Genomic DNA, 144,179 nt, shown 5'->3' with positions numbered 1-144,179 from the left:
GGCTTATTTTGTACAGTTGTCCATGGTCAACGCTTTGCCTTATTTCTCATGAACCTTGTTCCGCTGTACACAGGTCAGTTGTATTTGGGGTTTATAGACCTTAAGGCAGCATTTGATTTGATCAAACAGGAGTAGGTGCGGGGTGCTCTTAGGTTGTACAACATGGACGAGCGGATACTCCATCTATCTGAAGGTAGGCACTCCATTCTAACACCGCAGGATGCATTAGGCTTAGAAAAAACAAGGAGGTGACTCAAATAATCAGGATGCCTGCCGGGGCCAAGTATTGAAGCCTGTACTTTGCAAATTAATTCTGAATGATGTGGCTACATGGGTTATATGGATAGGATCTTGTATGCCTAAAATCATGGAGGCAGAACCTTGCTCCTTCCTTACTTATTCTGTCACATACTGAGAATATGCTGATCAAGTTAATGGCAAGTGTTTGGGATAATTGTAATTCCAAGGGCGTTAGTCTTAATGCTGTAGTGCAAAAAACTAAGATAATACAAATACATTTGATTTTTATATCACGCTGCCGGAGTCCAGCTCTAATCGCGGGCCGGTGATCGAACTCATGCTGCTCGGTGGTGTCTTGTTTCCAAGACAAGCACGTTGGCCCTGCGCTATTCTCTGGTTATGGAAAGCAATTAGGTGCTTGACCACCATTGTGGGTGGGAACAGACAGATATGCAAATGCATATTTCTCCTTGAAAGGTGAAGTGAGCTAAGACGTGGTTGTAGAACCCCCTGAGTGGGAACCTCCCCATAGAATAGGTTTAACCCTACATTACAAAAGGTATTGCAGACATGGCCTCCTAGCTCACTGTGTTTAGAGAGGCTCAGCTTCACCTCACTGATGACTTCCAACAGGACAAAAACATGTGTCTGGGGTTGTGTTTTGGAGAGGTAATGTAGTTCTTGTATATATTAGAATGGTATTAGCTAAGAGCTGTGTCATGTAGGTTTTATTCCAAATGGATTGTTATGTGTTAAAGTGATTCCAGTAATATCTGTTGCTCTCTGACAGAAGAGGGAGGCTGTGCTGGCGGTCAGTGCTTATGTTACTTGAGAATAAACATAAAGCAGAAACGTTTGTGTGTTGACCCTTCCTTCTCACATTTGGCGACGAGGATTTGTGGAAGAACATAGACCCCTGGCACTGAGAATCAGCCGCCCCGCCTGGCCAGGGGCATTGCACCGCACAACGAAGGAGGTCGTTGGGACACGAGTAAGCCACTCTGCCTGCCGCGGGGTGTTGCAGCAGCCAACCAATAGAGAAAGTAAAGCGAGCTGCACTCACCGCCTGGATCTGTGGGGTGCTACCGTTACCGGCATCCCAAAAAGATAGCCCATCCGAACCTCCGCTCTGATCCGGACCGACAGGAGTCCCGATCGGGACCGGCTGGAGCTGCGGGCACATTACGAAGTGGGGCTGGAGCTGCAGATGAAATTGGGGAGGAGCCCCTAACCACAACAGTGATGCGCACGCACGCCACTCAGGCCCATCGGGAGCTGTCTCCGAAAGATGCACGTGCACACAGGGTAGCCTGACCAAGGAGGTTCAGACAAAGGCTCCATAAAAAAGAAGGGAGAGGAAAAAGGGTGCAGATTGGTTTGTAAAGGAGAGTCAAAACACCACGAGGTGTATGGCACCAAAAATAGTTCATTGTTTAAGAACAATAAGCAGTTTATAAAGCCACTTCCAAAGCACAATGGGTATTGCAGGAAAATAGTTAATTGTTTTAAGAACAATAAGCAATTTACTATGCCACTTGCAAAAGCTCCAAATCTCCAAAGCAACACAGTAAGAGACAGAGGAAGGCTTCAGAGGAAGGCAAAGCAAAGCATCTATCAGCCTACAAATGGCTGTGACCTGGCCCACAGGTTTTTATGGCATTTCCAGGCCCAGCTAAAGTAAAGTGGGCACAATGGAAAAAAGGGTTTTGTTCATTACATTAGAGCAGCATGTGGAAATTCATATTCCATGGATAGGAAGGTATCGTTGGTGATCCACTTTCTCGGCTACGAGGGACAACACATTTATGACACACTGCCCTCTCTGCCAGATGAAGGCGACAGCGATAACATAAGTGACCCGTACAACGGTCTAAGAAAATTTGATTTGCTCTTTAATCCCAAGACTAGCACAATTTTAGAAAGGTATAACTTCAGCGTTCGTGTCCAAGAACAAGGAGAAAGCGTCAAAGAATATGTGACTGCCCTGAGACATTTGGCCCTATCTTGTAAGTTCAGAGAGTCTTTCGATGAACATATTTGAGATCAGTTCATGATCCATTGTAGTAGCAACAAGATACAGGAAGAACTGTGTTTGAAGGATGAACCCACATTGGAGGAAGTGTTGGACATTGCAAAAAGAGTTGAACACTCATTGGCTTGTGTAGCAAAGATTACAGAGAAAGATCACGCTGATGTGAAAGTCATGGTTTTGAAAGTAGGAGAGACCAAACAAAAGAAAAAACTGAAGGAAAAACTTGCAGCGAGGGATAAAAATGATGTTAAGAACAATAAGTGGAAAGGAGAGAGGAAGGATGATCGAGAACGGTTATGCTGTAGATGTGCAAGCAGAACACATTTTGCCGGACCTCTATCATGCCCGGGCTGGAGAGTCATGTGTGCCAAGTGCAAGAGAGGTGGCCATTTCGTGAATTGTTGCAAATATTTCCAATTCAATCAAAGAAATGTTTTGTATTTTGCGGTCATAGATCGTCTGATGAAGAGGATGGCTGTAATGTAGAAAGCATTACTGTCAATGTCATTCAAGATACGGATGAAGATTAATGCGAACACCCTTATGCAGATGTTCGAGTGAATGGAAAGATTGTTTCAATGATGGCTGACTCAAGTTCAAAGATTTCTTTGATGTCTAGTGCTGTTTTTGAATGGGATATGAATGGGGATATCCGAGATTTAGCAGAGCCAGATATTAACCCTGGGGGTTACAGCCAGGACAAAATCGATATGCTAGGATATTTTGAGGCAACATTGTAACTCAAAGGGAGGAGCGCCAAATTGAGACTTTATATCACTAAGAAGGGAATTACTCTACTTGGGTGGTGTGATCAGAAGAGGTTGAGTGTTCGACTGGATTGAAATATGGAGGACCAAGTGTTACAAGTCAGTTCAACTGTTGGGGCTAGATACAGAAATGTGTTTATAAAAGGTGTAGGGAAGGTGAGGGGTATGCAACACCAAAACATTTTAAAAAGGGGGAGCATCTCTGTGGCTGCAAAATTGCAGTCGGTACCTCTAGCCCTGAAAGAGGGTGTGAAGAAAGAACTGAATGATCTGTTATGGGTGGGGATCATTGAGAGAGCGGGTGGCGTTGAGTGGACATCTACATTTGTAGTGGTGAGGAAGCAATCTGGTGATTTATGGCTGTGTGTGAATTATAAGCAAATTGGATAGGTGCGTGCTGATTGATCACCATCCGTTGCCCAATATGGGTGAGATGCTGGCCGTAATCGGTCATGGATGTGTGTTTTCAAAATTGGACATGGCCTCTGCACACCACCAGGTAGGGTTGGAGGGGATTTGCAGAAATATAACAGTTTTTATTACACCTAAAATGGTGTTCCAATTTTTGCAGGATGCTGTTTGGCCTTGTTTCTGCGTCGTCTGTTTTCCAAAAGATAATGGACAAGCTGTTTCATTGAATGAAAGGGGTGTTCTGTTTCCAGGACGATATATTGGTGTGGGGAGAATGAGACTGAGCATGACAGAGTGTTGGATGCGGTGCTCAAAATCCTAGAGTCAAAGAATTTAACACTCAGAGAGGAAAAGTGTGTATTCTGAGTGAATAAAGTCGAGTATTTTGGGCATGAAATATCTGCACAGGGAATAAAGCCTAAAAGCACTATGGTCAGTGCCATAAAGGAGGTGGAAAGACCAAATTCTAAGGGTGAATTACGTTCATTTTTAGGGACTTTACAGTTTTACCAAATGTTTGTAAAGAACTATGCCGATAAGGTCGGTGAGATGAGAAGATTATTAAAGAAAGGAGGGGAGTTTACGTGGAATGAGAAGTGCGATAGAGAATTTAACATGATAAGGGAGGAGATTGATTTTGCTGGTCCATTAGGTATGTTTGATACCAGAAGGAGAAATGTGCTTACGGTCGATGCGAGCGATGTGGGCATAGGGGCCGTGTTATCCCAGGTGAATGAAGAAGGAAGGGAGGACATAATTGCTTGTGCGTCTAGAGGACTGGGAGGTGCATAAAAAAGGTATTTGGTATTGGAGAAAGAGGCTTTGGGATGCTATTGGGCTGTTGAAAAGTTCAGGAATTTTGTGTGAGGCATGGATTTTGTGATTAAACCAGACCATAAGCCATTAGAGATCATTTTTGAGTATAAAGGCCTCGAAAAAGTATTGAGGCTCGTAGCAGTTTGGGTGACGCGTTTGCAGTGCCATAGATTTGAGATGCGGGTGATAGCTGGGAAAGACAATACTCCAGCTGACTGTTTGTCGAGATTGTCTAGAAGTCAGGAGGAATGTAAGGAGGTTGAACCGTCTGAATTGGTTTTTGTGAACTATGAGGCATCATAAGCAAGTAATAGTGGATGGATGCCATGCGAAAGGATGAGTTATTATCGAAGGTGAAGTTATATGTGTTCAGGATGTCCCAGGAAGGGGGAGGAAGGAAGAGGTTGTGCAAAGTGAAAGAGCGTTCGGAAAGTGCGAGATGAATTAAGTATTGTGTATGGAATTATTTTCCGGTGGGAACCTGCGGTTGTCCCTGAGTTATTTAGGTTAACGGTAATTGACCTAGGTCACATATTGGTGTGAGCAAAACGGTGTTAAGGAGTGAGTACTGGTGGCTGGGTTTTGATAGGGAAGTTGAGAGGAGACTGGCTGATTGTGTTCAGTGTACAAAGGGTTGTAAGGGATATATGGCTAGAGGACAACTCATGATTGAATCTGATGTTCACAGAAGGTTTGGGATGATGTTGCAATGGATTTTTCAGGTCCAGTTGAAATAGGATTTGATCGAGGAAAATATATTTTGGTGTTGGTAGAATTTATTGTCAAAGTGGTATGAGTTCGAGATAGTGAAGGAAATTGGCTGTGAGAACATTGTTGATTTTTTACAGGAGGTTTTCGCAAGGGATGGAATTCCCAGAAGTATATTGACTGACAATGTTATGTAATTTATAGGTGGTTGTTTCAAGGAATATGTGAATAAGTGTGGAATGAAACACAAGCGATCAGCATTGTATCATCCAGAGGGAAATGGCATGGGTGAGAGGAGGGAAAGGTGTATCATGGAGGTGATCCGAAAGGCTGGTGTGTGTGGGGTGGACAGAAAGATGGCTATCCATGAAAGGATTTATGCTTTGAGGATGTCTCCACATGCCACAATGGAGGTGTATCCATTGGAACTTATGAGGGAGTGAAAGGCAAATTCGGAGGTGAGCCCGCCCTGGTTGGGGAGAGAAACAGAGTCAGATTGTGTTGTCTATGAGTTGAGAATGAAGATGAAAGAGAAGAAGGGGAAGAGCGTGATGAGAGTAAATGTGAAGAGAAGTAATAAGGAGCTCAGGGTGGAACGTGGTGATTGGGTGAGAATAAACAAGGGTTTGGTTAAGCAGAAAGGTGATGTGTTGTATTCTAATCTTTCTGGGTGATTTCTATAAGGAAAGGTGCGGTGAGAGTTAGTGGTGGTCATGTTTGGTACAAAAACAGGATTGCAATTGTGAGGAGGGGATGTGTTGGGTATAAGAAGGGGGATGTGTTGTAATGTAGTTCTTGTATATATTAGTATGCTATTAGGTAAGAGCTGTGTGATGTAGGTATTATTCCAAATGGATTGTTATGTGTTAATGTGATTCCAGTAATAGCTGTTGCTCTCTGCAAGAAGAGGGAGACTGTGCTGGGGGCTCAGTGCTTATGTTACTAGAGAATAAACATAAAGAAGAAACATTCATGTGTTGTCCCTTCCTTCTCACAGTTTTGATAATGGTAATGTTTCCTGGTTGAAATTCTGAAATTCCATTGAATGATTATTTAGGCATGCACCTCATTGCCTTCTGGGCATGACACATGTAAATTGACAGAAGTGACTGATCCTGGGGCTGGGTGCCGGGAGAGTGTTGCTCTTGGACCAGGAGATGGGGTTCTCTTTTCTTTTTCCCCAAATGAAGAACAATAAGGACGAGGCTCTAGTTGGAGCCTTGTTTGGGGGTTATCTTTTGAGTTATTGTGAGACTCCGGCTTTGGAACCTGATGAGAATCGTTGTTTAAGATCACTGCTCCGAGTACCCGCCAGCAGCTCCTCGTGATTCGACGTGATGCGACCCCCGTAGTTCAAGAATGGAACCAATTCCATTGAAATCCTTGATTGGCATGTAGAAGTATCTTGAAGCATAAGAGTGTGTGTGCCTGTTTAGTTGCACTAGTTTGGGGACTGTAAGAGGTTTTGTCTTTTGGGGCAAATTCTGGATTTGGCAGTATTTTCTTACTGTGATGTTTTGGCGGTAAACTGGTGATAAACTGACATTACCATAGAGATAATTCAGCATTACCCTATTTTGGTGATAATATGGTGCTAGCTAATATTGGCGGTAATTTTTAGTGGTATCTTATTTTTGTGCTATTTTTAGAATTACTTTATTATTGTGGTATAGTGGTCAGCACATCTTTTTTATACTTCCGCCCCATCATAGAACAAACCCTCCTTTGTTACAATTGTGACCCCCTTTTTGGTTGTCTGCAGGTACTCTGTGGACTTAGCACTTTTAGGGACCCAGAAAGTTTATTCAGAATGCCATTTATTATATAACACTAGAATTACCCCTTGACTTTTTCCCCTAATACAGTAAACATGGGAGACATAAAATAAAACCAATAAAGTTGCACCAGCTTTGCTTTTTGTTCTAATATATTTATGTTATACACAATTTAGCCCACCAACAGCAAGCATAACCTCGTCTTCTAAAGAAAAACACAGTGAAGAGATGGCAACATGGAAGAAATAAAAACATTGTATTCAATTCTTTTTTAAATAAATGCATCAAAAAAATATCAAAATAAAACACATCGCAAAATGAACTCAGTTTGCATCGTTTTCTTAGCCAGTGCAAACATGCTTAGAGAAACATGATATTTTCTTTTTAAAGTTATCTCACTACACTGTCTTTCAATAAATGTAATGCATCTCATACATTCTCACGCTCCTCATCTTTGACCTGACTCACCAGAGCTTTATCTATGCAAACCTCCCTCGCGCAACTCCCGGGAGCACAGCCTTGCACTGCCTCGGAATGCCTCAAAGCCAGACAGCTCCCTCTCTCTTGTCTTCAAGACCCTGGAAGTCACCGTTCGCATTCAAACCCCAGGCAGCTCTGAGCTCTTCCCCTCACTTTGCCCATTAAAAAAACTCTCCCTGTCTATCAACTGCAAGTCATCCTCCCATGACATCAGCTGTACCACCTCTCCATTCCTACCAATCAAATTACAAGCATGTCCTGCACTATTTCTTTGGCTGTTTAGAACAATGAAGACTTCAGCCCAGCAAAGCAATTGTTTCAATTTCATTTCCTGCTGGTGCATACTTCCCCATCGAAAAAAACTAACATGGAATGAATCTCACTGTTTTTAGAACTGCATTTTATGTTAGAGGGGCAGTTAATATGTTAGTAAGACAATTAGTATAGGGTTAGTTCATTATGTATTTCTAATGCAGTTTTACGCACATGAAAACATCCAAATTGTACCTATGCACTTCTGCACTTTAAAATGACTGGCATGTTTCTAAAACGTTTTGCTAAATGCTTTTAAAAATAATGCATGCTGAAAAACTGTGCCTGGCGCCTATTTCGAAATGGCTGCATTTCCATATTGCATACTGCATACTGCCAATAAAATACCCAGATATATCCCTACAGGACACTGGTAAATTTTTGCATTCCTTTCTCCAACTGTGAAACTCCTAAGAAAAAGTGCCTCAAACCCGCCCTGCTTGAGGCAGGTATATAAGACTCTAGTTTGCGCACACCACGCCGGCGCCACTGTGATTGTCTTTGCAGTGGCATGCTATATCATTAAGATGTAGAAATTAAGGCTCTGGATTATTTCCTCTTCTCATGGCCATGGACTGTTAACATGAATTGTGTTTCGCCTCTATTGGCGTTTGTTTTCAAGGCTAATAAAATACTAACCGCACCGTAGCTGTTTAATACTGCATCAAATTATATCAAATGATATCCTCCTCACCATAAATTGAAATCGAACCCTAGTAAAAAGCAAAAGCAATATATCCCCCTTCTATTATGAACGCCATGTGATCCTCGCATTGTTTCACATTTTTAATACATTTCTCTAAGCTTACAGAGATTTTGAGATAACTTGTCTTGTCTCTGTATCAAATAGATTTGTAAAGTAATAATTGAGCGCTGAATATCAATGGAACTTATGAACTAAGACCAAGAAATCTACTACAAATACACACCTAGGACCCATAGGAATTCCCTTTACCTAACCTCTCCCTGAGAACCCGGGGAGAAAATCCAAACACAGGACCCTGAGGCAGAGTTTAATATGAAAGGTTCTATTTTTCCATGTAAAACCCATTTCCAGCTCTGTTTTTTTGTCATTGGTAGTTTTATGAAGTGACTGCCATCTGATGAAGAAGGCTATGGGACATGGAAAGCTTATGTATCTGAACGTCTCAGCATAATGGTTTCAGTTAGTCCAATAAAATGTATCACAACTAGGATATTCTTTGACAGTGAGAAAAACAAACAGACATCATCTTTCACTTTAAACTCCATTGGCTGCAGAAGGAGTGTGCATGGAATTCAGTCCTCAGACAGTCACCTATCTACAGTTCAATAATATGGGATCAAGACAGATATGTAGGGGTGGCCATCAGAAAACAATTTGCAGTTGTCAGTGCTGAGAATTACATTTCCAGTGGGAAAACGCATAGACGCAATTTTAGGGGGACAAAGGTGTTTATTCCCCCCACCCACTTTTGTGGCACACCAATTTATCCCGCTCATTTTATATGGAAGGGATAGGGGTCCAAACAATATGCAGGGGAAATTAAACATTCCAAAACACTCATATCACACCACAGTGTCTTGGGCGAACAAAACGACTTTTGACTTAATCATCTAACACTAAACTACTACTGTCCCTGAATCAGAAGCACTAGATGTCCCTACAAACAAGGCAAAGTCAATTCACCGTTTCGCCAAGACACTGTGGTGTGATATGACTGATATGAGCGCTAGGGGTCCGCCACCCGGCCCAGTGCACAGGCTTCCAGTCTAGTCCCGGCCTAGGGTGCTGCGCCTTCATGTTCGTGCCCCGTGCCTCTACCCTCACCCTGGTTGGCCTCACTGAAGTCAGAAGCCAGGCTGCTGGACTGGGTGGTGGGGAGCCCACTGGAGCTGTCTGCCGCAGGGCTGCTGCATGCCTAGCAGAGCACATCTCTCTCTGACTGTGCAGTAGCGCTTGTGCAACCGGAACCAGTACCATGGAGCAGGCATGCAGTGGAACTAGGGAGAACAGGCCAAGAATACAGAGCATCACAGCACCGGCACTTCAACCACAGGTACCTTTTGAAAATATGTTTATGTGTGTGTATATAAATATGAATTTGTTGTGTGCACAGGGCGTGTTGTTGGGGTAGTCTATAATGGTTTCAATGTAAAAGAAATGTTTGTGTTGCAGGTGCAATTCTGGTGACTAGGGTAGATGCGATGTTAGCACCAAGTTGCAATCTCGTATGTATCTAGTCTAGTTAACAAGAATGAATTGTTATTATTAGTGTTATTTTGTGTATAGTTGATACATTTTAGATTTGCACACATGTAGCAACATAATTATAAGTCTGCAGATACAGTGCAAACACAATGTAGCTGTGTGGTGTGCAATGTAGTGACTAAAGATGGGAAGCAGGGAGCTTTATATGCATACCCAAGAAAGGAGATTCGCGGACAGGGAAGCCACTGTAAAGTGACGACATAGTCTGGAACACACATGCACAGATATATATACATGGGGGGTTTCTGGGAAATGTGTTCGGGATAGTTGGGGAACAGGGCGTACATGGTGAATACATGAATACTTGGGAAGATTGTATAGCGCAGGTCCTTCATAGTTGGGGTTTGTGTAGGCTGCAGAAACCTGGGTTGCCGAGATAAACTTGTGTGACCTGGGAAGTTGGTTCTGGGAATACTCTGCCCTGACAGGCATCGTGATTATTTGAGTCGCCTCCCTGTTTATTTTGAGCCTAATGCAGCCTTTGGTGTTAGAATCGAGGTCGAAGGGAGGGGGAAGGTGGATAACTGCATTCGGCCAGTTGCAATAATATCACATGGCCAGTTGCGGCCAGGCATGGGTTTACGACTTGGTGCTATTGTGGATAGGAGATGTAAAATATTCCTAAGAACATGAGAGTTTATTATTCAGTGACCAGGGGAGTCCGGCACCTGGCAGGTTTGACTTGGGCCAGGCAATAAACCCGGTGCAAGAGGTGCTGAAGGGCAGAGGTGGCAAATGGTGTATGGGTTTCAATCAGGTTCTCAGGGAAATGACCAGGATGTGGCCAGAGGCCATGAGAGCTGAAATAGTAGTCATGATAGATTAGCGTGTAACAAGAGATATCAGGGACGGCAGCCAGTCTGGGTGGATAAGATGTTCATAACCGGTTCCAAGGAAACTTGTTTATTTCTCTCCCTCCTCATATTGATGAAGTGTCCTTGGAAAAGCCATGTGCATCACACCCGGGCTTAAGAGGTCCCCAACCAGATGGAATTTGTAATAAATTAGGATTGTTTTTTGTAAATATGTAACTATGTGCTGATGTCACAACTGACTATGGAAAGATACCAAAATGGCGTGGGCTGTAAATGTGAGCTAATTGAAATGCATATGAAGGGGATGGTGGTTGAGTGATCATATCCAATGAGAGTGTGGGCTTTTAGGGGGATTAGATTTCATTGTACAGGGTTAGCAAATCATGTTTGAGGGGATGACTTTGTAGCAAGATATATGGGAGTGTGTTAAATAGTGCAACACTGTATATGAAGTGTAACCTTTTTGTGGTTACAGGAGAATCTGGTTAGTTATTTCTCTAAGGAGTCGTCTAGCCTCTCTCTGCTGTTTGTATACAATAAACTTGCTTTACGGGAAAACGTGCACTCACATTTTGAGAGGTGGCCCTATTTTGAGTAAGGAGATCGGAGGTCCATCCCCACAATGTGAACAGTGTGTATGGGTGTGAGTGTGCGGTGCATATATGTGTTGTGTTTGTGTGAATGAATGACAATGCATTGTGTTTTTTTGTATGTCCTGGTGCGCAGTCAGTGCATGGAGAAGGAAGTGTGTGAAGGTGTATCTTCTAGGTGCACCTCTGATAGAGAAGGTGTGATTGGGTGAATGGATATGAATGGTGGTTATGTCTGTGTATGCAAGAGGTTCTGGCAGCTTACAGGGCAGGCCACATGTATGACCTTTTTATAGGGATCTATGATAAAGCAATCATGGTAATTGTTATTGCATGGCTAGACTGGCATTTCGGTGCAGACAGTCTTTTGCCATCTCTTACTGTGTCACTGTCTTTCATGACATTTTGCACTGGGCATCTATGATAAAGCAAGCATGAGAAGTGTATGGGCTATACTGGCATTTTGGTGCAGCCATTCTAGCCATCTCTTACCTTGTTACTGTTTGTCATGACATGCTGTACTGAACATCATCATTCAGCAACTCTTGGTGGCAAGAGGGTGCAGTTCTCTGCCTTAAAGTGCTGGGTTGGAGGGACATCATCAGGCACTTTTTCTTCAGAGACCTCAGCATGGCAGCTCGCTCATGGATTGTCAACATGTTTTCCTCACAATTGGAATCACTACATTAAGCGATGTTATGTTGTTTTAAAAGAATCCTGTTCAGATCATTATCAAGGGGTGCACTGACTGGCTGCACACTGCATGGTTCTTCTAGTTTGGTTTGTTCTTTGTAAGTAGGCGTTTAAAGAGTTGCATTGCTGCACTGTTCTCCAGGACAGTGATTTCTTTTCACCAGATTCCACATTTTGGTTCATGTTGTTAGAACATGCATTTTTAATTGCTTGTCTTACATACCATATGCTTGTGACACCTCCCACCTCAAGCTACCTGCAAACATGTCTTATTCAGCTAAATATAAGTAGAAAATCAGCTATACAGGACTTGATTGTGGTGTATAACTGAATTTCTACTTGCATTCTGCTAAACAGGGTGTGTTTGCTGTGCCTTTAGAATTGAACTCTAAAAGCACGGCCTTGTTGTAACTTTCAAAAGACTGGGGTGTTTCTTTTAAGCCAATCTTATGAAAGTTATAACAGAGCGTCGGCAAGGGACTTGTGTGGGCTAGTGGTTAAGTGTTATCGCTCACAGCCACTCTCCGCCCTTCCTCCACCCTGCCCCTTTCCTTCAGATCTCATGCCCCCCCCCAACATTTTCAGCAAAGTTACTCCACTGCACACACGTTATTAACACAGCGCTGTTGCAGTAATGTGTCCACATACCTAAGCACATAATGTGTGGGACCCACTAAGTATGACAAATATTCATGGAATTGTAAGGCAATCTTGAAGTGCAAGATTTTAAAAGACAAGCTTTGATTGCATGATGTCTTGTTTCCCATTTAACTCGTACAGAGTCTAAAGTTTCTTATTCTATTTCTATGAATTCCACTAACCTTCATTTTTTATAAATAACATGTCTCCATCTCAGCCATAACCATGTAACCACCTGCAGGCAGTGATCGAAATGGCCATTTAAGATTAAAAAAATACACATTTTACCACTGTGCTGAAACTAAAGCATTAAGTCAGAGGTAGGCATAGCTTTGCTTTGGAGACTCTATGCAGCGTATGCCATTGTTTCATACCGAGTGATTTTTATGAAGAATTTCTTTGAAAAAACGCTTCTAAATATTTGGTAAAGAGTTACAAGGGGCGGGTAGGGGGTTGGTGCAGGAATGACAATAAAGGGAAGTGTGCTTTGGGCTAGAACCCCCAATATAAAAAAAAGTTTCGAAGAGTTTTTTCAGAAAAAAGGCATAAAAAAAGACTTTAAAAAAAGTATTGATGAAATGACATAGAACCCTATGCAGTGACCGGGCTGCATAGTACGATAACCACCTTACTTAAAGTTACTGGCTTGACTATGACATGTCAAACACTAACATGTTCCAACATTTAAATGGCCCAATGTTATCTCTGTGTGCCACATACGTGATCATGCCTGGCTGGCTTCCATTCACAGTGGCAAATGCAGAATACGTTGCCATTGTTTGGATGGGGCAATGCCCACTTTTCTCTGGGTGGGCATCCTACTCAATAGTGACCAGCAGGTGCTCCTTTGAGCTGAGATAGGAAAGGTTGATGTCTTCTGTCCTCATGCAGGAGGGTTTCTGTGCTGTTGTGCCCACAGCTTTAGGGGAACGGTGGTGCTGGCAGGTTGTCTTTGGGATTGCCCTGATTGCCCAGGCTCAGAGTTGGCCATAGTGTGTCATACATCCCGTATCTATCATTGATCACTGTCTCTTTGGTAGAGCATGTTCAAGTACTTGAGCGCGCATGTTCTTCTGTGTGCGGCATTTGCTAGACCACTGTGGGTACATTATTGCAGTAATGTGGAGTGTTACTAATGAGTGGGATGGTACATAAATGAATAGTGCCTCCTGAAAATATAATTCTTAGCAGTGTTAGCATTGTGAATTGTTTTCCAGTGAATGCTGGTATGTGTCTGTGTTGATCCCAGAGTTATTGCTCTGCAGATAATCTGACAGTCCGAGCAATTCATTCCTTGCACACCCCTCCCATATCCAACAGATGTGAGAGTGAAAGATCCTCTCCTTTTCTGTATGTGAAAGAAATGTCCAGCTAAGTTCAATTTGTTTTGCTCATTTCAGTGTGTGACCGCCAATTGATGAAGTCAATGGAACTTCAAAAGCAAGTGCATTGTACCCACACAGCATGTGGTTTTCAGTTAGTCCAATAAAAGGTATTACAAATGTAATTTTGTGTATTACGTCCTGAAAGTCTGCTGTGCTGAGGCAAGCCTACAAGACAGGGATGGGCAATCATGAAAGCAATCTCAAGGCATTTGTGTAGTGCTTAACTCCCATTGTCATGGCTTTCAAGTGCTTTTGGTTGTATCAAAGTTCGGCTGACCCTGATATGAACATACATGCATTGCAGTGAAGGAGATCATATGATACACGTGTATATTACAATTGCAAACACATGACAATTTATGTGGCTTGCTCGGTAACATATAGCAGATTCAGGGCCTGATTCTCAGAAGCATTTTATAATGGCACAATCCCATGGGAAAACGCTCTGTGAATCAGGTCCTTCATGTTTTCGGGCGTAGTGCGCTCTGTATTATACTATGTTGGTAAATGGGTGACTGATGGCCAGAGCGCTTTACATGGGCATGGGGCTTGATCAACCAATACAGGGGCAGTGCACCAAAAGGTGAGGTGACCACCATCTGTCAATGCATCTACTGATCCATGGGTCAACTGATTGCAGTTGTGGGTCCTGCAGTTACATATTAAATAGTACCTTGTGTTGCATGCATAAACACCTTACACCTGTCCTGTCACACAGAACTTAAGGCAAAACACACGAGTCTAGAGGATTTCTTTTAAAACATTTTATTCAAAATGTATTACTCATATTAAGATGCTTTAGCAAATCTTTTTTTCCATTTTGATTTAGTAAATGGTGTACATGTTTTGATGAAACAGCATCAGCAGTGTTTAAATAGTATTACATGATCAAAATAAAAGAAACATTAAATATGATAATAAATGTAAAGGATTCAATTGCAGCACCTTAACTCCTCATCATACTTTCCAGGTTGCAGCATTTCGGCCTTCTAAGCAGTAAAACCTTTAAACATCAGTAGCTTGGCTGGACTGCTGTTAATCAGGCTCCATTCATGAACATGCCTCTTAGAAAACTCCCCATTTTTAATAATAATATTTTAGAATTTATAGAGCACTACAAACCCTCAGGTACCTGAGCGCTGCTTATTATTAACCACAGTGTGTGGTGCTCATTTATGGACCTCAGAAGGATGAAAGGCTGAGTTTGGCGCTGATGGGATCTGAACCTGCGTCAGCAGGCTCTGTACAGATGTCAAAGCAAGTGCTCTACTCCCTGTGCTATCAGACCGGCTTAAAACCCCAAATCTCGAGCAGGCACTGTAAATGCTTGCTATTCCAGATCAAACTTGCTGATTTAATTCAGCTATGTAGATGACATCACATGGATAAAAGTATGCGGTGGTACAATACTGATATGCCTAGACCCACCATGTGGGCCATACATCCCAGTGAAGTTGGAGGCCAACAGTGCCACTATTAAAAAACATCACAAGCAAATTAGTCATAGATTTAAAGTAAAAAGCATAGCACCAGTCTAGAAATCAGTTAGCAAATGTCACTTTCTGTTTTCAGTCATTTTGCCTAATACTTTATCCTATCTATTACCTCTTTGCTTAGTTAAAAAAAATGTTTACCTAAAAATCATTATAACTAAAGATATAACTAAAGACATACGGACATATAAATCGGCTGGTCCGGTATTAAAGGGCTGGTATTGACGTATTTCGGCACTTTACCAGACACGACGAGTACAGGTTTGCTGATGGGGAACCTGTGCTACTTCCAGCTAGGATCTATGAGCTGGAGGTAAAGCAGATGCAGGTGCCCTACTGGCAAAAAGCACGTGCCGGTAATGACAGCAAATCCCCTAATATAGTCCTATGTGACTCCATGAAAGGGGATTAACACTGCCCCTCCGGCACCCTGTAATCCAGTGGTAATGCACCAGACCGAGTGCCAGAAACAGTAATAGCATTTGCTTGTATGCAGGCGGATTTACTGCCAGGATACCGTCAATCTTATAATGAGCCTGATAACAACCATGCCGAAAACATCAAATACGATTAGGAATAAATTACACTGTTGGGACTAAGAATGTATGGGGAAAATCAAGGAATGGCTAGAAACGTAAAAGAGTGATAAGTGGCAAAAGAAGGGGGCACAGCATTTCCCCCCCTATAAAGCACAAAGACAACAAAACCAAAATAATAAAGACTTCGGCAAAGTGCCAACAAAACAGAAAGAGAAAATTAGGCATAAAAAGGAATTCATTCATAATGCACAAATTAGACATAAATGTATGTGTTAAAATGTGGCATAGGGCCAATTTAACAGCTCATGTGATCCATTGCTGTCTCGGATTTCCCAACAGCATGTGATAACTCATCTTAGCAAAGTTCTGAGGAACCAAAATACACCCATACATAAAAAACAGAGCAGTCAGCTAATTGACCTTCTGTTTCATGAGACGTGGAATGTGCGGGACTTCTATTTTATAAAGGTCATTTGAGAATTTGGAGAGTGCTTGTGATGCAGTCAGTGTGTTGGCCATGTTAAAAAAAAGGGGACTGAAAAGAGAGAGGATTCAAATTGACAATAGTAGCCATGACAAACGGGGTAACAGGGGGTGTTTCTCCCAATGATTGTGAAATAAATTAAATAATCTTAAACAAGTTAAATAGAATAAATAGCAATATATATATATAAATGAATACAATAATAATAATATCAGTATAATGGACAAGCGTAGCAATAATGGTGGAATTATTTTGGAATGCCGACTCGCTTAGTTTTTGCTTCCTCGCCTTCTGCGCTCTTGGTTTCGCTTCCTTTTTACGGTGGGATTGCTCAGCAAGGCTATCTCCTGGAAGATGCCGTAGAGCTCCAGAGCAGCCTTGCGTTGGATTTTCACGTCGCTCATCTGTTTCATATGGATGGAAAAGTGTAGCATTAACGAATTATGAATATAATGTGCAAAATTATCATCAACATAGGTTATGGCACTTACAAAGATTCCTTCTATGCGCACTCGATCGCATAAACCAATTTGTACCGAATCTGTCTCTGAGCTATTTTAAACAGAATCCAACATTCTTTATTTAAGTTACTGCTGTATTACCCATTGAAACTATTATTTTGCTATTTTTAAATGGTAGAATAAATGTTGTAAACAACATACGTGGCCGTATGAATTTGCAACATAATATAGCATGGTTTGAGGCAAGGACACAACTCACGATCTATTGCACAGTAGCTAGCAAGGTTAGAGAGGGGAGAAGGCCATGCAGGAGACGGTCAAGCCATTCCATTCAATGACTCACAATAAGTGGAGATATTGATATGATATGATATGATATGGCATTTGTAACGCGCCTATACACAAGTGTTTCAAGGCGCGACGAGGCAGGGAGGGGGGAGCAGGGGGGAAAGACAGACAACGATCCTACTAGGCCAGGTGTCATTCAGATCGCGCAAGTGCAGGGGTAGGGGGAAGGGAAAAAGTGCAAGGGGAAGGGGAGAGGGGGAAGTGCTGAACAGGGTAAGTAGAATAAAAAATAAATAAATAAATAGGGCCAGCTGGTGGCAAGTGCAAGGTAAGTGCAGACAAGTGCTGGGAGGGTGGGGCTGTAGGGATGCAGAGACAGTCCCGCAATGCAGGGGTTGCCAGGGAGGCAGTGCAAGTGGAGAGTGGCTGGGCCAAGGACCGAGGTCGGTGACAGTGGCCCAGGTGCAGGTTCAGTGCAGTTTCAATGAAGAATTTAGCAGGGGAGAGGGAGAGAGAAAGCAGAAGCAAAGAGGAAGGTTTTGAGGTGCTTCCGGAACCGAAGATGGTTCTCCTCAAGTTTCAGGGAGGCAGGAAGGCTGTTCCAGAGGGAGGCTCCTGCCGCAGAGAGAGATCTACCCCCAGATCGTTGCTTCGAGAAGCGGCTGACCCTGAGGGAGTTGGAGACAGATGAGCGAAGGGCTCGGGAAGGAAGATATTTAGGAACAGAGAGTTGAAGGTATTTAGGCCCCAGGCCCCAGAAGGGAATAAAGGGACTCCTTTTCTGAGCCCCAAAGTGCACAAGTAGGCAGCAAAAGCAAGGCACTAGCTATGTATGTCCTACTTTTACACTACAAGGCATTCTGCAGCCATTTGAAGGCGGAGAAGGATCACGAAACAGAATTGACATTTCCCCCGCATCCCCTTGTTAGCACCTGGATTCCATTGAAATGCACTGTAAATGCCGCCTGCAAGGTGTCATTTGAAGGCAGCATTTACCTTTTTTTCAAAACAGAGATTAAAGGAATGATTAAAGAGATTGTACACTTTAGTTTAACACTCTGTATTATACAAGTTGATAACTGCATGCAGGTTCCAAATAACAAGTAGTTGCCATTCGCGGTCCAGTAAATGCTATTAAAATGTTTTAAATAATGACCCGAAAAGTCTCCAACCACAATATTAAGGTGGCAATCATCAGTGGCGTAAAGTGGTTCAAAGGTGTAAATGCCTTGAGTAAGGCTTTAACGTCTTTCAATCACGCCACACCACATATTCAATCATGTGTATGGTGAGAGGAGGGGCGCAAAGAAATGTGCGTTTCCGCCACTGCCTTCCCCTCCACTATACAAATGCTCCATGGATTATCATGCAGGCGCAGATGCTGGAGGTCCCTATGGAATCCGCCTGCTTTATGCACCACCATGAAGTAGGCAGAGCCCATAGGCATCCATTGTACAATTGAAATGAAACCCTGGCCAACATTCGAGCATGTCAGGGAGGGTTCAATTTCAAATGTATGCATGCCAAGCAGTGTGTTCTCATTTTGCATTGCAGAGTGCAAATGCAAAGAGCAAATGGCAGCGTAAATGCTTCTATGCTGCCTTTTACCCTTGCATTTTCACCCCGCAGTGTAAATGATGGAAATGTAGTGACAGAGAGCCCTTTTGGTGACAGTCTAAGCGTAACGACTCCCCGCCCTCAAATTACACATTTGAGAAATATGAGCAACTCACTAGCAGGGTTTACTGAGGTTCAAATGTGTTCAATCCAAGTTTTAAAATGGGTGGGAAACTGTGGATTTTTTGCATTCCGTTACCATAGATTTGCATTCACTCTGACTGGGGCCAACGGTGGCTACGTTTCAGCTAGGAATATGACGCTGATAGCTGACTTTCTATGGGGCAATTGCATTGATTGGTGATGCCCGAGGCTTCCTGACTGCCTGTGGCACCTAGGCAACCCCAAACGTTGCCCAGGGTGCCACGTGTGCTGCGATGTTTAGGGAGTATTTGATGCCTTGGTGGCGCCCCAAGTGAGTCTTGCCCAAAACCATTTCCCAAATTGACAACATTGACCTCTACCTCCAGAATGAGTGCTCGTTCATGATCCTCAAGAGCCGAGCTCAGGCGGCCAATCAGATTTCCACATTGAATAGTCCTGGGAGCATTTGCATATGTTGTTCTCAATGGGGAGGTTCTTTGCATATTTGGTGCTCACACTAAACATCATCTGACAGGGCACAGCTCTCGAGGACTGTCAGCGACCATTCATGAACTCCAGAATCTCAAGCGACAGGGGCGAGTTTACCTTTCACCCTAAGTGGCATCATGGGAGCAAGAACGGGCTCCCTGACTTTAGGAGCACATTTCTTTTACAAAGGCGAAATCATGTACCTCCCTGCTGCATCCCAGGCATGGCATGTATCTCCTGTGCTACACCAACAATTCCCCTGCTACACCGGAAGCATTATGTGCATCTCCTGTGCTACACCACACTCATTGTAACAACTTCCCCTGCTTCACCTGAACCATTATGTGTTTCTCCTGTGCTACACCACACTCATTGTAACAACTTCCCCTGCTTCACCAGAAGCATTACGTGTATCTCCTGTGCTGCACCACACTCATTGTAACAACTTCCCCTGCTTCACCTGAACCATTATGTGCATCTCCTGTGCTACACCACACTCACTGCTGCACCACACTCATTGTAACAACTTCCCCTGCTTCACCTGAACCATTATGTGTTTCTCCTGTGCTACACCACACTCACTGCTGCACCACACTCACTGTAACAACTTCCCCTGCTTCACCTGAACCATTATGTGCATCTCCTGTGCTACACCACACTCACTGTAACAACTTCCCCTGCTTCACCTGAACCATTATGTGTTTCTCCTGTGCTACACCACACTCATTGTAACAACTTCCCCTGCTTCACCTGAACCATTATGTGTTTCTCCTGTGCTACACCACACTCATTGTAACAACTTCCCCTGCTTCACCTGAACCATTATGTGCATCTCCTGTGCTACACCACACTCATTGCAACAACTTCCCCTGCTTCACCTGAACCATTATGTGTTTCTCCTGTGCTGCACCACACTCACTGTAACAACTTCCCCTGCTTCACCAGAAGCATTATGTGTATCTCCTGTGCTGCACCACACTCACTGTAACAACTTCCCCTGCTTCACCTGAACCATTATGTGCATCTCCTGTGCTACACCACAATTGTTACATTTAGCTACCTTATTGCACCACAGTCCTTGCACCTATCTGTCTTGCTACACCACATTCATAGCATTCTTCTCACTTGCGATACTAAATTCGTATAGTTTATCTCCCTTGCTACACCGGACGCTCCAACGTATCCCTCTGGCTATGCCCCGCTCATTGCATTCATCCCCCTGGCTACAGTGCACAACAAACAAAACATATGTCTTGCTTGCTATACTAAAATCGTATAGTTTATCTCCTTTGTTACATCCAAGCATCAACTTATCTCTCTTGCTATAGCACACTCATTGCATCTATCATCCTGGATACAGTACACCACAAATGCAGTGGCATATACCACCCTTTGTGCCTACCTTATCCGCACATCAAGCACCCTGGCAATTCTGCGGGCTGTCCCCCCACAACAAAGTCAGCACCTCGGCTACACTGCGTACGAACCCCTGTAACCCAAAACTGCACCCCGATAATCTGTGTAGCATTTTGCGTAACTTAAGGCAGCGGCTGGTAAACCTGAGGGCGAAACCCCGTAATTCAAGGCTGCACCCCGCTAATCTGCATGATATGATATGATATGGCATTTATAAGGCACCTGTGTTTCTGGGCGCGTTTATAACTCCATGCGGCATCTCAGCTACGTGTCATCACTCCTAAATTGCTAGGTAAACCTTGCCTTTGCGTGTTGGATCCTAGGAGCGCAGTGCTCTGCGCCTCATGTCATGTGGTGGTGAGTCCACGAGGTTTGCGTGTAACTTTTCCTGACGTGAAGTTGCGCGTTGGATTCCATGAATTTGCGTAGGTTTGCGCTTGACCGGGCATGCGATTTCACTGTGTGGCCCATCCATCAACATGCCCACATTATTCCTCATTTTGCAAGGAGAATGGGGAATATGCATATTCCGCCCCCTATTTCTTTGTGTAGGCCCGCAGCACCCTTTGCGTGGAGTATCACACAAAGCTCTCGGATAAATACACAAACTCTGATCGCTGAATCGGGAAAATCAGTTTTGCCCTGTGAAAAATGCACAGTAACTTTTCAGCATGCAAAACAATCCATGAATCCGGCCCTATCTCTCTTGCTACGCCACACTGATTGCAATTATCCCCCTTGCTACAGTACCCCGCCGACATAGCATTCCTCTTCTTTGCTATACTGAAATCATATAGTTTATGTCCCTTGCTACACCCAAAGCATCAACGTATCTATCTTGCCATGCCACACTCATTGCATTTATCTCCCTTGCTAGAGTATATCGCAATCGTGGCATTTAACTCCCTTTTTCTATAATAAAATCTTGTCATTTCTCTCCCTTAGTACATTCGAAGCATCAATGCATCTTTCTTTCGATAACACCATCCTAACATTGTAACATAACATTGTCTCCCTTCCTACATTACACTAGTTCTCTTTATCCCCAATGCCACAACACAACTCTTGCAGTGATGTTCTCCCTTGCTACGCCACCACTATCGCAGAAAAGGATTGCGTCCATGTCTATTACACCCCACCCCAGACTCACAGCCCCACTTTGTCCAAAGCCCTGAGGCGCAACCCTGCTTTCAGCAAACATCTTTGATGTGCAGAGAGACACAGGAAGGGAAGGATACATTAAGGGGTGCTTAGGTCCTACCTCAAGCGACTGCAGCTCCGACAGGTCCTTCAGGAACTGATCCTCTGGCTTGAGTGCATCCTCTCTCGCTTTGACAAGTTCCTCCCGGATATTATCGATGTGTGGTTGTAGGGAGGCAATCTTGAGGGTCTCAAACATTTTCAAGTACTTAGCGATAATTTGGCTCAGAAAAACGTGCTTGAGGCTTTTCTGTAGGCAGTGAAAACAAGAAGAGTTTGAGAATGTGTGGCAACAATCTACTAAAATATGCATTTTGTATTTCTATTAAATGGAAGCAAGATATTGATATGTGTAACTGTTACAGGCATCAGAGTAGCAATATTACAGTAATAGGGTGTCATTGGAAAGTCATTGATATCGGATAACCAAACAGGCTGGGTAATCGGATGTCAGGTATGTGGGTGGTAGCGAGCCAGTTAAAGGAACACAAAAGTCATATACCAAAGCTTTCTGGTTTATTCTCTCTGTTTGCTGGATCTCTTCTATCTGGACATGGTTTATTTGGCACAGAACCTTTGTTAGTTGGCATCTATTATTGCCTAGAATTAATTGTATTTATTTATTTATTCATATTTGTAGAGCGCACAACAGCCCAGAGGCATTATGGCGCTTCTTACAGAGAATGAACATCACTTAGTTACATAACATCACATGGTTATATGATAGGAAACAACAGGTAAGATTGCTGAGAACTATGCAAGGAACACTATATGGGAGAAAGTAGAGAGGGGGATGGGAGAGAGAGTGGGAGAAAGGGGAGGGTAGTGGAACAGAGCATTAGGAGGTTTCTTCTAAAGGCGGGGGGAGAGATTTCAGCTCTGAGGGTGGTGGGGAGAGAGTTCCACAGCTTAGGGGCTATGTATGGAAAACCTATCCCACCTGCTATGGCCCTATTAATGCACGGTACAGAGAGTAAGTTGATGTAATTTGCTCTTGTGGGCATACTAGAGGTGGATCTGGATATAGGGCCTCATTACAACCCAGGCTGTAAGTTCCCTACTTTACCACCATGGTGTAAACTCTGTTTACACCATGGTGGATAGCGGATTTACCGCCCCATTCCAAGGTGAGTGGGGCGGTAAATCCCCATTCCCCATTTATCCTTCCCCATTCCCCCATTTTTGCCCCATAGGGCATAATGGGAGTGGGGAAGGCGCTAATTACGGCACCGTAAATTACGGTGCCGTAATTAGCACCAAGGCGGGTTAGCGCCTTGCATTTTAACGGCTGCTAAAAGCAGGCGTTAAAATGGTAATCAGGCGTTAAGGGTTAACGGCGCCGACGGCACCGTTAAACCCTTAACGCCTGGGTTGTAATGAGGCCCATAGAGTCTGACAGATAGGGTGGTGCTGTGTGGTTAATGCATTTATGAGTGCTTGTGAGGGTTTTGAAAGTTATGCGGTCTTTGACTGGGAGCCAGTGCACTGATTTTCTAGTTTGTGAGATGTGGTCTCTCCTAGGGATACTTAAGGCAGCTCTTAGTGAGTTGTTTTGGGCTACTTGCAGTCGGTTTACGTTTTTCATAGAGGTACCGGCTAGAAGCGCATTGCAATAGTCGAGCTTGGCTCCTGTGGTGGCTCTAGCTATGGAGAGGCAGTTATCTTTGCTAAGGAAGGGTTTAATGACGTTGATGAGTTTCGTGCTATGGGCGGATGCAGAGACAGTGGCACTAACTTGTTTGTTGATAGAGAAAGTTGCGTCAATGTGGACCCCTCAAGTTTTAACTGAGGATAAGACTGGGATGGTGCAGTTGTCGATGCTGAAATTGGAGTAAAGACAGTCTAGCTTGGCTAGAGTGGCCTTTTGACCAAGAATGAGGATCTCTGTCTTGTCCCCGTTTAGGCTTAGGCCGTTTGTGGCCATCCATGCTTGGATAGTGGAGTATATTTGCCTTAATACTGTGGGGTCTTGGTGATAGACACCTGTTAAGAGAAGGAGCACTTGGGTATCATCAGCGTAGTTAGTGTATGCGATCCCAAGTGCATCCAGTCTATGAAAAAGGGGCTTAGTAAAGAGATTGTATAGCGTGGGAGCAGTGCAGGATCCCTGTGGGACACCACTGTGGATGATGGTGGGAACTGCGTTGGCTGAATTAGAAAAGACTTTTATTGCTCTTCCTTCAAGGAAAGAAGTGATCCAAGAGGCAGCTTGGTCAGAAATGTGTGCGCACGAGTGAGGTGTGAGGTGAGAGTTTTGGAATCAACAAGATTGAACGCCGCTGAGAGGTCTAGGAGGAGAAGGAGGGTGTGCTTGCTATTGGCAAGGATTTTGGTGATTTGGTTCTTTAGATCCAGCAGGGTGGTTTCGGTTCCATGCCCTTTGCGGAATCCTGACTGTCTTTTGCCTAGGATGGAGTTAGTTTCTAGGTAGAGTTGGATCTGGTGATGAGCAGCCTTGGGACGGTTGTTGTGGGTCGGTAGTTGTTCGGCTGGGAGGGGTCTAGAGTAGGCTTTTTTAGGAGGGGATGCACCCAGGCCTCTTTAAGGCTGTCTGGGACAATGCCTGTTTTAAAGGAAGAGTTGATGAAGGTGGTCAGTAGTGGCTCGGCACATTCCTTGATGATCTTAGGTGGGCATATATCGCCTTTGCAAGGCGATGGTTTCAGATGTCTGAGGATGTCTATGACTTCTGATTCATAGATGTCTTTAAAGACGAGTTTAGGGCTGTTGATCTTTTTGTGTAGCTGTGGGGTCTGTACAGGTTGTTATTTGTTCAATAAGGTGTTGTAATGGTCTCGGATTTTATGCTGTAGAAGGTCTATTTTTTTTAGCCTGGCAGCTTGAATGCTATTGCACCAGGCTTCATCTTTGACGATCTCATCAGTGGAGATGGGAGGATCTGGAAGTTCATTAAAGATGGAGAAGAGCTCTTTGGATTGAGAGTTTGCATCTGATATTCAGAGATTATATGCTTAAAATTTGTTGTTGAATATGGCATCTTTGTATTTTTTGGCAGTGGCTTTAAAATCGTCTTTAGTGGTGTCACTGGGGTTTGCCTGCCAGTTTTTGAGCGCCAGGCGCTTGTTGTTGCGTAGGGATTGCAGGTCATCTGTGAACCAAGGGTTAGAGATGAAGGACTTCTTTTCTTTCTTATCTTCAAGAGGGGGAACAGTATTAATAGCGTGGGTAAGGGTGTCTTTGAAAATATCCGCTAGGATGTTAGGGTCTTGCGAAAATGGGGGTGCTAGACATGGTACGTCAAGGTAAGGTTGGAGGTTCTCAGCAGTTAACTTTTTAGAACTTCTGGCTTGGATAGCTGGAGCACGGGTGTTCTTTTTAGTGACTGTGGCTGTAGGGATGGAGAATTGTATACAGCTATGGTCTGTCCACGGGTAGACCGTGTTGGACATGATGGTGGCCTCGCAGTTGTGGTCGACTAGCCAGTACAGAGTGCGACCTTTGGAATGGGTTGGTGTCGTCATTTTTTGGGCAAAGCCAAGGTCTGTGAGGTCCTTGCTGAAAGATGTGGCGACTTTATAATTGGGGTCTTTGGATCCCAGGTTGAGGTCGCCAAGGAGTGGGGTTTTGGTAGTTATTTTTTAATTTTCGCTTAGTAAGTGGGTGATGTGTCCTTGGAAGTCTACTGGGAATCCTGGGGGCTGATAGATAAGATGAATATTAATGGTGCTTTTAGGAGAGAGCGTCAGTTTGGCTGACAGGATGTCTGCGTTGCCCTCCCAGTGGTGGTGGGTTATCAGTTTAAGATGTAGAGCATTTTTGAAGATTATGGCTACCCCTCCTCCTATCTTGGAGGGTCTATCCTGTCCGAGGATAGAGTAATCTGCGGGTAGGGCTAGGGTTATGGTCAGACCAGAGGCCTTGTGGAGCCAAGTTTCAGTAATGGCTAATATATCTAAGTTCAGGCTTGAGATGAGGTTGTTGATTTCAAGGGTATGGGTGTTAAGAGAACGGACATTGAGTAGGGTGCATCTGTAGTGTGGTGCATGGTTGATATTGTTTGGTTGTGCCTGTTTATTTATCTTGTGTGTAGAATCATGTACCTTGGTGGGGTTGACACTGGGCTTGGTTTTGGATAGAATTATTCTATTTCTGACAGCAGAAGATGTCAAATAATAGAATGTGCTGGTTATGAACCTGCCAGATAGCAACGCTTTGACTGGACCAACGACATGTATTGGTAAACATAGGCAAGTGTGACATCATATTAATGTGCATGAAATGTGTTTTCCCATAACTATATCATCCTTTCTGTGCACAGGAAATGGTAGCAGAGCAACTGATTCTCGACTAGTGCGATGTCACCGAAGTTAAGTGTGTCTTTCACTCTGCTATTGCCTCTTCTAGGCAGACACTGCATGTGTGCAAGGTGGATACCATCACTGCACTCATGATGCAGCAGCCTCTGCAACCCATTCATTCCCACCATGATGGGGTGAGAGTGATGCTACCTAGCGACCTGCCTGTGAAGTGGACAGCATCATTGTATCTGATGCTGCAGCAGCCTCTGCATCCCGATCACTCCCACCCTGATGGGGTGAGAGTGATGCTACCTAGGGACCTGCCTGCCAAGTGGGCACTATCACTGCACCTGATGCTGCCACATCTTCTGCTTCCTCATCACTCCCACCCTGATGGGGTGAGAGTGATGCTCCCTAGGGACCTGCCTGCCAAGCGGACACCATCACTGCACCTGATGCTGCAGCAGCCTCTGCAAACCGATCGCTCCCACCCTGATGGGGTGAGAGCGATGCTACTTAGGGACCTGCCTGCCAAGTGGACACCATCACTGCATGTGATGCTGCCGCAGCCTCTGCTTCCCCCATCACCCCCACCCTGATGGGGGGAGAGTGATACTGGACACCATCACAAGCACCATGATCACCAGAAGATAAGATGAGTTCATCAATCATAGAGCAAGATCGTACCCCATAGGCACTCTATGGGGGTCATTACGACCTGGGCGCAAAGGGATACCGGGCGCCCTATTCCGAGGTCCCTTTGCGGGTCCCTCCCTTAACGCCTGGTTTTAACAGGCATTATGGACGGGACCCGCAAAGGGATACCGGGGTCAATAACGGTACCGCAATTTACGGTAGCGTTATTGGCGCCTTCCCATTGAGCCCTATGGGGGCTCAAATGGGAAAGGGGAATGACTTTGCAAATGGGGGGTTACCAGTCCCGCAATGGTCGGAATAGACCGGTAAGTCCCCATACCACCAAGTCGGTGGCGGTACCGGTATTGGTGCTAGTCATGGCGCTAATAGCGCCATGACTAGCACCAACCTCAGAATGAGGCCCTATAGAGAAGCTAACAAAAACGGTAAAGATACGGCCTGTTCTTACCAACAACTACATTTTAACATCAGGGCTAACAGGGTCCCAGTTGCGCTTAGGAATATATATAATAATACACACTATGATATCGGTAGCACTGTGTTACTATGTTCAAGTAATGTTCAAATACAAAGACCAGGGTGTGATAACCAGGCGTAAAACAAAGCTCAAAGCAGCCCAAAATATGGAGGAATAGCCTTTGCAGAAACGTAGATGGGATTATTTTTAGTTTTTCTCGGTCAGCATGTAGAATGTCAGCCATGCAGGGCATCTGGTAACTTCCCGCATTTCAGATTGCAAGATAGGGTGGTTTGTTCAAATGCAGCGTGTGGATAATAGGGACCCTCTCTAGCCGAGACACCTCCCTGCCCCCGCTTCCCACGGTCCACCTCCACCCTCCCAAACTGACTGAAACCGTAAACATGGTACCCTTTCCTCTCTGGCCACGCACCCCAGATTGCGTTCAATAGAATGTGGCCTTTCAGTGAAGGAAGGTGACATAAAGACTTCTGCTGGTAACATTGAGAAAAAAAACTCACATCCTTCCAGGTGGCCAGTTGAGTTTGGAAGATTCCCCCATCACCCTCTCCGTTGACGATATTAGTCTCCTGCAATGAAAATGCACACGTGAAGTGACCATTGTAAGTGCACATTGGAGCACAGTGCATGAAACACTGACTGTATGTAACATATCATGGTATGTTATATTTATACTTATTTGAAGAACGTGGATGTCAAATGTAATCAGCAATGACTTACAACAGCACCTTTACAGGTGGCGAAGGCATTCCCCAGAAGGGCGCCAGCACAATAGAACAAAGACCACAGCAAGTGTTGAGTGTTGACCCAGTTTATGAGGATGTGAACAAAGTGGGACATAGACCGGGGACAAAACAAAAGATCACACAGAAACAGGTGACAGATGAAGTCATGATTAACCTAGAGGGAGGAGTACTGTACAAATATGCAAAATCTAGTACTCCGCGCTGGAGAGAGTTCTGGGATCAGGTAGGGAGAGTTGGTGGAGATAGTTAGGTTATCACTCCTGACCAAAGAGCTTTTATTTCATTCCGAGTCCTTGAGGAAAGGTAGGTTTGCTGTATCAATATGTGTCGCTGTATTTACGTCTGTGGTATGACTACTTATACACTATCATTAAATGGTGGCGCAGAGAGCGTAAAGTACTCCCCACTGCCACCAGCAGTACGACAGAAGAACAATCTGTGATAACCTGTCATTAATTGATTACACTATTGTGTTGTTCAAATAAAAAGCGCGTCAATTACACGTCTGCCTGGCTTTCATGTATTCTCATTTCTTGAAAAATATCAGTTGTTATATCATCACTTACTAAATCCACTGTTATTTTATATTGCCATGTATTGAATTTCTTACATACAACATTTTTTTTTTAAATGAAAAGCGCTTGAACTTATTTTAAAGGGTCAAAGGAGCATGTGAAATACTCAATACTCAATACTTCGCTGGAAGTTCACCTCCTTGCGGATTTACCAGCAGGATGCCAGCAAGGTTTCAATGAGGCCCGTGTCTGCCAGATTGATTGGGTAGCAATAGCCGGCAGAACCTTCTTTCAAAGTGCTGCCATAGCTACCAGATGGCGTTAGTTATTGGTGCCATTAGCGAAATAGTGCCATCTATTCTACTATTCGGTGTTTAGCCTTGAACGTAAACACAGATGTGAGTGTGCGTACGTTTTTTTATATGTGTGTGCGTGTAAATTAAATGCATGCGTGCACATATCTCTACATATGCAGATTAGCAGATATGTGCCAGTGCAGATTTGCATATATTTGCTTATTTTTAAATTAAATAGAGAAACTCTATACACTGCTGAATGACGTAGTGGCTGTTGTATTCCAGCTGATCCAGCTATTCTTTTCTAACCATTTGCAGCTAATATTATCTTCACCATTGTGTCATGTATTGTGCATAGCACATAAAGGAAAATCTATGCTTCACTGGGGACAACCCATTTGTGTGGCGTGATATTCCCTTCACGGATAAGGAAACAAAGGTGATGAATTAATGGGTGTATAGATGGATGAATGAGTGACAGGATGGATCGATCGATCGATGAGAGACAGAATGGATGGCTGGATGGGTGAAAGGTAGGATGGATGAATGGATAGATGTACATATGGATGGGTGGATGGATGTACATATGGATGGATGGATGGATGGATGGATGGATGGATGGGAGACGGTAGATGGCTGTATGGATGTTAGGGTGGATGGATCGATCGATGAAATGCAGGGTGGATGGATAGATGGACGGGTGGATGGATTGATGGGTGCATGGATGGATGTATGGGATGGTGGGTGGAAGAATGGATGGATGGATGAGAGACAGGGTGGATGCATGGATGAACACATGGATGGATGGATGGATGGATGGATGGATGGATGGATGGATGGATGGATGGATGGATGGATGGATGGATGGATGGATGGATGGATGGATGGATGGACAGACGGAAGGATGGATGGATGGATGGGTGGGCGCGGTGGATGGATGGATGGATGGATGGATGGATGGATGGATGGATGATCTATCTGAAGGCTCACTCACCAACCAAACCCCAAATCTCTGAAAAAACAAATATTCACTGCAAGTGACCCTTGCAAATGTGTCTTGTTAAATTATGTTAATTTATATACGAGGAGCTCTCAGTACATTGCCACTTTATCACACAACATTGGAAAATCTTCATTGAGAAAGTCATAATGGGTCACAAACACATGCAAAGCAAGGCAAAACAAGTGTTACAAAACTGAACACCTAAGAAAAGCATTGATGTGAAGGCTTGCAAGTAGAATGCATTGTAGGTATGTCCACCCCAAGAGAAGAAAAAAAAGATAGAATTGTAAAAATAAGTTGTACTTACAAAATGCTCCTTGAGTGCTTTACAGTCCATTTTTAGTGATGGCATATCGAGTGGGTAGCAAGTGCATAACCCAGCACAAAAAGCCAAGATGCAGTGGAAGATGAGAGATGCTTGGATTTCCATTGTTTCTGGAGGTTGTCAAAACCAGGAGAAAAATCCAATGGTACCTGTGTAATGGGTCCTGACGAAGCACCAGTGACTGTAACCGCTTGTCCTTCTGATAGGCACACTGGCTGTTTGCTGGACTGATGTCTCTCTGCTACCTCTGCTGGTGGTATTTATACTCACTAGGTGTATCACTTTGATGCCACAGAGTGACATCATTTTCACAGGTTGGCATAAGAGGCAATGTTGGCAGAAAGGCGTGCGATTTGCGCTGTCTTTTTTTTTTAGTATTGAGTATGGTTTGTGGGGTTCCTGCCTAGCACTTGATCTTTCCTCTAAATGGCAACACCCTCTGGATGACAGTGGCACCGCATTCAGTAACAAGCCCAGTACCAACTTCCGATAGGCTGTTCATGGAATCCTTCGAAAGTCGTTTTCTCACTTTGCAGTGGTTTGGCACTGGAAATTCTCCAGCAGGCGAAAAGGCCTATCTGAAAGGTGACTGTTTCCGTTCTTCAAATCGAAAGAGAAAAACCTACCTTTGGTCATGCGTTCGTGGTTGAGACCGAGCAGGAAGGGAAATTCTGGTGCTCGGTAACGGCGCATGTGGTACCACAAGACGTAAATGCGTCAAGTCAGAGGCAGAGCTACAGTGGGTGCTCGAAAAGCATTACACAATAAGGAAGTCACAGGTTGTGGTCAGTGGTGAAGGGAGACGATCAGTCATTTGTGCTCTCTTGTTAGTTAAAACAATTCATGTGGACTAAAGAGGGCCAGTGAGTACGCCCAAAGAGTGGTCGTCATCACCTCCGCAATTCTAAAGCTTGTGGCTAGAAGAGATTCTTCTGTTTGAGCACTAGGATTGGGTCCCATACTTTTCTTTTAATGGTACATCATACTGTGATTTTGATGGTTCCAAGTCATAACCTTCCCAGCAACAATTTTTATTTATTTATTTCAATTTTTATAACACGCCACACACCCGTGGGCCTCAGAGCATACAATCTTCCCCATGCCCTTATCCTGCCACAAAAATCTCCCCGTCAATTGTTCTGACATGAACTTAAAGGGCCTGATTCTAAATTATTTGTGTTGAAGCAAAATGAGGCGGTGCCGTGAGCATCTCAGGTGTGCACCTGCTGCATTCTGCCAGGACTGTGAAGGCCTAACTCTGCAGCAGATCCTCTGAGATATGATATGATATGATATGATATGATATGGCATTATAATGCGCCTATACACAAGATGCCTTTCAGTATATTATTGTGTATCCTATTTGTACACAGGCATCCTCAGATTTGCTCCAGTTGTAGGTCTTGAAATTCAGGTGTAAAGGAGCTGGGGCAAATTATGTTTTCGACCCCAAGAGAAAAAGTTCAGATTGCTATAGTCCAATACCTAAGAATGGTTTTACCGGTTGTAGCTGCCTCAAATTAAGTCGCATGGGGTCCTTATGGCCCTTGAGAGGTGTTCAGTTTGGTTACTTTTCCTTTTTACTTTGCCCATTGATATTGTATTTAAACTATCCGGAAGGTATAAGAAATGTAAAGTATTTTGTTTTGATTTATTGTTTTTGTTTAAGATGCTTAATATGTTTAATATGTTTATCTCTTGTACCCTTGGTATTTTAATCCCTTGTTTTTTTTGATGTTTTGTATTAATGTGTATGTTTGTATAGATTTGAAAAGTTGTGCATCAACTAAACCAAATTAATAATAAAAAATAAATAAATAAAAATTAGATTTGTTCATGGGCCTCTACTCGTTTGCTCCACTGTTAGGCCTTGACAATCAAAGCTGTGAGTAACTGGCCCAATAGCTCTGTGCCCCACGTATTCTACTACTGAACTCATATACTATATTTCCTAGTCTAGCTGGACTCCTACAATAATTAGGAACAAGAGTCTCATGGGGATCCCACCATGAAGCCCCCCGACTTATTAGTGGTAGAGCACCTAATATTCCAACCCCTGTTGCATCATATTGAGGGGCAAGTGCTTAATGGTGTCAAGGTTATGGTATGGGATATTAATTGTATGTATAGATCATTTCTGGGAGCATTGTTGTGTCAAGACTTGCCACCAAGGTCTGATTGTGATCTATAGCACTGTTTTCTTCATCCATAGTGAATGGTGGCCCTTGTGCAACCAGGCCCTACGCATTGCGTTAGCTAGCAAGTCACACAAAGTATTTAATGTACTTTGGCAGATGTGGGATGCATCTTGCACATAATATAACCTGGCAATAGACGATTTAATTGCAATTGGATTTTAATTAAGTTTGATTCCAACGTAGAACGTGGCGACAAAATTCTCTCTTTCACCCAGCGGTGAAAAAATATATAAACCGCTGTCAGTTCAAACTCAATGAAAGCTTGAACCTCACAGACCCACTTAACTCAGATGGCCTTGCAGTTTAGCATTCCATGAGGAGGCATATCGGCTCCTTGATGATGGCCATGACAAAAAGTGCATTCACAGAGTTGGTCCCAAAATATCCCATTGTCTGTCAGGCACCCATACTTAATGAAGTAAGATATGCACAATCACATTGTTGAGGAGAAGTCTTCCATCGTCTCTGTTGAAGAGATAAGAGAAGACTACGTTTCCCATGTGTCTGTGGACCAGGTCAAGAACCTCCTCCTGGAAGTTAGAAACATTGGTGAGTCAGTACCTTGCCCCATTTCCTGAGATTGTGTAAATACCTGCCCGTGGGCTGCTCGAATCTCGGACTTGTAGTTGGACTTTGCTCTGTTCCCTGTAACTTCGAATTGACTACTACACTGGATTTACCATCTTCTGTTTCTTCCCATTGCCCTTTCTTCTTTTGTGTATTCTCTGTTATTTATGTCTGTACTGTTTGCTGAGTTATGTTTTGTTTGAAGCGCTCTGAGGCCTGTAGGCAAATAGCGCTTTATAAGAATTCAAATAAGTAAATAAAGAAAGTAGCAGGTTTGACTGAATCATTGCTAGATAATTAATTTACTTACCCCTGACCAAGTTCAGTTGATCAGTAAAAGATATTTTCTATTCATGCTGTTTCTATGTTGTAGTACATGCTAAACTGAGTTTCTTTAAAGTGGACCATCTGTGGGGCAGGAACTTTGAATCCTCTTACGGTACAAAAACCCAGCCCATATATTACAATGACCGATCTGCCAGCAAGAAATTTCATGGACCTTTCAGATTTTGTTTGGGCTTTTACCCAGAGATGGAGAGTTGGTCTCAATGAATATCCTTAACAATCCCACAGTATTGTAGGGACTCTTTTTTTCTCCAAATATGTCTATGAAAATCCCTATTCCAGTGAGAGGAAGAAGTTTTTTACTTCTATTTGTCACTCCAACTCCATGAGTCGAGAGGGTGGGATAGTTTTACTACTCCAGCTCAAGAGCCATTGTTGAGGACGTGTATTTTTTAAGCTTCTTGAAGTCCTGTTACCAGCAGTTGAAAGAGTTGACCCGGTAAAATAATGTGGATCTGCTCCAGACACCAGTGAGGGGTTAGGAATGAGAGGTGGACACAAAGTGGTAATGTTTGCAACATAAGACATCTTTATTAAAATAAAAGGAGTTGTATAAAGGCTGTTATGTCCATATTCATAGAGAGTTTCCCTACCTAGGAAACTAAAGATCAGTCTGTGTCTCATTTAAAATAACAACACAGTGCCGACAGAAGATTACGCAAACCACTTGGCGTTTTGGATACTAAAACAAGATCATCTGCATACCACAGTGCACTAATTTTCACACCATTCAACTTAGGAGCATCAGCCAGTATATTAATAAAAATCCACCGCACGTCATTAATAAAAAAATTAAACAATGCTGAAGCTAAAATGCACCCCTGTTTTAACCCTCTCTTCGTAGCAACTGGAATTGATAAGAGGTCCTCCGCATTCAATCTGACACAAACCATAGTATTGGAATGAAGAGAGAAAATAATGACAGTAAGAGTAGAGGGGCTCTCCACCTTGATTAACTTATCCATAAGTTTTGGTCTTGATACCGAATCAAAGGCGGAGTGAAGATCGACAAATGCAAAGTATCTTGGTTGTCTTTTGGTCTGGGCTTGTAGTCTTATAGCATTTAAAGCAATTAGATTCACAGCAGTTCCCAAACCAGCCACAAAACCAGTCTGAGCTGGATCACGTTGTCTTGCTAGAGCCGACCAGGCATTTAAATCTCTTAACACTAACCTAGAGAAGACTAACTCTGTAATGAGTGAAATCCATGGAATTCTGGGGCAAGCCCCCGCTCTTGATGGCTGGGAGGGCGGGTCTCCTCAAGATGGTGGCTCTCCCCCGGCTGCTACACAACTTCACAAATGTTCCCTTCAACATCCCCCACTCATTCTTTAAAGACATCAACAAACTCTGTAGGAGATTCCTCTGGCAGGGGGGTAGGCACAGGGTGGCATTGGAGACACTCCATAGACCCTACGAGAGGGGAGGGTTGAAGGTCCCCAACTTCGACCTCTACTTCCTCGCAAGCCAGCTGAGAGACGTGACGCGATGGATGGCCAACGAGGAAACGACAGATACCCGCCTCCTCCAACAAGCCCTGACTCATCTGCTACTAAGAGACTTACTTTGGGCCGGGGAGGGAGCTTTGAGACACAGCCCATACCTTGCCAAGCTCGGGATCCGGCTTTGGAGAAGGGCCTGTAAGCTAGTCGGGTCAGCGGATCCGTATTCCCCGCAGATCCCCATTGCGGCACTTATGGAAAAACACTCATGGGGGCAACTTGAAACACGCACCCAGTGGGAACCCTGCGGGGTGGCCACACTGGGAGACTTGATCCAAGAACAAGAGACCTTAACATTCATGGAACTCAGCAAAGCCACAGGTCTTCCAGCAGGGCAGTTCCTGCTCCACAGGGTAGTGGTGCAAGCCATGAAAAACAGATGGCCGGAGGCAGTCGACCAGGCGTTGGAGAATGAGTGCATAGAAACAATGCTAGGCACCACCGAGGGAGGCCACGAGACTTCACGAATCTATGAGGCCCTGTTGCTGGGCACGACCGGGGACGAACTCAAATGCAGGAAGAAGTGGGAAACCAAACTGGGCCTCGTATTTGAAGATAAAGACTCGGGGGAAATATCTTATTATCACAAAAAATCCAACTATATATCACCAACAGGGCTTAACTCACACCTGAAGTCATATCCAGGTTCACAGGCGCAGGAATCCAAGTATGCCCCAAATGCAGCGAGCCCAAGGCGGGAATGACCCATATGTTCTGGGGCTGTCCAGTAATAAGAGTTTTCTGGACACAAGTGAAGGATAGAGTGGCTAACGCAGACATTGAAGTGGAGGTGCATGAGCCTACAGCCTGTATCCTGGGCAGATATAGGCACAATAGGAAAAATAAACCCTTAAACAAACTCAGAGACCTGATATATATAACGGCAAAAAGGCGCATAGCCATGGCATGGAAAAGCCCCAGGAGTTTGAATGAGGCCCATTGGTGGGGTGATCTTACGAAGTGGATTACTGCTGAAACTGCAGCATGGGAAACCGCAATTCAAGTAGAGAGGCTGGATGCCAGTGAGGAGCTGCACCGTTGGGTAGCACTAACGGTGCCCCTGCTCCATCGCAGGGCAGCAGATAGCGCCTCAAGCAGCATGGGCAGCCCAAACCAGGAAACTGACTCGAGGAGAACTGGGAACTAACTGTGGTCTTGGGAGAGGGTGGGGAGGGGGGGTAAGGGAAGGGACTTTTATGTCTGATAAAGTATACCGTTTGATAAATGATAATGGCTTTGTTTATGTTGTTAAAACCAATAAATAAATTTAAAAAAAAAACTAACTCTGTAATGAACTGTCTCTAACTTCTGTTTGGCAAAAGGTGTTCATAATTAAAAAAATAAATAGATATATCCAACAAAGTAGCTTCTACAAGGATAAATCTGTGCCAAATCTGGAGGGATTGAAGTACTGGTGCCATTTTGAACAAACCATAGACTATTTAATATCACTGAAGTGTTCTCGACAGGATTTTCTTTCCATTCTTTGAGAAGTTTCCCATAATAGATGTGAGTTTTAATTGTTCTGTCTGATTGGGAGAGTCAATAGTTAGAAGGTCCTATCTGTTCTACAATCTCACAGGGCCCACGCCATCTAGAGAGCATTTTATTTCATGAAGAGGGAAGGAGGTCTAAAACCTTCTGACCAAAAGTAACATACCATAACACAGCTTTCTTCTCATTGTACTCCTTCTGCTGTGCCTGGGTTCGAATAATATTAGTCTGCACTATGGACCGGACCGCTCCCATATGTTCTTTTAACATCTGAGCTGTTTGGATTAATGGTAGAGAGACTTTTTCACATTCTTCCTTTGTCTCACATCACATATCTAAGCTTAAGTATAATGGGATGCTCAGTTCAATATCACCAATATGTACCGGTTTCCCAATTTGACGGTTCTAAAGATCCAATAATACTCAAACATATATGTGAAAAAGGTATATCTATAATAGGTAATCAGTGTAAGGGAGCTGGACCATCCTGTCCAACAACGCCCCTATACAATAACCCAGTTTTTAAGAAGATGAATGGGCCACCTTTTTGCATTCCTTCCTCTTCAGGTAACACCTGAAGAAAGATCTCAGCAAGTAAGAGATCATTTCTCTGGGCACAGATCAAAATGGAAATAACCTCAGGTTTTTCCTCAGTAATAGGATTTGGTTTTACTGCTGGTTCAAGCTGAGGTTCTATATCAACCTCTACAAAACCTTTAGTCCCTCTTCCTGCTTTATCACAAGTCTTAATCTCTTCAGATTTTGGGACCAGTGCCCATTTTCAAGACTCCCTGGGCTTCTCTTTCCCCTGCCGTGTATCTTCTCCTAGAAGGAGGCAGTGTTCTGCTCAGTCATTCAGATGTTACGGTCTCCCCCCACACGCCCCCCCCCGATGCTGACAGAGCCTAGTTTTTGGAAGAAAAATACTAACAATAGATTGGCACAGTGACACTTGGTAACCAACACCACCCATTTATTTACCATTTAAAACTAAAGGTCATTATGTGTCTCATTGTCAAATATATAAATAGTTTTTGTGTCCTTATGTCCAAAACCATACTAATCTGACACTCACACTAAAAATTATCAATTTACGATGTAATGAAATGTCTCCAACTTATGTTTGGCAAAAAATCTAATAATTAAAAATAAATAGATTCATCCAACAAAGTATCTTCTCCAAGGATAAATCCTTGAATCCAGAGGATGGTTCCGTCCCCCTGGATGTTGAAGTAGGATGGAAAAATAATAGTTCCTTAAAAATGGCAAAAGGGTCTCTTGAAAACAACAGTTCCTTGAAGATGGCAACATTGTCTCTGGTATCCTTCTTTATCATATACTTTGGAAAAGAAATGAGTGTCTTTATAAAACCTTTACTGGACTTCCTGGTATATTCTCTTGCAGATCCCCTGGTATACTCTCCTGCCAGGTATCTGCCTCCCAGTGTTCACTGCCCGGTTGTTAGTCCAAAAATAGGAGGCTACTACAAAGAAATGAAGACACACCGGTCACGAGGAACAAATATATAAACAACACCAACAGTTTATTCACATTCAAGCGCGGACTCTACTTTGACAATGTGTGGCATACAGGCATAGGAAAAGTGAGCAAAAAACATGTGGGTGAAGCTGTGTTTTATGCACCATTTTCGGAATACCATGATGTGGAAAACAAGACAGTCAAGGAAGACAGGATGGCACCTAATTTACAGATTAGCTACGTTTGTGGCAGTGCTTCAAGACCCTCTGTTACAGAGTTCAGCGTGCTCAGCAGTTTCATAATTCCTGTATAGGGGCATGGTTTGGGGAAGCTATCGAAGCAGTGACTCTGTGAGTTCTCACTGCCTTCAGAATGAAAACTCAGAAATGTGAGCAAAGCAGCCAAGATGGTGTTTTCGGAAAACCGTGATGGCACGTTTCAATGTGTATGTGTTTAGGCCAACATTATAATGCAGAATACATGTACTTTTACAAACCCTCCTTTTGGCCTAAGCCAACACATTGCTAGATCATCATCATCTTCATAAAAACCAGAGTCCTCACTGTCATCTATATTGATAGACATAAACTGTTTGATAGTGGCTTTTTGCATTATCAAGGCATTAGTTAGAGTTACAGGAGGATGAGGACCAGGTCTGAGTGTCATTAGGGATTTAGAACAACAAATACTTAGTGCAGGACCCAGGATGGGCAGACATTGGACACAGCAGCAGAAAAATATGATTACGTCCAATTATAATAGCAAGCGCTGAGAAGATTTTCCAACCCCAGTTTTTAGCAGATTCTAGGCCCAGGTTCCTATGTCCCAATCCCCTTCAGGAATATGAACTTTAATACTAAGTATGTGCAGTTGTTTTTTCGCATGGAACACTGTGGGGGAGGAGTCAGGTACATACATACAACACGCGGACTGGACCACACCACATACACCACGCTTAGCGAACATGAAATCTAAAACCATCCTATTCTGAAGAGCTACTAATCTAATTGCTCTTTGCTCCAACGTCATGTTAAACAATTTGTCAGTAGTCTCATTGACAGTGTTCTCTAATACTCTAGACAATTTCTTAATATCCCGTGAATTAATGATTTGGATCCAAAAAGGAACCATGGCGTTTGCCACATCATCCAAAACCTGGAGAGGGTATCATCATCTACTCCCCTCCTAGGGTGTTGTTTCAGTATGTCTGCAGTGGATGTGATATAAACCCCTGGCAGCAATTTGCCCAGATAACCAATCCTTAGGTAACCATGGATAGGCCTCTTTCCCACAAACAAAGTAAATGGACTCCCAATGTATACGGGCCTGTTTTCGTTCACCAAGACAGCAGTGCTAACACATTTATCATATGTGCCCATATACCGGGAACCTTCTTTTCTCAAACAAAATGGTACTATATGTGGATCATGATTAATGGTGTATGATGGAGGAATTGCTTCCCTGTTTCCTACAGGTGCCATTTTAAATGAGATCATGGATTGATAGGGTCTAGCATGTTTATCAGTGTTTCCAGTGGAGGCAATATTTGACATACTCTTATTTGCAAAGACAGAACATCCTAAGGGTAGCAATACTAGTCGATCAAATTCATTGATGTTTGTCTCATCGAAGTTACCAGTGGCACTGTCATTCCACTTCCCAAAGAAAAGGGCTTTAAGGGTGCATAACAGGAAGTCAATAGTAGAAGCGGATAGATATACCATCCCAAACCTTTCTCACTGTGTTGTGGTAGGTGAGAACATACTCAGCAATTAGTCTTGTTCAAGATCGCATGTCTAGCATTCCTAATCCGCATGAGCGTGTTATAATGGTATCCTTCCTGATGTTTCAAATCAAGTGGACGAAGAGTGTGAGAATGCACATAGAGAGGAGACAAAGTGGTGCTGGCAGTAGGCAGTAGTACACTAAGCGCATGTGAACTCTCCAAGTACCATAATCCAGGTATTAATATGATCCCAACACAATCTGTAAGTGTGAGTATTATAAATTTCTTCTTCATAGCCCTCTAGATATGGAATTTTCAGTGGCAATGCTCTCCATGTCCTCATTTGTACGTGCCCAAAAGATAGGCATAGTTTTCAGTGTCCGTTGAGAAGCCTCACTGAAACAGGCTCTATAAATTCATCCATAGATGGCATGACCACGTGGCCGATCTTGCTTGTAGTCTTCTTCTTGCCCTGCCCCCCTCTGGAACTCCTTGGACTGTCTTTAGGGGGATTGGAGAGAAGGCCTGTTGGTTTATTGTGGGTTTCTTGTTGGTGCAGTATACAAACTACACTATCCTAATCTACCAAAATGTAATTCCCTAACTATTTCCGTGATCGAAGGTTGTACCTCGTGACTCCAGGTACAGTGTGATCGATGACTAGAGAAACAGGATCTGAAGAAAGTGAAGAATTCTCGAGGTGTTTGGGCTCAAAATTCTGCCCAGGATCAGAAGGGGTGCCCTTGTTCACAGGCACATATTTGCAGTCAGGATCATCAACCTCCTCCTAAACCCATTTGTCGCAAGGTAAAGGCAAGGGCACTCGTTTCAGGTACGATGCATGGATCCAATGGCATTTTCCTTCAACTCGAACAGCCGTCTTAGTAGCCAGTACCGCCGGCTACAGTCCTTTCCAATGAGCTGCAAGGCAGGACTTCCTCTCGAAGTCCTTCACCAAAACTAAGTCCCCACGAATGCAATGACCAGGTCCTTCGTATTTCTCAGGAAAATCAGCTCGAACCTGTTGGTGAATCAAATGCAGGTTTTGAAACAATTGGTCACAGTAATGTGATAATAGTGGATACTCTATTTCACACAATTTCTTAGGTCTAGGTGCATTCTATATATTAGCAGGTCTCCCCATGACAATCTCATAAGGAGAATGTTCCGTTCTAGACTGTGCTGCTGTCCTCATTCACAGTAAGGCTAACGGTAAGGCACCAGGCCATTTCAGTTTGAAATGTGCACATATCTTTGCTAGTTTTTATCTTAAGGATACCATTATGACATTCCACTAAGCCGGCACTGTGTGGATGCCGTGCTGAATGAACTATCTTATCTATTTGTAGCGCCACGCATACTTGCAGCATGATAGCCGCTACAAAATGCGGACCAAATTACTCTGGGTAGTCCGAATCTAGGGAAATACTCTTTTAGCATTACTTTTGCAGTTGACATGGCGGTGATATCCTTTAGAGGGAAGGCTTCGACCCATTTGTAAAGGTGCATATCACCACCAACACATACTTGTAGTTTTGGCACCGCTCTATCTCGATGAAGTCAAAGTGTATCACTTCAAATGGCATTGTGGGAGGTCCAAAACTGCCACTGGGTGCTAGTGTGCCCTTACCAATGTTATGTTGTAGGTAAATCATAGAGTTCTGAACTAATTGCTCTGCAGCTTTGGAATGTTATTGTTATACCAAACTGCATCTAAGTGTTTACAAATGCTCTTTGAATTAATGTGTGCTGGCCCATGTGCCATAGTAACTATCGCTGTTACGTATGTGTTTGGCAGCATCCATCTCTGTTTTTCCAGATCTACCCAACATCCCTCCTTGTCTAACACTGCAGGTTCTGAAGCCCAGGTTTTAATCTCTTTCTTCTGGGCCTCAGCCTGAATCTCTTTCACACTACTAACACCCTCCTCCATCATCCCATTTTCAGCAACCCATTTAGCAGAATCTATCACATACATACGTGAGTGTGGGTCAGAAGTAGTTTGTTTAGCTATTTTGTTGGCAAATGCATTTCCTTTTCCAATGCCGTCAGTCACCCTGTGGTGTGCTGCACATTTCATTATAGCTAGTTGTTTGGGAAGGGCCAATGCAGATAACAGTTGCACTATCAAGGGACCATGCTGAATCTTCGTACCATGAGATGTTGCATACTGGCTGTCAGTGTACATGTTAACGCTAAGCCCTTGGGATATCTCACAAGCTCTAGTCAAGGTAACTATCTCTGCAGCCTGGGCGGAGTTGTGTGGAATTCGCTTGCTTTCAATAATGTTCTCTAAAGTGGTGATTGCATATGCAGTAGTGGAAGTGCCATCAGTTAATTTAAAATAAGAGCCATCACAGATAAGCTCTCCTTCTGGCGATGTCAATGGTGTATCGCTTATTGCCTTTTGTATCTTGTTCAGTTATCTACAGGCAGTCATGGGATGCATTATCAGTGCAATCCTCATTCAAAGGAGGCAATAGTTCATCCGGATTCAAAGAACGGCATCTCTTAATTTTGATATGAGTTGCAAATAGAATCAATTCATACTTCGTGAGTCTGGCAGATGTGAGAGGCTGAGTCTGTGTTCTATTTAAGAGAACATCCACTGAGTGGGGTACCATTATGGTTAAGAAGTGACCCAAGACCATACCCTCACTTTGTTTCGCTGAGGCGGCAGCAGCAGCTGCAGCCATAAAACATTTCGGCAAAGTGCATGCAACAGGATCTAATGTGGAGTAAAAATAACCACACGGGCTGCTTCTTCCACCATGTTCCTGTGTCGCCAAGCGGTGACTCTGTGAGTTCTCAACGCGTTCAGAATGAAAACTCGGAAATGTGAGCAAAGCAGCCAAGATGGCATTTTCGGAAACCACAATGGTGCGTTTCAATGTGTATGTGCTTAGGCCAACATCATAATGCAGAATACATCTACTTTTACATAGTGTGTTCCTTTTCACCAGGACTTCTTTTCAAGTTCACTGTCTTTTAATTCAGCACACTTGTATTACTTCACAGTGCTCCACTTCATTGGCTTGAGGTACTAATTGTTCCAACTTTCCCCACACTGACATCTCATGTATGGAGATGTGCTCAAGTTTTGCCTTTTAACATTCTCAATAGTATTCATTTACTTATTTGTTTAAGTTTTGTCTTTGTATTTCACTTGGTTGGCATTCAAATATATGTATTTGATTAAATGACTGTGGTATGCCCCAGCATCCCCAATGACTCTGGGTAGACTCACCAGTGTATGGAAGCGTTCCCAACCAGTGGCACATTGGTGCGGTGGAATTCCTGCTTTGGAACAGTCGTTCTTGTACTGCAGACCTCTTCCCAGCTCTCTGGGCAGCTTTGCATTAGCCTGCCAGCATGACCACTGCTTAGCTGCACAACTTTGTTCCCGACAGCTCTGCCATTGCTGCCTGCTCCTCGACGATTCTCTCACTGTGCCTGCTATGTCCCTTCTGGCCTCATGCCACCCACGTATGTCCCTCTTGCGAGCAGTTGAGTAGAAGTGCCTGCTTTGCCCAGTCCCCACACTGCTTTTTGCTTTGACTCTGCTTCCTTCTTCTCCGGTTCTCCCAATCTGAATGCAGATACCATCCGTAAAAAAATTCCCACTCACCCGGGCCTCCCTAAATTAACTAGTCTGCATGTTTCTTCTGGTCCGCATTAACTCCTTTATCCTCTTCCTTGTCTCAATACCTAAGGCTTTCTGGGAATTGGAGTCCATAGCATTTCCATGAGTTCCAATGTGGTATTGTTCAGAATTTCTATTCAGAAAACCATTAGAGACAGGAGATGCTAAAGGTGTATTATGTGTTTCTTGACTATAATGGCAGTATGCCATCAGGTGTTTAGGTATCATAGGGTTTTCTTCAAAAGGAAGGGGGGATACCACATCTCTCCTAATGCGGTCACCACCTCCTCCCGGAAGTCGTCCCCTGCCCCATGATCCTCCCTCATGACACCGCCACCAGGGTCAGGATCAAGTGGTGGCTGACGTCCCCTGGTCATGTGGGAGGAGACTTCTACTGGGGAATCAGTGGTGACACTGCAGGATTCATCAGACACCCCAGTCACACACTCTGAATTTCAGCTGGACTGCAGACATTCCAGACAGGCATAATGCAAGGCTATAGATGGCCGTAACCTGGCTGCACACACAACATCCCTAGGCATAAAGTCATGCTGCTGGACCACAACACTGGATTCTAGAAGGTGTGTATAGTCCCACCTGCAGTGTTCAGCCATGCCATACTTCCTGAAAACAAAAGAAACCTTCAGCAACCCGAATGGGCTTGTCACAGAGAGTCAGGCATGGACATTGATCTGGGGGTAAAAACGGGCAATGCATTGTGTATCCTCTGATCTCTGTGTCTAAGATCATGCGGCACACATCAAGGATTGCATCCTTGTTGGGCTCTACAAATTAGATCTCATTAAGGAAAAGCCAAGGTGGTCAAACAGAGAATCTATCAAATGCACCTATAAAGTTTAATTTTAGATAAAATCTTCTCTGATCAATATCTCATTAAAGCTTCTTAGACTCAGTCTTCAGTCCTCTGCCCTGTAACCTGTTCCCTTTCTATCCAGCAAGTTTATAACATCTTACTTCTCTCTTTAGGCCAATAATTGGGAGCCCATCATCGCGTATCTATTTATTTCGTTTGTATAGCACGCAGACCCCGAGGTATCACGGCACTTGTACAGAATTAGAGGAAAGCAGCAGTAACCAACAAGGTTCATCATTGTAATCATTTGTACATATTTGTTAAATAACCAGGTTTTTAAGAGTTTTCTGAAGACCAGAAAAGAAGGTTCATTTCTGATATGGTTGGGGAAAGTGTTCCAGATTGTGGGGGCAGTCCCACAGAAGCTGGAGCCCCCCGCTCACTTACAATTTAATCTGGGGGTGAGTAGGTTGCAGCTGGATGAGGCGCAGACACTTCAAGTCACCGGATTCACTGCAAAGCAGGGGATGAGGTAGGAGGGGGCATTCTGGTGGAGACATCGGTGGGCGATGGCAAAAGATTTAAATTCAATTTGTGCTTTTATGGGTAGCCAATGCACTTCCCTTCTTTCAAATGAAATGTGGTCAGTGAGTTTTAAGTCTAGGGCTGCTCTTAGGACCCTATTTTGTAAGAGTTGGAGTTTCGCCAGGTTCTTGGATGAGGTGCCCGAAAACAGCACATTGCATTAATCGAGCTTACTTCCAAAAATGGCACGAGCAAAGGTGAGGCAGTTTGTGTGAGAGGTACATTTCCTACTCAGACAGATCACCCTGTCAGTGTATACTGTGGGGGATGCTAATGCGTTGCTATGTCAGGCATGTTGAGTTCAGCGTCAAGCTACACACGCAGTGTCTTTACGTGCTTGGAGACTTGGATGGTAGTTCCGTCAATGGGGAAGTAGGAATATGATGGATCCAGGGTGCTTAGTTGGTGATGAGAGCCCACAATAAGAAGCTTTGTCTTCTTGTCATTGAGAAGAGGTTGTGGGTAGCAATCCAGTCATGTATGACACTGTAGGTCTGGTTGATCACTTTGACATCCTAGGTGTAATTCCCTGATATTGGCAGAGGAACTTGCGTGTTGTCTGCAAAGTTTGTATAAGAGATCCCTAAAGTATCGAGCTGGTCAAAGAGAGGTTTGGTATAAGTATTGTAAAGAGCTGGGGAGATTCAAGAGCCTTGAGGGATGCCACATGGAATGGGGATGGGTCCACAGAGTGGTCGCCTATAAAGACTTTAGAGGTGAGCTCACTAAGAAATTATTTAATCCAACAAAAAGCCTGAGGGGAGAAGTGGATGTTTGTCAGGAAGTTTTGGCAGAGGACGTTGTGGTCTATGTCAAATGCTGCAGATAGGTCTAGGAGGAGTAGTATGGTAAAGTTGCCCGAAAAGCAGATGCGATTGAGTTGTATTTTGAGATCCATGAGTGCTGTTTCAGTGCTGTGCTTTGGTCTGAATCCGGATTGTCTAGCTGGTGCTGTTCAAGGTAATTTTAGATTTGGGAATATGCAACACGGATAAGGATTTTGAGGATGAAAGGAGCTATGGCGCTGGGTTGGTAGTTAGTAGTGAGGGTAAGATCAAGGGTGCGCTTCTTGATAAGGGTGATACCAATGCTGTTTTGAGACAGGACGATACGTTATTGGAGCTGAAGGCTAAGGCAGGTGCTAGTGTAGCTGTGCAGAGTTTGATAATGTGGGCAGGACAGGCATCGCCTTTACAATTAGTAGGTTTCAAGTGTTGGACTGTGGTGGTGATGTCTTCTGTGGAAATGGCAGATAATTGGAATTGGGGAGGGAGTGGTTGGAGCAGGTTTAGATAGGAGTTGTTTCTTAGAGAGAATTGTGTCTTGTAGTTTGTTGTTTTTAATTGAGAGGGCTGTTTGGACAGGTGTACACCAGGCTTTGTCAATATGGACAAGAGAGGGAGTACGGGTGGGGTGGTCTAGTTCTTTGAGTATGGAGAAAGCTCTCTGGAGCTAGAATTAGCTCTGGTGATTCTTGTACTGATGGAATTTGCTTTGGTCAATATAAGGGTATTTGTGAAGGGTTTGGAGGCAGTGTGGAAGGCATCAAGGTTGAATGGTGTAGGGTTTTTCCTACACGTGGGTTCTAGGGCACGCGTGTGTTGTCGCAGGGTGGTGAGTTTTTCTGTAAACCAGGTGTTTGCTCTTCTGCCTTGTTTAGAGATTCTGGGTTTAAGAGGGGCATGTTGGTCAATAGTATGTGTAAGGGCTGTGAGCATCATAGAGGCCTGGGCTTGCAGGTCCTCACGTGCAAGTACAATCATGGGGTGATGTTCTACTGCAGAGCATAACTGTTCTCATGGAGCCTATGCAGGGTTGAGAGCACTGGAGGTGAGTAACGGGTGAGGCAGTCAGCACCGTAGGGAGGGTTGCTGTAGGTGGACGCAGGCTGGAGAGTTGGTGGTGGTGGTTTCAGCTCTGGGGCTGCGGCATTGGACCTCTAGGTCCAGCGTATTATGAGGCTTCAGCTGCCATCTGATTGTGGCCTCAAGGTAGCATGTCAGAATAGGTAGGAGCAGCTTTAAAGCAGGGGCGTCACTGAGCAGTGGGGTAGGAAGGGCGTTGGGGGTGTTGGCTGGCCCTTGTGTATGTTGTCTGCGTTCGTAATACGTAGGCGCTCAGGTGAATTGGTAGAAGTGTTGCGTACAGTGGCAGCGGATCTGGGTTGACTAGGCAGAAATGGTGTAGGGGTGGCGTGAGGGGGGAGTGCCTAGGAGAGTCTGCAACTGGAGACCTATAACGGTCCATCATGGCAAAGTAGGTTGCGATGCTGGTAGATGGACGGCTCCGGCCAGTGATCAGCAAATGTGGCAAGAAAGGTGTGGGTTGGGGAGTATGAGGGATTACATGGTGCATACTGTGTGTACTAAAGGCGGCTAGGTGGTACGCTGCTCTGCGAACAGGGGTACATTGGTCAGTGCTAGCAGCAGGGAGAGTGTTATGTTTAAGAGGCGGCACCGGAGTGGTAGTTAAGTTGTCTTGGCAAGCATGCGCAGCGCATGCAGAAGCGCAGGTCGAGCCACTATTGAAAAAGCATTTGATGGGACCAGAGCTGTTATGGCTCAGTGAGTAGCAACCTAGAGGGGGCAGGAAACGGGTGGGGTGTGGAAGGAGATGAGGTACAATGGCAGGAGCGCGGGTGGTGACAGAGGGGAGGATCGAGAAGAGAGTGTACCCTTCTTACTTTGTTGCCAGTTGTGAAGGTTACCGAGGGCAAAGGGAACATTATCAATAGGTTGCATGTCCGTAGGAGGTAGGTGCGACTCACCAGGTGGCAGTCGATTCACAGGCACATTCATTCAGGGAGAGGCCCAGACAGGCTCCTCCCTTGTCCATGCGCCTTCGCGGTGTGGATCAATTGCCAGCTTCACCCGCCCAGCTGAGGGAAGGATCGGGGGCTTGGCCTTCAATAGGCCAATCAGAGGTGAAGTTAGGAGTTGCATCCAGGCAAGGCTTCCTGGGAGAAATGGCAGCAGCCATTTTGGAAAGGAGTGCCTGCTCCATGTTGGCACTGGTGGTTGGGGCCTCAGGACTACCTGCACTTATACAGTGTAATGCTGAGCAGCTGTGAGGCATCTTGGGAGCTGGAACTGCCAAGTGAGCAGGGTAGAAATCCGTGGGAATGGATGCAGGGGCACTCACCCAATTCGAGTGTTCCTGCCTTGTCTGTGTGCCTTCCCTGTGTGGCTCACTTGTCAGCTTCGACTGCTGGCTCGGGGAAGGATTGGGGGCTTGTCCTTTGGTAAGTCAATAAGAGGAGCAGGTAGGAGTTGCATCCAGGCACGGCTGCCTGGGAGAAATGCCACATACAATCTTGTGTGTGAATGTGCTGCATGTGTCTTGATGTGATTTTGTTTTTGGTGTTGCACAATGTACAGAAGCTTTGGTGGCCGAGGTATGCATGAAGACGTCAATGAAAGCTTAGCGCGACCGGGGTCAATTTTGGGCAGCGTTTCAGATGGTCATGGGGTCAGCCAGAGAGGAAGATGTCCTGGAGAACTGATGAGTGTAGGTCCCTTAGAAAACATATAACCCGGCTGAAGTACTTAAATGGACATACAGCAATGCTTAATTTATGGAGTAGTTCATTTGTTATAATTGCTTGAACTGCCTGTTTCCCAAAGTCAAATGATATGTAATCATTGTATGTCTCCAGACAGTTACTGGAAGAGGCAGAGGACTGCTGGCAGCAATGACAAGGGCATGGATGGTAGTTACTAATGGTGGCAAATAACACATCATTATAATTACTATTGTAGAGGTTGACATGAAGGGCATGGACTTGACTTGAATGTCTTTTTTTTTCTTTTCGCTCTGCACTTTGATGTACTCTCATAGAATGTGCAAAAAAGTAAGGAGAAATAATAAATAAATAAATAAATAAATAAGATCCATTAACATCATTGGAAAGCTGCTTCCAACCTTTGAGACCCGCAGATACCTTGGCAGTGAAGAAAGTGTGGTTGACAGAGTGTGCTTAGTGAACCACAAAGAAACCGATGATTCCCTGTCAGGCAAGAAAAGGAACTGCCTACTGACGGTAAAGGTTTGGATGGACTTACACTCTTTGAAATTTAATCCTATAAAACAGAGATTCTTATTATCAATGAAAAACTCAGTAAGTGGACTCCCTCTTGATGGCGAGATTCTTTTGGCCATTGTCCCAGTCCAAAGCCTGCGGTGAAACGTCTTGGTAGCATTCTTGGTAACCGTCTTACATTGTATTCACAACTCTCTGCTGTAACTAAGTCTTGCTATTTCCTTTTGAGGAAATTAAAGAACATCCTCCCTTACCTTTACACACCAGGTGCTGGTTGCTAACTCTTTTGTTTCGCAACGCTTGGATTATAATATGTAATCTACCTAGGCCTGCCAAACTGTGGCATTTCTAGTCTCCAAAAAGTTCAAAACACAGTAGCTAGGCTTCTAACAACGAACAGGAAATACGAGCACATCACCCTGGCACTTGATCTCTTCACTGGCTGTCGGTGAAGAATTGAATTAAGTTCAAAAGTTTGTCTCTCATATTTAAAAGTCTTTAACATCCCAAGGATACTTCTTGTTCGGTACAAATTGGCACTTCTACTGCTGCCCACTCCATTATTCCAGAAGGAAACAGCTGACAGCTGCTTCGGGCTACCAGACTCTGGAATTCTCTCCCCACCGCACTTCGAAGATAATACAGCCTACTAACATTACGGAAGAAATTGTAAACGTATGTGTTATCATAGGTTATTTATAACGCACTTAATACCCAGAGGTTTCTAAGCGGACCCGGGGATCGAACCTGTTTTGCTTCATGTCATCTTGTTTCCCAGGTGAGGGCGTTGCCCCTGAGCTATCCCTCCAAGACAGTTCAACCAATAATCCTGTTATATTTTGGCAGTGTTGTACAGCCTCAGTATTAATTCATAGTTAATAGCTGCGAGATACCCCCGGGTGATTGCAGCGCTTTATAAAAACTTCACATAACATAAAAAACCGCGTTTAGCTGTATCTAAGGATTCTTTAAAAAAATAAGCACATTGAAGTCAAGGCTCATATCGATTGTAATTGGCATAGCACCATTAAACCATGCTTGGACTGTTTTTGAACTATGTTTTACTCTCTTATTCTCCATCTGTTCCCCCCCCTTTAATTTCAACCTGATAACTAGTCTGATGATTCCTCCACTTCTTTTTCTTTGTAAGCTTCTTGAATGTTCCCTGTTTCACACGGCGCACAGCACTGTGCGCGAGTGCTCCCGGCTCGCACAACATCGCTCACAATGCAACACACACAGAACCCGCATTGGCCGTCGCAGTGCGGCTCCCCCCTCCCGATGTTCCCAACACACTCAGTGCTTACTGCACAGGTTCCTGAATGCCGTGTTCATTCCCATCTCAAGCAGCCTCATCATAAGTTGGACGGAGCAGTCAAAATGCAGCGTTAGAGCTAGTACCGCTGCTTTACCGCTCCTCCCAACTATGAGTTGGGCGGAAAGCCGGCAGCTTTACCTCCAGCTCTGAGCTGGTGGTATCTCTGCCGACTTTCCAACACATTTTTGGCGCCATTACTGCAACGCTATTTGCGCCGCAGTAATTGCGCCGAATATGCGCCATTTGGTCCAATGGACCCAATACAAATGGGGACTTACCGCTTTGCCACAACTCGGGATCCGGAGCTAATAGAGCTGGTTCAAGTTGGGGTAAAGCTATTTGCGTTGGGCGGTATCCCGGAGGATTTACTGCTGAGATACTGCTGAGATACCGCCCAATTTGTGATGACCCCAAACTCTTCTTCTCCCTCTGTAAACCGCATCCCACCCGACTCAACCAAATGAGACAATTCTTCTCTCTTTTACCAAACATGGACCACGACTCCATACTACAAGATCTCCTCTCGACTAACCTCCTCCATTGATCTGCTTCATTTAGACAGTGGATCACCCAATGACCTCAACACTCTTTCTTCTCTTAGTGTTCCTTGTTAGGATCTATTTGTCTTTCTTACAATGTGTATTAGGCCCGGCTCCAGCGGGGCGGCCAGGGGGGTCAGGCCCCCCGAAGAAACTGCTCTGTCCCCCCCTAGAAAGGAGGCCTCTGCTCGGACCAAAAGTTGCAGCTGTACCTTTTCTTTTAGTTCCGTTAATGAACGTGAACAAAAGAAAACGGTACATGCACACAGCGCGCACATGGCACAGTGGTCAAGAATAGGGTTAAGAGCAGGCGGGCTTCTATTATTAGATGCAGCCGCTTTTTGGACTCCAAAAAGCGGCCGCAGCAGCCCGCCTGCCCTTACCCAGAGCACTGCAGTAAGTGGCTAAGTCACTCACAGCGCACGCACTCAGAGCAACACAGAGCAAGGCTGCTCAGCTGGTGCTGCATCGGCGCACAGGCTGCCTTGGCCCACGCCTGCGCATTGATTGAGCATTTTCACGTGCCCTCACTATGTGCAGGGGTGGGCAAGCCTAAATAACCTTCCCTTGCTGGCACAAACATCATACTGCAGTGAATGCAGACACAGGTCGGGCCAGCTGCAGTGTCAGTGCGCCTACAATTTACATTGGAACTTCCCAAATTCCAAGGTTGGAGTCAGTCGGACTCGGAGACAGAGGGTAGAATTTCCGTTGCAGGTAGGTGGTGGAGGAGGAAGAGGCCAGTCTGCCGTGGCATACTTGCCAACCCTACAGATTTAAGCAGTCCTACAGCCTACAGATAATCTGAACCGGCAGCCTGCCGTAGAGTCACATAAATGACTAATCACCACTTTAAAAAGCAGTAGCCTACTCCCTAGAGCCTTAATCTGTAGGGTTGATTTCAGTGACAGATCCTACTGCTTTTTAAAGTGGTGAGTAGTCATTTAAGTGACTCTACGGCAGGCTGCAGAACCAAGCATGCAACACATAATTATACATTTTTAACATTTCAACATCTTTCCATGTTGTGCTGTTTGATGAGTTGTGTATTTTAGAATGCTTCACTGGTGCCAAGAATGTATGTTTTGTATTTTCCTGTGATGTCATCGTTATGGGAATTATTATTTCTGAAACTTAAATACTACATCTTTTTGGTCACAGAATGCTGGCAAGTATGTGGCACTGGCACACTGAGATTCTAACCAGAAACTGGCAGTCAGGGCACTGGCAGAAGACTCCGGACTGACAGTCTGTCAGGTACATCAGAGGAAGAAATGACTGCCTGTCCTCCTCACTGAAGCCGGGAGACTCTACTGGCAGCCCGTGCTTTCCAAGATGCATGCTGATCGCAATACAAACAGCTGTGTGCAACATTTCCCAGTTTAGTCCAAGAAAAAACAGTTTCGTTTCGGCTTTAGTTGACACCTGGCCGGGAATTAAATAGGAAATATTGCACAAATATATTTTAAAGGCATGCACTTTTACTTTTAAAGAAATATTATTTTGAATTAAAAGCAGCAGGATGCACTTTTCACGTATTGGAACTTTTTAAGAGTGCAAAATCTGATGCAAAGCAAACAGTCCTTGGAAATTCCAATATACTGTAATTGTGACCATGGAAGAGTTTTCACCACCGTGAGGGAACAGGCCCGCACAGACTAAATCACACTCTGGTGTCCAGCTTCAGTGAGAACGAAGGACAGACTGGCCTAGCAGTGAACAAGCTAGGAAAACCTGATGCTCTTAGTGCCAGGCACTGTAGCTCTGCTGCCCTTCTGGGCTTTTGTATTTGAAGCAGGAGTTAGGCAGAGAGACACAGGAGTGGGTTAGTGGCTGGTAGTTTGTTGTTGTTGCTTTCTTGGCTGTGTAGGGTTAGGAAGTGACAGGTGCAGAGGGAGAGGTGCCCTGTTTCTTTGGGAGAGAAACAGCACATGTCAGGGAGAGATATATTGCATGAGGGAGACAGCAATGTGTGGTGGGGTTGGGAGTGAGGAAGAAAAATGGGAGGAGGCACCGCAGTAGAGTGTGGTGCATTCGACAGTAGGGTGCATGGGACGGTTGTAGTCATAGAGGGAGACGTACACTGAGAATGAGCAGTTTAAGTAATAGTGAGGTAGGTTCAGAGAGCGTGGTATATGAGAAATATAGCTAGCAGGGACTCGAGACAGGGTTTGCACGAGAGAGCTCAGCTGTTTGGAGCGAGCCGTGCACTGTAGGAATTGAGAGTGCGGTGGTATACAGGGAGAACCCAGTGTTAGTTGCTTAGGGGAAGAGAGGAATATGCAGTCGGTGAAAGTGTGAGAGGGGTACAGAGACAGGGATTGATGCAGGTGAAAGTGGAGGGCAGAGGGGTTGGGGTATGTAACGGGAGGCTGCAAGGACAAGAATGAAGAGAAAGAGAAGCAGCGTGTAAGAAATGTGCAGGGAGGCTGGGAGGGACCTTATTGGGGTGAGAAGCACGTGGGAGACGATCGAAGCAACAGAGGTGTAACGTACGTGTAAAGAGGGGTGCAATATGAAAGATTGGTGCATGAGAGAGGAGCAGTGGCAGAGGAAGAACGTGGGGATGTGCACACGAAGTACCATATTGCAATCGGCATAATCCACGCAAAGCATGTGTGACCATACTGACATGTTTTCTAGTATATATGATTTTTTCTAGTATATATGTTTAACTTTACAATGAGAAGATATGAGCCTGTGCCATGCATAACTGGCAGGACCTGAGATTCTGGCTGCACTTGCCTGATTATGGCAGCGCCTTGGCATGTGAAGCTGTACTTTGCATAACATGGTTACACCTCACTCATGTGGCGTTATCTGACATTAGAAGGCAGTGCCTATGTGCAGGAGGGATTACTTGGTGACATTGATTAATCCCTCGCTCACTGAGTGAGCCATGGGGGCCTCCATCTTGTTGCATGTGGTTTGAAGAAATCCCCTACTGCATCCAACTGCATGTATGTTAGTGACTCCTGCCCCAGGCTGATTATGTCAGCCGAGGTTGATTTACCCATTACTGGCACAGTTGGGGGCGCAGTCACCACCTACAGCTGGAGCGGAGGAGCTGGGACTGTCTGCAACACTGGGGGGAGATGGCACCTCCTGCAACTCTAGCAGGGGAGGTGCAAGAACCCCCTGCAACACTGCAATGGACTGGCCTCAGACTTTATCCCTTACTCGTGCTCCCTCTGATAATCACATGATCACCCTGTTCAGTCTCCTCAGCTCTCCGAAACCCCCCTCTCTTACTTCGAGCCTCATTCACTTTTTCTTCCCTGCCTCTCCTTTCTTTTTTGGCTGGAATAGATTTCCCCCAAACTCTTCTTACACTTAGCAACTGCAGCTTGCCTCTACCTGTCTCACCCTACTTTCCCCACATGTACCCATGTTTGTGACCTCTTCCTGTCGCCTTACCAGCCCCTCCAAACTGCTCTTACTTCTTCCTACCCCTACACTCCCTGTGTTGGCTGGACTCTTGTTCATCTTGTCATGCCATCCCTCTTGCCCCTTGCCTGTGCTATTTTCTCCCATTATTCATGTAGGTGGAGGGGGGGTGCATGCATATCCAGGGATGGGCCAGGGTCCCGGGGTCATACTAGCAGCAGATTGCATGCACAATGAATGTTTGAGAAGAGGCATAAGGCCTTACTATATGAGGGGCACAGAGGGGCATCCGTTATATTATATGAACACACTTCAGTGTGCCCCGAGCCTACTCCTGCCCTCAGCACTCCTGCATTGTGGGGCATCAAGGCTGTCACAGTCTATCTTCAAAGAGGCCGCCAAGAGAATGGGCAGGAAGGAGGCACGTGAGGGAGAGATGTGCACGCGCCCCAAACTCCTTTTTATTCAGCGGTCTCATGTACTCACAAGTCCTATGTATTCACAGTTCTGATGTGCAACCATATTTGGTTCCACATCCCCACACTTCCTACCCATGATGTCAGGTGCTACAGCTATGTGATAAAATTCCCCATGCACTCAGAGATCCATATACCAAGGCGTTCATCTTCTTGCAGCTGGACTGGTCCCTTGAGGTTGCAGGTGCTGTACTTTTCGAGAGGGATGGTTCAGTGGATTTCAATACTGTCAGGTGGATGTGGGTCCTTTCATCAGTGGCACGATAGGCGCTTTTCTTCATCAGGAAAATAGCATCTATCTCAAAATGAAATGTATTATTTGTATCCCCGAAGGTGGGAGAGGTGCTTATTTGCACAAAACAGATTTTCCAACTATTATTACCTTGCTCTGCGCATGTTATCTCCTCTGTGTGAGTTTGGTAACAAGATTGAGATGCTTGATAGGAAAGCATAGGCCACACTCTTAAATATCACAAAGGAATGAATGGCGGTGTCTAGGGAACATTTTCTCTTCCAACTGAACAGTAATGCAAAGCAGGGATGCACATGAAAACGCTGTCACTGCCCATCTTCCTTTCCCTGGGCACGTACATCTGTGCTTGTGAGACTTGCAATTTAAACAGTTCAACTGCATTTGTGTGCAGACAGGCTGGATTAAAGAGAACTCCTCTGCCATTGGGCACATTCCATTTAAGAGCCTGTGTTCAGAGGGTCTAATCATGGGTGTTGTATTCCTAAATATCTGGAGAGCTGCAGTTTGCAGACCCCATTGTCTAATCATTCAGTTCAAAGATTCATTCATGCAATGAGGGGATCAATGTTGATAACAAACACATGCCTCTTAGTTGGGTAAGCAGGAGGAAGGTGTTCATGTACCGCATGGCTGTATTTTAGTTGCACCTTTTCTTCGAATAACCTTTTCAATGATCTTTCCAGGATCTCGAGAGAGCAAAGCATTTTTTACTTTTGAGGAATAAATCAAGTGCTTGCCATAAAAGGGCAGGTGCTGTGGCCTACAGAAATTTCTAATCCGGTCATTCTGGAGTCCCTTTTATCGTGCTTATTTCAAAACTAATCATCTTTTTTTTTTTTGTTTTGTTTTGCATTCGAGTTTTTTTACTCTAGCTCGAGCCGAGCATCATGGACACATTTTTCATTAGAAGAGGTTCTGTATAAGCCACCCACAGTGCATCAGCGTTTCCATCAAGTTCTCTGTCCGTAACACCCTCTTTTTGTGTAAAAGAGATGAAACGGCCTGATCAGATCTACTGATCAAGCACAGCATCAATTGTGTGCTAACACAGACAATATTATTGATTTGAATAGTGAAAAACCATCCCAGTCTTTACTGCAGTCCTATTCAAAAAGTACATTTGGTACCCGTGAAAGAGCATTCAGTTCAGAATGGTACAAAACCCGAAAATGGCTGGAGTATTCTGTAAACAAGGATGCTTGCTTTTGTTTTCCTTGTCGTGTGTTTACCACTGGGCAGAATGACAAGGATATTGTCTTTACTGTAACTGTTTTTCGCAATTGGAAACATGCCGTGAAATCTGGCAAAGGTTTTGCGAAACATGTTTTAAACCAAACACACACCTATGCTGCTCTTGCTTTGGCAGAAAGTGCAAAAAGAATGCAAAAAGGAGACACAATTTCCTTTTTATTAGATACAAAAGTAATTAAAAACAATAGGTATTACTTAAAGAGCATTGGAGAAGTGATTCATTTTCTCGTTGTTAATGAACTTCCTCTTCACGGTGACACAGAAGAGGTGCTGGATTTCTCGGATGGCTTGTTTTTAAAGCTGTTTCAATACACTTTGAAAAAAGATAAAAGCTGGCTGGTATTGCTCAATCCGTTCCCAAAAATGCCAGGTATACCTCAAAAGATATTCAAAATGAAGGAATAGATACTTTAAAAGCATGTTTCTCTCTAAAATTGAGCAAGGGAATGACAATTGTGATTCAAAGAGTTTTTGTATTAAAAGTGATGGTACTCGTGACAAATGCAACATTAAAATGTGTCACTTATTGTACGTTTTGTAAGTAAAGTCAAACCAGAAGAGCATTTAATCGGCCTTTTACAGTTAGAACAGCTGTATGCAGAACACATTGCCTAACAGATATTAAGCCACCTGACAAAATGTAATTTTAGACCAGAGCACATAATAGCTCAGTGCTATGATGGAGCGTCAGTTATGAGTGGCTGTAATGGGGAAGTTCAGGCTGTCATACAAAAGTGGTTAAATCGATGTATACCCTATATTCACTGCTATAATCATCAGCTCCATCTTGTTGTTATACATGCAATTCAGAGTGAACCAAGTGCAAAACGTTTCTTTGATTTATGTAATCTTTTGCATACTTTCTTTCATCGCCATTATGTAAGCCAACGATATAATGGGACAGCTCTTAAGAGATTGCTTGAAATCAGATGGACTAGCCATTATGAGGTTACCAAATGTGTAGCTGAAAACTTAGATACAATTTCTGATCTTTTATCTGAAATATATAATGATGAAAGTGCTTCATCTGAATTGCGTGGTGAGTCATGTGATATATTGTCTCACATACAAAGAGAAAATGTATATATTATTGGTACATTTTTATTACACTTGCTGTTAATCCTGAAACCAGCCAACTCTGCATTCCAAACAGCGCAAACAAATATTTCATTTGCTGTAGAGATTGTGCAATCTACACTCAAGGCTCTAAAAAGTATGTGCGCTGATCCAATGTTTTATGTTAAATAGTTCAGGTGATGTCACGCATTTAGACAATAGACCAAAAAGACGAAGAACCCTAAATAGCCGATTTGCAGATTCTGTGGTATGTACCACAGTTGGACAATCTGAAAATGACAATGATTCTTCAATTACAGAACAACACATACTAAGGAAACCACTGCTGCACATTCTTGACAGAGCAATTGCTGAAATGGAAACTAGATTCTCCCAGAAAAACACTATTCTAATAGAAGCCATTGCTGCTCTGGTTCCCTCATCACAGCATTTTCTGGATGTCAATGTATGTTCACCTCTTTTAGACCTAAAACAGGTCAGCAAATCCACTTTGGAGACAGAACTGGTAGTGGCAAAACCATTGCTGCAAAAAAAATCACAGCAGGTTCAAATATTGCCACAATTCGTGAAGTGCTAAACAATTATGCAGATGCTTTTCCAGGACTGCATGAAATATATGTCTCTGCACTGGTCATAGGCATTTCAACTGCGTCCTATGAGAACTCATTTTCTACTATGTCCCATGTAGTCACAGCCTTTCTGCGCTCAATGCTTCATGATCGCAAAGAAAATCTGACCATATTAGCATACGAGAAAAAACTGACGGAAATCTTTGCATGGATGACTTTGTAAGGGAGTTTAAAAAATTTCAAGAGAACATTACCCTTTTAGTTTAAACCAGCTGTCAAAGGACTATTCTCATTTGACCAGAATACAGCTTTTTGGAGAAAAATATTCACGTCTTGCTCATTTTTTCCTCTATTGTTTTTTTGTTCATAGTATTTTGGTTTTTTGGAGAGTACACCTTAAGTCTAAACTAAGTAATCATAAATATTTAAGTAGTTTGAATTCTACAAATAAAAAAAAAATGAAAGAACACAGATGGGCTGCTTGGTTAAAAAGGCAAGGACAAAACCAACGGTTTGAGCTTTTGGTTAGGTATGTGGTAGGCATTTGCTAGGCACTGCTACTATGGTGGTACTACCTGGCCATAGGTTTGCAACAGTGCCGGGAAAATGATGTGATTGCCAAGACATTTGATAGCAGTGCTTGGCAAATTCCTATGTTATACCTATACATAAGCCACCTGGCTTTGTCAATGCTTGTTTTTAACAGGACTTCAGTCCAAGGAACAGATAATAATCAAGTGGCTAATAGCGCACTTGGTCAAGATATGTTTATTACACCATTAGCCATTTACCTCTGCAATACACTCTCAGCAGACTGCTTAGAAATAACTCTGGCAGACAAAAGTGTGAAATTTCATATTGATAGAGTGAGCTCAAAGAGATCTCAGGGGGATGTGTTTTGGGTGGCTAGGGGGCGTGTAGTGGGTGTGTCCTTTCTCACTTGCCAACTCCCACTTTAATGTACACAAATACAATAATTTCAGATTAAAGGTGTCACCTCACAGACCAAACTAAAAATTAAATGGGTAAGATGTGCAGGTATGGACTTTGTTGAGCTTTTAATTTTTACACAAACTGCATGCAGAGTGCCAACCTAATAACAATGCTTGATGCCGCCCTAATTGAAGATGCCAAGAATGGGACTTTCAGAATGTCTCTTCTATACTTGGGTGTCAGGCAGCCTGCCCTGCCTGAAAATGTGTCACGGCAAGAATGATGACTTTGTTCCTCTGCACTCTAAGGGTACCTCTCAAAATGATTCCTACCTAATCAGAATGTATCCTTTGTACTTGGGCGGGTTTAGCAGCTTTCCCTGCCTGACAGGGACTAGGGCAAGATGGTGAGTATGGGCCGTGTTTTAGTGCTTTCTGTCGTACGTACTTACTAGAGGGTTTCTGACCAAACAAGTGTGGAAGACTGCCCGGCCAGAGGATGTCATGGCTGCGGCTGTTTATAAAGTACTGATCCTCATTAGCTCAAGCAGTTTGGATAAGTGTCCATAGTGCCTGTAGGGAAACAGAATCTAACCCGTTATTGTTTGTGCCAGAGGCTTTGCAAGGCTATATAATGTCGCTCCGGGGTGGGTTAGGCTACTCTCACACCAACTGGAAATTGGGCCCTCCCAATAACACCCCTGGCCCACCTAGATGATACATTCTGGAGCCGGGCCTGATGTGTATTATTGATGGCACTCAGTAAAATAGCAAATGACTTTTTACTTTTTGTACTGTACTAAGCCATGGCTCAGGTCTCAGGCCAGCCTTCTTTTCTCTATGTACACATTTGTTTCTGTCTATCGTTTGTTTCTCTTTTCACTTACCCCACCACTTCTACTCTCATGGTTCTCTAACTTTCTGACCCTTTTCTCTTGTCATTCTGGACTATCATGGCACTGGCCCCAAGTGTCTTGTTGTGATTTCTTCCTGTTATCTTTACCTCCATCCCATTACAGCAGAGATCCTCCTCTTCCTTGTTCACTCTTTCTGTACTTGTCCATCTCCGTCCTTCATGTACTTTTCTTCTTCTCAAGTCCGTGTTTCTGCATCTGTTAGGCAGAATTATATGCAGTACCCTTTGGGAACACCACACAAAATTAGGACTAAAAGTGACAGTACAGATTCACCTTTGGTACAAGCCTGTACTACCCAGTAAAGTGGTAGCGATGGCTGAGCAGCCAGACTTATCTCAAGAGTAAAGTGAGCAGTATCAATAGTTACACAAAGGACAGCAACTAGTATGATTCAAACAAAGGTTGACTCAAGGTTTCTGAGTAAAAGAAAATACATTTATTTACACATCAGTTATTGAACATTTCACTATCATCAAGCAGTAGAAAAATTACGTTACTGATACACTACACCGAACCCAATACATTCTGGACAAGTTAGGCTCAAAATTAAGTGTGAGCAACATGGCACTCCAGCAATTTAAAAGGGAGGGAAAGACAAAGTTAGACAGAAATTGGGCAGCACCAACAAGTGAGTAAGCAGGGCAATCTAGAAAAAGGAACTACAGTGAGGAAATCAAATTAAAGGAGCCTGGCCCAAAGTCAATGGACCAAAGCAAAGCGACAAATAAAAGGTGCGCTCCTTAAAACGCAAGCAGGGTCCGTTCCTCCTGGCTATCCGGTTCACTGTAACTCTGTACAGCAAATTTGACCAGAGAAGGGAGGCCTGGCGAGCAGTTTGGTGAACTGGTTGTTCCCACCAGCTCAAGGAGAGAAGATTCCTTGCAGATCTTCCCTGTCATCGAAGTTTGAAGATTTGGACCCGCAACAGGGCTTCACCGGGAGGTTCAGTTGTGGTAGAGGTCCTCTTAAGTCAGCTTCTCGTCGGCTCTCTCGATCCAGTGGTCACTGTGCCTTTCCAGACCCAGAGACCCGCTTTTTATGCAGTTTTCCCCCATTCACACAGCCTAGCTATCAATCACACAGCAGGGTGGCTGTCCCGCCAGGACAGTCACCACTGCCAATGATATCAGAGTGCGACATGGGTCTCCAAGGAAACCCTGTGCAGGGAGTCCTAAACCCCTCCCTCACATCCTGTCCCCCTCAGACATACAGGCGCCTAAGGAGGGCTTCTGTGCAGAAGCCTGCAAAAGGTCGGCAAACAAAGGAAGCAAACCTGTCTTGGCGTGCAGAGTAAAACACGAGAAAGACTTTTACAAAAAGAAATGGTGAATAAACCCAGCCAGAACTGTATACAAATGTATATGGTCCAGCGGGTTTAAGTTTGAGGCTACCAAGATAGCCTAAAACAATATCAGGGCTATTTAAGATAACCGCGGTAGGAAAAGTAGGGTAGTTACCACTGCCACCAGTCAAGTCTTAATGAAAAGGGAACGAAACAATGTTCCAAGAGAAACATACAAAAAGGGATAAGTGTTAACCCTTTCCAGAACTCTATGTAAGATAGTTTGTACTGCGTCTGTGAGTTTTAAAAGAGACTAATAAAGTCAATGGCAACTTTACATGCTCTGGGAGACAGTAGTCAGTCCCTGAAAATGGAGTCTGAGTTGGGAAGTCTAAAAGACAACCCTGTGTTACTGCACTGAAGGTGCTGTGTAACACACAGTAAAAAGATGATGCCTATGGAGTAGGTGAGGCTCCACAGTCTATGAACACAAGAAAATGTTAAACACACACAGCAAAACACATGTAAGAGTGGGAAAAAAGGCTCACACTCTTACCAGGTGAAAGAAATAAATCCTAGAAATCCAGCAAAGCTGCTGAGGGACTCAGTAAGTAAGGGAAATTAGCCATTCTGGAGAATTCTCCCTTACACCCCCCGAACCCCCACAGACTAAGAGACAGGAGGATTTAATCCACTCCTGGATGAATCTCTTCCTCTAGTCAGTTACAACCATCCTAGAGAGACCATCAGCATTTTGGCGGTGACATTCTTTATTTGTAGACTATTTGACCTACAAACCTGTTGAGGTACATCACTCTTTTTTTTAATGTATAGGGGATCTGATATACCAGTCCCTCAGAAGTGATAACAACTCCTGAACCTACAATAGGCTTTTTCAAAGGGTCCTTAGAAAGGAAACCCTTAGATCTAGAGGGGCCTCCATGGTTCACACTACCTATCTCACAAGGTTAGGTCTCAGGTATCTTGGTTGGAGGGGCTGTGGTCAAGACCTTACCTATTTTAGAAGTTTCCCTCCTAACATTAGGATTTACATTGGAGTCTCCAGTAGAAGCTCCAATAGTCTTAAGGTGTTTAGCCTTAGGCCTATTTTATCTGGTTTTCCACCAGCTTTGTGAATTACCAGTTCTCACAGCCCAAGAGAGGGGTCCAATTTGTCTATCCACCTCTTCCCCAGAAGCAGGGGGAGTCAAAGACTTTACAATTGGATAAGCAATAATGGAGCTTGGTTGGGGCTCCCATTTCCCTACTATACTAGCCTCAGATCTGCTTGGGTTAGAGGTCAACTTACTATCACCAGGGCTTGCAGTGGGGTTCTCTGTAGAGGTTCCCACAGGCTCAAAGTGGTCTCTTAAGGTTGCCTCTCTAGCTAATTTGGGTTGGTTCTGTTTCTCCTTACTGGGAGGCCTGGGGGTACTGGATACTACTCCTAGAGCTTTTAAATCATTCCCCAACAGGACTTTCCCTGGCACCTCCTTCTGGACACTGACAGGAATCCTCATTGTCATATTATTACACTGAATGAGAGCCGGCAGAATTGGAACCAACTGGACAGGGCCTCCAGAAAATTTTGTGGGACATTTGGATGCCTTAGCAACATCAGGCTTGAAAGGGCTTTCATCCACTACTGTTCTACTGGCCCCAGTGTCTCTCCTGGTAGGAGTATCCTGGCCATTGACAAGAACACTGTCCATATAATACCCTCTAGAGTTTTCTGGAATGGAGTTGTACACATCCATATTCTGTTTCTTACCCAGACCCATGGACTCTAAGGATACAGTTGCCTGAAGACCCAAGGGTGCTTCAGCAAATAGTTCAAAGTGGGCACTAGCCATTTGTACTTCTTCCTCTGAGGAGAAGGCTAAGGAGGCAGTGCTGATCGATGCAGGTTTACCCTTACATCTTGGATCTCCTTTGACATGGTCAGTTGACCCACAAACTGTCATGATCTCTGCTTCCAAAAGGTCAGGGTTTTCCCAACTCCCTTGGAAGCAGATCCATAACCCAGGTTCCGAGTGCCAACCAGTCCCAATTGGGACCTTTTGGACCCAGTCCTGGCGCCAGTGGCACCAGGCTCATAAATATGCCCAGTCCCAGCGCTGGAAGCGCCGGGCTCATAATGCTTGGGTGGACTTACCTGCAGCAGACCATGCTGCTTACTTGCCTGCCAGTTGAGCCTCTGATCCTCTTCTGTTTGGAACTACTTTTCCTGTTGGGTGGGGCAGGAGCCACTCCCTAGATTCAGAACACTGGAACTCTTCTGGAAAGCAGGAACTCTTTTCTTACCTAGGCGTGGCTGTGGAAGGAGACACCTAAGCACTACAGGAGGCTATTTAAACCACACCCGATGGATGAATCTTGCTTTGCGTTATTCTGCATCCTCTGCAGCAGAACGCTCATCGTGTCTTCTGCATCTGATCCTGGGCCTAAGGAAAAAGGCTTTCCACCCTGAATCCAGTCTTCAGCAACACCTATAAAGACAAGAAAGAACAGGTTAGCATTACGGTCTTCAGTGACAAGTCTTCACTTACCTGGTCCATCGGCTGTCACCAACGCCTCGCGCTGCATTCCGGCATCTGAAAGACAAAGGCTTACCTACTCTCCGTGCGCTCCGGAGGTCTTCACACTGCATTCCGGCATCTGAAAGACAAAATCTTACCAACTCTTCGCACGCTCCGGAGGCCTTCGGCGCTGCATCCCGCATCTGAAAGACAAAACAAGGTGCGTTTAAAGACATTGGGGAACTTTAATACTCACGTGCCATTACTCCTTTCCACATCTAACCCAGTGGGCATTCCGGCACCCTGCAGCCGCTCCGAACTTGTACCTGCAAAATAAAAAGACAGTTAGAGCGCATCGTGAAGCAGGCAACAAGCGCTTACTTACGTGCTTCCAGGCGCTTCTATTCATCACACAGGCTCCATCTTCAACTCACTTCAGCCCGTCATCCGCCATCACCGGAACCCTGCAAAACAAGAGACATCATTACTAAAGACTTTAAAGACATTAGAATTACTCGAAACTTACCGTTCGTGCAGTAAACGACGGACAGCAGTCCTCTGAAGTCAAGAAGCCTGCTCCCCTTATCCAGTGAAGAAACTGGTTACAGCACCCTGCCCCGAGGCAGATGGAGAGCACAGCGTTCACTTACCTAAGGTGAGAGCGTTAACCTTTGGGGTTCTACAGGAGAAGAGAAAGGGAAGAAGAGAGAGACATTCAATAACCCAGTTCTTTAATCCCATATTTTCTATCTGCAGACATCTTACCCTTCGAATCAGACATACAGTGCACAGAGGTCCAGCCCAAAGAGCCAGCCGTGTGTTACACATCACCTTTGAAGATACGGTATACGCCCAGTCAAGACCGGCGCCTCTACGGGAATCAGGTGAGCGTTACAGAACGCAAAACCTACCACAAAACTCTCGTCCAGGCGCTATGGAAACCTCGGATACCGACCAGCTAGCCCAGTTACTTGGGGAACTAAGGGCAGAAGTGCATGCAGCCCGTCAGGAAACGAACGCTCTAAGAAGGGAACTGATTATTTCCAAGGAGCGAACAGATGATCTCGCTAGACAATTGCTACAGTCACAAGCCGGACAGACCCCGTTACCCGCATCTGGGGGAAATCTTCCTTCTACATCCTCTATGAATCCAGTGCAGATCAACCTACCTGGGAATGTACCTCTGGCTCCACCCGAACGATTTTCTGGTGACCCAAAGAGGTTTGCAGTATTTATCAATCAGTGCCGCTTGCATTTCTTATGCCGGCCAGCAGCCTTTCCAACTGATCAAGCTAAAGTAGCTTTTGTGCTTTCGTACCTTAGTGGCAATGCGGCAGACTGGTCGATCCCTCTAGTAAATCAAGATGATCCGGTCCTCCATGATTTTCAAGCTTTTCAGCTCAGTATGGAAAAACTGTTCGCAAGACATTCACAGGGGCAGGCCTTGGACAATGAGCTTCTTTCGTTGCGACAAGGTAATCAAGACCTTTTGGCTTATATTGCGTCTTTCAACAGACTGATAGTGGAAACTCAATGGCCTGAGGACAAAAGGATTACGCTGTTTTATAGAGGTCTACGTGGAGAGCTCAAAGATGTGTTAGCCCAAGTAGTGAATCCACCACAAGATTGTTCGGACTATATAGACTTAGTCGTTCAAATAGATCACAGACTGCAGAACAGGAAGGCCGATCGTTCCAAGTTTGATGCTCGAGTATTTTCCAAACCGCCAACTCCTTCCAAAGGAGTAGACTCCGGGGAACCCATGCAAATAGGGGGTCTGAAAGGTCCTCTAACACAAAAGGAGCGGGAAAGGAAAAAACAGTTGCAATTATGCCTCTATTGCGGAAACTCAGGGCACTTTCTTCGAGACTGTCCGGTGAAACCTGCCAAGAAGGCAGTAGGAGCTGCAGTTACCAAAGTTACAAACTCTGAGCAGGGAAACGACCTCGCCCGACAAGAATAGAGGTCCTCTTGCCGAGCGTGAAAACCAGTTCCGTGACCTCGCATTTCGTGATACCTATGGTCCTCATTAGCCCTGATAATCCGGATCGATTACATGCAATTGAAGCTTACGTCGACAGCGGTGCCATCGGCAATTATGTGGATCATGAAATGGTTTTGAGGATGAATCTAACTCTTTGTCCCAAGGCTGTAAAGGACGTCATTACTACGGTGGATGGTACAGAGATAGCCTCCGGGCCAGTAACACATACCACTCAAGAGGTGACGCTAGTAAGTCAAGATGGACACCATGAGAAGATCGTGTTCGATGTGATCAAGGCCCCTCAGTTTCAGATTATTCTAGGAATACCTTGGTTAGAGAAACACAATCCTCTGATCGATTGGCGAGCAAGAACGGTCCAGTTTCCAGAATGTGTCTCTACTTGTCACCCTCCACCTGGTGTTGCACTGGCAGCAATTTCTTCAGAGACTCCCCAGTTACCTCCCGAATACCTAGAATACTAAGATGTTTTCCGGAAGGATCAGGCTAACTCTCTACCTCCTCATAGGTCTTATGACTGCCAGATAGACCTGATACCTGGATCTACTCCTCCTTGTAGTAGAATTTATGCCCTCACCGAGCCTGAGAACCTTCACCTTCGACAATACCTGGATCAATACCTGGCAAATGGGTTTATTCGTCCTTCCAAGTCCCCTGCTTCTTCAGCTTTGTTCTTCGTTCCAAAAAAGGAAGGAGACCTTAGAACTTGTATAGATTATCGCTCCCTGAACCAGATCACCGTTAAGAATAGATATCCGTTACCTTTGATCCCTGAACTCCTGGACCAAGTCAGAAAAGCATGCATATATACAAAGCTGGATCTTAGAGGAGCTTACCACTTGGTACAAGTAAAAGAGGGCGATGAATGGAAGACGGCCTTCCGCACCAAGTATGGGCTATTTGAATATCAAGTCATGCCCTTCGGACTTTGCAATGCCCCGGCCGCCTTTCAATATTTTATGAACGATGTCCTCAGAGAGCTCATAGATGTGTGTGTTGTTGTTTACATTGACGACATCCTCGTTTATTCTTCATCGGAATCTGAACATCGGAAACACGTGAAAATGGTCCTCGAAAGATTGCGTCAACACAAACTTTTCGCTAAATTGGAAAAATGTGTTTTCAACGTGACTGAAGTTGAATTCTTGGGATTCATATTATCACCTGGCGGAGTGCGTATGGATTCAACGAAGGTCGATGCAGTTCTCAAATGGCCATCACCATCCTCCGTAAAAGGTGTGCAAAGCATGTTAGGCTTCGCTAACTTTTACCGCAGGTTTATCCCCGAATTCTCTCGAATAGTCCAGCCCATCACTGCCTTGTTAAAGAAAAACAAACGTTTTGAATGGTCTACCGAGGCGGAACAAGCTTTCCAGGATTTGAAGACTAAATTTATCTCTGCACCAATCTTAAAACACCCTCGCCCCGAACTCCCCTACATCGTGGAAACTGATGCTTCAAGCCTTGCCATGGGGGCAGTTCTATCACAAAAGGACCCGGTAACCAATCAGTTGCATCCCGTGGCATTTTGGTCCCGCAAATTCTCGCCTCCTGAAATCAATTACACGATTACTGACAAGGAACTTCTGGCTATCAAGTCTGCCTTTAAGGCTTGGCGGCATTATCTGCTGGGGGCCCGACACACCGTTACTGTGATTACGGATCACCGAAACCTGCAATATTTGAAAACCGCAAAAGCCCAATCCTCTAGACAACTCCGTTGGGCATTATTCTTTGCCGAGTTTGACTTCATAATTACCTATCGACCTGGTACAAAGAACGGTAAAGCTGATGCCCTTTCTCGGATGGGAGTGGAAGAACACTTGATCAACCCTAAACCTGTACCAATCATTCCCGAACAAAGAATTCTGGGTGTAATCGCCACAGAATCCATAGAGGAAGTTAAGGATAAAGCCAGGCAACTTGTAACTCCAGCAGACATACAGAATTGGCATCTGCAGGGAAAGGACTTTGCAGTAAAGGACAACTTATTGTATTTCCAAGAACGATTATACCTACCCAGCACAGATTTACAGAAAAAAGTAATCTCTTGTTATCACGATTCTTTAATGGAAGGACATCCCGGTATGGCCAAGACCTCAGAAAAGATCAAGCGCTACTTCTGGTGGCCGTCTTGGAAAAAAGATATCAGAGACTTTATAATGTCCTGTGGAGTATGCGCCCAAAACAAGAGTCAAAAGGAAAGACCAGCAGGCCTCTTACGCCCTATTGACATCCCACCTCGCCCTTGGCATACGCTTTCTATGGACTTCATCACCGATCTACCTCCATGCTCCAGATACAATACGATTCTAGTAATCGTGGACTTATTCTCCAAGATGGCGCATTTCATTCCGCTCAAAGGCTTGCCAACAGCAGCAACTCTGGCCCGAGAATTTCTCGAAAACATCGTCCGACTGCACGGTTTTCCTTCGGTTCTAATTTCGGATCGAGGTAGTCAATTTATTTCTCATTTTTGGCGAAGTTGCTGTCGGTCGGCTCAAATTGATGTGAGACTATCGACCAGTCACCACCCTCAGACCGACGGACAAACCGAGAGGACCAATCAAACTCTGGAACAGTATTTACGCTGCATGCTGCAACAAACTGAAAAAACTTGGAAAGACATCCTTTGGATAGCCGAATATGCCTACAATAACTCTGTCCATTCGGGAACTGGGAAAACCCCGTTTTTTCTTTTGTACGGCAGTCACCCTCGAACCTCGGAGTTGGATCCCCTCCAAGATCTTGAAACACCAGCAGTAGACTACCTGCATTCTACAATCACCCAAGCCTTTAAGGAAGCTGTTTCTCACCTTCAAAGGGCTAAAGAACAATACAAGAAAGGAGCAGACCAACATCGGAAGGAAGCCCCTCAATATCAAGTAGGGGATCAAGTCTGGTTATCCACCAAATATCTACCTCTAAAAGGGCCACGCACATTCAACCCAAGATACCTTGGTCCCTATTCCATCACTACCATAGTAAACCCAGTAGCGGTCAAGTTGGACTTGCCCCCGCACATGAAGATACATCCGGTCTTCCACGTCTCTCTATTAAAACCCGTGCAACCTCAAACCCGACTAACTAAATCTCCAAAACCTATCCTAGTTGATGGAGAACTCGAGTTTGAAGTCAAAAGCATTCTGGACTCCAAGATCTCCAAATCTAAACTATTTTACCTAATTGACTGGAAAGGCTACGGCCCCCAAGAGAGATCCTGGGAACCTGCTGAATATGTCCACGCTCCTCGCCTAATCAAAAGATTTCACCGAACATTTCCTGACAAGCCAAAAACCCCGGAGAAGCCCGGTTTGGGAGGGGCCTTGAGGGGGGGTACTGTCATGATCTCTGCTTCCAAAAGGTCAGGGTTTTCCCAACTCCCTTGGAAGCAGATCCATAACCCAGGTTCCGAGTGCCAACCAGTCCCAATTGGGACCTTTTGGACCCAGTCCTGGCGCCAGTGGCACCAGGCTCATAAATATGCCCAGTCCCAGCACTGGAAGCGCCGGGCTCATAATGCTTGGGTGGACTTACCTGCAGCAGACCATGCTGCTTACTTGCCTGCCAGTTGAGCCTCTGATCCTCTTCTGTTTGGAACTACTTTTCCTGTTGGGTGGGGCAGGAGCCAGTCCCTAGATTCAGAACACTGGAACTCTTCTGGAAAGCAGGAACTCTTTTCTTACGTAGGCGTGGCTGTGGAAGGAGACACCTAAGCACTACAGGAGGCTATTTAAACCACACCCGATGGATGAATCTTGCTTTGCGTTATTCTGCATCCTCTGCAGCAGAACGCTCATCGTGTCTTCTGCATCTGATCCTGGGCCTAAGGAAAAAGGCTTACCACCCTGAATCCAGTCTTCAGCAACACCTATAAAGACAAGAAAGAACAGGTTAGCATTACGGTCTTCAGTGACAGCTCTTCACTTACCTGGTCCATCGGCTGTCACCAACGCCTCGCGCTGCATTCCGGCATCTGAAAGACAAAGGCTCATCTACTCTCCGTGCGCTCCGGAGGTCTTCACACTGCATTCCGGCATCTGAAAGACAAAAGCTTACCAACTCTTCGCACGCTCCGGAGGCCTTCGGCGCTGCATCCCGCATCTGAAAGACAAAACAAGGTGCGTTTAAAGACATTGGGGAACTTTAATATTCACGTGCCATTACTCCTTTCCACATCTAACCCAGTGGGTATTCCGGCACCCTGCAGCTGCTCCGAACTTGTACCTGCAAAATAAAAAGACAGTTAGAGCGCATCGTGAAGCAGGCAACAAGCGCTTACTTACGTGCTTCCAGGCGCTTCTATTCATCACACGGGATCCATCTTCAACTCATTTCAGCCCGTCATCCGCCATCGCCGGAACCCTGCAAAACAAGAGACATCATTACTAAAGACTTTAAAGACATTAGAATTACTCGAAACTTACCGTTCGTGCAGTAAACGACGGACAGCAGTCCTCTGAAGTCAAGAAGCCTGCTCCCCTTATCCAGTGAAGAAACTGGTTACAGCACCCTGCCCCGAGGCAGATGGAGAGCACAGCGTTCACTTACCTAAGGTGAGACCGTTAACCTTTGGGGTTCTACAGGAGAAGAGAAAGGGAAGAAGAGAGAGACATTCAATAACCCAGTTCTTTAATCCCATATTTTCTATCTGCAGACATCTTACCCTTCGAATCAGACATACAGTGCACAGAGGTCCAGCCCAAAGAGCCAGCCGTGTGTTACACATCACCTTTGAAGATACGGTATACGCCCAGTCAAGACCGGCGCCTCTACGGGAATCAGGTGAGCGTTACAGAACGCAAAGCCTACCACAAAACTCTCGTCCAGGCGCTATGGAAACCTCGGATACCGACCAGCTAGCCCAGTTACTTGGGGAACTAAGGGCAGAAGTGCATGCAGCCCGTCAGGAAACGAACGCTCTAAGAAGGGAACTGATTATTTCCAAGGAGCGAACAGATGATCTCGCTAGACAATTGCTACAGTCACAAGCCGGACAGACCCCGTTACCCGCATCTGGGGGAAATCTTCCTTCTACATCCTCTATGAATCCAGTGCAGATCAACCTACCTGGGAATGTACCTCTGGCTCCGCCCGAACGATTTTCTGGTGACCCAAAGAGGTTTGCAGTATTTATCAATCAGTGCCGCTTGCATTTCTTATGCCGGCCAGCAGCCTTTCCAACTGATCAAGCTAAAGTAGCTTTCGTGCTTTCGTACCTTAGTGGCAATGCGGCAGACTGGTCGATCCCTCTAGTAAATCAAGATGATCCGGTCCTCCATGATTTTCAAGCTTTTCAGCTCAGTATGGAAAAACTGTTCGCAAGACATTCACAGGGGCAGGCCTTGGACAATGAGCTTCTTTCGTTGCGACAAGGTAATCAAGACCTTTTGGCTTATATTGCGTCTTTCAACAGACTGATAGTGGAAACTCAATGGCCTGAGGACAAAAGGATTACGCTGTTTTATAGAGGTCTACGTGGAGAGCTCAAAGATGTGTTAGCCCAAGTAGTGAATCCCCCACAAGATTGTTCGGACTATATAGACTTAGTCGTTCAAATAGATCACAGACTGCAGAACAGGAAGGCCGATCGTTCCAAGTTTGATGCTCGAGTATTTTCCAAACCGCCAACTCCTTCCAAAGGAGTAGACTCCGGGGAACCCATGCAAATAGGGGGTCTGAAAGGTCCTCTAACACAAAAGGAGCGGGAAAGGAGAAAACAGTTGCAATTATGCCTCTATTGCGGAAACTCAGGGCACTTTCTTCGAGACTGTCCGGTGAAACCTGCCAAGAAGGTAGTAGGAGCTGCAGTTACCAAAGTTACAAACTCTGAGCAGGGAAACGACCTCGCCCGACAAGAATAGAGGTCCTCTTGCCGAGCGTGAAAACCAGTTCCGTGACCTCGCATTTCGTGATACCTATGGTCCTCATTAGCCCTGATAATCCGGATCGATTACATGCAATTGAAGCTTACGTCGACAGCGGTGCCATCGGCAATTATGTGGATCATGAAATGGTTTTGAGGATGAATCTAACTCTTTGTCCCAAGGCTGTAAAGGACGTCATTACTACGGTGGATGGTACGGAGATAGCCTCCGGGCCAGTAACACATACCACTCAAGAGGTGACGCTAGTAAGTCAAGATGGACACCATGAGAAGATCGTGTTCGATGTGATCAAGGCCCCTCAGTTTCAGATTATTCTAGGAATACCTTGGTTAGAGAAACACAATCCTCTGATCGATTGGCGAGCAAGAACGGTCCAGTTTCCAGAATGTGTCTCTACTTGTCACCCTCCACCTGGTGTTGCACTGGCAGCAATTTCTTCAGAGACTCCCCAGTTACCTCCCGAATACCTAGAATACCAAGATGTTTTCCGGAAGGATCAGGCTAACTCTCTACCTCCTCATAGGTCTTATGACTGCCAGATAGACCTGATACCTGGATCTACTCCTCCTTGTAGTAGAATTTATGCCCTCACCGAGCCTGAGAACCTTCACCTTCGACAATACCTGGATCAATACCTGGCAAATGGGTTTATTCGTCCTTCCAAGTCCCCTGCTTCTTCAGCTTTGTTCTTCGTTCCAAAAAAGGAAGGAGACCTTAGAACTTGTATAGATTATCGCTCCCTGAACCAGATCACCGTTAAGAATAGATATCCGTTACCTTTGATCCCTGAACTCCTGGACCAAGTCAGAAAAGCATGCATATATACAAAGCTGGATCTTAGAGGAGCTTACCACTTGGTACGAGTAAAAGAGGGCGATGAATGGAAGACGGCCTTCCGCACCAAGTATGGGCTATTTGAATATCAGGTCATGCCCTTCGGACTTTGCAATGCCCCGGCCGCCTTTCAATATTTTATGAACGATGTCCTCAGAGAGCTCATAGATGTGTGTGTTGTTGTTTACATTGACGACATCCTCGTTTATTCTTCATCGGAATCTGAACATCGGAAACACGTGAAAATGGTCCTCGAAAGATTGCGTCAACACAAACTTTTCGCTAAGTTGGAAAAATGTGTTTTCAACGTGACTGAAGTTGAATTCTTGGGATTCATATTATCACCTGGCGGAGTGCGTATGGATTCAAAGAAGGTCGATGCAGTTCTCAAATGGCCATCACCATCCTCCGTAAAAGGTGTGCAAAGCATGTTAGGCTTCGCTAACTTTTACCGCAGGTTTATCCCCGAATTCTCTCGAATAGTCCAGCCCATCACTGCCTTGTTAAAGAAAAACAAACGTTTTGAATGGTCTACCGAGGCGGAACAAGCTTTCCAGGATTTGAAGACTAAATTTATCTCTGCACCAATCTTAAAACACCCTCGCCCCGAACTCCCCTACATCGTGGAAACTGATGCTTCAAGCCTTGCCATGGGGGCAGTTCTATCACAAAAGGACCCGGTAACCAATCAGTTGCACCCCGTGGCATTTTGGTCCCGCAAATTCTCGCCTCCTGAAATCAATTACACGATTACTGACAAGGAACTTCTGGCTATCAGGTCTGCCTTTAAGGCTTGGCGGCATTATCTGCTGGGGGCCCGACACACCGTTACTGTGATTACGGATCACCGAAACCTGCAATATTTGAAAACCGCAAAAGCCCAATCCTCTAGACAACTCCGTTGGGCATTATTCTTTGCCGAGTTTGACTTCATAATTACCTATCGACCTGGTACAAAGAACGGTAAAGCTGATGCCCTTTCTCGGATGGTAGTGGAAGAACACTTGATCAACCCTAAACCTGTACCAATCATTCCCGAACAAAGAATTCTGGGTGTAATCACCACAGAATCCATAGAGGAAGTTAAGGATAAAGCCAGGCAACTTGTAACTCCAGCAGACATACAGAATTGGCATCTGCAGGGAAAGGACTTTGCACTAAAGGACAACAATATTGTATTTCCAAGAACGATTATACCTACCCAGCACAGATTTACAGAAAAAAGTAATCTCTTGTTATCACGATTCTTTAATGGAAGGACATCCCGGTATGGCCAAGACCTCAGAAAAGATCAAGCGCTACTTCTGGTGGCCGTCTTGGAAAAAAGATATCAGAGACTTTATAATGTCCTGTGGAGTATGCGCCCAAAACAAGAGTCAAAAGGAAAGACCAGCAGGCCTCTTACGCCCTATTGACATCCCACCTCACCCTTGGCATACGCTTTCTATGGACTTCATCACCGATCTACCTCCATGCTCCGGATACAATACGATTCTAGTAATCGTGGACTTATTCTCCAAGATGGCGCATTTCATTCCGCTCAAAGGCTTGCCAACAGCAGCAACTCTGGCCCGAGAATTTCTCGAAAACATCGTCCGACTGCACGGTTTTCCTTCGGTTCTAATTTCGGATCGAGGTAGTCAATTTATTTCTCATTTTTGGCGAAGTTGCTGTCGGTCGGCTCAAATTGATGTGAGACTATCGACCAGTCACCACCCTCAGACCGACGGACAAACCGAGAGGACCAATCAAACTCTGGAACAGTATTTACGCTGCATGCTGCAACAAACTGAAAAAACTTGGAAAGACATCCTTTGGATAGCCGAATATGCCTACAATAACTCTGTCCATTCGGGAACTGGGAAAACCCCGTTTTTTCTTTTGTACGGCAGTCACCCTCGAACCTCGGAGTTGGATCCCCTCCAAGATCTTGAAACACCAGCAGTAGACTACCTGCATTCTACAATCACCCAAGCCTTTAAGGAAGCTGTTTCTCACCTTCAAAGGGCTAAAGAACAATACAAGAAAGGAGCAGACCAATATCGGAAGGAAGCCCCTCAATATCAAGTAGGGGATCAAGTCTGGTTATCCACCAAATATCTACCTCTAAAAGGGCCACGCACATTCAACCCAAGATACCTTGGTCCCTATTCCATCACTACCATAGTAAACCCAGTAGCGGTCAAGTTGGACTTGCCCCCGCACATGAAGATACATCTGGTCTTCCACGTCTCTCTATTAAAACCCGTGCAACCTCAAACCCGACTAACTAAATCTCCAAAACCTATCCTAGTTGATGGAGAACTCGAGTTTGAAGTCAAAAGCATTCTGGACTCCAAGATCTCCAAATCTAAACTATTTTACCTAATTGACTGGAAAGGCTACGGCCCCCAAGAGAGATCCTGGGAACCTGCTGAATATGTCCACGCTCCTCGCCTAATCAAAAGATTTCACCGAACATTTCCTGACAAGCCAAAAACCCCGGAGAAGCCCGGTTTGGGAGGGGCCTTGAGGGGGGGTACTGTCATGATCTCTGCTTCCAAAAGGTCAGGGTTTTCCCAACTCCCTTGGAAGCAGATCCATAACCCAGGTTCCGAGTGCCAACCAGTCCCAATTGGGACCTTTTGGACCCAGTCCTGGCGCCAGTGGCACCAGGCTCATAAATATGCCCAGTCCCAGCGCTGGAAGCGCCGGGCTCATAATGCTTGGGTGGACTTACCTGCAGCAGACCATGCTGCTTACTTGCCTGCCAGTTGAGCCTCTGATCCTCTTCTGTTTGGAACTACTTTTCCTGTTGGGTGGGGCAGGAGCCACTCCCTAGATTCAGAACACTGGAACTCTTCTGGAAAGCAGGAACTCTTTTCTTACGTAGGCGTGGCTGTGGAAGGAGACACCTTAGCACTACAGGAGGCTATTTAAACCACACCCGATGGATGAATCTTGCTTTGCGTTATTCTGCATCCTCTGCAGCAGAACGACCATCGTGTCTTCTGCATCTGATCCTGGGCCTAAGGAAAAAGGCTTACCACCCTGAATCCAGTCTTCAGCAACACCTATAAAGACAAGAAAGAACAGGTTAGCATTACAGTCTTCAGTGACAGCTCTTCACTTACCTGGTCCATCGGCTGTCACCAACGCCTCGCGCTGCATTCCGGCATCTGAAAGACAAAGGCTTACCTACTCTCCGTGCGCTCCGGAGGTCTTCACACTGCATTCCGGCATCTGAAAGACAAAAGCTTACCAACTCTTCGCACGCTCCGGAGGCCTTCGGCGCTGCATCCCGCATCTGAAAGACAAAACAAGGTGCGTTTAAAGACATTGGGGAACTTTAATACTCACGTGCCATTACTCCTTTCCACATCTAACCCAGTGGGTATTCCGGCACCCTGCAGCTGCTCCGAACTTGTACCTGCAAAATAAAAAGACAGTTAGAGCGCATCGTGAAGCAGGCAACAAGCGCTTACTTACGTGCTTCCAGGCGCTTCTATTCATCACACGGGCTCCATCTTCAACTCACTTCATCCCGTCATCTGCCATCGCCGGAACCCTGCAAAACAAGAGACATCATTACTAAAGACTTTAAAGACATTAGAATTACTCGAAACTTACCGTTCGTGCAGTAAACGACGGACAGCAGTCCTCTGAAGTCAAGAAGCCTGCTCCCCTTATCCAGTGAAGAAACTGGTTACAGCACCCTGCCCCGAGGCAGATGGAGAGCACAGCGTTCACTTACCTAAGGTGAGAGCGTTAACCTTTGGGGTTCTACAGGAGAAGAGAAAGGGAAGAAGAGAGAGACATTCAATAACCCAGTTCCTTAATCCCATATTTTCTATCTGCAGACATCTTACCCTTCGAATCAGACATACAGTGCACAGAGGTCCAGCCCAAAGAGCCAGCCGTGTGTTACACATCACCTTTGAAGATACGGTATACGCCCAGTCAAGACCGGCGCCTCTACGGGAATCAGGTGAGCGATACACAAACATAGCGTTTACCAAATGCCCTCTGGAATGGGGGTTTGTTCTGACCTCCCTCTGGTTGGGTACCAGAGGATTCACTAGCCCTATTTGGTTTCCCATGTGGCTTACCCTGGTTATGTTTGGGGGCCTCTTCTGGAGGGGAGGTATTTGAATACTCCTTGTTAACTTTCTTTGGCTGCTTTCCCTCATCCTGCTTCTGAGTTGCCCCAGAATCCTTGTGAGTAGCCCTGTTGGCGACCCACAAGTCAGCAGCCTTAGCTAACTTCTTGGGATCTATCTCCTTAAAATCAGCCAAGTGCTGTCTGAGCTCAGGAGAGCAGGCATCAAACTTTGACTCCAACATAACAAGATTTCTCATACCTTCATAACTGTTTACTCTGTAATCCTTAACCCAACCATCTAAGTTTTTCAAACATTCACATACCCAGGTAGCCCAAGGGGTACCATCATGCTTTTTGAGGGTCCTAAACCTCTTAAGGTACTGGGAAGTGGTCTTTCCAAATCTAGCAATTAAAGCTAGCTTCACACACTCATAATCCATCATATCCACCTCCCCCAACTCCATCACAACATCAGATGCAACAGTGGGTAGCCTAGAGAAGAGCCAGGGAAGCAACTGATTCCCTGTAATGTCTTGAATTCCATGGTTATATTCAAACATTGCCAACCAATCCAAAATATCAGGCTTAGCCTCATACATACCCACCATTTCTTTAGGCATACAGAGTCTCTTAGGACTGGAAGACCTAGAAGACTCTGGGAGAGAAGCATTTTCAATAGACAACTTTTTCATTTCTAAGGCATGGTTCATCTCCATTCCTCTGAGCTTAAGTTCTTGATGCTTTTGTTCAGATTGAGCATTTAAACGTTTAAATTCCAATTCAAGCCTCATCTTTCCTAGAGCAATGAATTCAGGACTGAGTGTAGGACCTGTAGGGGTCCCAGTGGACAAAGTTGAGGTTGCTGAGCAGGTAAGGGAGCAGTGAGACCTACATTATGAGACACCTCTGCCTCTTCTAACTCATCAATAATAGACACATCACCATCCTCATTATTTTCCACATTTGCCGAGGTGTCAGGTATTTCAGACCCACCCTCCAGACTTTGTTCCTCTAACAAACTTTCAATCAATTCAGACTTTTTGCCTTTAACAGAGAGATTCCGTTCTCTACACAGATTTTTCAGATAATCCACAGTGTAACTAAGGAGGGTCTCCTGACTGTAGCTTTCCATATCAGACATGATTAATATTGCTTTTTTGTGATGTTTGCCTTGTGGTTTGTTGATCCAAGGTAATAACAGCACTCTAAGTGTAATCACTATACTTGATACTCACCGCTGTACACCAGTGTTAGGCAGAATTATATGCAGTACCCTTTGGGAACACCACACACAATTAGGACTACAAGTGACAGTACAAATTCACCTTTGGTGCAAGCCTGTACTACACAGTAAAGTGGTAGCGATGGCTGAGCAGCCAGACCTATCTCAAGAGTAAAGTGAGCAGTATCAATAGTTACACAAGGGACAGCAATTACTATGATTCAAGCAAACACTGACTCAAGGGGCCTCCTTACGAGGTTGGAGCTAACGAAAAAACGATGGCGGTAAAGGATTACCGGATTACCATTTTATGGGATGTTTTTTTCATGGGATGATTTTTTCATGGACCACAGCCACGCAACAAAGGAAGGACCTTCAATATATATAGAAAAAATATCAATGTTATTTTATGTTACAACTTTTTTTTTAAAAACAATCAACATTAGTCCTATTAAACAAACACAAAAACAAACCAATATTAGTGGTTCAAGACAAATGGGGTGGTAGTATCGCTGTTACGTTAATTTACTAATTAAGAGACATTTTACTAGTCCCAGTAGTTATTTAACTAATACGGCCGAGACGTTCAGGCCCATGACGAATCCTGATAACAGATAACACAGTGGATAGAATCAGGTAAATGAACAATAATAGTATTTTGTCTTAAGTTTTAAAGTACCTATAAGCGGCACCAATCAGTGCACAATTAACAGAAGGGCATCAGATGAAAGACTATGGGCCTCATTAGGACCCAGGCGGAGTGGGTTTCCGCCAGCGCTAATCGCGGCGGACCCGTCCGCCGTACTACGAGTTCCCTTAGCGCCATGGAGGTTTTCTCCGCCTGGTTTTACCAGGCGGAGAAAACCATGGCGCTACGGGACCTCGTTGTTAATTACGCCACCGTATTTTACGGTGGCGTAATTAACTCCTTCCCCACTCCCATTATACCCTATGGGGCAAGAATGGGAATGGGGAAGGGCAGAATGGGGATTGGGGATTTACCGCTCCGCCGAGGTCGGAATGGGGCGGTAAATCCGCCAACCCCCATGGCGCTATCGACGGCTTTCCGCCGTGCTTCGCGGTGCATTTAGCACCGCGAAATCCGCCTGGGTCCTAATGAGGCCCTATGCGTCTCTGTGAATAATGTCAGTGAATAATCTAAGGTAGCGTTTAGATGTCACATAAAAACTCACAATTTGATTGTGCTCTTGTTTTGAAGTCTGGAAGCTGGTTTGACCTTCACTCTTTACAATTCACAAATGGATTCGACCTTCACTGATGACTAAGGCAACCCAATATAGGCAGACCGGTCAGTGTTAAATTGAGACTATGGGGGTCATTACAACCCAGGCGCTAATTGCGCCAACTTTACCACCATGGTGTAAACTACGTTTACACCATGGTGGATGGCGGATTTACCACCCCATTCCAAGGTGAGTGGGGCGGTAAATCCCCATTTCCCATTTTCCCTTCCCCATTCCCATTTTTGCCCCATAGGGCATAATGGGAGTGGGGAAGGCGCTAATTACGCCACCGTAAATTACGGTGGCGTAATTAGCATCATGGCAGGTTAGCGCCATGGATTTTAATGGCTGCTAAAAGCAGCCGTTAAAATCAGAATAGGCGTTAAGGGTTAACAACGGCGTTAACCCTTAACGCCTGGGTCGTAATGAGGCCCTATGTCATCATTAAGATGAGTGATGGGTGTTCCACCAATTAGATCCCTGCCACGGGATAAAATATGTACCTGAACAAATATGCACCTCAGAAGGTTTTTGTTGTTCATTGATAGACATATTTGTATTGTTTTTGTGGTGTTATCACACATTTGTACCAGAGGGGTAGTCAAGACTAATGCAGAAATTCATGAAATGATTCCGTCATGAAGAAGGCCATCCATTGATTTTGAACGGATGCTATAGTATGTCATGTATTTTTCTGTGGCTGAAACATGTTGACTCTCTATGTGATCGATAATATTGTAAGTCAGTTAGTTTGATCAGAGATCAAGTGAAGACACTCTGTGAAAAAGTCTGTATGTTATGTGTTTAATTAACCAATGTTTTTTTTTGTTTTAGGCTGGATGCGTTTTATCTCTACCACATGGGCCGAAACGTTCTGTGTTGACATTATCTCTGCAATCACATCCATTGCCACTCTAACCTGTAGAGGTGATAGGTAGCAAGCACCTTATAAATAATAAAGACAATGTTCTCTCATTCTGACTTTTTCACTTTGAGTCACTTTATATAAGAAGTGCTGGAATAAGGACCTTTTGGAAAACAGATGAATTGATATCTTTTGATGTACTGTAATTGGTTGTTTTGTTTATATGAACCCACCTTAAATGTATGTATATGACAATGTGTCTAATATGTTTTATGTGTTGACACATGTTTAATGTGTTTTATATAAAAGAAAAAGAAATGGTTTTGTGATAAACAGGTACTCAAAATGAGTAAAGAATAAAATATGGTTTCCTGTTTAAAACCTTTTTAAAAATGGAGGTCTGGTCAACAGGAAGTTTCTATGTTCTATAACTTCTGGGTGCGAACTTGGGTCTGGAAATTGGAAATCAGTGTTTTGCAGGAGTAGGAGGAAGTCTGTGATTCCCTTTTGTTTGTTATGTGCTTAAGACATTATAATTTCTGTGATTATTAGGGCTACACTAACTCTTATTGAACGACCTTCAAGAGGCTACTGTGACTAGAGCACATTAGCAAATTAACGTAACAGCGATACTACCACCCCATTTGTGTTGAACCACTAATATTGAGTTTTTTGTGTTTGTTTAATAGGACTAATGTTGATTGTTTTTTTTAAATGTTGTAACATAAAATAAAATGTGTTTTTTTTTCTATATATATTGAAGGTCCTTCCTTTGTCGCGTGGCTGTGGTTCATGAAAAAATCATCCCATGAACAAAATCATCCCATAAAATGTCTCTTTCAAGTAAAGTGGTCTTTTGAAGTTGGTCACCAGAGACAGCAATCAAGGTGTAGAAAGGGGTTATCGGTTTCCCATTATTTTCTTTGTTGATTCCTTTTTTCCTGCTTGGAAACTGATGCCCCGAAACAAAAGATTTAGGGACAATACCCAATGTGGCATATTACAATATGCTGTCAGGTGTTACAGGCAGTTATGCAGCGCAAGGCTGTAGAGTCAAAATAGGTAAGTTGCACTCAAGTGGATTACACAGTAATAGGTAGGTTGCATTTAAAGTGTGTTACACATGCAACACACGGCTGTAGAGTTAAAATAGGTAGGTTGCATTTCAGGTGGGTTACACAGTAATAGGTAGCTTGCATTTCAGGTGGGTTACACAGTAATATGTAGGTTGCATTTCAGGTGGGTTACACAGTAATAGGTAGCTTGCATTTCAGGTGGGTTACACAGTAATATGTAGGTTGCATTTCAGGTAGGTTACACAGTAATAGGCAGGTTGCATTTCAGGTGGGTTACACAGTAATATGTAGGTTGCAGTTCAGTTGGGTTGCACAGTAATAGGTAGGTTGCATTTCAGGTGGGTTACACAATAATAGGTAGGTAGCATTTCCAGTGGGTTACACAGTATTAGGTAGGTTTTATTTCAGGTGGGTTACACAGTAATCGGTAGGTTGCATTTCAGGTAGGTTACACAGTAATAGGTAGGTTGCATTTCAGATGGGTTACACAGCTATAGGTAGGTTGCATTTCAAGTGGATTAAGGGATAGTCTCTATCAACATGTCAATGTTAATTGATTCCTCCACTTCTCTGTTAGGGGCCGCGACTGTTGCTCTTACTCGAGTTTCATTTATAAGCATTCGGTTATTCATACGATCAAATCCTGTGGCTGACAGATTAAAGCATAGATTTGTTGTTATTGAATGGAGGTGCGGTTTTAGAAAAGGGAAACATGCAAGGTGTAGGCTCAGAACCACAAACATCTGTTTCCCAGCAAGTGTGCTGCTCGTGGACTTCATTCTTCTCCATAGTAACACAGCTGCCCCACATCGGGAGGTGGAAACCACATGCCGTGACCTTGGCGAGCCACCAATTCAAGTGCAGTCCCTTCCCAGGACCCTGCCTGAACCTTCTCTACTGGCACACACTAAGGGCCTCATTACGACCCAGGCGGTAAGTTACCGCCTGGGCCGTGACTTTACCACCATGGCGTAAACTATGGGGCGGACTTACCGCCCCATTCCGACCTAGGCGGGGCGGTAAGTCCCCAATCCCCATTTACCCTTCCCCATTCCCATTTTTGCCCCATAGGGCATAACGGGAGTGGGGAAGGCGTTAATTACGCCACCGTAAATTACGGTGGCGTAATTAACATCAAGGTCCCTTAGCGCCATGGATTTTAACACTTGCTAAAAGCAGGTGTTAAAAGCACCATGGCGCTAGGGGACCTCGTAATCAGGCGGTAAGGGTCGGCGCTGTTAACGCTGCCGTAAACCCCTTACCGCCTGAGTTGTAATGAGGCCCTTTAAATATCTTTCATAGAGTGACTATCTGGTGATATCTAGCAGTGAACTGATCAACTATTTAATTGATGACATATCGATGTCCTTACGGTTGTTCGCGCGTCCGGCTATGGAGGCATTTGCCATGCCTGATTTCTGTTTGGCTTCAGTGTTTACTTGACTGTTCTTGTTTGGACTTGAACCTGTTTGTCTTATTCCGTAATCTAGGTCAACTGCATAAAAACTGGGTGGGATATCGTGTGCTATTTCACTTCAAACCATCTACTTGGTCTTCTTGCTGTGTTGGTGATATTCTACCAGTTACATTACCTGGCACCCATCATTCTACGTGATCATTGTGTTTGTTGGCAGGTTTGCTCTCCTTCAGATCGCTGTCCCATTTCAGTACCACATTTGTATCTGCCCAATTTATAGGTTTCACCATTTGTAGATGTTGGTAATTCTGGGACACATCTGGATAATTGGGTGCAGGAGTCACATAGTTAACCTCTCATGAAGAGTACAGCCTCAAATAATGTCAATCTTGCACTCAGCATCACCCAGGGTGAAGCCTTATGTCAGGAAGTTCTTCCAGGGCAACTATTCAGTGTCCTGCAAACCACGTACATAGTTGATTATTACTTCCGGGAGGGCTGTTTAATTTCCATGGTGGCCTGGGTGGGCTGGACCAATTTGCGGAAACCCCATGCAGAACTCTGGTAACCCACCATTATTCGTAAGACACAACCCATCTGGAAGTCACCATAAACAAGCAGACGGCCCTGACAGACAGCTCGCCTGAACCACGGGATAACATTTGTAAAGTTCCTATTTTTTTAAGGCCTCCAAGCGAGGAATGTATCCCCCTATTACTGTGCAGCTGTAAATACTACAGACGCAAATCCTGATTTTTTTTACTGTGCATTTCAACACAATTATATGTGGGGGGTATGTTAGGGTAATAAATAATGTGAGGAAGTATGAGGGCGGCTACGGGGGTCTCCCCCGGATATAATTGCATTGAAATGTGCGACATTCTCGTCTGCAGCATTTTATGGTCACAGTAATCACATAGATGCAGCTGGGAATAGCATGTTTCATATTTCTAAAATGGTGATTTAGGAAGAGCACAAATTAGACTACTGGAGTGGGGCTGGTGATAAAATAGCAAAAATACTTTTTGTAGGCAAGAGCCACCCCAGCTGTTAATCTAAAAAGAAAATAATGATGCTGTGGGCACTTTCCACTAGAATCTTCTGGTACATAGGAGAAGGTAAAAACGTGTGGTACGATTGCAGCGTCTCAGTTCCCTGGAGAAAATGGCGGATGACTCCTCAGTTAAACGAGCAAATGATAGCACATGAGATACGTCGCACAGCACATTACTATGGGCCTAATTCTCAAACATGTTTTACACAAGTGAGTGATGAGGTGTGCTTGGTCCAAAAGGATGATGAGCCCTAGGCACAAAGGGTACGTGAATGCTGTCTCTTCTTGCCTTTCTGCAATAGTGCAACTAAGGGGGCATTTCTGCTCCTTTTATAGCGCATCCTGTATTGATGTCAGGGGAGGATGCCTTCCAGTGGAGAGTGCCAAGACGAGAAAATGTGCAGAAGTGAGAGGCACCACAACCCCATGCGGAAGCAGGGAGTTCATTCGGTGTACTGGAGTGACGATATGAGATGGGGCGTGGCAGGTAACTGAGGTGGCCAGGTTGGGTGGGGTGGGTGGTGCTTAGTCTATAAAGCGGCTTGAAGACAGATTGAAGGAATTTGAAGAATGACCAGCGATGCATGGGTGTCCACCGTGCATGTAAGTGGTGAGTTGAGGTGGGAGAGGAGTGCAAATTTGAGGATTTGAAAGTTCAGGGGTAAAAGAGCCGAGAGGGCGGCCTAGTAGAAGGCGAGAGCAGTGGTCAAGTTGACTGAGTACAAGAGCGGAGTGCGGGGTAAAAGAGCCGAGAGGGCGGCCTAGTAGAAGGCGAGAGCAGTGGTCAAGTTGAGTACAAGAGCAGAGATGAGAGAATAACAGTAGGAGAATGTTCTGATATTTACGAAATGAACCCTTGCATCTGTCACACTGTAAGTGCTACAGTGGAGTTTGAGAACTCTATAGCCTGAGGTTGCATGCTTTTGGGAATGGAGTGAGACGGTTAGAGGAAAGAAATTGGAAAGGGGTGGAGCGGTGGTGCATGATGTGCCAGTATGTAGACATTTTGAGCTTAGAGGACTTGGCCTAAGATAAAGAAGTAATATCCCGTGTCGGACATCTGAAAGGCATTTAAAGACTCTGCAGGAGAGGCAAATGTGGTAAAATGATTTCAGTAGAAGATCTGGTTATCATCATTCAAGATGTGGTGGGAGAACCCACATGAGAAGAGTTTCCAAAAGAGGAAGCGCAGTGTCTAAAGAGTACTGGGCCAAGGATAAACTACACAACATGCTTTGGAAAGGTTGACTGGGAATGACCACCTCCTGTGGACCCAGTAAATCAATGATCGCAGTCAACACTTCCACCAAGAACAAATGCTCCATCTTGTAGGCATTCTTCACCTTGGCACGCTTCTGCCTGTGTTGGGTGAGAAGGTTGTGCAAAGCGTCCACTTCAAACCATTGGCCTCATGATCTTCAATATCGATTTAGGGACCCAGCATGTTGCCTTTCAGGTTTCTCAAGTCTTCAGATTTCCTTCTATATGTGCACGATCATCAGTAATCAGTCAGAGTTTGGGGGTTCCGCTTACCAGAAAATGAGGGAACAGCTGGACACGTCTGTGAACCCGGCATGGATGGTGGGCTACAACATCGCTTGCTATGCGTTTTCAGTCAAGTACCAGCTGGATTCTTTTGTTTCTGTCTCTGCAACAGTGACTAGCTCCAGTCTTGTAGGAGTGGGCTACACCAAGACCCTGAGGCCAGGAGTGACACTCACCCACTATAAACTTATAGATATCAGTGTGAGAGGTCACACAGTGGACCTGGTGCATATACCAGAGGCTTGTGAGAGTTCTCCCGAACCTAACATATATCTTCTGAATCTGGCCTTATCAACGAATTCTGAAGCTTCATCTCAGGATTTTCAATTTCCTTTTCCTGTAAACAGGTGTCTGCAACCTTTAACTATCCAGATGTTTGGACTACAACTACCATCAACCGTAGACAGAGGGCCTCATTACACGGTAGGAGGTAACCATGCCGCTATTAGCAGCACGGCTACTCCCTTACCGCATACCGGGTCCGGGTAGGCGGTATGGGGGACTTACCGGGTCATTCCGACCCTGGAAGACCCGGCAAGTCCCCATTCCAAATACCATTCCCCATTCCCATTTGAGCCCCCATAGGGCTTAATGGGAATGGGGAAGGAGCTAATAACGGTACCACAATTTGTGGTACCGTTTTTAGCTCTGAAGTCCTTCAGCGGGTCCCGTCCTTAACGCCTGGTCAGACCAGGCATTAAGGAATGCAACCTCTGAGGGACCTCGTAGTAGGGTGCTAAGGGATTACCGGCACCGGTGACCTTACCGGTGCCGGTAATCCCTTGGCGCCTACCGTGTAATGAGGCCCAGCATTTAAATGGTGAGGGATCAATAGAGTCATAGTCCAAAATACCTATAGAACCACGGGTTACAAAACCCTGCTGTACATGGAATTGCAACAAGATACATTGGGCCTCATTACGACCCTGGCGGTAAGGGGTTAGCGCCATCGTTAGCTGCGCCGACCCCTTACCGCCAATCACGAGTTCCCTTTCCGCCATGGCGGTTTTTACACCTGCTTTTAGCGGGTGTAAAAAACCATGGCGGTAAGGGAACTTGGTGTTAATTACGCCACCGTAATTTACGGTGGCGTAATTAACGCCTTCCCCACTCCCATTATGCCCTATGGGGCAAAAATGGGAATGGGGAAGGGTAAATGGGGATTGGGGATTTACCGCCCCGCCAAGGTCGGAATGGGGCGGTAAATCCCCTTACCGCCATGGCGTTAACGTAGTTAGCACCATGGCGGTAAAGTCACGGCCCTGGCGGTAATTATGTGTTGAAATGACATGCAGCTGTGTTTTATCGTAACCTTTAATATTTGATCCAAATAAAATCATTGGATGTCTTGAAAGAAGATACACCCATTTTGTCATCTCACCTTTGTCAGAAATACATTTGTTGTCACCTCCAGTGACAAACCAAGACACTGCAGGATAGCAATTGAGGAGTAAGTAAGTCTTTGATCAAGCATGGGAGTTTTCCTTCAACATACAACTCAACGGCTCCGCAAGTGTTGGTAAATCCATGCTCCCCTTCTTAATCTTATCATCCTGCCTTGCTTGGTTATTGGGGGCTTCAAAATACAAAGTGAGGAATTGTGATCCTTCTCATTATGAAACAGTACTAAGTCTACAAACAAGTATGACTATTTGACATGCATCCAACCAACAACCATTTGACTATGTAGGGCACCAGCAGCCAATACTGAAAAGAGTACACACAGGACCCATGTGCCGACATGATGTGCACAACAGAGCTTTCCCAAATCTTTGACACATTGCAGAAAGACTTGACAATAACAAGCAGGACTAACAAAAACAAAAGGAAATACAGCGGACAAACAATTGTAAAAAAACAATAAATGTACATACAGTCAAGGACAGTGGTGGAAGTGTACCAAAAAAGGTAGTGGAACTTTTCGCTTGGCAGGGAAGACAGTAGGCAGAAGCATAGTGCAACATTGACAAGGTGTTGGAGCTGGGGCATTGCAAATGTCTAAGTCACTTGTAACGAAGGCTCCTATTATTTCTCTGTAATGACAATTGCATCATCCTGGCCAGAGCCCTCATACTCACGAGGCTCGATTATTGTAATGCCCTCTATATTGGGGCTAACAAATCAATCATCCAGAGGATACAAATCCTCCAAAACAATGCCTTAGGAGCGGCTCTCAGTGTGGCTAGAAGATCACACATAACTATAATTAGGCGCCAAAATAACTGGCTCTCAACCTTTAATAAAATTCAGCTCAAACCCGCATCCCTCACCCACAAAGCACTGAACAACGCTGTCCCCACCTATCTCATGGATAGATTCCACAGGAGAACATCTACTAGACCCACAAGACTTACCAACTCCAACTGTCTCACTATCCCTAGATTTAAGCTCTCAAAGGTTGGCGGCTGTAGCTTCCCCGTCGAAGCTGCCCAACTATGGAACTCCCTGCCACAGACCATCAGAGAAGATCAACTTCAGAATCAACTATATAAACTGGCTCAAGTCCTCTGATCTTTAAGTCCCTTCCATGAGAGTACCCAGCATTGCAATTGTGTTCTTACCTAATGTATATATTACATTTCTTTCTGTCTTGTAACATCTCCACTGTGCAACAATGGATATATTTGATTTGTCTATGTCTTTTAATTACCTCATTGTGTAACCGGGTTAACCTAACCTAAGCTTTGCATATCCTGTTACTGCTGCACCCTGATACCATTGAGTCTGGTATGCATTAGAAATGAATAAACAAACAAACAACTTCACACTTGCACAGGCACACAAATGGACAAATCTTCTATATAGAATGTTGACTTTGGTCGTAGAAAATTAGAAGAATGGTAAACAGAAAAAAATAAAAGCAGTAGAACACCGCTCCTGACCGTTCGCACTCACTTCGATCACTGGTCAAGGAATTGACAATTGCGTGCAGTATGTAAACATGCACTGCTCAAAGCATTGGCAAAAGTGGCTGTTTTGGTTGCTGGTCCTTCTTTGCCCCTCTATTAACCAGATGGAGCTTCTCTGCATACTCTTCTTCAGTTGAAAACAAGTAAACAAGTATTCCCCAGAGCTGGGGTGCCTGGATCATCTCATCCTCCAGGCTTAATGGGTTCAACCCAAATCGATAGGAGAGTAGACAGGTGGGCACGTAGAACCTAAGATCTTATGATCAGTAGGGTGAGGACGAAAGTCTAAGTTGGATAGTATACAAACACAATGGTCCTGTGATTGTGTCGCTCTAAGTCTTTCTATGTGGTCTATTGAAATATATTAAACTAAGAATACAGTGTTCATTAAAAAAAGCAGACTTTCTAGAATAGTACATCAACCAAGTTACGAATCACATGTCTTAAAAAGTACAGGCTTTATTGCAATCCAAGAAGTGATATCATGTAACCGCCAACACGTGTTTCGACCTACACAGGTCTTTTTCAAGGCTGGTTAGTTGGACAAATTAAATGAAATCAAATGTTTACATCAATAATATATCAAATGGATCGTGCAATTCTAAATATGTCAAGGAATAATAGGGTGAATACGTTAGCAGTACATTTGAAAACAGTATAAAATGGAGCTGGTCAGCAATAAATAGGAAATAATAAGGAGGGCAAATATGGGGAGGAGACAGGGACAATAAAGTTGAGAAGGACAACAGAAATAGAAAAACCAGGAACAAACAATAAACAAAGAGCAATAGATTAGGCATATATGTAAAAGCTTGTAGCATCTATGCATGTTAGCATAAAAAATGTATAACGGGATTCATTAGTAATCATAAGGCCATCATGCATGTATCTTACCCAATAATAAAAGGTTATTCTCTGTTTCAGTATAATTCATAGTTAGCCCCGAGACAATGTGATTGGACTGGACTATTCATCTTGTGTATACGCAATCTGTAATAAATTAACGAAAGAGAGTTGAACAGGAATCCACTGTTAGTACTGTGGTGTGGGCTACAATCTCTATTACTATTTGTACCAAATAGTAATATGGAGATGTGTGTCCATGGACAATTGACTTACGTCGAAGCTATAAGGAAAGTGAGAGCAATGAAAAGGCGTAGCTCTGTCTAAAAAGTAAAATATCCAGATTTTAGGGAAAGTAATTATTAGTCCATGGTATGGATTCAACCCTAGGATTGAAAGAAGCCCCATTCCTATTTGCAAAAAGATAATTATTTGTGTTGAGCTTTTTCCTGGTGGGACGCTTCCAATGTTTGATTCGTAATTTGTTTGATGTAATATACTAGAAAGTTTGAACATTTTTTTTGATGAACACAATATCCCCAGTTTAATATATTTTGATAGAACATATGGAAAGACTTAGCACGTCGCAATCACAGGACCTTTGTCTTTGTACAGAACCTTTTGCGGTGAATGAAGGGCGTCATCATCCTCCACCTGTGTGTACGGAGCAAAGTCAGTATCACTACAAATTATGGCACTTGGCGCAGTTAGAGATACGTTGTTGCGCCATCATCCATGTATACAATTAATACCACTTAACGTAATTCACTGCAGCCTAGATATCTTACCTTAAAAAACGGGGGCCGAATACATTTTATCTAGAGATGAAGATATCAAAGCTCTGTTTGCTCCACTGGGCACCAGAAGCAATGCCTTAAGGAACCCGATTCATTCACAAGAAACACTCAGGCAAACATGTCTTCAACTGGAAAGCCTATCCAAAAAAGAAAGAAATAGGATTTTGGAACAAACAATTATGCAGAACTATCTAGAACAGAATAAGAAACCTAGAGGACTTGGAATACTTAATTTCCCTGATTTCAATAAACCTGATGATTCAGACATTAAGCAAACATGGGAGGACAACTTAAATCAAGGTTCCGAAATAATGATAGAATGGCTGATAGACCATGCGGATCGTGAGCATAAGAGAATGATAGCTCAGATTCAGACACTCAAATCGTAAATACTGCTAATGGATGCCCCGGCATCAACTAAAGAAATAAATTATCAAACCATTTATGACATACTCAAAATTCACCAGGATGAAATTAAAATTCGGAAGCCATGTAAATTCTTTAGGGACTATTGTCAGAGACGTCATTTAGGGTCTCCCTTGCTAGTACTGTGGTCTCTCTGCTACCCCTAAAAAAAGAAATACAAAAATCATTGTTTTTTTTAATCAAGGTCCTGGGCTTTGGCCAGCGCCATGTTGCTCTTTGCTTCTAGAGTGGCTGGCATTCATGTTCAGGCCTCTTAAAAAAATTAAAATAAAGGATAGGGGATCCACAAGTCTAAAACTTTCAGCAGTGACCCTAAATTAGAAAGAATAGGAATACCAAATAATTTGTCTTTCTGGAATTCTATACAATAATTTTTAGACTCATTAAAGGTTTATTTCAGGCACACTTCATGGGGGCGAGTCCCTGATTTAGTCTGTTCTTAAACACCTCAACTCAGCCTTTCATCCTTCTGAGGTCGATAAATGAGTACCAACACAGGTTGGGGGATATTTTATGTATATTTGTTCTATATATAGCACTTAAGTGTAAGTGCTGTATAATAACACATCATTATCTTTTGGCCATGGATGTCTGCTTGCATTCACAGTAATTTGGTAATGTGGGCCTATACACACTTATCTTAACGATACATATGGTGATCCATTCTTGTATGAAATGTATATCACATTATAGTGATATAGCAACCATATTTTTCGTAGTGAACATAGGAACAATGTTATCTGATGCCACTTCCTGTTTTTTCAAGGGGTGAAAGCTTGTGTTCCAGTGCTTCGCGTTGGGGTCAAATGACATCACTTCCTCTGATGGCATCAGAGGTCAAAGGTCATGTGATGTAACTTCCGCTACCACAGGCATTTTGGTGAAATGACGTTCCTGACTATTGTGAGTATTGATTATGTACTTTTCAACCTAAATAGGATGATACCAACAACATTAATTTGTGGGTTAGTTCTCCCAACTCATTACGAGCCAGTTCAGATGTCGATAGTGAACCAGAAAACAGTAACAACACATAGTAATGTGGAAGTCACACATGTAGATCAAGGTAAGAAAGGGATGTTTTAGGCCAGATAAGAAGATACAATCAAGGCAACAGCAGAATGCTTACCAAGCATGTGCCCTTTCAAGAAGCATTAGAAACAGATATATCAACAAGGCAGGGAGGGAAAAGAAGAGGCAATTGAGGAGGTGCACCAAATTCAGGTCCAGAGCTAGAAGCAAACAGAAGACTTACAAGATCATGCTGTCAAAAGCAGTATCTACAAATGAGATATTAAATTTAGTTATGAACCTTTCAAACAATACCCTCACAGATGTCGGTCATACTACTTAATAAAGGATTATCCTTTTCACCATCTTTCAAGACAAATTACATTGACACATGGATGTATTCATTTAAATTTACTAGGAATTTGAAGCTAACAAGTTATTTACACATAAGCATCAGATTAGAGAGAATAGAGGCATGACTATACCCACCCGTAACATCACAATAGAAGACACCAGGAGGAATGCACATCTACTATTATCTTACAAGATAATGAACCCATTTCTGAACATATATTGACCAATCATCGTGACATTGATGAGGACATGCTCACCATTCCAGAACTAAAAAATAAAATCAAAGTTTACTCCAGCATTTTCAATTGACAACGCAATTGATATTTTTCAAAATGCAGTCACATTTGATATTCATAAACTGGCAGACAAGAAAATGCTATTCAAATCAAGAGGTAGATATAATTTAAAGGGATCTGAGATACAGTTATTACATCAATTAAAATCAGTTGCTCAAATAATCATTGAGGAAGCAGATGAAGGAGGCAATGTATTCAGTGCTCAGCAAGACTGATTATACACTAATGGCCAGGGATCACTTACAAACACCAGACTGTTATGAATATTACACAAGAATCCAACACAGGAAATTATAATTGGAGCAAAATACCTAATTTGTAAATGGCATAGAAAGGACTGCTTATTGATGATGTAAAAGAATAATTAACTGTATGGCATCCCAGGAACCCGATCATCTATTTCCTGCCCAAGATCCAAAAACCCTTTGGGAAAATCCCTGAAGGTAGACCTACAGTGAGCATGATCAGGTTGGTAACTGAACCCATTTATAAATATATTAACAATATGATCCAAAGTGAAGTTCTCAAACTGCCCTCTTATGTGAGACATACCATGCATATAGTGCATGTTCCTATGGATGTTATTTAGAAACCAGATTATTTACTAGTCATATTGGATGTTAAAGCTCTCTATACATCCATAGCGCACAAACTGGCTTGGAGAGCATGGACTATACCTATGCCAGTACGTCAGCCCCCTACTTTACACACTTAGAAATGATCAAGGAAATATTGCAGTTTTCCTTGAAAAACAATACTTTTCTGTTCAGTAAAAACAAAACGTTTCTGTTCAGTGGACACTATTATCAATAGACAAAAGAAACAGATAAAGGGGCAAATTACGCCCCAGTGCTTGCCAATATTTTCATGGGTTATTATGAGTAAATCCATGCCCTCATTTGTCTGGAATATAGTGAACATGTAATTTAGTGGCATAGATATATTGACAATATTTTTGTGATCTGGCAAGGTCCATAAGACCTGCTAGAGCAGTTTGGTATATACCTGAAAAACAACCACTTTGGAATTGAGTTGACATACACTAACAACTGTGGTGCATCAGAAGAAGGCCAGAGAAAAGTTTTAACCATTTTAATTATTTTATTCAATCAAGGAGGGAGAGTAAATAACTCCTAGCTATCACTAAGCTATTGGCTTTCCCTACCTAAAATAAAGTAACTCAGGTGCTTGTCTGTCGTCATTGAGTCTCACAGGAAGAACTATCTTCTATTCAACTATTATCTGCTCTGACACTACCAATAATCCAATATATCCAAAGTAGAGGAGAATGAGTTCCTTCTCCTGTATTTTGCTTTTCAGCCAAATTCCCTTTAATAGTCAATTCTCAAGTAGTTCTTGACCACTACTTTGATAAGTTCACACAATTCAGTGACAGGATTTGCAAGCTTTCAAAGCGTGTTCTCAACACTTTGCTTTTCCTTTCTTAAACACTTTTCCTCTTTCTCTTGGCTCAATACCCTCTTTATTCCTTTTTGACACTACGTCCTCTTTCTTTCCTGGGTGGGCCAGTTAACAACACTTTTGACAGATTTCTTAATCTCTTGCACTCTCTCTTAGCATTGAGAGATATTTGATTCTTCCAACAATGATTATCACTTAAGTCACAGTCTTCAATGTTACCGGGACAAGTATTCTTGGACTAGTAACTATTTTTATTTGCATTGTACTCTTTGCCGTCATTGGGACGTGTATGATTATACCAATAATGATTTTCACTTATTTCTTCCTCTTTAGTATTACTGGGGGTGGTTTGACTGGACCAGTAATAATTCACACTAGATTTCCACTTCTCAATATTGCTGGGATGAGTATAATTTTGCCAGTAATGATTCACACCCGAATTCCACTTTTCACTATTTCTGGGACAAGTTTGATTGTGCCAGTAATGATTCAATCTTGACTTCCACTCTTTTCAATAACTACGACAAGCATGATTCATGTACTTGGTATATTCATCATCCCTCCCAGGTCTTCCGTTGTCCCAGTTACCTTGGGGTTGGTGTCACCAGCCCGTTTGCATGACGGGAAACTCTTCTTCTGCCAGGACAGCTTCTGCCTTCTCTCCAGCTTTCTCAGTTCCTCAAAATCGTCTCTGTGGGGTCAGAATCATAGTGGTCTTGGTGTTGTTACCAGACTGCACAGTGCACCCCTCCTGGGTAATGCCACAACTCCCAACTAGGTTTCTTCTTTGGGGTTTCCATACCATGGTATCTCCTGCATCTAGCTCTCCTTGTGCTTCCCTCACACGCCAGCTGGTTGACTTCATGGCCTGGAGAATTTCGTGGTTTCAATCGGCATCCACTGCTATGCTGGTTGGAAACTTCCAGGCTTCTCTCTGGCTCTCTTGCAAGGATAACGTTCCTTCTTCTCTTTTTATGACACACAACTGGGCCCTTCCCCAGTGGGAGATTATTGTGTGCTTTCTCTTTAAATTGAGTGCTCTGCATTATTCGATCATTCTTCTTCTTTACAGTAGTCCGTTTCTTGCCACATGAGTGTTCTGCATCACTCGTTCACTCTTTCTCTTCACAGTATTGCTTGTTTCTGACAATTGAGTGTTCCGTATCACTCGCTCTCTCTTTTTTATCACAGTATTCTTAAAATACATTTCATCAGGTTGAACCATGGTATTTATGCCACCGTAGCAAATAATGGTTTGATCTTCTTGGTCTTTTTGAAGCCTTGGTGTGATTGATTGTTCAAGAGTGAGTAACTAGGGGGGTGTGGCCAGCAACAGGACAATGAGGACGTGAGCTCCTGGCGCTCCGACGACCGCAGCAAACAGCCTGAATAAATAGCCTGCTACGAGTGGCAAATCCACCGAAAACACATACCCTCCTGAAGGCAAATGCCCCTGGCGCACATGGAGCAAATTCCAGGCCGAAATGCACCATTTGAGCGAGTTCGGAGTGGCGGGAAGGAGGCGACGCGCTCGCGGCATCGCACGATCAAGATGGCCGTGATGGCCGGAGTGAGGCGGGACGGCGGGAAGACGCTTTGAGGGAGAATCGCGACTATCCCCCCACGGACCGCACAGCAAACGATCTGTTCGCTACACCTGCATAAATCAACAGAGCTGTTGGGCGGCAGCCCCCGTGTGGTCTGTGGAGAGGCCTTGGCTGGTGAGGCGAGACAGGCGGGAAACCTACCACACGCCCCGCACGACATGGCAAGGCCGGGGTCGGTGGAGAGGAGCCCGTGAATTGGCTAGGGAGACGAGGCGAGCTGGTTGCCCACCACACACCGCGGCGAACGAGAAGAAACGGCCCCGCTGGGTGGAGCACAGAGGACTGCCCCGTTGCCGAGACTGGTGAAAGGAACCCATGACATTAAAAGAATTGCCGCCACCCCGCTACAGCAGCCCGGACTGCGATACACATTGGCATTCAACATGGGCAAAGACAAATCCAAAAGATTGATATCCCAGAGCAGGATAGATCAATTTACTACGCCGACAGCTACCGGCCAGCCAGAACAAGAACAAGACCAACCAGACGCCATGGCGGGAACGGAGGGCACGATATCACTAAAGGACATCATGGCGGCCACAGCCGACTCGCGCGCCTCCATGGAGCAGAAAATAGATGGCATCAGCATGGACGTTTCCCTCCTGCGACATGACCTCCAGAAGCTGACATCGCGCACCGGCGAGGCAGAACAACGCATCTCTGGTGCGGAAGATGGAATAAGGAACATAGAACAGCAGCTGGTCAGAGTCACAACACGTTTGAAAACCATGGAGGAGCGAGTGGATGAGAGCGTGGGAAGATCCAGACGTAATAACGTAAGGATCCTGGGGCTGCCGGGGAAAACGGAGGGCCCACATATGGAGCTATTTCTGGAATTTCTGGAACAGTGGTTTACAGACATGTTTGAAGAAAACACGTTCTCCAATTTCTTTTCCATTGAACGAGCCCACCGAGTGCCGACGTGTGGTCCAATTCCAGGCGCCCCACCTCGCACAGTGATCGCCAAACTTTTGAACTATCGTGATCGTGATGCGCTGATCCAATCCGGCGAAAGGCACCCTCACCTATAATGGATCCAAAATAGCATTCTTCCAAGATTACACCAGGGAAGTGCAGAAGGCTAGACAATCGTTTGACGCACTGAAAAAACAACTACAATCCCTCAAGGTGAAATACGGCCTGATGTTCCCTGCCCAACTTAAAATTTACCATGGAGGCACAACACCGACCCCGGAGAGGCGAGGAGATGGGCGGAACAACACATCGAGGGAGACTGGACGTCAACGAGGGGCAACAGAAACAGAAACAGAACACCCCGTGCCCGGCCGGGTCCTGAACCGCCAGATCAACAACCGCCTGCACCAGGAATCGCACCACAGCTGCAGGAATAAGAGCACCGACTCCTGAAATACATGCGAACAGAAACACTCGAGACCCTACCGTGCAGGGGTCAAGGTACTTTATAACAACCTTATACTGAACATAAATACAGACTAGCCACGAAGAGACACACAGCCAAGCGGCCAGCCCAGACAGAAGCCCCCCCCCCTTCCCCTGGTTTGACACCGCACCAGGGCACGACCGGAGCCTACACATAGAGACGCAACCCCGAATAGTTTATTTGTTCATTTGTTAGCGGGCGCACTCAGCTACGGTTAGCTGAGGTTTGTTGTTGAATGTTCGGGCAAGAGATGCTTCGAGTTAGAAGGAGTATAGGGTGGGGGATGGGAAGTTTGTTTAACAACGGTTTTGTTCAGAAAAGGGTCCAAAGTTCAAATCTAGAACGCTTTGCCACGACACTATCAGCAAACGACATGTGCACATGGTGCTATATGCCAGTGATGGTGGTCAGTCAAAATGTCGAAAATAAAATGTAGAATGACAATAATGTCGAAAAATAAATGTAGAAAAAGAAAATGTCGAATTCCCTTTTTTTTAATTATATATTCATTTTGGGGTCCGGGAATAAAAAAAAATAGGTAAAACAACAAACATTTTGTCTTTCTACATTATCACTATAAACCGCCAGTGATCAACCCGCACTCTTTACCAAATGGCCTCCACTAACACTGATATCAGGACCCTACGACTCCTAACCTGGAATGTTAATGGGATGGGAGGTGGAATCAAGAGACGACTTATCACACAACTCCTAAATCGCCACACACCAGATATAGCCCTCCTAACTGAAACCCACTTAGCAGGCACTACATGTACCCTATTCAAACGCACCAACTACAGAATTGCAATACATGCTGGGTTCACCACAGGCTCCCGTGGGGTGCTTATATTAATACACAAACGATTACCCCTGACCATGACACGGGTGAACCAAGACACTGGCGGCAGGTACACACTTATTACTGGAACACTATGGAACCAGACGATAGCCCTACTCGGGGTCTACTCGCCTGGGCCGGAGACTCACAGGGCCACAAAAGCAACTCTACTGCCACGCAGCATATCAGATCACTCCCCCCTGCTGATCGAGCTTAATATGGCTAAACGACGTCCGCCCCCCTCCTGGCACTTAAATAACTATTACCTAGGCCTCCCAGATTTTCTGGAGCAAATACAACAAACGACAAAAACTTACTTTGAGTTAAACATGGGATTGGTAGATGATCCAGAGATCCTGTGGGAGGCACTCAAACCGGTGCTGAGGGGTGAGATTTTGTCATGGTCTACTGCACACCGAAAGAAACACCAACAGAAATTGGTAGAAGCTGAAGAACAAGTGACCCAGGCTGAACTAAACCACCTGGCACTAGACCAACCAGAAACAAATCGAGCACTAACACTTGCCCAAAAATGCTTACAGAATGTTGCGCTAGACAACGCTAGGCAGGCACATATGACGACGAGAGCTAGAATATATGAAATCGGTGATAAAGCCGGCAAAAGGCTGGCATGGTTAGAGAAACACGAAATAGGCAGCGGCCAGGTCAGGGCGATAAGATCAGAAGGAGCTGAACCCTTACTGACCGATCGCGACATAGCCGAGGGCTTCGCAGCCTACTATACGGAGCTCTACAGGCCACCCACATCGCCTATCAATAGATCATACTAGACGACATAGCCCTCCCCACTCTAAGCGCTGAACAGCAGGCTCTACTTGAGAAAGATATCACAGAGGAGGAACTGATAGCGGCCATGTCGGAACTCCAGACGGGAAAGACACCGGGGCCAAACGGCTTCCTGATTGAGATGTGGCGTAAACTCGGTACAAATGAAATTGCCCCCACTTACTGCGAATGTTCCTACAGTCCAAGGAGAGAGGACGCCTAACGGCAGACCTCTGGAAAGCCACGTTAATAGTGATTCCCAAAGCAGACAAACCGCCAGACCTCTGTAGTTCATATCGACCAATCTCACTTATTAATAGTGAGACCAAAATACTAGCAAAAGTACTGGCCAACCGCTTACAAAAGGTCATCACAACACTAATTCACCCCGATCAGTGCAGATTCATGCCGAAACGGTCGACCCGCATGAACATTCATAGGCTACACACTGTAATAGAGAATGCACCCACCACTCAAGGCCCCCTGGCTGTACTGGCGATTGATTTTGAAAAAGCTTTCGACTTGGTGTATTGGGAGGCAATTTGGGAAATAATGGGCCGGATGGGGTTTGGTCCCCAGTTTCTGAGCTGGGTGCAACTCCTATATGAATCCCCCGAGGCACAAATGAGAGTGAATGGGTGGCCATCGCAAACCTATACGCTTGGGAAGGGAACCAGACAGGGATGGCCATTATCTGCCATGATATTTGCCCTCGCTGTGGAACCATTAGCAGAGGCACTGGGAACGTCACCGGCCTGGTGTGGTATTCAGTGGGAAGACGGGCGTGAGGATAGGGTCTCCCTGTACGCGGATGACTTGCTTCTTTACTTAAAAGACCCACACCAAGCCTGCTCCACGATTGTAGACATACTGGACAGCTACTGTACTTTCAGCGGGCTAAGAGTAAACTGGCCCAAATCAATACTGTTCCTAATAGATACCACAACTTTTATACCACCAGCCATCTGTCCCTTTCGCTTAGAAACCGAGCAGTTTAAATACCTTGGCATACAAATTATTAACGACCTGAGCAGTTACGTGGCCAACAACCTCCACCGGATAACAACCAGATTCACAGAAGATGCCAGGCACTGGGTCGCCCTCCCATTGACCCTACTGGGAAGGGCAGCATTTTTCAAAATGATGTCTCTTCTGCGTTTCTTATACATACTGCAAAATGCCTCACTACACATCCCAGCGAAAGAATTTAAAAAGATAGACAACACACTAAGGAAGCTCCTCTGGAACAACGGACATCCACGTATTGCGCTGGGCACTCTGCAGCGCTCCATTTGGGAAGGAGGGATAGGGCTCCCCCGCCTACAGTCCTACTACTGGGCTAGCCAAATGGCAGTGGTCAACGACTTGCTGCATGGGGACACCACACTGCCACACAATAGACTGGGGAGTGCCAGAGAACGCGCTAGACCTCAAACTGAACTCCTTTACAAAGCGATTTGTAACTCAGCCCCACAATCTATGCTATCAGACATTGCCCAAGTATGGAAAGACGCGCACAAGTTCCTGGGATGGGAAGGGAAGATCACCCCACTACAACCTCTGTGGAAGAACAGGAATCTACCCGAGGTAAACAAGCTGCCGAGATGGCGTACATGGTCACAACATGATATCAGTACAGTGGGTGATATCGTAGAAGGGGGCAGTTTGGTGTCCTTTGAAACCCTAGAGTCCAGATTTCACCTCCCAGGCACTGAACGGTTCCAATATGCGCAGATGCAGCATGCCCTAAAAGCCCACCTCCCGGCACTTGAAGACATGGCGAAAGCACTCCCCTCGAAAGAAACATAGTTGAGGTAAGCATAGAGACTAACATAACGTCCACCATGTATAATGTAATCACTTCCTTTGCCACCACTGAACTAACCAGCCTAAAGGGCAAATGGGAAAGAGACATAGGACTTATACAACCAGAGGACTGGGTGGGGGCCCTCATGTACCCTCGGGAGGTGGCCATCTCGGCCAGACTTAGACTTATCCAGCTTAAAACACTGCATAGGATTTACTACGCAAGAGTGGCATTTTATCGCTGGGGGAAAACATCCGACCCACACTGTCTTCGATGCAAGAGGGAAGAGGGAACCTTCTTCCACATACTGTGGGACTGCAACCATATACAACAGTACTGGCAAAAATGTTGTGATGAACTCTCACGGGTACTGGGGAGAACGAAACACAGAGACCCAAAGCTTCTCCTGCTCGGGATAGAGGAGGAGGGAGAGGCATCTAAATACGAGAAGTTGCGTCTATCGACGGCCTCGGCAATAATTAAAAGGAACATTGCACAACTATGGGGTTTGGAAACAACGCCGCAGTACGAACAATGGGTGACGGACGTCAACATATGCATTGCAATGGAAAGGAGAGTATATACAGCCAGGGGATGTCCGAGGAAAGCAGACAAGATATGGAACAAATGGGAGGAAGCCCAATGACTGCACCAATCTGAACAATGGATGATTTGGCACAATGTGCAATGTACAAAAGTACTCCAATCTGGCATATAGCGTGAGAAATAACGGACACTGCAGGACCCTTTTTCTTTTTCTTTCTTTTTCTTCTCTCTCTTTTTTTCTTTCTTGTTTTCTTTTCACCTGACCAGGGACTGTTCCACTGGTCATATAGGTTGAATGTTTATGTGAAGAATGTATGTTTTATGATGTTAAATCGGAAAATACAATAAAATGTGTTATAAAAAAAAAAAGAGTGAGTAACTAAAGGAGCTCCCTGGCGGAACGGAATTCATTGTCCCCAAGAGGGTAGTCTCTCCTGGTGAGGTCCCGCTTGCCTCTACCATTAGGCAGGGTATCGCGTAGTGGGCTCATCTCCATAGCCTCACAGGAAAAGGCTCGCCCTGGGTAGAAGTGACTGAATTCTGCCATTCATCACCGAACTCAACTAGTATTGATTTTCTTGACATTACTATAACTGTTGTGCAAGATAGAATAAAGACACATTTTAGCTGAAAACCAACGGAAGTTAATTCTACACTCTATGCCTCTAGTTGTCACTGCAATAAAGTGATAGCTGAAAAAACAGCAAAGCTTGTCCCCACATAAAGTGATAGCCAGCATCCCTATGGGAGAATATATTAGAGCGAGGAGAAACTGTAGTGATGATCAAGGTTTTGCACAAGAATGTTAATTCATAACTGAATGATTTCACAATCAAGGATATTCCCATAGGTGCCTTAAAAAAGCAGACATTAAATCAATGGTCATTAACAGATCAGATGTATCGGTTCCTAAAATAAGAATAACAACTGCTTCCAATTGGATTGAAACTGTTTGATTTATTACCAGACAGCCAAAGGGCCTGATCACGACTTCGGCGGTAACCCTTAAATCCAGCGGTAGCGCTAATACCGCCGGATTTAAGGGTCCGCCGAATCAGGGCTTCGGCGGATTTCGCCCCAGCTCTGAGCTGGGGGGAAATCCGCTGAAAATGTGCGCTATTACCGCCGGCGGATTAGCGCGAAAATTCCCCATTGAGCCCAATGGGGAATGGGGCATTCCCGAATGGGCTCAATGGGGAATGGGGAATTACTTTACCACCGAACTCGTGATCCGGCACTATTAGTGCCGGGTAGTTCGGCGGTAGGGATATTACCACCGGCGGTAATACCGTCAGCGGTAACGGCCAAGTCGTGATCAGGCTAGTCTGGGCCTGCAACTATGAAGAACAAGCCACTGAAAGAAGCACCCTACAGGGATGCCCCTCTAACTGCAGGTAATCCACCTGATGCAACATGTGCATCGGTGCAGAGTCTTACTTCCAGCCCGCAAGGCCTTTTAAAAATGGCCACCAGGATCAAAATGACAAACAAGTCTTTCCTGGGCTCCGATAATCATCATTGCCAAGCCCCCAGCATCAGGACCCTGGATTAGCCCACCAAACGCACAAACTCCTCCAATGGCATGCGCTAGCAGGCGGAGCTGGCTGTAGCCAAAGGCCGTCATTGAAGGCTGCTAAAGCCTGCCTGGGACTGTCCGGGCATGCACAGCACTGCCGGAGCCCGCATAACCATTGCCTATGTCTCATGCTGACTCATGACTTCCGCTGATGCCCTTACTCCGACCGCTCGGGCTGATTATGAATCTCTTGCTATCATCACGTGCCCAACACTAGATCACCTCCTACCCCCCACTGTGTTACAACCACTGTACTAAGACCAAACTTGAAACATACTTGCCTCCACCAACCCTCTTCCATCCCCACTGCAAAGAGAGAGGATAGCAACCAGACCACTTAAGATAGGCCACTGCATGCACCCATGCACAGCAATCCTGTCCTCGATTCATTATCCACTGTGGTCCCTCAAGAACCCCTCAAGTCATGATGACACACCTATTCCCGCCCACTACACCCCTGGCCAACACTATCAGGCCTTGGACATCTGCCTGCAGACACACTCACACAAGCACGCACTCTCCCGCCCAACATGGAACAGAGCTACACTATCTATGGCCAAAAACCTGACGCACCATGCAGACAACCCACTGTCAACCTTCCCGATTCCCGGCACCTTCCACCTATGTCCTCACTTCACCTAAATTGCCCCTTTAAACATGAAAGTGCAATGTTAATGCGAGACATGCACGCCTCTCTGCATTGACGTCTCTGCCCTCACAAATAATAGGCAGCCCATTGATATATATTTATAATAAAAAAGGACCTGCGATCGCACCCGACCTGCAAGGCAGAACATTCTTTCCCATGCTCGTCATCCGCATTGGCTGAAGCTCCAAACTCAGTGAGGTTGCCCCTGACTAGTCCATACACTGCCTCATTAAATGCCGCCCTCCCGAACTGCAGTGCTACCCTTCTGAAGCATGCAATATCAACGCGCAACTTCTGCCCCAATGCATCCAACTGGTCCTTTACCAATGCCACCTCCATGCCCTCTCCCCGGACCAACACAAGCAACGTCTTTAGCACGGGCCGTAAGGGTGAACCTAGTCTCTGCAGGCCACCATCACCACTGCAGCCCCTCCTCTAACGCATGAGGGGGACCACTAATGGGCACTCAGCCCACAGACATACCCGACTGTACCCCCTGCACTCTAAAGTGCTCCCCTGCCAGCGCCTTAATCAACACAAGTCCTGCACAAATAATGCACTCCAAGAACCGCACAGCACCAACCTTAAACAGCGCCTTAGTCAATGCAAGATCCATTCCTGTACACACCCTGGATATTTCTGATCTCATCACCTTTAAAAAGCTAGATCTGCTTGCCATTTCTGAAAAAATGCCTTCAAGCCACATCTGGATCGGCTCCATATTTAGTTTTGCTGCATAACTGCACTATTTATTACACATATAGAGTAGAGTTGAATGTCTGGGCTCAGCGTCAGCCCAAATCTTTGCTATGGAACATGCGAGTAGTACATGTAAACAAAACCCCTGACTGTATTCTAAAAGTCTGGGAAGTGTTCCAAATTGCTCTTTTTTTAATAAACAAAACTAGCTGTTCCTGCAAACAATAGCAAATAACTAAGAAAGTACAATGAACAACCACGTTTCCTATGAAGATGCAATATTGAGATTCAGAGGTGATTTAGCACGTATCCATAGTGTGATAGAAAGCAGCTCACAAATGGGTGAAGGTTGAGGCAACTTACTGCTGACCTTGCTTTAGACATTAACAAACAATGTGCTCCTGTTAGACACTGACCAATGATAATGTGCTAATGATCTAAGCCGCCTTCTGGTCCTTTTATATGCTGAACACTGATACTGTGCTAATGAGGGGTGTTGACGGCTTATGCTAAAATACTATAAAAGGGCTGACTTTGGGGGTGGGCGGGTGAAGGCAGGAGATCAGCTGCACGCAGACCTGAAGGAGCTGAGTAGGCAGACAGGAGGCTGGAGGACCAGACGTTGGCTGGCAACACAAATCCATGCAGGCCCATGCAAGGGGAGGGGGAAGTCCCTCCTTATTCTTGACTAATTTTTTAAACCTCTGAAATAGTTTTTCTGGCCTTTTGAGTCCCAGAAGGACTATTTTCTCTTTTCTTGAGATTAACTATTATTTTGACTGAGCTGTATGGGAAGTATTTCTGCCCATGTTGATCACTTCTCCACCTATGTACAGACCTTATTCTTAATTTGCCTATTGTTGACACCATGGTCAATCCCAATTGGCATCAACTTATTTTGAAGCATTTTTTCCTATTTTGGTGCTTTTGATATTTTATTTCTATTTCTATTTGTTTGATAAGCACCAAAGCCCTGGGGCATCTGGGCACTACACAGAGACAAGAAAACAAAGACTAACAGAAACAAAACAACAGAGACCAGAGGAAAGAGGAAAGACTCCCCTAAGCAAATAGTTGAGTCTTCAGGCCTTTCAATTCTTCGATCTCGCATTAAACTAATATCATTACTGACAGGCTCTGCGAGCCCACACTGTCCATTCTCACTTAAACCTGCTCCTTATCCCAAAGGACACACAGATTCATAACGTTTGCTAAATCACCACTGACCGGCTGCAATGCTCACTCGCCAGCCCTATTGAAGCCTATCACACTCGTGCTTGGAACTTAACCAGCGTTGAATGGTGAGTCCATTTATGTCACTTCCCCGCAATAAAACCCATTTAGTTGTCCGTGCCATGGGACCTACCACACTCAATGATCGACTGGTTCCATGCCTGGACACATGTTAGCTTTCCCCTAATTACCATACCTATGTGAATCTGCTTGTTTGTCCCGGAGGACACACGGAATTGCTTTTCTTTGCCCAATCACCCCATCAGGCAGGCCACCTTGCCAGGCCCCACGTGCCACCCTGATTGAAGCAAGGTGAACTTAAACCACCCACATTGGTGAGTATATTTATGTTCTAGTCATTCGTGCATCTGCAAACATATTAACCCAGATGGCCATGGCATGGGACCCAGCGATTCTATTGAGTGACTGGCCCCATGCCCGGCCATACACTATCTAGTGATTGATTCTACTTCCTTTATTTTTTTCCAGTTTTTACAGTACTGGTTTAAAAAGCCTCTCTAACAGATGTTAAATGCTTATCGAACATTTCCCTTGTCCATCAGGATCAAACTATGAAAAACACAGGTCAGACATTTCTGAGTGCGGATGACAGTGAGCTCATTTTCAGGCTCCCTTCAGCCACCTCTTCTTCTTCTCTCATCTCTGACTGTCTGTCCACCATCCAGGAGTGGTGTGCCACCAATGATCTCTGCCTTAATGCCAGTAAGACCGAGATTCTCCTAATCAGCACACCTGCTCCCTCCCTTCCTGTCACTCTCTGGTCGGCCTCTCTTGGCCCTCATCCTGTTCCCACCTGTGAGGCTAAAAACCTTAGGGTCATCTTCAACTCCACATTTTCCTTCTCTCCTCACATCTCTGACATCTCTAAGAAGTCACACTGCAAGCTGCACCTCCTCAGAGGTATTCTTCCTTTCCTCTCCTTCCCCAGAAGCTCCCTGTCTCCAGAGCTCTGGTTCACTCTAGGCTGGACTACAGCAACAACATATTTCTAAATCTGCCTGCCTCGACTCTCCGCCCTCTGCAACTCATCCAAAACAGGACTGCAAGACTTGTTCTTGGTCTCAAGCCCAGGGATTGTATCTCTCCAGGACTGAAATCTCTGCACTGGCTCCCAGTTTCGGCAAGGATTAAGTTCAAAACCCTCTGCATTGGCCACAAGATCTTCTGGGGTCTGGGACATCAATGCCTTCAACTCTCTCTTCCTAAATATCTTCCTTCTCGATCTCTTCGATCATCCGCCTACAACTCCCTCAGGGATAGTCGCCTCTCCAAGCAACAAGTTGGTGGTAGATCTCTTTCTTCTGCTGGGGCCTCCCTCTGGAACATCCTACCTGCCTCTCTAAAACTTGAGGAGAACCATCTCTGGTTCCGGAAGCACCTCAAGACCTTCCTCTTTGCTTCTGATTTCTCTCCTCCTCTCCCCTGCTGATCTCCTGGCTGAATCTGAAACTGCACTGGTTACCTAGCTACCCTCTGATCTCGGGCCATTGTCCCCCTCTCCGCCAGTTGCATACCTGCACTGCCTCCCTGGCAACCCTGCACTCGGGGACTGTTTCTGTATCCCTACAGCCCCTACTAGCACTTGACACCTGATGTCTGCACTTACCCTTGCCCTTGCCACCAGCTGGCTGTGCTTTTTGTCTTTATTTATTTTACTGCTATCCTATGTACTGCACTGCCCCCTGTCCTTTCACCCTGCACCTTTCTCCTTCCCCCCTCCCCTGCACTTGCACAATCTCAATGTCACCTGGCCTAGTAGGATAATTGTCTCTGTCTTCCCTCTGTTTCCCCTCCCTTGCCTCGTCGCACCTTGAAACACTTGTGTACAGGCGCGTTATAAATGCCTTATCATATCATAGCCTATCATTCACTAGCTTATCAATACTTAGGTTAGTGAAACATTCAAATTGAATTTACCCTTTACACAATATGGTATCTATTTCGTGCAGAGATCATCATATGTCCCACACCTGATGAAGGGCCTCTATGCCCGAAACACATAGTATGTACACGAGGAGCAGCACTGTAGCTTACTGAACTTTGTTCAGTGCCTAATGCCCCTTGTAGGAGACAGTAGTGTTATCTACTTCTGTAATATTCATTTGTTTAAGTGTCTTTGTCTTTTTACTTGTGTTTGATGACCACTGTATAAACATGTACACATTGCTTTGTTTGTTTAACTTTTGTGGCAATTGATCCAAAGTACTCTATTTCATTTAAGTCATGTTGAATTCATGATTGATACATAATGATTTTGTTTTATTAAATCTATTTTACTTTGCGAAAAACTCTATTTACTTTATTTAAACAAACGGATACTGTCCGCCTACAGGGTGCCCTGCAGTTGTTCCCAGATTCTGGTGGACCTCCCCTTTCTGTTGTATATCTTTCATCTTGTAGCCAAGATTTACTCAGGAGCACCTAATCCATACTTAGAATTCACCTTACTAATTGTTATCATCCACCTACTGAATTTTGGCAATTCATGAGTGCAGCTCTACACCATTTGTTTCCTCTATGGGAGTGGAGACCACAGAAGCATCGCCACCGTTGCAACGGTAGGGTCTTGGCCTGGGATTCTGAAAACACTTCCTGGAACATATCATACTGAGCGGGGAGAATCCAGAGCTTGCTGATTGCCTCAGAGAGGATACTTCAATGGGGTGAACAAGATAAGTGGTCTGATTGGCTCTTTGGAAGCCAAACAATGAGTAACACAATGTTCTGAACCCAGAAATAATGTATTGGCTCGCCAATTGATGTAGGGATTATGTGTCTATAGCCACGGGAGACGTAATATGACTGGATGATGAGCTACTTTGATAAGATCAAAAGACAATTGCTCTTTGTGAGAGGACACTGACATATGGAGGACTTCTGTGTGTTCTAGCATGGAACCAGATATCAAAGGACTACCATCTACTCTTTTCACTGGGACTACCACTTTCTTTATGTGTCTAGGAATATTATGGAACCTACCCCAATCATCGTCAATGAAGCAACCTGCTACCCCACAGTCAATGAGAGCGGGGTATTCTGGAGTTTGAGGTTGGAAAATCTCAGACTTATCTTCACAACCACCATGTTCGACTGTGGGAGTGTTTGCACTGAAGGAATTGTGTTCAGACTCTGGGACCCATGTGATCTTCCCTAGTCGTGGTTTCCCTTACTGCCGGGTTCTGGCATTTCCTGACCTCCTAGGTGGGGCAATAGGACAGTCACAGACCAAATGATCTTTGGAAGCACAGTACATACAGAGGCTGGTTGGTCTACGGTGTCTCCTCTCTTCAGGAGTCAAAAGGCCTTGGGTCAATCTAAGTGCATGAGTTCTTCCTGACTAATGGGTTTAGTAGGATTCCTGATCGGATCCTGGATGACATGTCGTTATCTGGTAAGGGCAATGGCAGCTGTAGAGAGAGAGAGCATGGTAAGGCTCTAAAGTATATGAACTGGATAGAAACCAGTTCAATGCATAGATTGGGCTACTTGTATGCAGGAAGGCAAGGACTGAAGGACCGCAGAAGAGGACGTTCTGCATGCGAGTGAAGGCAAAGGAGTCCTGCATTCAGGATGAAAAGATAGCGGAACAAAGATGATCAGAAAGAAAAGAGAGGTAAGTCGAGTAGAAGGACAGTAAGAGTTTACGAACTTAAGAGCAATGAAAGTACAGAAGCAACGCGCTGTCTCTCTGGCCTCTTCTGCATATAAACACTATGTTTCCTTGAGTCTGAAGCTGAGGTTACCACAATCACGTGACGCTCCTCCTCTCTTGCCGGGACTAGACCATCACACGGACCATGCTGGAGGGACTTCAAATAAACACACAATTCCGCCTCCAACGATGCAGAAAAGAATATCGGCAGAACCTGGATATAACAGTATCACATCTTTGATGCCATTAAAACCTGTCCTTTTTAAGACATATGATTCGAAACTTGTTTATTTTTTTACTAACACAATAGTCTCAGTTAATGATAATGATGTGTTATTTATATAGCGCCTTCAACCAAAGCGCTTTACAGAGCACATATTTACATACAATATCACCCAACCCAAATTGGTACTCATTTATCAATCTCGGAGGGATGAGAGGCTGAGTGGGCCTTGCCGGGATTCGAACCTGCGACCTGCAGATCACGCTCAGATCGCAGCAGCGAGCGCTCAACCTACTGAGCTATTTTACCGGTTCAATATATTTCGATAGAGCATATGGAAAGACTTAGCACGTAGCAATCACGGGACCTTTGTGCTTGTGCAGAACCTTTTGTGGTGATTGAGGAGCATCACCATCCACACACTGTGTGTACGCAGCAAAGTCAGTGTCACTACAAATGATAGCACTTGGCACAGTTAGAGATACGTCGTGGTGCCCTCGTCCATGTGTACAATTAAGATAGATAGTTGGCTGGACCGCGTAGACTGGTCAATCAGAGGATGGCTTATCGGCCCTTCCACTAATGATGATCTGTTGGATGACACAGGCGTGTCCATTCAGCACCGGGAGTCCACTACGCTGGCAACAGGCACAGGATAAATGCCTATTACATCATGTAGCCCTATGACACCTACTTACATACTAAATTGTTTTCGCTAGAAAGAAAGGGTATCCCTACAAAATATCCACACCAAAAACATCACTGTACATATGGCCGTTTGTCTCACCATAGGCAATATTTTTGGGGGTGATAATTTGTGGGAACGGGGGTGTCGCCCGCACATTTTAAAATAATCCAAGGGTTGCAGGGGTGTCCCCCGCAGCGTCCATGGGTCAATATCGCAGCAAAATATGGTGATATTTTTGTATCACAATATTTTTGCGGGGATATTAACACATGGAACCAAAAAAAGGGGCCATTGAATGCTGGATGTCAAACTCCTCTATTTCACTATGACCCATCAGATAACAGTCCAAATCTCTAATAGCTTCTTGTGAATAGACATGTACAGTTCCAGGTTCTTAGATCGCCAGGTTTTTTTTTATAGCATTTTCTTGCAGAATATTTTTCTCTGAAAAAAATCAATGCATTTTTTTTATATTGAGGGGTTCTTCCAAGCCCCCTTCCCTATTATCTAGCCCCTATCCCCCACCTCCTACACCCCTTATGTCCCCTGCCCCCTCGCTATATATTTCAAAGGGTTTTTTCGGCCCAACATTTTCAGAAAAAAACTCTAGGTAAAAAAGGCCTGGTGATGTAACATCGTTGTGCCGACCTGTACTATGTTTTGTTGCATCAGACAAGCATAGGCCCATCCATTTCCTCTTAGAAGCCTTAAGAACATCTTCACAACATATCTTAAGTCTGTTGCTTCCTTTCGGTCCAAAGAAGAGGCAAGCCCGCAGAGGCTTTTTGCACATCAAAGCTTCTCCAGAATTGCCCTCCCGGCTCATGAAAACAGACCAGACTGGGTGCCACTTGCATAGTCGCCTACCAAGCAAACTGCTTCTGCTCAGCTCGCCAATAACACAGAGGTACCATGCTTATGACTGGTGTAAGGGACATCTTCCTTTTTACTTGTGCAATTAATCTACAACTATCACTGTCAAGTAATGCTGTCATCGGACTAAGGACCATGCTCCCATCTGGCACTAATAGCAGAGAGGGTACGCATCCTGCTCTGAATCCTCAGCTATGCAGTGGACGGTGCCTTGCACGAATAATGGATCATTTGCCCACCAGCAGAGATAGCACTGTGTCATATATGTGCTGTGCCTTTGCAAACACTTTGCAAAGCAATAGTGCAGCAAATCTCAGTGCACTAAACATATATGCACCGTATTCAAAGTCAACGTATGTCAACATTCCCAGGCTGCTCATAGAATTCAGATCATGCTGATCAATAATTCTGAATATGATGACAAAAGATACTTTCAAGGCACCTTGGTATGGGCTCCAGGGCGCTAAGAGGCGGCCATCTTGAAAGGAAGAAGTTACAAATGGGTTGTCCTTGTTTTTCCGAATCAGTCGAGAAAACAGTTCCTTTGTGAGGGAAACCACTGATTTTCTTTCTCCAAATACTGCATCAGCAGAATCATATGTCAGGAGCTGAGACTTTCTGCTGTCTTAATGGTTAGAGTTTTAGTCACTGGTGCACACTACGCCTAGTGCGGGTGAAAGGGAAAAGAGGGAATTGAGTCACCACTTAGTGGAAACCTCACCACATTGGCTTTGCGAGGTGATACGTGAACGGGCAAGTCTTGCCCCCCTCATTCTGAAAATGAAAGTAGGGGGAGATTCCTGACAGGTAGGGCCCAATGAGGTGTTCTTCTAACACAGTGGGTCAAATCCTTTACTGGGAACTTCCCCTTGTTTGCTTTCATCAATTTGTTACAAAATGTGGCTTCTGCCAGGTTCTAATTAGGCCAGGTGCTCTGCGAAGTCATACCAAGTGATATCTTCCCGCCTGGTGGTAGTTAGAGGAAATGGCGGCCATTTCTCTCCAACGGATGATGCGGCGGGTCTGTGCAATGCTCAAGCAGGTTGAATAGCGGGGCTTCTACTACTTTTTAGTGTCAAATTTTCAAAGACCAAGAAAAGAGATCAAACTGAGTCACGCGTCGCGAGCATGCCTCGGGTTTCCAAGTAACACTCGATGTATGGTTACGTTTCTGATCTTACAGGAAATGCAATGTGGGTTGAAAAGGAGGTGAGAGGCTGCACTTGTGTTCGCCTTCTGTGCATTGTAGCCATTTCTTTCTGCAGGGCTATCTTTTATCATTTGAGAGCTTGAGTTGGGTACAACAAAGTCATCAATTAAACTTAGCAGAGATCCTAGGCGGGCAATGCTGTCGTTCCCCAGGAAGGAGCAACCAAACTGCCCTATGGCTCTGGGGAATTAGGCCTATCATTTTACCCATACATTCTCTCTGCACCTAGCGACCAACCCTTGAGGGAACTGTGTGGGTAACATATATGTGTATAAAGGGGTCTCCTAGATTTCTGTTGCCTCCCATCTGCTTTTATTTCTGCACCCATGCACTGTAACCTAGTTGCTATTCTATGGGTTATGATTTATGCACTTTTCGTTGTACCTGCTTCCTGTTCATTATGCCTAGGTTTTTGCTCTCTGTAACCCACAAGCAATCCTTCGTACTGTGTAACTAAGACACCTGCTTGCAACAGCGCCTCGATGCCCTTGGGCTGCAGTGCGCTTTACAAATAAAAAATAAAATAAATAAATAATAAAATATACTTTTTAGAGGAGAGTTGAAAGCTCCTGTAATAGGTGGGAAAGTGCCATGCCAGGGCCGGTGCAAGGTTGTATTCCACCCCAGTCAAAGTGCTACTTTGTTATCATAAACCCTTCACATTTGGCCAGATGTGATGATTTTAGTCTCAAAACGGCACCCTTCTGCTGAATGAGCTTGCAGTTGTCTAACCAAGGCACCCACGCTGCCTCACCTGTCTTGTAGAAAATTAGACATATAATTTCAAGTCTAACGCAGTACAGATATAATTAACACAATATAGCACACCTATAATAAGTGTAATATAGAAGAATCAGAATTTCCAGTTCCAAATCATTGTATAATTGGCTAATAATCCTATCAGCTTGAGCACATTATGCTGCAATGCCTAGAGGTGACATCATTGCATTATGCAAGAGAGGCAATGTTTCAAGGACCTTCCTAGTCAAAGTTAGCCTTACAATGATGAACCTCACCCAAGGACCATCTCTGATCCTCTCTCTACTCCCATTCACACTCCGGGGCCCAGCCCAGGAACCATCCATGGTCCAGGGCCTATCTCTGCTACACAAAAGATTGCATGCCAAATGTCAGTGGGTGGGGGCATGGTAGGGGTGCACTGGTATGATACGTTTTGTGCACCCAGCCTCTCCCTTTTGTTCCAAATCTCGGGCTCTGAGCCCCGCTGGCTGGCAGACTGTGGTGGTGGGGGAGGGTGTGGGGTTTGGAGCCTGTGATAAGAAACAAAAGGATATGATACAATATTTTATTTGTATTGCGCTCATACACAAGTGTTTTCAGATGCCGGGTGCACTGAAGGTATGATGCCAGTGTACCCTGGCTCTTCTGTTTCTGAATGAGAGGAGCTAACACCCTGCAGGCAGCCCTTTCACTTAAGGCGCCATGTAGTCAAAGTACTGCCTGTAGGGGTTGCTGACCATTTAACCATACAGCTCCGTGAGTGAAACAGCTGCATGCGGGGGCTCCCAGCCTCTCCTTTTGTTTCTCAGTGAGGAGCCATTTTATTTTTCTCAGAAGCGCTTACACCTGCAGTCAGCCCTTAAACCATGCAGTGCTTTATAATTGGGCTTCCTGAGGGGTTGGCATATCTGGGGCTAGTCAGGGGTGAGCCCTGGCAGGGCCCCGGCTCAGGAGCCCTTTTTGGAGACTGCCGGGGCTCTGCCCCAGCTAGCCCCGGCCCACTTAAAGCCCAGTCAAAGGTTATCCCTGCCCTGAGGCCCACCCCCACCTGAGGCTGAATGCTCAAAGGGGTGTTTCAAAAAGTACAGTAGAAGTGTACCCGTCTGTCCATCTTGGAATTATAACCTTCTTTTATAAAATAATTTCTATTGATATTCAAGGTTTTGATAATGTCCTATGCACAGCAAGTCAAGTGTAATGTCCTTACTATGACTAAAGTATGTATTGACAGTGATCATTACACATGACGATTAGACATTTATTTTAAAAATACATTTTAGAAATATTGCTAGTTGGACCACCAGCAGTTCTAGAAAATCTCAACAACCAATACGCAGCCTTCCATATTGATAACATCCTGATCCCTGTCTCGTCATCGGTAAAGACTCCTGGGGACTACCTTGACTCCAGCCTCGCCATGTCTCGCCAAGTGAACGCTATTGCTTCCTCTTCAGCCTATGCCCCAAACTTCTAAACGCCTCAAGTTCCTTCCTATCCGAAGACCGCTGCCTAACCATCGCCCAAGCAGTCATTGGCTCAAGGCTTGACTACTGTAATGAACTCTTTGCAGGCACTTCTTCCAGAAACCTTTAGAAACTACAAGTCACTCATAGAAATGCCCTCCGAGCAGCACTCAATATTCTGAAAAAAGAACATATCTCAGCAGCCAGAGGAGCTGCTCATTGGCTGCCCATCCACGAACGTATCATCTTCAAATCCCTGTCCATCACCCATAAGTGCCTCTCTACCTCTGCCATGACACCCTATGCTCAGCGTATACTTTTACCTAAAGTCAGACGAACTAAACAGTGATACTAGCTATTCCATAGAGCACTAAAAACACAGTTGTTTGACCAGACTGTCTTCCATTCGTTCCATGTTCCTCATTTATCCTGGCACTTGTATCTGCTCTTCATGTATAATATAGCAGCTTGAATGAAAAGAATGTACATCCCTGGGTGCTGTGTGTGCTTTATAAGTGAAATAAATAAATAAAATGGAATGTTAGTACAAATAAATAGTGTCCTTTCCTTGTTTTAATAGCTACTTGTGTAAAAACACAAACCCCATGCCCCCACCCACACAGATATCCGTTTTTCCCTCTGGTCACGCTGCTGTCAGCAACAACTAGGATGACGCTGGAAAATGTGCACCTGACAACGGGACTGTCACCCACATAGAAAGAGCCAGAGATGTAGAGTGATACAGAGATGGAGGGTGAGAGAGAGAGAGAGAGAGAGAGAGTTAGGGGGAGAGCGACAGAGAGGGAGAGAGAGAGAGTGAGAAAGAGAAAGAGAGAGAGGGAGAGAGAGAGAGAAAGGAACACAGAGAGGGAAAGAGATAAAGAGAGAGAATAGATAGTGGGAGAGAGAGAAATAGAGACATAGAGAAAGAGAGAGAGGGGGAGAGAGAGAACGGAACACAGAGAGGGAAAGAGATAAAGAGAGAGAATAGATAGTGTGAGAGCGAGAAATGGAGACAGAGAAAGAGAGAGAGGGAGAGAGAGAGAAAACGGAACACAGAGAGGGAAAGAGATAAAGAGAGAGAATAGATAGTGGGAGAGAGAGAGGGGGACAGAGAGAGATAGAGATAAAGAGAGAGAATAGTGGGAGCGAGAGAGAGAAATAGAGAAAGAGAGAGAGAAAAAGAGAAAGAGAGAGGGGGAGAGAGAGAGACCGAGAGACAGAGAGAGAGAGAGAGACCTAAAGTTGAGAATCATACACCGGGTAAATCTGGTTTAGACATAAAGAACCTCATTACACGGTATGCGCTATGGTTGCCGCCGGTATTTTACTGTGTCCGCCTTGGTGGATGGCGGAATTACCGCCCTACTCCAAGGTGAGCGAGGGCGGTAATTCCCCATTCACCAAGGCACTTCCCCATTCCCATTTTTGCCCCCATAGGGCTCAATGGGAAAGGGGAAGGAGCTAATTACGGTACCGCAAATTGCGGTACCGTAATTAGCACCAAGGTTTCATTTGCGGGCCCGTTCCTTAATGGCTGCTAAAACCAGCCGTTGAGGTCGGGTCCGGCAAAGGGACCTCGTAGTAAGGCGGTAAGGTGCCCTTCCCGGTACCGGTAAACCCTTACCGCATTCCATGTAGTGAGGCCCATAAATTTCCTTTTTCAGAAACGTATTTAACAATGCTGACTCAGGTTTGACTTATTTCCCCACTAAAGTGCTACTCGCCGTGAGTCCTGCCTTTCTGAACATTCTCGGTCTGCTGACGTTGCCCCCTCCTCCTCATTCTATTTCTTCTTTTACTTTACTTACAGACATGGAAACCTCAATGTTTGCTGCTCCCGCCCATCCTACTGGAGCCCTCCCAGATGCCCTTCCGTCCTCTCTCATCCTTCCAATCATTCTCCTTCCTATTCCTTATCTTACACTTTTCAACTCCCCTTTATCTTCTGCATTTTTCCCTTTGCATTTTAAACATGGAGCTACTATACCCATCTTAAAGATACCGTCACTTAATCCTTTGATTCTATCAAATTTTCGCTGGTCTCTCTTCTTCCTTTTATTTCCAGGATTCTTGAGAGAGCAGTAGACTTTGCACAGATCTCCTCCTTTGTGAACTCACATTCCCTTCTTCCTCTGCTTCAATCTGCTTTTTGCCCCTTTGATTCGACTGTCGCAGATTCCCGCTCATCGGCCCAGTATAATAATCCTCTTGTCTTATTCTACTCATTGGTTTCTTTCTCATTTTTCTGGTTGCACGTATTCTCTTAAATGGGCCGGCCACTCTTCCGCCTCTTACCCTCTTCCCGCTTTGGCGTCCCACAGGGTTCTGTCCTTGGCCCTCTTATCTTTACTCTTTATACTATTCCTCTGTATGCTATTATCTCTTCATTGTTCTTACCACTTCCATGCAGACGCCTCTCAAAGCTTTCTATCATTTTCATCTCTTTCTAGGTCTCTGAACCTTCGCCTCTCAGCCTGTCTTTCTGTTATCGAATCTTGGATGGCGGCTAACTTTCTTCACTTAAAAGTGAGATCTTGTTTTTCCCTCCTTTCGCATTCCCCCGCCTATCCCTCTATATTCCATTTTCTTCCCCATCCTATCTCCCCATCAGCTCACAATCTCAACGCCATCTTCGATCCCCCCTTATCATTTTCTTTTCACAACCCTGTGCTTGCTAGGACCGGTTTCTTTCCCTTATTTAACGTTCCTTCCTTCCTTTTAAGGCCACTAAGATTCTTGTATACAGTTTTATCGCTTCTCATTTGGATCTGTTCGTCTCTTCTTCATGGGCTTCCTGCTTCTCATCTTGCTCCACTTAGAGCTTTTTGAAATGTTTCTACCCATCTCATTTGCTCCCTCTCTACTTGTGAATCTATTAAGGGTGCCCTTTACACTTTACAAGGGTACCTTTTGATGGTCGTTTTAAATTTAATATTCTCTGTCTTGTTTTCAAATCTGTATATGCTATGGCTCCTCCTAATCATGCTTCTGGTACCAGCCTACGCAGTCTTTTACTGGCCAGTCCCTGTGCCCCTAGTGCCTGGCGTCGTACCAATTCTTTTTCGCTGTTGGCTCCTAAACTATGGAATTGAACTCCTTTCTCCATCTGGTCTATTACTTCTTTCTCCTCTGTTCGTATTTAGTTAAAATCCCATTTCCTTTCTTCTTCATAAAGGACCTATGTGGTAACTGCTTCTTTTGATTGTACTGTACCATTTTGGACAGTGGTTTGGTCTTAGGTGCTATACAAATCTAAATAAAATACAAAAACCAACATTGTTTCTACAGCCCTTTTAACTTTACCAAGGACTGGATCAAATTGTTTTGAGAGGATTGTAGCATTATCTATTTTTCCAAGACACAAGACTATGAGCTAGATCTTTGAATACACCTGCTCAGTTCTCATGGCTTCGAGGATCCGAATGGTTTTCTCAAAAGGTGCTTTGTTTAGAAATGAAGGCATTAAAGTGGTTTAAAGAGAATACACATTTTAATGTAAGGATGATAGATGTGCCTGAAAGAGGCTAGGCAGGATATTCCCATTGGTGGAAGCAATTCGTTGGACGAGGAAGATTGCTATAGAGATGCAATGGATAGATCATTAAACCTATAGATGGATCACCAGTAAAGGCCCTAACTTTCTTTATCATTTTAAAGATCTGTCAGATGTGTGTTTGAACTACACCAGTGACATTGTACTTGGGGATTTATCTCTTGCTTGCTGGCAGACTCTGTTAGAGTCACAGGGTCGTGTTTAGACTGTGCCAGTCTGTAAAAATGCCTGACCGGTACATTCCAAGTTTGCCGGTAGCAGTTGTGATCTTCTGGCAGTCCTGACCTGCCCGTAGTTCAGGCCCCTACTGGCAAATAATTGCAGCAATCACCAGCATCAGTATTTTTCAACGCAATCAGAGACACCGGCACTGATTGCAGCAAACCCATTCCATGGAGTCCTATGGCACTCCATGGAATAATATGATTGGTTATTTATAACGTGCTTAATACCCAGAGGTTTCTAAGTGCGGACCCGAGGATCGAACCTGTGTTGCTCTTTGTTGTCTTGCTTCCAAGGTGAGCACGTTGCTGCTGAGCTATCCTCCTGAGACTGGGAACTTACCGCCATTGCTGCCACCCGTAATATCATGGTAATACTGTGTTATCGGTAAAAGGTGGGTTTGCCAATATCCTGGCAGAGTTATCTGCGGGTTACCGGCAACCCCGTAAGGAGCCCCATAGACTATGACTGCAGCATCTTCTATAGAGCGCTGCATACACAATTCATATAATTAAAACAAACTTACCAATGATGACGCTGTATCTGTAAAGTACTTGCCACGGTGTGAGTGCCAAGGTATTTAAACGTTCCTGTCATCTTGAGTGCATGGAAGGACGCTTGCCTGGGAGTGCAACCCCTAGGATTATGTGGATTAGGATAAGGGCTGGACATTGAACTAAGGCTCTAAAGTTATTTCAGTCTAGGTTTTCCCCTTTGCGTTGCCTCTACTTACTGACACTCACTCTTATCCTCATATAAGAAGACATTGTTGGTGCTTACAATCATATTGCCCTCCTAGCCACGCCCTCCTGAACACACACAATCTCATCTCAAATGTATGCACCATACCTCAGTTAAGAGTGCCTTTGAGGTATATCATATGATTGGTTATTTATAACACACTTAATACCCAGAGGTTTCTAAGCACGAACCAGGGGATCGACCCTGTTTTGCACTGTGTCGTCTTGCTTCCAAGGTGTGCATGTTGCCCCTGAGCTATCCTCCCGAGACTATCTAATTTGAATCTACCACCGTTGACTTTAACAGCTCTGTTTTGCATCAGACTCAAGGCGTAACATGCATTTGGAAGCAATTTATGAGACGTCTGAGTCATTGCTTTTTTGTGTACTGTGATTGGTCGTACATATCCGGGTTAAAGTCCAGGCTGCAGATGTGGAATCGATTGGCCTTCAAGTCTCCCAAAACATCTGGGTTTCTAATTTCAAGCTCGTCCATCAGAAATCCACAATGTCGAACCCATTCTCTTATTAAATCAATATTCCTTGGGAATGTATACAGGATTGTGTCCTTACTTTTGACATGGCTCCTAGAACGGCAACCGACAACCATACAAGCAGGCATTCTTCAAAAAGCTGTATAAAAAAAATACACATAATTACAAAAAAAAATCTACTGAATGCATAAGATTGGCGGAATTATATCAAAGTTTTGTATGCAATGTTTGTTTTGGTCAAAGAAGCAAAACCTGTATAGCGCAGTGGAGTATACACTGGGATACATTTCATACAGAGTTGATTGACGCGACAGATACCGTAACGTGCTACTCGTCCGTTGAATGTACTTTAATGCATCAAAAGTAAACCTGCTTATAGACATGGTCCGAGAAAGATGCAATTTTATCACAATTGACACTGATGATATTTGCTATATATCGAGATCAGAACACTTTAAACAGACAATGGGAAAGCCATTGAGATGAATGAACATTGGACTACTGGGTACATTCATTCGAAATAGATAGAAATTTTGAGTTCAGAAAGAGATGATTAGGTGAACTGCCCTTACCTTGACTAACAAACAATTAGATTAAGGAAGCAGGGTAGTTAGTAGCAGGAGAACAGGTAGCACGATCAAGAGTTGACTTCCAGTGCTCACAGATGTTCACAGATAGCACGATCACGAGTTGACTTCCAGTGCTCACAGATGTTCTCAGAATAAATATCAAGGGGTTTATAAAGAATTAGAAAAGTGGGTGTGTATGTGAATGAGTGACATGTTTCTGGCGTGGTCTGCTTTAGGGGTCAAAAAGAAAAGACGAAGGACTAATCCACACACTAAGATACTTGTGTCAAAGCTTCCAGATCAAAAGAATAATACACAAAAATTGGGACCTTATCAAATCCGACAGTACACTATCTGAATTGTTCCCGGACCCACCTATGATGGCCTATAAAAGAGGCAGAAACTTGAGAGACCATTTGATAAAAGCAGAGAAACCCAAACAGACAACTCAGATGACCCTCAGCAAACAAAAAACAGGCACTTTCGCCTGTCTACATTGCCAACATTGTAACAACGTGATCAAAGGTGACAATATTAGACACCCACACAATGGCAAAAAAATAATGCTAAGGAACTTTGCTACATGTGATACAAAGAACGTAATCTATGCAATCCGCTGCCCATGTGGTATGTACTACGTAGGCAAAACAAACAGAAAGGTTAAGGACAGATGGACAGAGCACAAATCTTGTGTGAGGACGGAAAATTGCAAATCCCCTGTGTACAGACACTTCCAAGACGAAAAACACAATGTATCACAGATGAGATTTGTGGTACTCGAAGTCCTACGACCCCTAAGTAGAGGTGGGGCCCTTCCAAAACTTCTGGCCCAAAGAGAACTTTTTTGGATAAACAAACTTGATTCCATGACTCCACTTGGAATCAATGAAGATTACTATTTAGGACCGTTTTTGTAAATTACCCCTGTAATACTTTGAGCCCAAACATCTCATTCCATGATAGGAGCTCAAATATGAAAATTCAAGATTTGGCCTGACACTCCTTAAAACTTTATTCACTTTTAGCACCTGTTTGTCTAGACAAGGGATCACCTGTACCCGGTTTTTGTATAAAATATAAATGTACAGTTTACTCATGTCATGTAAACTCACAACAATTGTAATTTGGGACTAATATTGTGAAATTTGTGACTGATATTGTGTATTATTTGCTACCTCATTTTCTAAACATAAATTATTCCTACATGTACTAGTCTGTATACCTAGGATATCTATACTGTTGGAATCTCGAGATTTGCGTACATATTCTGCTTTCAAATTGAAATGTAAATGACATTCTCGAGATTTATCTAAACTGTCTGCATTCTGATCATTCCCTTGCCAGACAATTTTTTTTGCCATTTAGACGAACACCAGAAAGTACACCCAATAATCTATGGGACTACTAACATTGTTTTTAAGTGTTCGTTATGTGCCTAACTCTTTCTTTTATACGTACCTTTTGATCGTGATTTACATCACCTAGTCTTTACAAATACTGTTCAACTTCATGACCATCCTTATCACTCATAATTCTTTTATGGCTCAAATCCAACCCGGTCCCCTAAAACGTATTTACTTGGTTTGTTTATGTCTTGGCGCGCGGGTGACGTCACGCTTTTCGTGACGTTGCACGCACTTGCGCGTGATGACCTCACAGCCTCTTTTCAGTGTATAAACAGGGACGCCGAGTGAATACATCACTCTGGTGCGGTTCCCGTTCGTACTCGGACTACTCCTGGACGCAGATGGATACTGAACTTGTAAGTTCCTTTTGAGTTAGAGGCTGGAACCTCTCGTTTGCACTTATTATTCCGCTCAGCTAATTTAATAACCGCTTGGTTATACCGTTATCCCATTTAGATATCCATATCCATCAAGGCTTCACCAAAGTCTTCTTTCCATGAGATGCACTACATAGTGTCCGCTTGACACCTGGATCAGCTCTGCTAATATTGGATCATTCCATGAGCCTAATATATGTTCCTGAGTAAGATGGTTGTCCATTTTTTCACATTCCGAATGCTACTATTTGACCCACCTCTCCTAGCCTGTTTCTCTCATCACTTCCTCCGTATACTCACAGTTGCTTAAAATATTATACCACATTCTCCAATTCTGTGTACCACAACTATGGATAGATAAGGCACATTACCCCACATTCGAAATTTAATAAGAAACTATACGCCCATACTAGACTTAGGTAATTTGCATATCAACCTTAATTGTTGGTTTTTGACAAACTCCTATAGCTTGTAGCCCTGTGGGAGATGGATTTAAAATGAGTACTGAAAAATGGGATGTTGCCCTATAGACTAGGCTGACTGCCTTGTAAACAATTTATTTGTTAAAATTGATCTTAAAGTTTGATATGATGTTTTTCAAAATTGTGTAAAAACTGCTTTAAGTTCAAACTAATTGAAGTATATATGTATTTTCTTTTGTAGACTTTAATTTGTTGAAAAATGCCGCCCCTGATGAAGAGTTTTTTATACTCGAAACGTGTTGGGCTCACCAAAAGACAAATAAAAAGCAAAAATTGTTTTTTATAAAACAAAAAGTTTCAACTGAATCATTTATGGACATTTTCTACAGAATTGATTGAAAGTTATCAATATTGTATTTCAAAAAATTTACAAAAAATGTTCAAAAGGCCTATCTTGGCCGTCTAGAAAGTGTGCAGGGGACGTGGCTATCCACATTGGATTTCTTCTTTGTTTTTAGATTTTTAATGTTTGCCACGTAGGATGGCGTCAGAGCTGACATATGTTTGTGGTCTAAAACCTTTTGTGTAGTTGAAATGCATTGAGAGTGTCTGAGCTACAATGTGTTTGTTCGCCAGGTTTCCCTACTTTACTGAACTGATAATAAAGTCGTATTTTGCCATATTCTTTGAGTCTGTCTGGTTGTTTGGGCCTGAGATCATTTATTGTGGTAATCCCATGCGGCACTTGGAACGCTCAAGGTGCTACGGTTATATCCACATAGACAATGAAGGAGTATGTGGGTTGACATGAGACTTTATTTTGTAGCAGTATTCATTTTTGAATGCTCCCTTATACGTGTTTATTTTCATCTGTTCAGACTGCGCCTAGCGTCAGCAGAGGTTTTGAGGTAAATCCCTTGTTGTGTGACATTAAATACCCTGTTGGGCACATTTTCAGTATAGTGACAGAGTGGGGTAGCCAACCTGCGAACACTCCAGCTTTTTGGCATATAACTCCCATGATCCCTCATCTCTGACTATGCCAGCAGGGGCCTATGGAAGTCCTAGGCCAAAGCATCTGGAGGGTGACAAGGTGGCTACGCCTGAATTTCAACATCTATGAGTAAAGTATGACATGTAATCCGGTGAGACAAAATCCCAACCTTTGTGACTTCAGTGTGTCGAAAAAAGAAATTATCTCTTGACATTGAAAAGTCAATTATGAAGGCCAAAAAACTCAAACCATGAACAGTAGCGCAGTCTGATAGGAGAGGGAAATCGCAGGTACCAACCTTATTGCAGAAACATTGTAGTCCATCCAAGGGGAAGTGGTTTTACGCCATGGATTGGTCGCCTATAGTCAAACCTGAAGTGAGAGGCCGAAAGCGGAACTTCTGCAGGGCAAAACTCCAGCTTCTCATGATCATTTGTATCTTGGTTTTGCTGAACTTGGATTTGTGCTCCCAATACCTCTCGCATCCTAGGTCTCGAATGTTTTAATTGAAACCCTTTCAGAGCTAAACCTAAAAAAAATAATCAATTGAATGGACAAAAGAGTATATCGAGGCATGATAGAATGTATACAGGCTCGTAGTGGCTTATGGGGCAATACGCAATGCCCGAAATGGAGGGCCAACATGCAAGCGTGGCAAGTTGTTTGGGTCAAAAATGACAAGGTATTTGGCCAACGTGGGCCATTTTGAGTTACTTCACTTTGAAACTAGTAGTTTTGACCAGTGTTTACAGAACAAATATTCTTTTTAAATGCTCTGTTTGCAACACATTTGACCAACCCCCTGCACCCTCCCCCATGGCACTACTACTGAAACAGTCTGCCACGAAAGGATGGGATTACAATTTGCGACTGTGGCACTTTTTGGTTTTGCCGAATGTTTGTGGCGCAAGCCACAAATTTACCAAAACCATTGTTACAAAAGAGAGAGGGAAGGAAACGGGGTTCTGAACTGAGAATATCTGGTTGGCATAGCAACCAGTAATGCCCCGGAATGAAATGGCCAAATCACTAAAATGTATTTTCCAGACTCCTTTGCTAAACTACCCAATGTGGAGCTCTGTAACAAGATTTGCTGTAATCCGCAGCTTTGTAAGAAGCAAGTCGGCTGGGCTTTCCATTTCCCAGCTGCATAGTGATTTGCCTTTTTTGAGCAGTTTCACAAACAATTAGGCTATTTTTGGGCTACTTTCAGCAGAAATCTTTTTGATTGAATTTTTTAACAGATGTGGTGCCAGGCTGTCAGAGGACAGGCGTGGCACACGTTTTTAAGGTACGCATTTTACCTGTAAATGTGATTGAACTGAAACAACAGTTTTAGCATGGACATGCGTAAGGTACAATGTTAAAGTGAACTATTTTCCTTTACAAAAATGAAAGCATTGTTACCTGCTTTAGCTTTCACTTTGGTGTGTTAAAGTAGATTGTAGTGTCAAGTTGAAAGAAATCTTGGCAATAATGTTGCCGTTCTTTCAATGCAAAGGGATGTTGTCAGTTGTTTCCCGGGAGGCTTCTAAAGTCTGAATGGCTGGAAAGCAGTCAATCCCCACAGTTATTGACTGCATTCTGAACATTCTAATTGGGTGAGAGGTGGTCAATAATGAGTTCTAATGTACCTTCTGATGTAGGTCGCTGATACATTATTCTGTGTACATTCTATGACTCCTTAAAATCTGTTGTCCATGCAATAGATTGTCTTTCCGGCTCAGCCCTGGCATGGTCTAAATTAACATGTTGTAGACCTGGGATGCAAAGGGAACAGGCGGAATCCAAAATAAGCAAAACCAACATACCATCAATTAAAGAAAACTGAGAAGTTGTTCTGTCGAAATTTCCATCAGTGAATGAAGGCAGTGAAGTTGAGGCTACAAGAGTTGCCATGGAACATTTGAAGCTGTGGATTCAGTAATAATGGTGCTAAGTGAATAAAATGATGGGATTGGTAGAAAGAACCTTTGATAAACTGTGTCAAAGTTCTAAGATGCAGCATATGCCGATGACGCTCTGAAAACCTTCATGTGCATTCTTTTTAGTAGAATCACATTTGAAAGAAACATTTCCTCTGATAAGGCAACTTAACCACCATCCTTTCCACTGACTGTGCACAGCTCTGTGGTTTTTCATTCTTGAAAAGTCCTTCTTACTTATGAAAGATTGGTTTGTCACCAACGTCACCAAATTTGCCATTGGAGTAACATACTAATAAGCACGTACCCGCACGCTCATTTTTGGCATCCTGGAACTTTTTGTTGGAAGGTCCTTTGACTTTTTAGCATGACGGTTGGAAAAAATTAAAATCTAAGAAGCGATATTTTCTACAGGGAGTGTGAGTAGGTCCTTGTGGTTGGAGAGATGGAGCTATGGGCAGAGATCGCCTCTCGGAAAGCAGAAAAACGAAGTCGAAGCAAATGTTGCATTGCCAACTCTTATTTTTACAGTATAGGACTCGAAGGCGCAACATACAAATATAATTACAAAAAATGGGAATAATTCATTTAGGGGTCGCCAGAGGTCGCAACTGCGACCTCTGAGGTCTCCTTTGCCACTTCTGTCTTTAAAAAAAAAAGAGAAAAAAACGGTTTCTTTTTTTTTTTTTTGCTAAATCAAGCTCCCGGGCTGTGGCCAGCACCATGTGGCTCTTTACTTCTGGGGTGGCTGGCTTTCTTCTCCAGGCCCCTTTAAAAAAAGAAGAAAAATAAGAACAGGAGTGCCACAAGTCTAACACTTTCAGCACTGACCCTAAATAAGAAAGAATAGGAATACCAAATAATGTTTCTTTCTGGAATTCTATACAATAATTGCTAAACTCATCAAAGGTTTATTTCAGGCACACTTCGGGGGGCGAGTCATTGATTTAGTCTGTTCTTAAACATCTCAACTCAGTCTTTCATCCTTCTGAGGTCGATAAATGAGTACCAACACAGGTTGGGTGATATTGGGTGTACATTTTTTCTATATAAAGCGCTGAAAGGTCGTGTTCCATCCCTTCCAGCGATATCATTTCGGGACGGGGTCAAATGACATCACTTCTTGTGATGTCATTGGGGGTCAAGGGTCATGTGATGTCACTTCCGCTACCCCTGGCATTTTGGTGAAATGACGTCCCTGCTTGTTGTAATATCGAAGCCAAGATAACAAAATGCAAACGCTGAGAGTATGTATTATACATGGAGCTGGAAGCGTCCAACCCCTGAAAAGTGCAATCTCATCAGGCATCCAACAACCTAAATATTTAAATATAATTCACTGAAAAAACCTTAGTTAAGGTGCAGTGAAGTTGCACAGATTTAAATATGAAAAATGTATGGTATAACAAAACCTTCGAAATTCACTAAAAAAACCTGAGTTAAGGTGCATTTAAGTTGCGAAGATTTAACACAACAAAACCCTTGAAATTCAGCAGATGTGGGAATGTCCTGCTGCCACTACAAGAGGATTTCCTTTGTGAGCTTCAGGGGTTGTTCGTACAACATCGGGTGGACCGCTGGCTGGTGGGCGGGAATTGTAACGATGTGGTGGAAGGCGGCTGGGATCACGTTCCAGGTCCAAAGGGGTTAACTCAGGGTTGCACAAAACTCAGCCCCATTTGTGAATGCAAATGGCTGGTGGATGCATGACATGGGTGGCATCCACAGTAGACAGGTGATTCCTTTCATTCGAGTGTACATTGCTCCCTATCTAGTATAGATTCCTTTTTTGGGCATGGATCAGGCTCATACAGGGTTAGCGACGCGCGTCTCCTGCCAAGAGGAATTTCTGATCACGCTCCACTGTTGATTACCATGGACAAGGCACTGGAATTGGATCACTCTTCCTAGAGACTGACTGTGTATTATCTGGGATTCCCAGAGGTGGTGGACCAGCTGCAGGATTAAACAATGGAACATTTTGAAGTGAATACCTCTTCTGTGAATAGTGCTGGGACACTTTGGGAGGGATACAAGGCAGTGCTGAGCGGGGAGGTAATCTCGACCCTGGCTGCCAGAGAAAACGAAAGGCTTGCGAAGATGACAGACACTGAATTTCATCTGCAGCGTCTGGAACAGCTGTTTCTTCGTGACCGCTCCCAGATGAACCAACAGCAGTTGTTACAAGCAAGGTACTCGTATGGTACCCTTGCCATTGAAACAGCGAAGCAGGCTTATTTGGCTTCCTGCACCACAGTATATGAAGTCAGGGACAAAACAGGCAAACTGCGGGCATGGCTGGAACAACGGGTACGCCCACCGACATGTGCACAGTGTAACCACAGGGGAGGGGGGGATCAAGGAAGGAGATATGATCTTTGAGGTGTTCACTGAATATCATAGATGACTGTATGCGGTCCCGACTGGGGGAACAGGGTTGGTGTGTGCTGATCTCCTGGAAGAGATCCTCCTTCATCAGCTAACAGCACAGCAACCACAGGCCCTGAAAGCAGAGATCAGGAGAGAGGAGTTGGCTGCTGAGATATCCTCCCTACAGTCAGGGAGGGTGCCAGGACCCAATGGTTTCCCAGTCGAGTTGTGGTAAAGGCTAAGCAAGGTGGTGGTCAATGCCATGTTGTCAATGTTCCAGAGTGGTAAGGACAAGGGAAGACTGCTGCAGGATTTGTGTCAAGCGACGGTCATAGCCAAGAAGGACAAGCTGCCGAATTAATGTGCTTCCTATCGCCCCATCTCGCTCCTCAATATGGAGTCCAAAATACTAAGTTTTTGCAACAAGATTCATCAAGTGTTGGCCTGGTCTGATCCTCCTGGATCAACATGTTTTTATTTGCCTGACAGGGTGACTCACGTGAATATACAGAGGCTACATGTGGCCTTGAATAAGGCTAGTGAAATTTCAGATCCGCTGGACATAGTGGCCATCGATTTTGAAATGGATTTGATTGTGTGGGTGGTGCTGGAGGGCATGGTCTACTGGCTAACCTTCCTGCAATGGGTCAGACTGTTGAAAGAATGCCCTCTGGTAAAGGTCCGAGTAAGACATCTCAGTTTTAGCTGCTGGAGATAGATAGGTGTCAGGGTTGCCCTCTCTCTCCATTACTGTTTATCCTGGCAATCGAACCTCTGTCAATCTGGCTCAGGTGCGACAGCCTCATGAAGGGATTTGTGTGGTCATCAGGGCAGGAAGACCATGGGCCTCATTACGAGGTGGGTGGTTAGGGATTACCGGCACCGGCTAGGGCACCGGTGCCGGTAATCCCTTACCGCCCTACTATGAGTTCCCTTTGCGGGTCCTCCCTTAACGCCTGGTTTTTCCAATTTGCAGTACCGTTATTAGAGCCTTCCCCATTCCCATTGAGCCCTATGGGGGCTCAAATGGGAATGGGGAATGGCCCTGGTGAATGGGGAATTACCGGTCCCGCCAACCTTGGAATGGACCGGTAATTGCTCCTTTCACCAGGGCGGAGTCAGAACGAGTTTGGAGACAGCCATGGCGCTAATAGCACAATGGCTACCTCCAACCTCGCAATGAGGCCCCATGTTTGATTAAATGTGGATGACCTATTCTTGTATGTGGGAGAACCCAAGAGATTGATCCCTAGGATAATGTAGATATTACAACTATACGGACAAAGCAGTGGTCTCCAAGTCAACTGGAGCAAGTCAATCCTATTTCCAGTACAAGGGGGGGGGCCTCTGTCAATCCCTAATGACTGCCCACTTAGGATAGCTACTGGTTCGTCCACGTACCTGGACATTCCGATCTGTCGGGAGTCTGCAATCTTCCTAGAACTCAACTTGATGCCTATAAAACACCGGTTTACTGCTGACACCAAGTTTTAGTCGACCCCGCCCTTATCCCTGATGGGAATAGCAGCGGTGTTCAAAATGATGATGCTGCACAGGTTTTTGTGCATCCTCCACAACGCTCCAGCTGGGGTCGAGGCCTACGAAAAAGTCAGTCTAGCTGGACACGTAATGTTTTTAAGCCAATTTACACCAGACTTGCCTCAGCACCTCTGCCGCTGGGAAACAGCGACAACCTACCACAACATTCGGTCTAGCTGGACACATAACGAGTCTCTTGCACTCACACCCACTCGTGACCTCCCTAAGCACCCTCCCACTGCCTGACCTCTTGGGTAGCTTACTGGAGCCTAGCCAGCCCACCCTAATTTTGGCCAAATGCACACAAGCATTCTAAGCCTTTTGAGAATTTTCCCAGAACTAGGCGTTCCCACCACAAGCATGTTTCAGCCATATAATAATGGGAGAAGGCACTATATAAATGACAACTGCTACTACTACTACTTGCGGCAAGCATTTGCAATGGATTCCCATGGAATCTGCCAGCTTTTACCAGGTACAGAAATTAGTGGATTCCATAGCAATCCCATGCATTAATGCCATCATGCAAATGGTGCGGTCGGGGTCGGAAATTATGGTCCTTGCTCTTGCTCCACCCCCCCAAAATAACAAAAATACCCTTGAGTGTAGCAAACAGATGCCATCCCTGGTGTAAACTGTTTACACTAGGATTTGACACGGTTGTTTGCACTAGAGGGGCTTCACGAATGAACCTCTGGCAGTTGTTTGCTTCAGATTGTCTTTGTAACTTGTCCCACAGGTGGCCGGTCTTCTCCTTTCATGGAGGGTCCTTTTGTAGATGTGCCACCTAGTGGTACACTTTCTTTAATTGTGTGGATATTTTTGGTAGGAATTAGCAGATTCTTTGCTGCTACTCTTCATTTATTATAAAACCACCCTTTGGCAGCTATGCTATTTCTCGCCACGGAGAGTATTACCTCAAAAGCCAACAACTTTATTGCATCTCACGTCACAGAATTTACATACAGAAATGCACTTTGCGCACTTGCAGAAATGCTGTTGGTGCTAAGTGGCGGAAGATCATGGACCGTTTATGTTAGAGTAGACCCCAACTTCGGCCATGGGGATTTTTGAATGGTCCAGGCAGATGGACAGTTCTACTAGCTTATGGTCAATGTCAGGGCTTTAGGGCTAGGCCATAGACTCTAGCAGCAAAAAAGTCAATGGTGCATTGTGACCTCTGATTTTGAAATGCGGCCCCACCTGCTATATTCGGGTACAATATCTGGTTTTGCCGTCCTCTACTCCTTATCCATCAAAAAATGGTAAATGTACTTGGTCCAACATATTCGGTCTTGGAATGTTAAAGGCTCTGACTTTTACCTCATTTTCATTGTTGTTGAAATTCTGCCCCTGCTTGATGCTAAAGTGGCGCTCTTTTATCTTAGTGTTCTCCCTATTGGGAGTCCCTAAGTTCTTTTGTGATTCTCTGTGTGCTTACTTTCACCATGCCCAAAATAAGGATTGCAAAAAAACATACATTGAATAACATAACGCTCACAATTCTTGAGTGTAAAGTGTTGAACATTCCTATATTTCGAGTCATGGGGAAGAACCCTGAGATCTCATCGAAGGGAGATACAAATCCTCAGACCATCTGCGCAATAATTCCTTTTGGCCCAAGGAGCACTTTTGAGGAACATTAAGATATCATGCCTTGAAATGATGAACTCCTAAATAATAACCCCCTTTTCAAGTTTGGGTCTGCAATATTCCGACCAAGGACCCTCCATCTCCTCTTATCTCGCTGTCTTATTTCTACTCACCAACCTTTCTGCATCCGGGTGACTTGCTATGCTTTACCTTGGGGCATTGGGCCATGGAAACATTAAGCCACCAGGCGCTATGCTCTTTGTACTCCAACTAGGGGCAATGGGTCGGAGATAACTGGAGTGCCCAAAACAGTCAAGCCAACTGCTGGCATAGTTGGTTGCTTTTTGACGGACATATGTATTGTTGAGTGACCAAGCGTCCTTGGTTGGCAACCATTGTGCTGTAAAATTACTATACTCCTCGATACCTCCAGCTATGCTATGGGATTTCTCGAGCTTGGATGATGCCAGAGCCTCCTCCAGGCATTATTTGTGTATTTATTTATTCATATTTGTAAAGCACGCAACAGCCCATAGGCATCGTGGCGCTAGTTACTGAGAATGAGCAAAACTTAGTTACATGAAAGAGCATTATACAATTTTTACATTAGTTTACATCACCCATAACCCATTTATATGCAGGTTTTCTGGATGTGTCATGATTAGTTTTACTACTGAATGTGAGTAAAGTGCATTTTGATGCTGTCACCCCAGTTCTTGACTGACTGGTTGTGGGGAACATGAAAAGGACTTATGGGCCTGATTACGGGTTTGGTGGTATCTGGACGGTAAATCCACCCAGTTTCCACCAAACCTTATCACCGTTACCGCCACTGGGTCTGACGATATTACCGCCTGCTTACAAGTGGCGGTGATAGTGTGAATCCCAATTTACTTTTAGTCCATAGTACTCAATGTTACCACACCAGTAATTTTGTCGCTGTAATCCTGGCGAAATGTGGCAGAAAACTGTCGGATTTACCTCCAGTTAATAGCTGGAGGTGAATATTCCAACTTTCCACAAACGTTATAGTTGTGAGGTGAGGTAAAGCAGTGGTATGCGGTAATACTGTTGCCTTTTACCCGCACCGCCTAACTTGTAATGAGCCTTCAAATTTCACCACCCTAACCTGATGTTTGTAGATTCCTCAACATTATACAGCCTTGAGTAAGGTGTCTGCACAATTGAACAATTGGGATTATAAAGGGAATAGGAGAAAGTGTGATAAGAAATGTGATCTCAGAAAAAAAGAACAACATTTCTGGGGTTATTAATCACTCTGCAATGCACTTCATAAAAATATGGATCACATTGTGAACAAGTGGAACCCTTATAATCACACTTGGGTCGACACATATCAGGGTATACTAATAAATAAAAATGAATTGGAAAAATTGGTGAAGTCCTTTGTTGGAATACAGATAAGGTTAATTTGATACAGCAAATCCTATAGCCCTTGGCTATCTATTCATACAGTGACACGCATATGCAGGCTTTAGCTTTGAAATGTACGCGGAGAACGTAGAACTGGGGAACGCCAAAGTCTTTGTTTCTGCTGGTTTTGCGTATGAGCCATTGAGACGACACATTTCTGCCATCAGATTTTCCACCAGAGAAAGTGCTGCTACTTACTGGAAACCCCACTGACCACAGCTGCCTTCTGAGAGTTAGCCAGCAAATTCCAGCCGTGAAAGGTTATTCTACAGTAGATCGCTCTCCAAAACCCATTTGGCAAAGACGTTTCTCTCCATGGAGGAGGAAGTGGTGCCATGCCCTTGCCTGCCCGGTCACGAGTCAAGACATGTGGTGAGCGGTGTAAAGTGAAACTTCTGCAGGGCAAAACTCCAGTTTCCATTGATGGTTCGTATGTTATTTCTGCTTCAAAGGGATTCCACTACTTGTGCCCCTGCCAGGTAGGGCCAGAATTGTGTAATTCTAATAAGTGGAACAGATCAATTCTGTTGAATGGTCAATAGAGTATAATGCATCATAGCATAGAATAGATTCGAATGGAGTAGAACAAAATAGGTATATTTAATATGCCCAAGACTGTACATTGTGAGGAAATGATGAATCGCTGGAAAGGTCTTTGCTCTTTGAAGCACAATGCTGCAGGGAATATAGTCTCAGGCATCCTACAATCATTGAAAGGTACTTGATAGGAGTACATTAGTTTATATAACAATAAAACTGCCATGGCATTCTCCTTCTGAAGGAGTCAATAGGTGTCTTCAAGTTAGGTAAAAACTAGGAGTCTTTTGAAATATGCTGGGCCACAAGCATGGACTGGTTTTGTGTTTTTTGAGCTGATTTTACAAATGCACACCCAACACCCACAATGATGCACAGCAACAGTGCAAACCATGACTACCATTGTGAATTGCGCAATGCATCTTGCCATCACATGTCAGTTGCAAGAGGGCGTGGGTGGGGCAGGATGCTCCCTTTCTTTTTGGCTCACAAGGAAGTTCTAAACCTTTTTTGTCTTGGCTCATGCCTGGACAAGCCATTGATTGGCTAACAATTGACCAATGATGGAGGTGACCGTGCAACGCAAAGTGTAAGCGGTCCACTGAGGCTGCTTCCCCTGATGGAAGTGGAGCTACTGAATTCAGAGGAAATGGGAACATCCCCCCAAGACCTCTGTCTATATCACCAAAATGAATGTCACACTGCGACATTGTTTGCATCTTTTTGCAGTACGGTCACATGTGCAGTTTTCACTCAGTCTAAGCCCTCTCATCTGTTGCCCTCAGGAGCACTTTGTCATGATTGGCTACCCAAGGAACCGCGGCATACAGTGTCCATGGATTTCATAGTGGATCTACCCCCCTATAATGGCTTCACTGCCAATATGGTTAAAATTGGCTCATATTCTAAATTGGCCCATTTGTCTGCCCTACATTAATAACCAACTGCTTCTGAAACCACTCATGTCTTCCTAAAGGACATATTCCGACTTCCTGATCTCCGTTGGGAGGTTATTTCAAATCATGGTCAAAATTAGTATCTACGTTTTGGATCCATGTGTGCAAATCCTTAAAGAATGAAAGAGCTATGTCATCTGGTTACCATCCGCAGACTAGCAGCCAGCTCGTACGGTTAAACCAGTCCTTAGAACAGTATTATTCTGTTTTACTTTAGCGGTTCAAGACAACTTGTTCTGCTATAAGAGTTTGCATCATTCAGCAATTTGCATGAATCCTTCAAATTTATTAGTATCTTATGTATACCTCTGGGCCATGGGTATCTTCAATTTCGACCACTTCAGTAGTACATTCCTTAAACATAATAATGTTAACGAAAATTATTAGATTGTGATACATCGTAATATAATAATCATTGATCTCACAAATTACATCTTCAGACAGTTCTTATGATTTTCCACCTAAAAATATCAGTTTATAATTTATAAAAACACACAGCTACTCAGATGATTACAATGATTGCATTAGTATGGACATATACTAGAACACTGTGTGTTTAACATTTTAAAAAGACAGATTCGAAAGTGGTTACTCCAGTTGTTCCATGACAACCCAGTGGCAGACATCGTGGCGCATTAGCCACAAAAACATAACTGACAAAGTACTTTTGGTGGCCCGCATTGGGTTTAGGATGCAATCCAATACATATCCACATGGGCCAGGTTTGTGATCAGGGGGGTCTCTGCTTGGAGTGCATTCCCTGGAAAGTTGTGAAGTTGAAGTAATAAATATCCTTTTGTTTTGGGCTGCATCTCATGTCTAGGAGTTTCCTGGGTAATCTCATTATTTTCTTTTCAACTATGAACCACACTTCTTTTAAATCTGATCCATTGTTCCTTTGCAGGTGGCAATCCATCATTGAAAAATAAACCACGTGTTTCTATCTCCTCCAAATGATCTACACCATGGGGAAGGGGGAAACACCCATGTATGGTGCCTGGGTAGATTTATCTAAGGCTTTCAACCAGGTTGATAGGGCACTGCTTTGGAGCAAATTGAGGGGCCGGGAACATTATTGTCAATGCTGGTCAATGCTGGTGTAATTACATAGGGAAACACTCTTAAGGGTGCGCTTAGACAACCTGACAACCAGGGGCACTTTCTGAGCTAATCAAGGCTGCGAGGGGAGTCAGACAGGGGTGTCTGGGGGCTCCCCTCTTTTTCAATCTGTTCCAATCTGTTCCTGGCAGATATGGGTGTTTTTGTGGAATCGTCTGCATTGGCCAGCCCAGAGTTAAATGGTGAGAAGAGCCACTGGCTGGCCTATGCAGACGATATCGTACTGCTGGACAAGACGGCCATAGGACTGTAGGGACTCCTATCCAAGCTGGGCGAATATGCCAAGTTAAATGAACTGTAGATTGTAGTCTTTCAAACACCCACGGAAAAAAATCCACTACTCAAATTGGTTTTCCAGAGGGTCAAACCATTCCAAGGGTAGAGGAATGAATGTATTTGGGTTATAAAATCTATGCCTCACCTGCACTCCAGACATAGCCGAGAAAGTTTCACAAATTGCATCACAGATGTTGAAGCTAAATTCCAAATTCTGCATATTTTCTATCATACCATTCGTAGAATTATATATGGCAAAGGCAGTGCCGGTGATTTTACATGGCCTGGAGGCAAAGCAAATAAAATGGAGTGCCCTGGAGGGACGGCTATGGAAGAAGGCTCTTGGCCTCCCAGTAAGCACTCCAAGCTGGAGCCTGCGAGCAGAGCAATGGACCAAGGGATGAGAGCAGTGGACCTAAAACCCCAAGGGTTCCCTACTGGAGGTCATTGCCTCCAACAGTCCAAGAAAAACACGTGGAGAAGGCCAGATGCCACAAGTGAAGATTGCATTGTGTTTCAAGGACGCCAGCGACCCTCTCAAGTGAACGGCAGAGTTGGGGAGGCAAGGCCAAGCCTGTCGTACTAGCCTTGACTCGTGATTTGGAAATAGCAAAGCTAGAAAGAAACACGCACAGACGGTGAGCTGGCACGTGAACTGAGAGACTGGTGTGTGTTAAAGCGAATGAAGTGGCAACATTATATCACAAGTCAAGGTTGCATGCGTGTGGATGAGACGTGAGGAAAGGCAAACCTGTGAATGAACTTTGAAGTAAAAGGCAGCTTTAAGATCAGCGATACTAAGTAACCAAGAGGTCCTGCGAAAGAAAGTAGCCCATTCGAAAGTCTCTGTGAAAGGTACACTGTTTGAAGCTAAAAAGTGAAAAAACACCAAAAGTGAATTAAGGGAGAGTAAACATGACCTTTGAGTCCACGTGGTCATGCGGTGTTCCGTAAAAAGAACCATGCACATTTGAAATTCTTCGACATCCGAAAGGGGTCCAAGCCTGATTGAGGGAGACCCGAAGAACAAGAAGCTTGGGGAAGGGAGACCCCTCCCCAAGTTTGTGTTGAACTGTTATATGATAGGTCTGAGCCTCACAGAGGTGGACCTTTGTGAACTGTGTGCTCTAAGGTCTGAGCCCTGCAGACGGGGAACTTTATAAACTTTACCTAGGAATATAATTTTGAAAGTCAAGAAAGAGACTTTAACGTGGAAGGCCAGATGGGCCTCAATCCACGGTTTGGAACTGCTTAAAGTGTTAGAAACCAAGCCAGAGTGTGTCATCCTGCATACAAGTACAGACTTACTGTTTGAGGTTTTACGTGAGTAGGAGAGCTGGTTCAATTATCTTTATTCTTTTGAACACTGATTTTTCCTTTGCATATATTTCTCCTTTTCTACCCTTTTTTGTACAGGAGATAGGGCAGGCATTAGGTTTTGTTAGCATCAGCCATTTTGATTTGACTGACTCCACTAGGACTGTTTTGTTTATCGTTTGATGATCGAGACTACTCTCATCTTAGTTACAGGGCAAAATAGGATTTTCTCCAACGCCAACATTTTCAATAAAGGTTTTACAAATTGCATCCATTGTGTCAGTGTCATACTTGTGATACCATGCTTTCCCTACACAGCCTTGCAACTTACATGTTGTCTCCTAAACATGCTCCATCACACTTCATCCCCTTGGGTTCCCCTATCAATTCACCCCCACCTTTTTATTTTCCCTCCCTCTATGTACTTGCATGTTCCAAATGTCACAAGGAGTAGAAGGAGCATTGTTGCCTTGTTTAATTTATTGTCAATTTCCTTCACTGACTTGTGGCGCTTTGAAACACTATTCTATCTGTATAAGCACCTTACAAATGCCCAATAAATAAATAGTATGACTAAGATTGTATATTTAGAGTTTTTGACATTGTTGTTCTTATTTCCCCTGTTCGCATTCCCGTTTGTCCTTGTAGCGCTTTCAATCACAATTTTGTTGTTTAAAGCATCCTACAAATGATAAATAAACATGAATGCAAATATCGATGGTGGTGCAAGCCGTCTTTTCGGATACAGAGTCTGACTTTGCTGGCAAATAGAATCTTGCAAAGACGCTGCTGATTGAAACAGAACAAAGGTCTATGTGTGAACGGATGTTCTCCTTCTGTACTCATTTCCAGCACTATACTGATGACATACAGTTTTCCTTCAAGCTTCCCTCTAGTACCTCCTCTTCCACCTCTCTATTGCCGCTATTTGTGCTTGGTGTGCAACCAATGCTCTGTGTCTTTATTGCCAGTAAAACAGCGATCCTTCTAATTGGGGACCCTGCATCATGTTGGCCTCCAGCACTCTGTCCGCCCTACTTGGTCACTCTACCATCACAATCTAGTGAGGCCAAAAGTCTTTCGGTGATCTTAGACTCCTCTCATTCAATTTTGATATTTTGGACATTTCCAAGAAGACATGGTTTTAGCTTCGCCTCCTTCATTGCAGTCTGCCTTTCCCCATCTTTACCCAGTAGGTCAGTGTATTCATAGCTCTGGCCCTTTCCAGGATGGACTAGTGCAAGAGCCTCTTCCACAATCTTGCTGTTTACTCCCTTCACCCCTGTCAACTATTTAAGCAATAGAACCCGAGCGGCGGGGGCATTACCGGCATTACAGAGTCAGTAATGCCCCCGCCGCGAGGGTGCTATTGCTATTGGTATCCCGGCCTGCAAAATTTGCGTGACCGGGGTACTAAAAGCAATTTTTTTCTGTCCCGAAACGCTGCGGCGTTTTAATGCTGCAGCGTTTTGGGACAGAAAAAAAAACGACCAAGAAAATGGGCGCTGCCATGGAAAGGGAAAACAGAGTCCGTTTTCCCTTTCCATGCCAGCCAACGGGAGTGGAAGCGCTGGGAACACAATTGTTCCCAGCGCGTCCGCTCCCGAAAAAGGATAAAAAAAAGGTAAGTGGGGTTGGGAGGGCGGGAATGGGACGGCGGGAGAAAAAAAAAAAAAAAGGTACCTGCGTCCCCGGCGGGGGACGAGGGAAGCCCCCAGCCGTGTGGAGGCGCAGAGCGGGGATGGCCCCGCTTCGATCCTCCTCATTGGCTGAGGGGCTGCCACGCCCCCGCCGGGGACAAAGGCCGTGGAATCCCGACGGAGGGATTCCCGGCCGGGTGGGGACCTGGCGAGAGCCAATCAGAATGCTTGTTGCATTCTGATTGTCTCTCGCCGGGGTACTAATGCAGAATAGGGCTGCAAGACTTATCCGTGGCTTGAAGCCCACGGACCGCATATCTACCGCTATAAAATCCCTCCTCTGGCTTTTGGTCGCCCACAGTAGCTGTGACTAGCAGTTTGGTCCTTCATGACTCTTACAGGCTACCAAGCCCTCTACGCAGCACCCACCGGCATCAATGCTTGCATCTGGTCCCCCCGCATTACTTCAGGTCGGCTGGGCATCCACCCCTTGAGACACCACAGGACAAGCACTTAGCCATTAGCCCCCTCCCATGGAAAACCATGGCACTTACCATACTGGTCTCCCACCTGAACTTGCCCATACATTGGTCCAACACCCTCCACCCACCCCCTTCACTGCTAACTTAACTTGGACGATCTGAATTGGAAAGGGCCTAGTAGTACAGTTTGCGTTTATTTATTGCTATTGTTTAGTTACGCCACTTGTTTACATACCCATTTAGTTTTTGGCACCACTATTTGTTGTTTAGGCGCATTCCAAATACTCATCAAATGAAAGTCAAATCGATGCAGAAATGAAGATGATTGCTGTAATAGATGCACACATAAGCCAAGTAAGCCATTCAAAACTGAACTCACACTAGACATGCAATAATTATAGTGATGTAATATATTATTATTCAACTTACTGATTGCACGTGTGGCCCTGGGTGCAGCATTCCAATAAGCATCCTGGTGTGAAAGAGCACATTTGTCTAACCTGTCACACCCTTTGTGCCCCCTTCCAGGGCCACCGTGTCCTGTCTGCACCTGGACTCGGCGTATCTGTGAAACGATCCATAAATGTTGTGTCACCAGGTGCGTTCTTACCGTTTAAAGTTTAAAATGCTAGTAAATATTTTTGTATGCGGAATACTGGAAATATTTCATTGCATTTCAGCGCACAGCTTTCCAAGAAAATGTTTCATTTTTGTGGGATGCGCATCTGCATAAACAAAATTGGCTATAAACACTGCATGCAGGGTCTTATTATAATTTTGGTCTTATTATAATTTTGGCCTTGAATCCACCACACTAGCAACTTCAAGGACACAATGGGCCTCATTACGAGGTAGGTGGTAAGGGACATCGGTGCCGGTAATCCCTTACGACCCTATTCCGAGGTCCCTTAGTGGGTCCCTTTTACCAGGCGTTATGGAAGGGAGCCATCAAGGGACTTCAGAGCTAATAACGGTACCAGAAATTGTGGTACTGTTATTAGCTCCATCCCCATTCCCATTCAGCACTATGGGGGCTCGAATGGGAATGGGGAATGGTTCCCGGACTGGGGACTTACCGGGTCCTCCAAGGTTGGAATGACCCGGTAAATCCCTATTTCGGGAACACGGAATGCGGTAAGGGGGTAGCCATGGTGCTAATAGCATCATGGCTACCTCCTACCTCGTAATGAGGCCCAATGTTGTGAATATCCAAATAGAATTGATAAGATTCACTATATTAAAAGCAGACACAGCAAAGTTCGGTTTCTATTTCTGAAACCTGTATTTTGAAGAATTTGTCTCCCGTGACAGGGAGAATGGACGCTCAAAGCACAATGTAAGTAATTTTGCAATTGAGGATGGGAAGTCTGCTGTATGTTACATGATTAACCACATCACAGATGAATGTTCAATTTGACGCAAAGAATCGACATCATACGTGTTAACTGAACTTGCTGCTTTCCCCTTCACCACCCAAGAACTGTGTTTCCTACCACGTCGCGAACACGCAGCTCCCAGACTTTATAAGTGCCCACAGCACTATCTCCTACGGTCTTTATTAGCCTTTGCCGGTTCTGCCGACGTAGCCCCCTGTCATACAGGGCGAGGCTTTCCAATTTATGCTCATTCACTCATTGCACCACCGTTCCTATTTATCTCCTAAGCACCATGCACGCCGGCCTGCCACATATGTGTAAGGGCTGTGTGCCTCCATCTGGGAGCTCTCTCTGGTCAGTGAAGCCAGCAAACACTTGCACCGGTTTGGATTCAAATGCCTGTCTGCATGCCTTATATAGCTCCCATACCATGAGGTGTGGCTTTGCCAGTCTGTGTACTTGCACCTATTCTGTTTGTAACCATATATGTAGTCATGCACTTCACTGATGTTCTATGCACTTTGTGTAACAAGCGCCTAGATACCTCTGGGCTTTGTCTGCTGAAATAAATGCAAAGAAATAAATGCGATCTAAACCCCTCTCCTTCCCTCGAGCTCTGAGCAGTACCATAACCAAGTTGTCTTTCCTCCACGGAGGCCCCGACCACACCGAATGCAGACCACTCTTTTAATCCTCCCTTCTACCACCCTCACTGCCCATACTTGTCGAAGAAGGGGAGCCACAGACCATCAATGGTAGACCTGGACTCATCCAATAGATGATTAAGAATTTCCATATCATAAATGGCTCAGGTCTTTGCAATCCATTCCTTTCCCACAGGCATTCTGGGATTTCTCCATAGTTGGGCCAGACAACATCTTGCAGCAACCATCATGATCTGAAACATGTGTCCCTGGTCCAATATCTGGTCCTCCCCTACACCTACCCCATAAATGAGAAGCCGTGGTGAAAATTCCTTGTGAATCCCGTCAACCCCTTTTATCCATGAGAGATCCTCCCTCCAGTATGTCTGGACCCTTGGGCAGCCCCACCACATGTGCATATAAACCCCTTTTTCCCTGCGACATTTCCAACAACGCAGGCTGTACCCCTCTTTCATCCGTGCGATCCTCACAGGGGAGTAACGCCATCTGTGTAACAGCTTTAAGGCCTGGTGTCTATATTGGAGTGACGCAGTGGAACGATTAGCCACCCTACACATCCGAGCCCATAGGCCATCATCAATTTTTCTTCCCAGGTCCTGCTCTCACTTGCATCTAGACCGGAGGGGGTCCCTGGGACACGGCAAGAGCATCCTCCTGTATAATCCCGGTATAAGTCCCTTGGATCCCTTCTGGGTGGTAAAAAGCTTTCAAAACTTGTCAGTTCCCTTCTTAAATTCACCCCCCACCGAGCCCGAGTGAAGGACCCCTTCAGTTGCAAGAAGCGAAAAGGAGACAGTTTATAAAGTCCCAAGGCCTCCTCTAACCCACCCATGGAGATTAAGTTGTCCCCCTCCCATAGCTGTCCCGCTCTACTCAGTCCCGCCTCCTACCAAGATTGGAAGGCCAGTGGTTCTTCGATCCCATCCCTCAGCGGGGGTGCCCATATACAGCTCAGGGGTGATGGCCACGTCGTGTGCCATCTTTTGTCCCCTCCCTCCCTCCATAGAGACCACAAGACCTCCGAGACCAGGTGGTATAATACCCTGCTAGGTATACAGGCTTGGGGCACCCAGAGCCACTTATCCAGTGTAACAGGGGCCAGTACTGCATTATCCATCACCACCCATTGTTTATCTGAGAGTGAATCAAAGTGGTCCACAAGGACCCTCAATTGGGTTGCCTTATAATACATTGCCAGGTCAGGAAAACCCATTCCCCCTTCCTCTTTGGGGAGAATCAGCATCTTATAGGCTATCCGATGTCTGGCCCCTGCCCAAAGAAACCTCACCATGGCAATTTTCACCTCAGAGAAAAACGATTCTGGGATCATTACAGACAACATCTAGACTAGAAACAGGAATTTAGGTAGCACCACCATCTCGATACAGTTTAACCTTGCAATCCATGACAATCTCAAGGTTGACCATCTCGCCATATCCCTTTTTGCATTTAACCACAGAGGGAGGACATTTCTGGAGAACAGGTCCCCAGGGCTTTGTGTGACCTGGACTTCAAGGTAACGAAAGTTGTTTTCCCGCTCCTCAAATGGCAGGCCCCTAATATATTCCCTGTCCCCATCCGCCAAATTCCCTGTCATGAATGCCACAGACTTCCCGAGGTTGACTTTGAACGCCGATAGTCTTCCATATTGCCCCAGATCAGTCAGCAGGAGGGGAACCGAGCGGAACGGCCTGGTAACATAAAGCAGGGCATCATCAGCGAAGAGACTGATCTTACAATGAACCCCTCAACCATTACCCTCCTAATCCCCTCATTGTGCCTAACCGCTGCCGCCCATGGTTCCATAACCAATGCATAGATCAGCAGTGACAACTAACACCCCTGGCGCGTGCCATCCTGTAGGGGAAAAGCCTGTGATTCCACCCCATTAACCACCACCCCGGCTGTCAGGTTTCAGTACAGGGCCACCACCCACCCAGCCCATCACCAGTGTTGCAGAAATCTCCCCCATAAAGGCCCAGCTCACCCGGTCAAATGCCTTTTTCGGCATCAAGGGCCAGCAAAAGCGCCCCTTCTTCTTGTATCCCCCGTACACTGAAGATGTGGAGCGTCTTGCGCATGTTACAGGCCCCTTGTCTATGGAGTACGAAGCCAGCCTGGTCCGCATGGACCAATCAGGGAACGCAGGACTCCAAACGGGACTCAAGGACTCGAGCAAAAATCTTAGCATCCACAGAGATAGGCCTGTATGAGGCATAGTGAGCTTGATCTTTAGCTGGCTTCGGAATAACCACTATAAGGGCCTGAAGAAACGGTGGTGGTATCGTGTCCCCCCGCCGACTATAGAGTTGAACAGTCTAGCCATGGTTGCCACCAGTAAGACCTCATATTGTTAATAAAAATTAGTTGTGAAGCCGTCCACTTCAGGGGCTTTCCCTGTTTTCAATCTCTGAATGGCCCCAATAACCTCCTTCCGGGTTATCTCCCCCTCCAAGGCCTCTCTTTCCACCCTCAAAAGCCTGGGGAGGTTGCGCTCCTCCCAGTATTGGTGGGTTGTCCCCACTTCTGGCTCCACTGGCTTCGTAGACAATTCTCTATAGTAGTCAGCGAAGCATGCCCTGATGTCCTTTCCCTTCTTCATAACACTTCCCCTGCCATCCCTTACCCCGTCTATCCATATTTCCACCCTACAACCCCTGACACTGTTCGCAAGGAGAGTCCCCATCTCAACCCCCTTTTCATAGTATCTCTGCCTGGCGTATCTCAACCTCTTCACCACCTCCCCTATCAGGGCCATCTGTCTCTTCTCCCTCATCTCCCCTTGGAGCTCTTCCCTGTCCGTTCCGCCTTGGATCAGCTACGAACGCAGAGTTCTCAGTTCTCCACATATCCTGTTTTCATTGAGTCCCCTTTCCATTTTTTTCTGCAATCCCTCAGAGATAAGTAGCACCCTAAAAGTGGCCTTAGCTGCTTCCATACCATTGCCGTCGCTGTTACCCCTTTGTCATTGGTTTCAAAATACGCCTGTATCTCCTTCCTCATGTATTCACTAAACACCTGGTCCCTCAGCAGGGTATCATTACACCACCGTCAGTGATTCCGACACCGGCCTTGGGAGTTGCCATTTTGCCACCACCAGCTCATGATCCGAGCATGTGATCGCCTCCACCCTGGGCTCCCCAACCTCATCCACTATTTCTCTCGGATCAAGAGGAGATCTACCCTTGTATATGTTTGATTCAGGGGAGAAAATAATGTGTACCCCCCCTGGTCCTGGAGAGTGACTCTGCCATACATTCACCCAATAATGGTCCTGCAGGAGGTGCTTGAAGGCCAGATTGTCCTTAGTCACAACTTTGGCACCCACCCCCTTCGCTGACCACCAATCCTGGGATTGGTCCTGTACCAGGTTAAAGTCTCCCCCCCAAGAACATTGCACCTTCTGCCCAGCCATCAAGCATATAAAACCCCTTACGTATGAACCCCAATTGCCCCACTTTGGGCGCATACAGTGTGGCCAACATGACCTGCACCCCCTCATGAGTGCCCTTTACTCCCAAGAATCTCCCTCCAAACCCCCTCTTTGCCTGAATCCCCATCAATCGGAAGTATTTACCCAGCAGGATCCCCACCACCTCCTTCATGGATGTCCAATGAGAGGCCCAAAAGTTCTTTTCAACCCCTCCACCCTTCACTGCCAACTCTGCCCCATGCATATAGTGGGTCTCCTGTAGGAAGAACATTGCCAATTTCTGCTTATAGAACATGTTACTAGGGAGGGATCTCTTGTTTGGGGAGTTCAGAGCCTTCACATTGAGTGTGCCCACCGAAACCGAAACCATACCCCTTTTGTATTCAACGCTGGTGGACCCTCGCAGTTCCCATAAGGTACCCGTCCCTGGATGCCTGTGTGTCTCTTTGCCTGTGAGTCACATCCATGCATTCCCCCATCGCCTCCCCACACCTCTACCGACGCCCCACCTCCCTTCCCTCCCACTCCTAACCCTGTCTGAGGCATCCGATCACGCACCCTTGTTATGTTGGCAATGTCCATCGAACCACCAGGGGTGTCTTCCCCGCCCTAAGCATTATTTCTAGCAACTTTCCCTTTCCCATTACTCATTGACACACCACAGGTGGGGGGTGGGGGAGTTAGGGGCCTCCACCCCCGGCTCCGGTTCCAACCAAAGAACCCAATTCCCCACAATATCCGCCCGCATCTCAATTAACAATTAACAGTAACGTAGAACCTTAACTAATAAACCAGTAATCACACTTGGCCTCATGCCAGGCCCAGTCAGTTCCCGGTGTTGCACCCGATAGGGGTTACCAAGTTGCCTTCCCCGACAATCTCGGGGCCCTTAAGCAGAAGATCTAGTCCCCCTTTATTCAAGTACCTTCATCGTGCGAGGGAGGGGTGTTGAGCTTCAGGAACTTCCGGTTGCTCCTTGTCCTGCGCTTCCCTCTCATTGACTCTGGGCCAGGGGGGGTCCAGTTAGGGTCCGGCCCTTGATTACTGCAGCCCACTGTGGGACCTTCACGCCGGCCCACTAAGTCTTCTGTGACACGTTGTATCTCCTCCTCTGCCACAAGATGGTATCTTTCACATTCCCATTCAAACACCAATGCAAAGGGGTAACCCCAGTGATACTGCACCCCTTTTTCTAGAAGCCGTCTAGTGAGTTCCCCACATTTCTTCCATCTGAGCAGAGTATGAGCTGAGAGGTCCTGAAAGAGAGCCACCTTCGAGTCCCAACAAACCACCTCCTTCATGCGCTTCGCCTTTTCAAGGACCTCCATCTTGTCTCCATAGTAGTGCATGCGTGCCAGGACTGAGCGAGGGCCGCAGGCACCTCCACCAGCTCGGTGCACCCTGTCCATGGTGAGTGTTTTTCCAGCCGTCATGTCCAGAATCAACCCTATTATATACTGTATCTTGTGTTCAAGGGGCGCCGGTGTAAAGACTGGAGGGGGGTGTCGGTACTCCTGCTCTCTATATGGCAGAGGAGGGGCACAGAGGACCCCAGCCAAGATTCTCTATTATTGGTATCGTGGACGAGCAATCAAGGCTTGGCTCTCAGGAGGTGATGCAGGCTGGTTCTTAAGTACAGTGTAGTACCCAAGCACCCACAAAAGAATGTCCACACACTGTATTAGTTAAAAAACAGTCTTTATATAATTAAAGTTCAAGGTTATATACACAATCACAATAACTAACTTTGTACTCAGTTAATCTACAATGGCAAATATAAACACAGTTCTACGTGGTACCACAATTAAAGTGCATCAACTGGACTTAGTTTAAATGTCACACAAATCAAGTAATAAAGGGAACCAACAATAGACATAGGAGGAAAGCAGTTAGTTAGAACAAATGGCAGAACACTGTCCTCTACCACCAGGCACAGTTCTGTATGAGGTTCCCCCCACCTGGGCAACCTGCAAATAAAGATATTTTGCCCAGCAAGGGCATCGGGTCATCAGCATCTGGCGTCGGCGAACGGGACTTGACCACGGCTGGCTTCAGTAGCTCCGTCAGCGTCTCTGAGGTCTTCGGGTGGTGGGAAACCCACCGGCGGATTCTCCTCGGTCATCAGCGGCCTTGACTTTCTCTGGCTTTCTATACGATCGAAAGCACATGCCCGATCGATTGGGACATTAACATTTCTGAGCAAACTATCCCTTTAAAAGATCAGCGTATACTGACTCAATTCAAGAGATGATATTTGATGG

The sequence above is a fragment of the Ambystoma mexicanum genome, chromosome 12 (assembly GCF_040938575.1).
Source record: "Ambystoma mexicanum isolate Mex_15411 chromosome 12, UKY_AmexF1_1, whole genome shotgun sequence".
NCBI classification, from domain to species: domain Eukaryota; kingdom Metazoa; phylum Chordata; class Amphibia; order Caudata; family Ambystomatidae; genus Ambystoma; species Ambystoma mexicanum.
The sequence above is the reverse complement of the archived record's forward strand: the minus strand, read 5'-3'. Positions refer to the sequence as shown.